The 144,179-nt window shown below is 35.5% G+C and overlaps 13 protein-coding genes across 14 annotated transcripts in view; 8 read left to right on the forward strand and 5 right to left on the reverse strand.

Annotated features, from left to right (window-relative positions):
* Positions 1-5,705: 5,705 nt before the first annotated feature.
* On the forward strand, positions 5,706-44,246 carry LOC110376705 (heme peroxidase 2). The gene is made up of 24 exons (XM_064038309.1): positions 5,706-5,970; positions 23,810-23,977; positions 24,539-24,696; positions 28,234-28,400; positions 31,515-31,584; positions 32,591-32,720; positions 34,535-34,727; positions 35,084-35,221; positions 35,453-35,682; positions 35,943-36,068; positions 36,161-36,313; positions 36,447-36,622; positions 36,754-36,892; positions 37,071-37,339; positions 37,634-37,807; positions 38,112-38,288; positions 38,560-38,763; positions 39,215-39,457; positions 39,828-40,012; positions 40,433-40,701; positions 41,009-41,158; positions 41,389-41,535; positions 41,867-42,023; positions 42,523-44,246. The coding sequence occupies exons 1-24, from the start codon at positions 5,954-5,956 to the stop codon at positions 42,709-42,711; spliced, it is 4,029 nt and encodes a 1,342-aa protein (XP_063894379.1). The 5' UTR covers positions 5,706-5,953; the 3' UTR covers positions 42,712-44,246.
* Positions 44,247-44,505: 259 nt separating this feature from the next.
* Positions 44,506-51,415, reverse strand: LOC110377186 (serine-threonine kinase receptor-associated protein). Its single transcript, XM_021335920.3, has 8 exons — positions 51,180-51,415; positions 49,334-49,468; positions 48,631-48,789; positions 47,911-48,032; positions 46,778-46,859; positions 45,993-46,160; positions 45,312-45,527; positions 44,506-44,782 (listed from the first exon to the last, which is right to left on the reverse strand). The coding sequence occupies exons 1-7, from the start codon at positions 51,292-51,294 to the stop codon at positions 45,334-45,336; spliced, it is 975 nt and encodes a 324-aa protein (XP_021191595.1). The 5' UTR covers positions 51,295-51,415; the 3' UTR covers positions 44,506-44,782; positions 45,312-45,333.
* A 2,318-nt stretch (positions 51,416-53,733) lies between these two features.
* Positions 53,734-54,223, forward strand: LOC110377287 (signal peptidase complex subunit 1). The gene has a single exon (XM_021336115.3). It carries the CDS (start codon positions 53,846-53,848, stop codon positions 54,125-54,127), a length of 282 nt encoding a protein of 93 aa, XP_021191790.1. The 5' UTR covers positions 53,734-53,845; the 3' UTR covers positions 54,128-54,223.
* A 2,233-nt stretch (positions 54,224-56,456) lies between these two features.
* LOC110375401 (GPI inositol-deacylase) lies at positions 56,457-71,602 on the reverse strand. Its single transcript, XM_049843565.2, has 17 exons — positions 71,269-71,602; positions 71,096-71,187; positions 70,739-70,869; positions 69,788-69,945; positions 69,170-69,448; positions 68,559-68,729; positions 67,891-68,012; positions 66,236-66,370; positions 62,857-63,013; positions 60,692-60,963; positions 60,146-60,274; positions 59,740-59,961; positions 59,253-59,441; positions 58,431-58,584; positions 57,731-58,068; positions 57,276-57,377; positions 56,457-57,158 (listed from the first exon to the last, which is right to left on the reverse strand). Exons 1-17 carry the CDS (start codon positions 71,419-71,421, stop codon positions 56,771-56,773), a joined length of 3,192 nt encoding a protein of 1,063 aa, XP_049699522.2. The 5' UTR covers positions 71,422-71,602; the 3' UTR covers positions 56,457-56,770.
* Positions 71,603-72,064: 462 nt separating this feature from the next.
* LOC110377267 (UDP-N-acetylglucosamine transferase subunit ALG14 homolog) lies at positions 72,065-73,775 on the forward strand. Its single transcript, XM_021336093.3, has one exon. The coding sequence runs from the start codon at positions 72,260-72,262 to the stop codon at positions 72,899-72,901; it is 642 nt and encodes a 213-aa protein (XP_021191768.3). The 5' UTR covers positions 72,065-72,259; the 3' UTR covers positions 72,902-73,775.
* On the reverse strand, positions 73,168-76,666 carry LOC110377276 (uncharacterized). Its single transcript, XM_021336103.3, has 2 exons — positions 76,133-76,666; positions 73,168-75,340 (listed from the first exon to the last, which is right to left on the reverse strand). The coding sequence occupies exons 1-2, from the start codon at positions 76,466-76,468 to the stop codon at positions 75,062-75,064; spliced, it is 615 nt and encodes a 204-aa protein (XP_021191778.1). The 5' UTR covers positions 76,469-76,666; the 3' UTR covers positions 73,168-75,061.
* A 246-nt stretch (positions 76,667-76,912) lies between these two features.
* LOC110375810 (uncharacterized) lies at positions 76,913-87,580 on the forward strand. The gene is made up of 7 exons (XM_021334073.3): positions 76,913-77,173; positions 77,263-77,414; positions 80,209-80,365; positions 82,335-82,928; positions 84,195-84,485; positions 84,899-85,004; positions 85,958-87,580. The coding sequence occupies exons 1-7, from the start codon at positions 77,128-77,130 to the stop codon at positions 86,118-86,120; spliced, it is 1,509 nt and encodes a 502-aa protein (XP_021189748.1). The 5' UTR covers positions 76,913-77,127; the 3' UTR covers positions 86,121-87,580.
* Positions 87,581-94,502: 6,922 nt separating this feature from the next.
* LOC110376576 (cathepsin B) lies at positions 94,503-95,866 on the reverse strand. The gene has a single exon (XM_021335093.3). The coding sequence runs from the start codon at positions 95,666-95,668 to the stop codon at positions 94,652-94,654; it is 1,017 nt and encodes a 338-aa protein (XP_021190768.3). The 5' UTR covers positions 95,669-95,866; the 3' UTR covers positions 94,503-94,651.
* A 1,275-nt stretch (positions 95,867-97,141) lies between these two features.
* LOC110376862 (cathepsin B-like) lies at positions 97,142-98,265 on the reverse strand. The gene has a single exon (XM_049843575.2). It carries the CDS (start codon positions 98,227-98,229, stop codon positions 97,213-97,215), a length of 1,017 nt encoding a protein of 338 aa, XP_049699532.2. The 5' UTR covers positions 98,230-98,265; the 3' UTR covers positions 97,142-97,212.
* A 621-nt stretch (positions 98,266-98,886) lies between these two features.
* On the forward strand, positions 98,887-99,952 carry LOC110376695 (cathepsin B). The gene has a single exon (XM_049843577.2). The coding sequence runs from the start codon at positions 98,911-98,913 to the stop codon at positions 99,919-99,921; it is 1,011 nt and encodes a 336-aa protein (XP_049699534.2). The 5' UTR covers positions 98,887-98,910; the 3' UTR covers positions 99,922-99,952.
* A 1,047-nt stretch (positions 99,953-100,999) lies between these two features.
* LOC126055238 (cathepsin B) lies at positions 101,000-102,107 on the forward strand. Its single transcript, XM_049843578.2, has one exon. It carries the CDS (start codon positions 101,034-101,036, stop codon positions 102,042-102,044), a length of 1,011 nt encoding a protein of 336 aa, XP_049699535.2. The 5' UTR covers positions 101,000-101,033; the 3' UTR covers positions 102,045-102,107.
* Positions 102,108-103,998: 1,891 nt separating this feature from the next.
* On the forward strand, positions 103,999-105,131 carry LOC126055237 (cathepsin B). The gene has a single exon (XM_049843574.2). It carries the CDS (start codon positions 104,078-104,080, stop codon positions 104,951-104,953), a length of 876 nt encoding a protein of 291 aa, XP_049699531.2. The 5' UTR covers positions 103,999-104,077; the 3' UTR covers positions 104,954-105,131.
* Positions 105,132-127,926: 22,795 nt separating this feature from the next.
* The window catches only part of LOC110375740 (uncharacterized), a 146,116-nt gene continuing 129,863 nt past the window's right edge, over positions 127,927-144,179 (forward strand). For both annotated transcript variants that reach the window (XM_049844061.2, XM_049844058.2), the window contains exon 1: positions 127,927-128,307. The gene's annotated coding sequence lies outside the window, so the exon portion shown is untranslated. The remainder of the gene's footprint in view (positions 128,308-144,179) is intronic.

Raw genomic sequence — 144,179 nt, forward strand, 5'->3', positions numbered from 1 at the left:
AACTGGAATGGTTCGTGTGCAGCATCACGTAGGTCTTTGTGATTCATACGTAGATATGTAGACATAGCTGTTGAATATTTTAATACCATCTATGATATTCTTAATGTCATCTATTTTAATATTATGTAATAATAAACAAAAAAAAACAGAGTTTACCCAATTAATGATACAGTTTTATGTTGGTATGGTCTGTCTAGAAACATCTTCTTTTTCGCAATTAACTGTCGCATTTTCCTTTTCTCGACTATGACACAGCAATTGACTCTGCCATAGGTACCTATTTGTATATTTTTGTAATTCCTGGAAAGTGACATTACCTATTCCAAGCCTGTTTGCCTATATCACAAAGACAGCTGTGGCAGGTACCTAAATAGGTAAATATAAAGGTATAATGAAACAGGTTTGCAGATTAGCTAAATGTTGTAAATTGTCATTTGTTTCAAGTACAAAAAAGCGGTCAATAACTCCATTCAACTATGTAAAGGGGATATCAAAGTCAAACCCTCGACACGCTGTCTTAGATTGCAGTCAAATTAAGTTCTTTTAAGAGGCTTAAATGCTATCGGCCTATATTGACATTTCCAATAAGGATGTACTTATTGTAGTACAGGCTAAAACCTGAATTATCGAGTGGGTATATAAATATGTCCTTTTGACTTCAAGGGCGTGGGTATTGTGAGTAGGTAACCTATATTTGGTATTATCCTTAGCTTCATCAACTTTTGTTAATACACCTACCTATTTCTATTTCTTTATTAAGAGCTCCTGAATTTAGGTACCTACATAAATTGTAGCTGCCTCTCATGGTAAACGGTTTTTTGTCGTGAACTATAACGCATTTTCGTGACTCGTAACTTAAAAGATGCCGTAAGGTTGCATCAAATGCTAGTCTCATTAGCTAGATTAATCTCTCGTCTAATTAGACAAAATTACCTAGCTTAATTATGCTCCATTTGATTTAAATCCTAAATATGCAACGTTTCGTCAGTTTATTGAATACAATTTCTGATGCCAACTTTAACTAAAATAACTGATAGCCATACTTAGAATTGCTCAATGTGGTAATATTTTAACCTGTTACTTCGGTAATATAATGATAGTTCTACGTGTAGGATTTAATCATAGAAAGATCCACAAACTATAATATCGAAAACATCTTCTCAATGAGTGAGCTGCAGCTTATATCACCTAAGAAACCCTATCGTAAGAGTATTCTCAAAATGCCAGATGGTCTTTGAAGTGGAATTATATCAACGACTGCTACTGAGTAAGCATTCGGCGATGCTGGGACTATAAACAATTCCTGTGCAAACTTCATAATGAGCATTTGGCGGATAAATAAACATATCAATAAAAATCATGAAGGGCGGCTTTGTACATAATATCTTAATAGCTCCAAATCGACCTTTGATATTCTATACTTTCAATCAATCGTTGACAATTCAGCCCAGCTCAAAACAATCAGTTGTGTCGACAGCGAAACCCAAAGTGTCGAAACCCCTTTCAATCGTCGTATCAATCCTAGTTCGAATATGAAGCCCATTATTTAGCACGACGTACCAGTTACTTACACAAGGAATATTATAGGTTCTATGGGACCTGCATGCTAGATTGTTATGAAACCAGCCTTATTATTTTACATGGTAGGTAGGTACGTCGATAAATTACGTCAGCAATACCAAGCTATTAAAGCATTTTGAAATAGTTTTGGTCTAAACAACTATTATAATAATGATGTAAACGCTAGGATTATTATCTATAATAACTTTATGTCATACATTTATATTATGTTCATAGTTTAATTGCTTATGAGGTGGATCTTTAGATGGAAGCTCGAATGAAAAGCGTGAGACATGCATTTGCTGCAGAATATCAAATAGTCAAATAGCTTATAAAAATCAAAAATATTAGGATGAATTAATATCATACGATTGTAAGACAAGTAAAGTCAGCTAATTAGATAAACAAATATATCTGTGTGTCGCCTCCATCACGTGAGAATGATAAAAATAAACAATAGGTGTGGGTTTCTCAACGGACCCTCGTCCTTGCCGAGCGTGTCCACACTGACGACCTCTTCACATTCAGGTAACTAATATACATGTTGATAAAGCTTAATTATGATTACCTGAGTATGGATTTGGTAATAATATATCAATTAAAAAAATAATCTTCTAAAGATTTTAATGCATAAGTAAAAGTCTTAAAATAAATGGAGTCCTACGTTGAGGAGGATAGTCCGTGAAATGAAAGATAACTACTGAAATGATATTGTAGCAATATGTTATTTATACTTACACATACTTACACACTTTTACTAAAAAATACAAATTTTCTGTTCTTTAATTAGAATAGAAACAAAACAAATAGTTTTTTTTTTTAAAACAACCGTACTAAGTACCACTCAATCACTACCATAACTACGTTCCAAAAACAAATATTACAACAATTAGGTACTTCGTTTAGAAAAACAAAGCTGAAAGTTTGGCGCTTTGTTTTACAAGTGGACAGGAAAGCTTGACGAATCGTACCAGTTTGTACCGAGTGTACAAACACATGTGAGTTCCTACATACGAGTATACTCAACGTCACAGCACGTGATACGAAAGTGAAATTTTCGGTCAATATTGCCTTAAACCAAATACATAATGCCAAAGGTATTACGCGTACATTGTTTACGATGACTCTTTGTTATTTTGGATGTGCATTTTTGCGAAATGCTTGTAAATATTTTGGACTTTTCTGAAAGCAAGCAAGGAATGCGGTACTGTATCGATTCGTTGTTGTTTATGGGCCTGATATGCTAGTGACTGTATAAAATAATAATGGAGTTTTACATACAAGCTCACAAAAGCATACAAAGTAAACGTTCAGTTACGAATATAAAATGAAACTTTGAGAGAATTATACAGTAGAGGATTTCAAAATAGGAAATTTCGATTACTCATCAGGTAACATCATCTCGATACTTGGAATCCGCGAACTCCTAGCTACAATGTTTATATTTGCCCACTAGGTATTTACACTCGCAATTTCAATGTTATTCACCAAACTGTTGCCATGCCCGTTTATAAGAGGCAATCGGGATTTCCCGTAACTAAAACATAAGAACCATTCGAAGAACGAATTTTCCCTAAGAGTCAAAACCAAAACTTGAAATTCCTGAAACTGTTGTTTGTTTTGTTCTTCATAAATACGTACGGAGCTAATAGCCATGTTAACTGATGGGCAATATTCTCGTCTAGCCGCTTTCTGTAAAGAAAATGTTCAATATTTTCTACCCAAACAAGCGCAAACAAGATGATTACCGTTTCCTCACGAGGTTAGGTCATCGAATTCAGTGATTACTCATTTATTTCCTACATTTGATGTCTTCCGACGGGTACAAGCAGAGGTAACATCTCGGTTCCTTGTTTGGCGAATCGAATAGCGTGGGCGTTGGACAAATTCGATTGTTTGCATTATCCGAGATCAGATAAGCTGTGACATCATCAGACAGGTTTGGAAGATCAGCCACTTTCACTCAGCGATCACATGGAGTCACTTGACAATTGTGTAACAAGCCCCATGCTTATGTCAGATTATGTTTGGAGGAGTGTCTCGTACCGAGCTTTCGTTGAATTTATAATTTGCTTGTTTGTTTCTACAATATTTTGTAGTAGTTTTGCTAAGATGGCTGATCCTATAGTAGTAATGAGTCTCCGTTACCATTTTTGTTTTAGGTCAGTTTTTCTTTGTTTAACTCACTTCTATGTGAATGAAACCTGAACTTTGAAGATTATTTACGTAGATATAAAAACCTGATTTTCATACGTTTCTGATTTTGATACGTTATTTCAAAACTCTCACATTTAGAATATAAGCAACGAGGTACAGTTCCGTAGTATAAACCTAGATTAAGGACTGTTCTCCAGTGCATGGCGTTTCAAACTTCATGCGTAAACCAAGCGATATAAGTCTGAAAACATTTCAAATATAAAACAGGAAGCACAACTCTGACAACACAAACCAATCGTATATCATTCAAAAGTTAGGATTACGCCAGGTTGTAAAATCTAGAGCTATAATTATTAGCTTTAAACCTGTTAACACCTAGCTTCATACCGCTTAGGTACTCGTACATTACCAGTTTTACGATCACGTGCAATTTAAACGTTGCAATAGTGCAGATATTTACATAAACTGTTTTATTGCGTAGGTACTCTTACAAATAGGATACAAACTCCAATGAAAATGGTTTACGAAAATCATTTCTAAGGGCAATCGGGTCACAAGAAATATGACAAGAGCTGCAAAAGGTGGTATCGAGTAATGGGACAGTTTGAAAAATGAAAACGTGGAAAAAATGAAAGGACTTTATGGACAAAATGTAGTCAACAAAGAACGAAAACGTAAGTAAAAGTTTTAAAGTGGCACCCGTGACAGTTAAGATAAGATATTAAAATCTTAAAATTGTTGAACATGTAAAGCGGACTAAACCAGACCATATAACAAGAAGTAATAAAAACTACCTTGGCAGCAGTAAAAACAAACAGACCATGGAAAATGTCAATAGATATTAGATAGTATAACGCTAGAAAGGAAGTGAACAGATGTCGGCTGATACGTGCGGAAGAGAAATACGTATCACGAAGACGGTGACTTTTATTATACCTAGTAAGAAAAGGGATGGGAAAATAAAACATATTTTCACTGTAAGGAAGGATAAAGAAGGGTTTCTTTATTATTTTTTACTGTAAATACTTACCTATTTATTTGTTTAACAGTTATGCACACAGTTGATGAGACAAGAAAAAACGAAAAATCAAGTAATTTCTTACGAAATCCCTTACAGCAGGCCCACGAAGGGAGAGTTGGAATTAAGAATATTTAATAGAGAAATACTATGTCGCGGTATATCTAGCTATCCCTATGTCATCAATTTTACATTTCAGTCACATTGAACAGCCACTATACTTACAAGTAACGACATGCAATATTGTTTCAATTTTGTAACTGATCTAAATGTACGTTCTCACAGCCTCATTATCTCGAATGTATATGAGTACGAGTATGGAAGTACTTACGTTTATCATATGACTTTTCTTAACAACCTACCCACATTCGCAAAAGTGAAAGTTGTGCGGTCACCACTTACAATCGAATAAATATTAACCCATGTATTACGTAATAACTATAAATATAATATTACCCGATTTTGTTCCGAACATTTAAGTTAATTGATTACTTTAATCTGGTATAAAAATAAAATAAAAATAGAATTCATTCAAAAATAACGGACATGGTTCACAAATAATTCCCCTACAATTAATTAACAGATTAAAGTAGTAAGTACTCCGTGCAATTGTCGTGAAAATGCCTTATATTGTTAACATATATAGACCTATAAAACATTTAAGTTTCGTTTGTAAAGTCCTTACAGCCAAGCGACAATAATCTTTCAGGACTTCTAAATATTACACCAAATTCTGCAATAGTTATTCTGTTATCGCTAACTTCAAAATGTAAATAAACAAATTGAAAAAGTGGGACACCATGAACGACGGACGCTCACCGTGTCAGTAGCGCATAAATTGTCGCCGGTACGCGAAAATTTAATTTTGTCACCGAATACGCAACCGCTGGGAAGATAGCGTCATCGCTGAACGTAACCGCGGAGTTTGATAACTTAACTTTCTCTCAGGCGCTGCGCTGGCGGCTGCTGTACAGCTGAGGGAGCTCCAGGCACCAGCCTCATTCCGTCACTACCGTCGAGCCAGCACGTTCGCTACGAACGGAGCGCGCTCGCAACCGCTCCCGCGAAAATCGCGAACAAATTTTTTCCATATTGACATTCGACCGTTCGATTTATAAAAACAAAAAGTGATCTGTTCAAACTAGTCGTGTTCTTTTGTTTTGTTCGAATTGATGTTTTTTTGAATAATTTAATCAGGTGTCTATTGTTAGCAGCAGCATGGGAACTATTAAAAAGTAAGTTGGCAATTTTTTACAAGTGGTTTCTAGACTAAGATAGAGTTAATCAAGTACAGGATATAAATTCCAAACAATAGAAAATTGAAAATAATTTTAAGCGCTACCTATAAGTCTCTTACAAAGTAGAAGGGTCACGTGGGGTCAAATGTCATGGAACAATTCGTTAACCCATCATCATCGTCAAACCTCGTCATTTGGCTATCTGGCAATCTCTAAACAGTTTCGCAAACTAAAGTATGAAGTGTCAAATCAACTGCTAAATTCCTCTCCTTTACTGAATGTAGGACAATGCCAATCGAGGCTACAAGTTCAGCTCGCTACAATATTCAAATGTTAAGTTATAAAGAGCACTCGTACGACAAATAATTAAGTATTGTGGCAATATTTTAATAAATTGTGACCCAATTGGCAAGGCCATGTGCATTATTATAAATATACACATTAACTTTAAACTTAAGACATTCTCATACTATAATTTTCTTAAAAACCTACCATCTGATTTCATGGTCTACAAACTTATTTTCAAGAACTAGTGTGCCAATTCTTGTTCCGAACTTATGACTTCAGAGGCGACAAATAGTAAGAGTTGCTTAACAATCGACCTTATTGTGGTAACCTTGCTAGTTAGAATCGCTTTAATTTGGCTAAAGTAGCTGTTGAACTTTGAGTTTGGTTCACCTGTGAACTGTGACCTGAGAATTGAGGTTTATATTCGTAACTCTAGCGTGTGTAAGCATCATTAATAAAGGATGTGTCCTACTTATACCTATGTAATATTTCCTGCTAGTGAACTTTAAAGTGTATGCCTTGTTATGGTTTCATCCACTTATGAATTACATAACTTTATTTCCTGATGCATTATTTAACAGAAGATTTGAGTTCGAAGCTAGCGATAAATAGTTGTATGTGTAGCTAAGTTATGTTTCTCGAACATGGAAAGTGGCGTGTAACAAATGCAATATTTGAAGTTACGTGTAGTATTGTAAACATTTAAGTAATATTTATCTAAGCGTTCGTAATAATTGGATAATGTGTTATACGTGAACACTCGAAAATAACACGTTGGTATTCTAAAGCCTTATTCGCGCCAACTTGTTTTATTTGCACGAAACTATTTGTGATTCTAAAAATAGTCTAAAATGAATTAATCTCGGCAACCTGTTTACGTGCTTGTCATGTTAATATTTTAGTCGCTAAAGTCTATTGCTCAAGTTTTCCTTATTTTGACCCCTGTTGCGTCTACTTGCATCAAGAATTACATGTAGGTGGAGACCGAATCGCGGTCACCAAATTGTGATTACAAGAGTGCAACCTCTTTTCAGTTTAGAAACTAGTTAGTAACAACGATATTGTATAATGACAGTTTATGTCATCGTCTAAAGTCTTGAGAATACACGTGATTGCAAACTATTTCCTAGTTCTACGCGAACTATTTTCGTCTTACCATTTAAAACCTTGTGTAGTGAAGATGGAATGTTTTTTTTTGACGTCGACAGTAGACGAACATCCGCAATCTTTGTCAAAAGCCTCCTAAGAATGCGAATAACCAAACAAATACTTATACCCTAATAAGGTATCAGGATGCTGTTATTTTTATGTGTAATTATAGTACCTTTTAATTAATAGTATGGTGTCAGGTAAACGCCCTAGCAAGGTCACATTGAATTTTGTGATGGAAAGGTTAACATGATAAATGATCCGTTTTATACGTTCCTTTTTTGTTTTACCGCAATTTAATAATAATTTAACCACAGCAACCTTTTATTTTTGTCATTTATACCTAAATGTTCTGACAAATAAGACTGAGACAACTGGATGTATTACTCAGGTCTAAGTACCCCGACGTGAGTACCGTATTGTATATGATGATAGGTACCTATTTAAACAATATCGTGAACTTATTAGGAAGTTTATTATATTTAAAAAAATGATTTGACCAAAATAGTTGCGTGTATAACATTTAAAGTTTCACCAATTGTCACCTACACTGCCAATGCAATACTTAGGTACTAAGTGCTAATAAATGGTAAAAAATAGGCCAAATATATATGGAATTCATGTCATGGTCGTTTGATGTTTGCTTTTTACATTTTATTTGGATTTGTGCGAAATGAACATCTCTAAGATTTTTATCGTCATATCATTTAATATTAATCCAATTTTCGATAAAAGCTTAATCAAATCTTTACCATTATATTAAAGTTCATAATACCTATACATTTAAGTGTCGTAAACTTATTCAAATATTTTCAAATTACAAATCTTTCAGTCTTTCAGCACTTACTTATTTCCAATAAATTGAAAGCCTACAAGAAAATCTTTACAACTATAAATCAAAATTGGATGAGTTTGATAGCTCGCTACTTATTTATGTGTGCAATAGATATAGGGAAAATACTTGTATTTCCCTCGAAAGAGCAATTAGCTACATGTACTATAGCTAATAGGCTTCATAAACTGTATTAAGTTATAAAATGATACTCAGGATTGCGATGGAATGTGAGTATGACATACCAGTCGTGATTGAGTTGTGGTCAACCACAGGTGTTATGTGGATTCTAATGTGATTAATAGTTACTCAATCGTATTAACTGACAAATTCAATTTATCGTACACGTTTGTAAGCGAAAATGGTTTTGTTGACATCGGAAAATGTGAAAAGTGACTCTTCTGTCAAATCCAAAGCTTACTGGGCTAATAATTTGATGAACATAGCGCCTTCATGAAAGCTACACTACATAAATGAAATAACTTTTAGTTTGATTTCATTTAGGTTCTAATTAACCATTTATGGTCTTTAAAAATTAGAGAACTTCTACAGAAACAAATAGGAATACTTTATATTTTAATTCAACTATTTTCAAACTCTTTGGATCTAAATAAAAAAAATATGAGAACACCAAGTTTTCTTTCAAAAATAACAATGGACACAAACGTCAACATTTCATTCCACGTGATTCCACTAGCTTCATTATTTCTCACAGAAGTCAGATGCGACCAAGTGTTAGTAACCAGTATTTGAATAATGTGCATAGCTTGTTATGCAAGTACCTGTTGTCAGATAATTAAATGTAGATGTCTGGATGACCTGTCTTCCTCATTGCTATGCGTTGCATAATACTTGTGGAATAACTATGGAACTTTGGAGACATTTTGTCTGGTTGTCTGTTGAACGAAAAAGGCAAAAACAAGAACATTTTGAAGGTATATGTAGGTCGCTTGAAGATGTAGGTAGATGTAGGTGGTAGGATTCTGTAGAGCCTAACGTCTCGAGTAAATATTCGTCGTAAAACATGTGAATGTGTCGAATATAATGACTGAAAATTGCGAAAATCTCCGTGAACTTTAGCCTGTAACCTCCCAAAGTACTAACTACATAGTTAAGTGTTTCTATAAGGCCTTATCGCTAACATGACATGGACTAAGTCGCATTAAGTTTATGTTTGCGGATAGTAAGTAAAGCAGAGGTTCCTTCTAGTATAAATCGATATGTAAATGAACAATAACACTTAACTTTAATAATATAGGAATTCAGCATAAATTAATATTTCCAAGTAAGATGAACACATCATCGATAAAAACATATTTTCTCAATAATATCACAATCGTCATGAGGAAAATTCATGAATCTTATTATCTTTGTAATTAATGTTGTTTATGATAAAAAGATGTCAAAAAATGTATCCTGTTAATTGAGACACGACCTAAGTTTAAATTAGTCATTGTTGTTTTTCATAAGGAAACTGAATTGTTTAAAATAGGAAATAATTATTTAATGCAATAGAATAATCGAACGATAGATATAGGTTAGATTTAGCTACGGGGTATTTTTTATTCAGCTTGTAACAAAACGGTACTACAACTTAGAGGTAGGTAATATCCTGGCACTAAGTTGCGTTTCCATTGCCTAAAACTTACAAGCAAAAAAGTAAACTTAGCAAAACAAAAGAAGCCAGCAACATCCAAATTCAAACTTTCAAAACTCAAACATGTCGAACATCATTAACGTCAAAACATGTAGCTCATGCAATGATAAGCCAAAAGTTGACGCAATATCGCCGTGACACAGGCAGCAATGCAGGTCGCAATTGGAACATGTTGCACGCGCAGACGACTCATCGAACTCCTCACTAGGCTACTACTATTGCGCAATGGCCGCTGGATTACGCGCATGCGTGACTTCAATCTAAGCGACATATTAAGACGAACGGTTTTGGAGTAGGCGAAAGTTATGCTAGGTATTTGGAGTTAATTCGTAGCAAAAGTTTGTTGGGTTTTGTAATTTGTTTTGGATTTTTTCAGTTTTGCAATGGTAGAGTCTCGTTAGGTCTGCATTGGGTGAAGCTTCGTCAAAAAATAGGTAAACAATGTTCAAGACACTAGGGGCCTTACTACAAAAACTTTAAACCCTGTTTTACACTTGTCTAATAAAATTTTGGCTGCAAAATGAACCATATGTCAACGTCATAATTTGACATTTTTTTAGACAAGGCATAAACTGACGTTTAAAAGTTTTTGTGGTAAGACGGTAGAAGACTACGATTTAACTAAAAGTACAAGAAAACTCTATTATACAGTCAATACCTAAGTTCAAATGTGCATATAAATAAGAAAAAAAATCATCACTAAAGTACAACACCACACAAAAAACTCAAACACAATTCTTATTTGTACATAAGTAAACCTAAAAATAAAAAATGACACCGATTAAAATTGTTTAGTAACAAACGGCCCATTGTCTATCCGAAAACAGAGGTCAGCACACACGAACTGTCCCGAGCTTGCGTATACAACGTACCCTTACGCAACTATGGGACCTCGACTTTCCGCTTACGCAACCAGTTTTCGATTTCTTCCAGCCCCGGGCGCATTCGCTTTCGTTCAACGCGAACGCGCCTTTGTCGAAACGCCGGCCACAGATTAATAAGCGTGGCCAGTTTGAATATTTATTTTTTTCCTAAATCTACGTTTTATGCAGCCTTAATTTGTCGCTTCACGGTTGGTTTTGCTAATGGAAGCACTCTCAAGAACGTCAATTTCAAGTCAAACAATGATCAAATGTTTGTTCAGATGATGTTTGCTTTGATTTTTAAATGTTTACTGAGCAGTATGAAAATTATATACACGCGGTGATATTGAAAACCCCCTTCTTTATCTGAAGTCCGTTAAAAAATACTGAACAGATTTAAGGAGAGCTATTTTTCAAGTTGAGGTAACCACAAAAAAGTTGTTAAATGGGCTAATGATCACAATCTATAGTCAATAATTACAACATTTTATAACACACCATAGAATTTACTGGCTATCTCCACAGCACTTGACCTGTAAATTATTTCTAAAGATAAATAAAATAAGCACTTGCTGTATAAAATTAAACATAATGTACACGAGTCGTCAATCTCCTTACGAATCTTGGTCCATTCATGAGCCGTCTTTACGTAACCGCACATTAGCTTAGATGCTGTCAATCACCGAGGTTCATTATATCAATAAAAACGTTAAATAACTTCATCTAAATACGAGTTCACGGAAGAACATGTATGTACAACCGGAACTCTAGGATTCCTGGTAAAGACGATTGTAAATGATGATGCTACCTTTTACGATCATAAGATCCGTGTGAAAAACCATTACTTAAAACAGTCGTAAACAACTGCTAGGAATTTGAATAACTGATGTCCAGTTATAAAAAAAAATAGTTTTATTACCATTTTCCCGGATTTCTTTGTATTATTAACTTACTATTGTTTATAAGTTCGTATTATTTATACTGATTCATGCGAAGATGTTTACGGGAATAAATCATGATGTGACGCTTATCGTAAATCCTCTCGGTGCATAACTCGTGCCAAGGTAAATTACAAGTAATTAATTCGAAGGGTTATTTATACGTCTATTGTAAATAACATAGGAATAATCCAACGAATGGTTTTTTGATCTGGTAATTGTAAGTGCATCTAAAGTTGTATGGAAAATAAGAGTCGATGATTATGACGCCTCTGTCTAATCTTTTGTAGAAATCAAGAATGATGTTGTTTTGATACAACTTAATCGGTGTTAAAAATACATTTTCAATAGCTTACCAAAAGCTTTCTCTCCAAGTTCTTGTTATTGAAACACTCGTCATTCAATTAGTAGCCGCACCCACTCCGTGTTGAAATTGGATAATTTAGCATTTACTCATGAATTTAATTTTACACTGCAACTTACACAATACTGCTTGTTACTAACCTAACTTTGGTATAGGTAGGAAATACAAGCTTACTAAACTATAGAACCCAAAATTATATGAACTCAAAATGAAAATATAATCGTCTATCTTCGGTGCCCCACCCACTCATTCAGGAATAGTGCAACCTTCTTTCAAGTCCTAGAATTGTATGTTATTGCCGTTTAAAAATATAATGCTTATTTATAAAGTTCCCTTTTTATTACGTCAGAACATTGTATGTTACACTGTTTTTTATATGTTAAAACAAATTCAATATTTCTGTTATACCAAGTCAATAAAATCGATTATTTAGTGACATTGTCCTTTCTCTTAGATTGTTAGCAGTGCATAACAAATGCGTACGGTGGTAGACCAACCGGGTGTATATGGCTGCGAAGGCCGAATGACCGACTGGTAAGTGTTACGGTCGCTTTGACGGTTAGGTAACCCGCGTGCTCATCATTACGGCATAACAACGGAGTAATAATGAATTTTCTTCCTTCCTTACATATTGCACAATATTACTGCATGCCACTGACATAACTGTTTTTGTGCGTACTTAAATCTTGCGTGTAAGCATATTGACTTGGTGTAATTAAAGGCAGATCTTATTTTTATTTTTTGTTGAAGATGAACACACGGAACTTATACTTACGAAGTACGGTATCGCTTCCGCTTCTCTGTCGTAAACCTCTAATATTTCGTGTCTAAACTAACCAATAAATCGATGATGCTAACGACCTAATAATTCTTTATTATAGTTCATCAATTTGTAATGTTGATGCTAGCAAACACGGTTAGAATCTTACATTTATTGACTGAATAAGCCTTGCACCTGGGCGGAACTAAAAAGGCGAGGTTCCACTAATTGTATTATTTCCCTATCTTGAAATCTACTGAATAGGCGCTTGGGGCCTAATAACTCAGTTTCAAGGCTACGAGTCATTATAAGCATGAACTTGCCCCTTGAAATCGACAGGTTAATTTGTATTGATTACAAAACTGTATTAACAGTACCAAGCTTTCTAATACGACATTGGTAAGAAAATGTATTTGGTAACTTTAGATTTACCTACGTCGAGATTCACCGCCCAACTATGAAGAATGGGCAACTGACTGTTTTAATTATACGGTACGCATTAAAAGATTCATAGAGGCAAGACAAAATAAATATGAAACGCTCTAATTGCAACATTTCTCTAAAATGATTGTCATTACAGACTCTTCCTAAGATTGGACACATTTATTTATAAATTGTTAGGCAAGTATATGGTGATCTTTATGAAGCTTAATTAGCAAGAAAATTGTATTTCAAAGGTGAGAAAAAATATGCATGTTTAAATTCCAAATATTTTACTAACGTATTGCCTACTATAAATAGGCATAATGGCTACATACAAATCACCATAAAACTCGCCGATTTGCTGTTGATATTTAAAGCTTTAGCGAACTTTGACCCTAGGAAAACTTCGCAACCAAAATTACATACCTACATGTACCTATATAGTCACTCTGACTTGGCCAATCACAAAGCCACAACATAAAGGAACGACTCAGCGAATGAAATGCTTATATTGAGGGGGCTGGTCAGTTGGCCCACAACATTGCGTTATCCATGACGTCATATTATAGCCCATTCTTTGATTTCTGATCGTGATTTCCCACATCATCTGACGTCATTCAAAGTACAGATCCTACTTTTTTGTACCGACTACGCATGGCACGAAAAAAGATGATCTGATGATCTGTTGTGTTCGGTTAAAATACAAAGCGGAACAATAATTTGTTTTGAATAGTTTTTTTGTCTGTTGTATTATTTATTCATTAGTTGTCTAAATACTTACTTAAATATTACTTGCCGTGTTATATTGTTTAATGATACATGGGTACTTAAGTTTTTGTGTAGTCAATCCCTGTTGTTTTGTGTAGCTTTATAAAAAAAACTTTACCTTTTTCAAATAACTGGTTTTGAATATATGACCAGAGGCAGTATTTCAAACTTAATTGACAATACCGACTACTGACATTTGCTAAAACATAATAACGAAATTTATGATAATACCTAAGTAGTACTTTTAGACAATAGTACCTATCTACCTATCCATCAATGAAACTTGTAATTTTACCTGAGTCTTCTTCTTGAGCGAAGCGGTAGATTTCAGTTCGTTTTCAGGTCCCGACATTGTTTAGTCTTTTCATTTCTTCAACGTTTCGAACCAACAAGAGCTTTGGTAGTAGCATCTGCTGGAGTCCTATACCTAGTGATTATCAACAATTAAAAGATTATTTATAAATAGATATTCAGCTTGTCACTTTTGTACAAATAAGGTATGGACGCATCGAAGCCAACTTATCAAGTTATCAAGTCTCACCAAAGGTCACGACTACACATGTTAGGAAGTAATTAAAGGCCAATCAACCTCTCTTTAAACTATTATCGTCAATAATTACAATCGCGCCGCAGTAATAAGACAGCTAATAAAAACGTTAAACAAAGGAACTACGTTTACGCTTTCCGTTGTTTCAATTTGTCTGATTGGAGACAGACGTACGATAACTTCTAGTTTTCATCTTGAAGTTGAACAATAGGAACTTCATACTTGTAGCTGTAAATAGTGTTAAACCTGTTACCTGTAATGTGCATTTATCTCTTTACATAATAGTTCTAAAGTATTTAATTGATTCAGTGAGAATATCGTGAATTACTCATCACTTATTGCTAAACAATTGGGTGCTGTATTCAAATTGATTTGTTATCTTGTATCTCTGCGTGATCGAGCCGTACCTAAGCGTTTTGTACGAAAAAACTAAAAGCTGGGTACATTGTGTGCCCATCACAACTAATTGTTGTTGACAGTTCGATTAAGTACATGTTTAATAGTCGATGGAGCGGTGCTAAGTGTTGTGTCTACTACTATTAAAAGTGATGACATATTTAGTATCACTAGACAAGTAAAAAAAACTACATCAACTTGAGATTTAAAAAATAGCCGTCCTTAACAATACTCGTTTTGTTTGCCAGATATTCACACCAAAGCACGTCACTGAGAAGCATATGGCGTGTCGCTAATTTGAAATTAAAATAAGATAGACACATTTTAAAGGCAACAATCTAATCATAAATAATATCGTCAGAACTACACGCTAGCTGTTCGCAACGCAGCCTTAAGATATTTATGATTTCCGACTTAAAACTGATTGTAGCCGTGAGAAAGTATGTTTATTAAGCCTATTAATAATGTCAGAAGCGGATTATCAGGCAGAAAATTAACGTTAAGAAACCACTTATTAACAATTGTTGTTAAATTGTGTTGCGTAACGCGCGTCGTCTAGCTTCTGAGAAACAAGTTGATTAGGTAATGTTGGTATTTGACCGCTCCGACTTTGAATAGCAAACTGAGAAATATCTGCAAATAGGTAAGAACTTAGACGACGCTAATTATAAAAATCCTTTGAAATAATTTGTACCGCATTTTATTGTTGTAAATTCTTCGTAGGATGTTGATAATTTTGATCATTTTTTATTGCTTATTAAAAAAAGTGTCTTTATGACAGGAAATGTAAAGAGTGTGTTGGTTGTTTAATAAATCAATTTTATTACTAAAAGTCATCAAAAAGGTATAATTAGTCAGATTCTTATATCTTGTAAGTTTAGATACAAACCCAAAGTTAGCATGGCTGCGAGTTGTGCGTAACTCGAAAAGAGCACGAAACCTCAACCAAAAGCAATCACGCACAAGTGAGTCATACTTAAAACAATGCTTTGTTTTATCCAGGCCTAAAGTATGAATTGCTAGTTCTTATTTAACCAGCCTACAATTTCACCGGCTGTTCAAAGTTGATCACTACGCAACGTCAAGGCTAAGAACAAATATTCGAGATTTTCACATTCCGATACCCAGCTGTTTTAACAAAAAAACACGACTAGTTACCAACTCTGTAAGCTGTTTTAACAGTTCTTAAGTGTTTTTTAGAAATCAGTTGAAAAGTAATAACGTATAGAAAATATTTATTTCAGCAAGATATTTTTCTGATATACGCCTACGCCTAACACATTCTATCCTAGTGTTGTACCTACCTACATATTTCTGAATAACGTCATAAATATAGACAAAAGATAAGAACCAGTCTTCGACGGCAAACTTATGTCTTCGGAATGACCTACAGTCACACGATGGCATTATCTAATATGGAAAGAAATCTTCGTAACACATAAAACACGCCTTTGTCTTTGCTTTATGATTTCCTCGAACAAATATTTTACACTCCTATCTGAAGTATTTGTTAAAGAATATTAATGTCTTTTAATTTATTTGAATAAATATACATTCGTTACATCAGATGTTCTTTATTAGCCATGGGTTCAATAAAATACGACGAAGCCTCTATAACATTATACATTTTCTTTTTCCCAGTACCAGGTATCAAATATCGATGAATTTTGACGAAATAAGGCCAAACTCAACAACACTTTAGCCCATTTTCAATACGACAATACTATGTTGCATTGAAATAAATGTTATGTGTGAGTTAGGTCTTAGTCGTATTGAAAACTTAACCTATGAGGTAAACACTAACGCATATGAGTTAAGATTCTCAGCAATAATGAGTGGCAGGTGAAGTGGTCGTTACAATGTCAGCTGTACGTCTCTCGTCCAGACAAAAGCGTGTGATACATACATACGTAATTTTCAATACTGATTTTCACTTTTGAATGTCTCACACGTTCGAAACAGCCAACTAGCATCACATTGTGGGAGATTAGGTAACCGTTTTTCCCCGAGCTCGACAGGGTTTTCGCAAGCGCGTTGCTACACTGAGTCCACGTTAATTGGCGTGGCCTATAGCACATTTATCCGATAACCACATCGTACTGGGAGTGTTAAATTTAATTTGGTAGGGTTACCGTCTCGTGATGTTTGGCGTTTCAGCGTTAACTTGGTCACTGAGTCGATCAAGCGTGAAGATCGATGATTGTGTTAGATTTCCGCTACTGAGTTAAGCAAATGTTAGTGATTGCAGGTTTTATTGACCCATCTCTTGAGAAACACGTAGAAAGGAAGCAACGCGAACGTCCTATCTCCGAAAACAGCGCGGCGGTTAAAATATTTTACTCACTTTGCTTTATTATTGAACCGATTTTAATTAAACTTGCGTAAAAGTGTCTGGTTTCATAAAATCGTTGCACGTAAACGCTTTTAATTTTTAAACACATTTTCACGAAACAGTCTGTAAATAACAAGACCACTTTTTCAGGTGAACAAAGATTGGCCATTTTTTTTATAAAAAAAAAAAGAATTGTACAAGCTGTCAGCAAAAAATACAAAACAGGTTGCATTACAATAATGCCTACATAATAAATTGAAAATCTCTAAAGAGGCATAAAATGTCTGTGTCTCATTCAAATATTTAGCAGACATGCATAAGAAAACAAACAGTGTTGTAGTGGGGACTCAAGTCACATGATAGCGGTTGCAAAAGACCCGCATGCACGTAAACACATCACATTACGTCACACAAACATACGCAAAATGCGGAAACGCTTAAACTATCGGCTTATTTGTACGTGAAAATAAATAAACGGGTATTATTAACTTGCACTGACTAAGCAAACTGATTAATGAATTTTGTGTTAAGTTGTAAAAAATAGTTACCTAATTATGTAAAATTACTCCTAAAACATGCAAAAAATTGTCCCACCAAAATATTGAATTCATGATCATAATACCAGACCATTTCTAAATAATTCGTCCGAACAGGTCTCATAAATCGATAAATCGATAAATATTATGTTAAATGTCAACAATTAATTAATTTATGTTCAAATGCCGGCAGTTCAGTTCAACTACTTAGCCCATAAGCGGCATATAAAACGAATACACGAGTACTACAGACTACATACTGAGCCGTTTCCTGACATTATAATTACGATAACTACATATTCGATTCACATGTGTATCGTATATTGAAGAAGCATTCAGGATGTAGTCTGTCTAGATATAAAGGTCGACAGGTGTCCGGCTCGTGAGGTCATCTACGTGCGTTCCAATCACGTGCTCAAGTTTTTGTTGTTCCCATTATATTCAATTAAACCTACATCAAAATTATATGGACATTGTAGGGCCGACGAAAAACCCAACGCAAAAAGAAAAACATTTTTTTTTTTGCACGCATATTTTTATAACCTCCACCAATAACAGCTGCATGTTAATTTCAAGCAATTGAATATTTGAAATACAGACTATATTCTATTCATTATTCATTAAAACTAAATAAAACATTTCAAAATCAAAAAAGAGTTTCTTCCATTTTTTTTTTATCGCACTCAAATATTGTTGGCCGCTTAGTTCGAAATTCAAATTTTTGAATGCATAGAGAACAAATGCGCGATGATTGCTAATTTTATAAAATTGTAATTTGTATTCATCTGTTTAAAGTTTCTGGTATTCATTTACTTAAAATAATTTATTTAGCTTTTTATCTTTAAATGAATAATATTATACCAAATATGAATCATCTTTCGCTGGAAAGTCGAGTGCGTAACCACCTAAATTGTGAGTATTTCTTTTTTATATCTTGTTTTCACTAATAGGCCTAGAGATATTAATGATTTAATCCTTTTTCATAAAAATAATACGACATAATTAAAAACACGAAAATTCTAAAATAACTTAAATGATTCTCAGAAACGAGTTTTTAATTATTTTTATACGAATAAGTACATACTTTAAATTAGCTTAATCGAACTTTGATATGGACTTATGGACTCGCATTTATATACTTAACTATATAACAGGTTGTTTTATCAATATTAAATGTTCAATGACCCGAGACTAGTAAAAACTTTTTGAAAAAGGTATCGGAGATGATTATATTATGTCGATGCCTGAAAAACAATACAAAATGGTCTGTAGGCAATCAATTACTTAAGTACCTAACTTATTCCTATAAAATGTTTTTGTTTTGATTAAAAGTAATTATTAGTTAGGTGTTTTAAAATATGTTTTTCAATACTTCTGAAAATAATATAATGGGTATAATTTACTACCTAAGTATTATGTCTTCATTCTATTTCATAGTCAACTTTTTTGCACAGATAGCTACCCAAAGTAAATTACTTAATTATTGACATTGCGTACAGGCAATCATGTTTTTGTTTTACCTATTCTAATTGTATCTAAATACTGTATGCGTGTCTAGTCCTATTATAATTTAGTTTTTTCCTAAAAATGTACAACTGGGAAATAAATAACATTTAATTCATTGAAATACTGTCCCCTCAGGCATTTACAGTAACACGTATGTAATAATGACGTCTTCGCAAAAACAGTAAATGATCATTCAGGAAATAAAACCCAGGCTTATTAATTAAAATCTTAGTGCTAAAATTCTCATGCTTGTAATTATCATTAATATTATGCACAATGCAGTAGAGTCGGCGAAAACTTTGAACTTACGTTAATATTAATTGATGCAATAAATGTGCTTATTTGTCTACCTACTTAATACCTTTTGTAGCAAAGTACAAAAATAAAGTATGTATATCCAGTGTAAAAATATACCTATTTAATTAAAATAATTGTTACATACATTAAGTAGCTCGTAAGCAACATTTAAAGACCGAAATCGTAAGTTTGCTTACATTGTAAATGAACCGAACATATATTATTGTCATATCTAGGACAGACGTTAATCTACGTCTTATAACCACCAGTCTTACAAATAGGTCAACGTTCACTAAGCCGATCTACTTTCAACTTAAATCCGAGCCTTTCATTCCACTAAGGCCTAAATGCATTTACAGCATAAACGTCCTTTTTCGTTAAAACCACTATTTAGTTTGAAAATTGAACGTGAAAAGAGTAAACAGTTGTTTTAAGAAAACTGACGTTTATGTTTCTGGTGAACTTGATCCTTAATAGTGCAATTGTATGACCTCAATCTACTCGTTTGCCAAAAACTAGTCGAACTTAGGCGAGTACCTCATGCATGGTTGTCCCATTCTGTGCAAATCACTCGACTATACGCAACCTTCTCAAACAAACAATGGGCGTTGGAATAAATCTCCAGTATCCTAGACTACTTACGTAGAGATAAATTGTCTGGATATGCCAATTTACTTACCAAAAAACTTTCATACATTAAGAATGTCATTGAAGCTTACCTTATGTCTATCTGGATCTATGCACAAAATAATTTTACGTAAGTTTAAAAAGAAAATTTCTCTAAGAGCGTTCAATCTTGATATTATGAATTATAAAAAAATCTAGCGTTAATTAAGTCCAATTCCGTGTAATGAGCCCAGCATAGAATGCATAAATTGAACCAACATTCTTTGTCCACGAGTCGCATCCAGTGCAACTATTTTCCCTCAAGTTTCGCCACATTTGACCTTGTCCAACATACAGTAGCGATATCCATTTTAAATATTCAAACTTTTTAGTCACGTAATACTGGCCAGCACACTTTCGCTTCAATACAACAGTACGTAATGTAATGATTAAGAATAATAATATACACGAGTGGCTACACGTTGTCTTATTGTCTTTGTGGCATTGAATTCGTATGTATATAATTAGCTTCTTGAATGACCTTCACTAAAAGCTCTTCATGTTTATTCGAGTTTTCAGAACATATGGAATATCGGAAGCAATTATTTTAGAGGATAATGACACCTTTACCATGGCGCTTACTTTCGGAGCTGTATAATTGGGATTTTATGGGACATTTTATTCGCTATTTATTAATAAATTCAGCTGTTTATGCTGACTGTATGTGGCGTAAAATATTAATTAGGTATTATTTTAAACCTACGTATCGCATACCTTATCAAAGTTTTATAGACAATTGCCCCCACGTAAATACAAAACAGTCGTGTAATAACAATGAAACATGTTTCAATTAAGTAGTATATTTTCCGATATCTTTCTAAGTAATATCTTCGATTAATTACTCATCTTGTTACGTCGCCGCTTATTTCATACGTCATTGTATCATGATACCTACAACTTAAATTACTTGGTAAATGCATAAATGAATATTTATGTAAGTTATCTTCGAACGTCCTGCAATTCCGCGATACAATGTATGACGATGAGCTACTTTTGTGTTGTTATGTAATGTATAGGTACGTGAAATCCGGGAGTGTGAAAGTGGCGAGTTGACATTTAGTCATATCGTGCACACTGCCAGCTGACTCTGACCGGTTACTGCTCCTTTCAAGGCGAGAAGAACAAAAAATAACTGGCTATGCCACATACCTTCTTCACGTAACATAAATCATTATATTTCGATTAATAATCATCAAAAACAAAAACATTTCATGAACAAGAACTTTAATTGAATGTTTATGTCTGCCAAATTGTAAGTTCAAAAAAGAGTCATTGCATGTTACATAGATAAAATTATTCAAATTGACCTCAAGATCAAGCATGAGCATCATTATGGCTGAAAACATGGGTACTGCTGTAATTGCTTCATCTTTCAAATCGTGTCTCACGAAAACCCTACTTACGTGAGGATGGTATGATCCGTTTCCACAATACTGACATGAGCTAGCCTCGGTACATTTACACGTTGCACGTTCACCTTAAAACAAACAAATGCCTACAAAGATATTCGTTTTGAAAGAATGTCAAATACTTGGAAAGGCAGCATTCTTTTGAAAACGTTACAGCCAAAAAGCTCGAGAGAACGGTGAAACTATTTGTTAAATGCGCACAGAATTGTTGTGCAAATTAGATAGTTTCTCACGTGTAATTGTTTTACTTTCTTTCCCGTCTAATCATCGTTGTACGCAGTACATCTGCTTTATCGAGATGACCATGATTCAGCTCACATCGTGAGTTCGTGAATTTGATTGTTTTGGTATACATTACTATTTTTGTTATGAAAAGGAAAGGAAACAAAAATATTTTTATGAGAAGATGTACCCAACAAGATACCGGCTCTATTTTAAGCAAAACTTATAACACATAAATGCGAACCTACGATACCAATATGAAACATTAATAACTGTCTAATAAATAACAGATTCTGCTACCACATTACTTTGAACTGACATTCGATTTATAATGTGAGTATTAAGTTAAACTTAACAGTCAATCTGTAGGTGCAAACCTTTCAGGGAGATGACAACTGCAGAATAAGTACTTACCTCTAATTTATCTTTTACATCCCTGCTAGGCAATGAAAAGCTTGTCCTAGGTAATGAATTCTGTGACATAAACGTACTTACTCATACTAAAAACCAAAGCTCTTAATGCATACCTCGTTCGATCTTTAGATCCACAATAAAATCTTGTTCCATTATACTTGAATGTTTTCAATCAATTTTATGACATCTTAGCTTGTCATTGTAACCTTTAAACGACATGGAATGTTGATTAATTGGTTTCGGACCAGTGAACCCTATTCGAATAGAAAGTAAGATGTATGGTTTAACCGGCGAGATGTCATAAGAGATCATAGATAAAAATGAAAGCATAACTTGTGGTTCCAGCGGTCGGGGGGAAGTGATTACACTTCCTATGTGAACCGATATTGTGTAGCGCTAGTTTAGTGTATAGTAAAGTATACTTCAGCTTTACTTTACTGTAGCTTATCAATTTGGCTACACGTTTATTTTCTGTACTTGCACAACAAACTCAAACTCAAACTGATACCTCTTGTTAAGGTATAACTAAATTTAACTTGGGTACAGTTAAACTCAATCATCTTTATAGCATAGTAAGCTATAAATCTGGGAATAAATTATTTTTGATGAATAACGGTACATGCGTAGTTATTGTAAAGTTGCATAGATGCAATCAAACGTGTTGACTCCAAGAACCGTTTGGGAACACCATAATTAAAGTAATTTTCCATTTGCTTCTGATATTTTCCCGTTTATCTTTGACGTAAACGTGCATATTTATGAGAAGGAAAACTCCACACATGACATGTACACATATTTAGTCCCAACACTAAAGTATATATAGGTAGCTACAAATGTAATCAATTGGTCTGCATCCTTTTTCGTTAGACTGTATATTAGGCTATATATTTTTTCAACAAACAGGCTCTCCAAATTCTTGAGTTGACGTTCTCAAGGGTCATTTATCAAGCACATGTCATCTTAGCTGCTTAAAGAACAAACGTATCATTTAGCTCTCATAAACTAAGATTGAAATACCTTGAACTCGGGACTAAAGTTGGCTTCTAAAAATGTAGGTTAACGACATATTAATACTTACAAGTTTTATACATGCGTTCATCAGAACGTGACGACTTACGTTGGCAGACGTAACTTTTGTATATTTTTGTGGTAACTGCTTTATTGTTGTTTATGTATAGTTTAGTGTATTTTTATTGATCTTCATTCCATCAACTGCATCCATAATTTCTGTAGCTTAAATGAAGTCTTAACTTGATGAAATGATGGCTTAACTGGTCTTAAATTCAAACACATTATAAGTAAGCATCCCAGTCACCGGACAGCTTAAAAAAAAGTACATATTTATATAAAACTCTTCAGTAACGACATCATTCGTTGCATAGTGATCGACTGACCACTCGAACATTTATATGTTTAAGAGAAAATATAATATTTTCTAAATAACTAACAAATTGTTTTCTTTGTTTCAGATTACGACGAAGTTTGTTGCTCTTAGCGGCTGTGTTAGCGGTACAGACGAGTGCACAGAAAAGCAAGTCCGACGACAGTAGCATACAAGCAGTGCCAAGTGACCTCAGACGAGCCGTCAGTGAAGCACTAGCTTTAGAAAAGAGATTTCTATTAGGCGCTAGCGATGCGTAAGTAACCAAAGTTTCTCTTGACCAATGTTCTCAGTCACTTGATAAGTTTTGGATTGCTTGTAATGCCTAATCTTAAAAGTTATAATAATCAACGTACTCACTCTCTCTTATAAGTAAGTATAGGTCTCTTGTGCCTACATACATTACGTAGGTGAATAAAAATACATAATATTCTATTCTATTTTTTTTTATGGCAATCCGTGTCCATGTCGACGATTCTGCCATTGACAAGTGAGATGAGAAGCAAAAAAATACAATCATATTTAGCGTCCAGTTTGTCAATTTACTAAAGTTTTTTCAAAGCGTCTTTGCACATAGCAGGTAGTAATCAAACTGCAACGAATTGAATTAATCACCTATTCGTCTTTTCAATTTGTCACAGTATTTGTCATTTTAGAATGTGACAAATAAAAAGTGGGTACTTACTACCCAATGTTCTTTGACAATTGAAAGATTGCTACATGCATCTTTGTAATAATTAGTGATTATAACTTTTATATTTCTGATAAATTGATAACTTTTCGTGAATTCTTAATATTAACCATTGTCCTTCCACAGGCACAACTGCTCATCAGACGAGGATGAGTTCAGCAGAATACCGTGCCCGCCTAGCAAGTACCGCAGCGCGAGCGGCGAGTGCAACAATGTGCGGCACAGGCCTTGGGGCCGGAGAGGCGATGTCTTCCTCAGGCTGTTGCCACCCAACTATGCTGATGGTAAGTTTCATTTAGACGTGGTCTATTAATTTTTTGGTAGGCACAGGATGGCAGCTGGTCTACTTACCCGAATCTGTAAAATTTTACCAATCGAACATTAACCTTCCAGTATTGTGATAAGTTTGAAAATCTATTGAAGAAAGACAGATTGATGAGTTTGATGTGCTGTCTTCTGTTTGATGTATATTTGATAATCTAATCAACTATTTGTTACTATAGTTAAATTGAAAAATTACTAATTTAATTAATAAAATGCTGTTGTTAATAGTGTACAAAAGAATCGTGCAATCCAAAGCCACTAAAAGCTCGTATCATCCTCAAAACTTCATAGTTTCCTATGCAAAAAACGACCTCAAACAGTTACTTTATAGTCCGTATTAGGAAATAGCTTGAATGTGTAACCAATAACCTTTACTTCCTCAACAATTAATTCATAAACACCTAACAATCACCCAATAGGTACATACCTGGTTATTAAAAGCAATCATGTCAGTAGTTTTACGATAACCGGCATTACACCATTACCCATAATTATTTTAAGACGGTATATTATTTTAAGAGATACGTTGAAATGACTAGCATCAACGGTGAACAAATTACAAGCATTCACGCCAGCGCGGTATTATGCAATTAGATATACATCGTAACAATCAGAGATCAATGACAAAGCCTCCCATTATTATTGCACATTGTAAGAATACACAAACGGCAAAGGTTAACTTGTTAATGCGTCTTCTAAGAAAATTTATGGGATTTTGTATAAATTCAAGCCATACTTAAAATTTCTGTTGTTGCCATTGTCCATATTCATTTTTTTAATTTCTACATTATGTGATATTTTTTTTACATTTGTGATCATTATTCGCTTGAAATGTTATCTTGTATCTAACTAAAAATATCATACATATGAAATTATTGAATAAAATATTCAATCGAAACTGCATATTTTATCTCCAAATTGAGCAGCTAATAGAAAACGCAGAGCAAACTGCTGAATGAATTCAATTCAATTTATTTTAAAGCGATTCGTGTCCTTGCATATTCTTCCCGATTCATTGACCATCGTTTTAATACTTTCTCTTACTTTAATGTACATTTTTATGGATATAAAAACATAATTCCGTCATTTATTTGGTTTCCTTATGGGCCTATCTTCATCACGACTCTATTCATCTGTAGGTCATTGGTTATTGAATTTTATGTTTTACTTGATAGGTATTTGGTTTCTGCTACATTCAAAGTAGCTTAATCTGATGAATCTTAATTCTGATTAGTGATCGTTCTTTGTTTAAGTAAACGCGGTCAAACTTAACTATGACGTAATAAGTGACTATAAATAAATAAGGTAGGTGTATAGGTTCTATTTAGGAGTCTCCATGAAGACTCGCCAACTGTGAGCCAAGTCGCTTAAATTAAAGCTTGTATTAAATTCCAAACTTACCTATAGGTATTATTTAAATGTTAAATAGGCAACTAGCGAGGAAAACTAAAAGTATGAAAAAAATATTAAATTCTAAATCATAAGGTTAATTTATTCAATTGTTTGTGAGGCTAGACTATCTTATAATAGCTCAGTTATTTAAATATCTATCAACTGAATACCTTATACCTACCGGATTTCGCACAGTTCAGAGACTCGATCTCGTTAAGGTCACATTGAGATCAGAAGTCACGAACCTATAAAAGCCTTATTCATTGTAGAAATGCTATTGGATACGGTTTCTTTTCACGGCCTTTATATTGCAAATAATAAAGGCAATCGCGGAAATGAATTAGTAATCATGAATAACATTATGAACATTTCAATATTTATTTTTAAGTGTTAGCTTCTCGGTTCATTGCCGAACATTTGAACTCTTCAAAGCGTTGTGTACGCTTAAAAAGTTCGATGTTCGATAGACTCTGTTCATTAATAATATCAAACAGGTTGATTATATAACATAGAGCATCATAGAAACAGCTTCTAATCTTAAATTTGCATCATCTGTTTACACGGCAATCGTAATTTATACGATTCGCAGGATTCTTGAAGACAGAATATTCATTTGTGTATAAATGCACATCTGCTTATGTCATGCCGACAAATAGAGATAAATAATTCTAAGTTGTTTTGAAATCGATTCGTTTTTATGAGCTTTTTTCAGTTTCTGTTGCTACCCGGTGTTGCAATCTTAATTTCGGATACTGATATTAATAACTGAATCATTTTTGTTTTAATTTTTGGCAAGCGGTCAATTACTTCCTTATTAGCTCGCAACTCCTGTTTAGAAACGTTTTTTTAAAATAGTGCTTAGGAAATCTACACGATTACCTACCATACATAAAATTTCTACAATTTTCATACTCAAATCATGACACGATAAGACCTCCATGTCGCAACCTTTAAGACCAAAATTTAAGAGAAAACGAAACCAGAAACATACCATAGAGATGAAACCTGATAACCATTAATTAAACGTGGGTGATTTGTCTCGCTCGAGACGCGGAAGCGAACGCATCACAAACAATAGAAGTTAACTGTTTCTGAAGCAATATATTAACTATATCTACTACGAAATGAATTAATTGCTGCTTAGTACCGATCGGACATGGTTATTAATCTGTCGATGTTTTTTCTGTACATTACTTAACTACAAATTAATGGTATTTGTACTTTTATGATTTGTAGCCTGTAAATACAATAGTGTCCAAAAAAACGTGTGTGTTCTGATATTGATTTAAGACTTTCCAGTCATAATATTGGTTACTTAAATCTTCTTTTCTTTTTATTTAGAATAAGAATAAGAAATTTATTTCCAAAAAAAGGTACATTTTCTGTTATCATTAGCCCCAAACTAGCCAAAGCCTGTATCTTGGGCGCTAATTTAGAGAGGTTTGCTACATATGTCTTTAAGGAAACACTTAGATATACTTTACACATGATTCTACTCAAAGAATATATGTACATATGATGTTTTATGTTCATTACAATTATTAGTTTAGGTGTTTCGAAAATATGCGGCTGATTTAGATTCGATATATTTAATTGATCCACCATAGTAATTTGCACCAGCATCTACATTCATTCTCAATCCAAATTACGCTTATTGCTTAAAATCAGAGCAAAGTAATATTAGGTTTAATTGATGCATTTTGAAAGGATTCGATAATCCATGAAGATGCTAATACCTGGTAAATATCTCCATACTTAACATATTAATGATTATTGCTCGACTTGTTGGCATAATTACTTATTTCGTAATTTTATTTATGTAAGTGAAGGTTGAATAGGTTTCTTGAAGGAAGAGAACGTTAAAAAGTAACAATCTTTCAAGAACATTCATTGAAAGTCTATAGTTAAGGAAGAGTTCAGTATCTACAGATAATAGAAAAGCGTTTCTTCAAAGGGTGCTTTTTCACCAATATCTTAATAACAAAGAGTCTATCAGTGAAGCCATGAATACCTAGGACCGACTAAGTTAAATAAACTATCCATTACAAGTTGATAAAACCCCTAAAGTAAGAAGTAAATTCTAAGCCTATCTTCATTTGTTCCAGGTGTGTCTCAACCACAATCACCACCATACTTGCCGGAGCCGGCGCTAGCAATCCACGCAGCTTCACAGCTGAGTTCGTCAGCTGACAACGACTATGTCACCAGCATGCTAGCAGCATGGGGCCAGCTCATCATGGACGACTTGATAAGCACAGCCAACGGAAACAAAGTAAGTTTACTCTCAGAAGTAACGGTGGCAACAGAATGTCACCTTGCGGTACTCCTTGAACTATGTCGAATAACTTGAGTGTATAGTGATTTAAAATAATGGAAAGACGTTTCATACTGGCAATTGTAAAAAAATCTTCAGCCAGACTAGACGCAATAAATACAACAAAAACGTAACTCGTTTTAATGTTAATGTTTATATAAACTATGCGAGGTCAAGGTTTAACAAAGAATTGTATAAAATGACACGTTCGCGCATCCTTTTATGATTAATAAATGATCCTATGCCAATAACTATTCTTGACGAGTTCAATGATTCATTCAAGTTCCATTTCAATGAATTCGTTTCAGTAGAACCTAGAATCGATTACGTGGGTAAGACAGGATGCTAAATCACACATCGTCGTGTACAACGAAGCGAAGGCCAGCGGACGCATGCTTTTTGTTAAGAGGAACGGATGGTGGCGCAACTTGACACCCATTCAATGTCCGCGTAATCATCCGACTAATGATGCTGCCATCCAATCAGCGAAATTCTGCTCTTATGTTTATGGCCAGATTGCAAAAATCTTGAAGTTTTTTAATATTTATTATTTTTCCCTTATTTATCACGTAGGCAGTTGACCAAAAACCATAATATTCAGTTGTTTTTCTCACGTTATATCTTGGTAGTACACATATTTAAAAGGCACCACTTATTGGACCTTCGACATTGACCCATCAGACACTTGACCGGCTTTTTAGTGACTGCCAACTTGAACTTGGCCGCGACTTTACCAATTAAGTTGATTACATTGTTAATAACAATAATAACTTACTGGGGCATGATTACAACGATTCTATTGCTACCCGTGAACTTTACAAATGTCCTTGTCATATGCACAAAGTCAACTAATGAACCGTTTTAGTCGAAGTTTATATGTCACACTACAATCTACAATTATTATCAATCATTTACGTCTAGGCTCTTCAATGACTGCACTATGGGTAGACGAGAAAGTTTCTCTATCTTTATTTGTAGCAGGACCTAGACCATGATCCTATTGTAATTGAATGAAGCTCTCATAGCCATACGTACTTAAATACTTATTATACCTACAATACATGATTTCTTGATCAAATCTAAAAGTGGTTTGTTTTTTTTGCATTGCGGTCACTCGTACAAATATTTGAATTAAACGTGCTAAACCGCACAAAAAAAGAAAACGTACCTATCGTGCTTGTAAAATCCTGTATTACTCATAACCAAGAAACTTTTTGTCAATTTTGGATTAGTCAGATGTCCAACAAGGATAGGTAATACTTAGTATTACCCTTGTGAACAAAATACGTGATAAAGGAATTGAGTTCACGCGGTCAAAACCAGACTTAACGCGCTCTGTCATTGGAAGTCTAAGTACTTAATCTGTTGAAAACTATGCATATTCAAACAAAACCCATGCTTTTATAATAACCGGATCGATAACAAGCGATTTTTATAAAGCTGTGTTTCGTAACATTCGTGATAGTTCGCGGGGTCGTCGTCATAGCATAGAAAGGTTACGTATGTAGCGGTCGCAGTGAAAGCTATAATGAAGTAACAGGCTTGCAAGCAGATCTCAGTTCCTTATAGGCTTACTTTGCATATCATAGAGGAGACAGCTAATTATACCAATTGTTAGCGACGGATGGTGATTACCATTGTCTCTTAAGGTTGCTGTAGCGTGTATAATTAACGTCGTTATCGAAAGCCCTTTTTGTTTGCAAACAATTTAATAATGAAATCTATTATGTAGTTTATTAGCGAAACAATTGATATACAATGGCTGAACAAGGCAAACATTTTGACGGTGAAATTGCAATGATTTATCAAAAGCATTAATTACATTTATTAAAAGCATTAGCTGTACATTCGTGGCAGAAACAATTGCCTGAACACAAGTTAATTACTGTATAAAGTGAATGTAATATGTTATGAACTGTTCATAATGATAAAGATCTGAATTAATCCGTCTTATATTAAGGGCTCGTTAATTCTAACACCTACACAAAGCCTTAAGAATGATAATCATTTGTTACGGTGGCCCTTAGCATCATTTGCGTCATACAAACGTAATGAGATACTTCCTTTTATAGTTTTCAGAGATAAGACTATATTGTCTCGTATGTCGTATGTAAGGGAAAGTTAAGTACAGAGTATATACGTTGTTAATGTGCTTATTTTAAGTACATTACTCATGTGATATTGTATTGAGTAATTCAAATTTTTGGTACTGTGATACAAGTTTATAAATAGGTAGGTAAACTAGATACGGTAATACGAAAAGTTCTTCATAACTTCGTTGTATTAACGTAGCTTTGACCGCATACATAACATTTATCTAAATTAAAATCAGCTTAAAATAATTATGTGCATATAAATGCAATTATAGCTAGCATCTTCCATAGATAATTTAAAAGCCACAGTATAGAACAAACGTTCACAAGTTTCTTATGTTCAAACTATAAAGATTAGCTAATCCTATTTTTGTATTTAAAAGTATAAATGCATGCTAATATACCAATCTCATAAACTTTATTCATCAAATCTATTCAAATTCAATAATATTAAACTCAGAATTTTAATGAACGTACATTGCAGTATAATCAACGTAATCACTAACTGACCTAGTCATCTAACCGGTCTGTATTAAATCTAGGTAGTTATAATCTGTGACGCGTAATCCGATCAATCTAATTCTCGCATGGAATGTACGTAGGTACAGTCAACTTCAGATCAGTGGTAATAGTTTTATAGGAAAATCGTACTTATTACAATCGAGTTAAGGTGCATGTTAGTTACCACTGATGTGCAGTTTACTGTACATTGGTACAGGCGATAAAATTAAAGCTTCGGTAATTCGACGCTTTAGTAATACGTAATTCGATATTGGCATAGATAAAATTAATTGAATTATTTTTAATTGATCTCTGTTTTACACCTCATTTGATGTTGCGTAACTGATTCTTTATTTGTTTGACTGTCTTTTGTTTTTGTTGTACGCACGTGCCTTCTTATGAGCATATTATAATGATAGGTTATTTTATTTTATAATGTAAGTATATTTTATAATTAATTTATATTTTATTGTTATAGGATTGCAAAGGAGCCACATGCGAGTATGTTCGTTCCGCACCCACAAGGAACATCGATTCTTGCGGTTTTGGTATGTATTGAGACCTTTGAAATCTCGCATACACCAAACAGCAGCTAAAATAGATATAAATTCTAAAATATTTATGATATAATACCAGCTATTTAATCACAAATCCACATATTTTACTAGTCTGTTTATAATGTAATGTTAATCAGTACCAAACAGGACTACCTACGTAGCAAGCGTAGGCCGTATTAGTTTACATCATTCACAAAATGTCCAGCTTGATGAATCTATGTTATCATACAAGTTGTCGAAAGTCAACTTCACGTGTCATAAAATATCGTAATAGTATGTTATTTTATGAATATTCATAGCCATCAGAATTTCGTAGCCAGCGTTCCGCGCGGCGACTCACAGCTCGTTCGAAACGTTGCACTTCACTAGGAAGTGATTCTGACAAGCCAACAGGTTTCAGTCAACCAGTGAATGTTTCTTAATTTTGTAACGTTGACATAATCTTGCGCCTAACATGCGGCAAAAATGTTGACTGGCCAGTCGAATTGCTTGAGGAAATGAGGCGGCGATCAAGGCTACATGAGCGGCCTATCTTGATTTTGTTCCTAGTTCATTAACTTTGGGACAAGTGTTGAACTTCCTATACCTACTTGTAAAATTAAAACAAAACTTTTATTACGATTTTTCGCAGACAATTGGATTTATGAATTATGTATTTGAATCCACAATTTAATTTACGCGTTATTAGGCTTATCGTTAATGGCTCTCATACAGGGCAAGCTACGCTATTTTTTTTCGTGGGAAGTTATCAAATATCCCTCTCACTGTGGGTGCAGCTGAGAGAGTGTCAGATTCTTACTGACTAAAACCCACAATGTTCCTGTGACTCTTTGGAACAATCCTACAGTCCTAAGCTCTGCTGTCTTAACGAGACGATGTCCTCTGAAATTACATAAATAGACAGTCAAACATCGCCAATCAAAGAAAATATCATATAGCTGCAAATAACTTTCCGAGCTTTAAGACATCTTATAAAATGTTAGTTTCTCTTCAACAGAACGCCGTGAACAAATGAACATGGCGACATCATTCCTCGATGGGTCTGCGTTGTACGGCAGCTCGGAGAAGGAGCTCCGATCTCTGAGACTCTATGACGCTGGCAAAATTGACTTGGAATCATGCCGCAAGTAAGTATTAAACTACATAAAAACTTATCTACGATATACAGGGAGATTTCCTCTCTGTTGAGAAGTTTTTTATACGATTTCTAAGTATAAATAAAGAGTACCCATGGAGGCAAAACTAAAAGCTAAAAGTGTTCCTATGAAAACGATATCAAAATAATGCATACCTATAAAGTGCACTATGTACTTACCTAATAACTGATGACCATACCTTTTAGACACGTTTTTATAATAGCCTAAGGCTGTTCGAAGATTAGAATAATAGGATGTTATATCTTACACAACAACAAATCGTTTATGCATACATGATAATTATTATTGATCTCCGATCGGTATCCACTTAATCAAATAAAGCCTTCAATACAAAATGTGAGTACAAACACGGAAGAAAACAAACCAGTAATTAGATTGCATCATTGAATCCATTCCCATACAATACCGATCATAGATATTATAGAAACAGTGGTTAATGTGTGAACTATTCCCATAGTTTGGTACTTATTCAATCGACTTGTACAGTCATTGTCTTTACTATTGGTCGTACATACCTACATACATACTTGTTCATAAAGCTCAGTCACAATACAGAAAAGGTGATGGATGGTTATTCATTCCTTTACGTTATAAATAGTTCCTACCTAATGGGAGTGCGTTTTACGAAGAAAATACGTAACAAAACGAAAGACACAAAATTTTCCCGAAAATTAAAATGTTAATGTCTTATTTTATCCGATCGATTTGGGTCATGGCGGCTCAAAATCAAAATCAAAAATCAAAAGTCATTTATTCAAAGTAGGCTGAAAATCAGCACTTTTCGAACGTCAAAACAAAAGACAGCCCCCAAAACGCCCGCCCTTCACCACTTCCTATGTGTTCTCAAAATACTGTTCTCAAAATAGGTACAGCTCTATTAAAAATATTTTATTTCTCTTCTCAATTAAAACCTCGAGTACCGAATACTAGTCAACCATAAGAAAGTTTTTTTCGATGTACTGATGCTGCGATTGAATAATAATATTGACGAATTATGTAAGCTTGTCAATAACCGCACCACACCTGTGTCTACAAGCGAGTCAGCGTGTTTTTTTATGCAAAATTATTTAAAATCAAAATATTATACTTATTATGTAATCTCGTATGCCTTAAAAATAAACTAGCAAAATGACGGAACAACTTGTTTTTTTTTTCAAGTCAAAAATATTTGATAAGATTTATCTCCATTCTTATTTAAATCTGACAACATTATTGCTCAAGCTATTCAACATTACCCGCAAAATTCTGACAAAGAACGGTTTCTGCCCTCAACACAAAACAAAGATAGAATTCCTAGGTGTCGTCACAAAATGGATTGTATGCAAATATTGCCGACAAAGTAACCTTGAGATGATTTGCATTCCCACATAGAGATTTCAATCTTTTTACATATTTGCATTGGCATCTATTGACTCGATGGGTGCGTGAGCTGTGAAGTGCAGATGATGGAAACGATTGTGGGAAGGCCGTGTGTCAGGAAACAGATGAGCTCGGCTCAGTGGTGCCGACATTGCGGTTTTTGTACTCGGTTATGTAAAACTTATTTAAAATTATGTGCAAGAGGAAGTGTGTAACAGTTTAAAGTCCGATCGGAAGTACTTGTATAGAAAAGTTCACGGGTTTTACGACATAAAGTAGCATGCCCTAGTTATCCTAATCCAAAAGTTAACGGTCGCGTCTCTTGCTTTATCTATCGTCAACCTATATTAGAGTGAAGCAAAGCAAAAGAAAAAAACAATTGTCCTGTTGATTGTTGAACATAATCCGTTATTATTTTCTTTCAGGTGCAAAGACGGATCACCAACCGCCCCTCTATACAAGACTTTACTCTCTGAACACAACCGCATTGCCGGCGAGCTATATACTTTGAACCCGTTCTGGGATGACACTACCCTGTTCTTGGAGACCAGACGAGCGGTGGCGGCTATCATCCAGCACATCACCTTTAATGAGTTCTTACCTGTACTTTTGGGAGAGGTAAGCACAAAAAATATCTGAGAAATTGATAATTTGGTTCCATAGGGGTACAACTTACTTCGTTGATTTTAACACGCTTATATTAGCTTCATTTGGTAACTACCTATATGTACCTACGTACGAAAATCTTGGAGTCTTAATTTGACCCACTTCCCGGTTTTTCCTTCCCTTTGATTAGGATGAAATTTTACATTATGCTCTGAGTTCTGATGACAATACATTACTAGCTAAAAAACGTTACAAAAAGCGTGTTTCGTTTAGTTTCCTTTAAGTATTCTATTTTGTTTATTTAGCAACCTGTTGTTGGGGCATATTTCGGGCTGAAGAAAAGTCCTTATATCAGTTATCAATTTCAGGTTGGCATGGCTAAAGCTGAGCTAAAATTGACATCTCTTGGCTTCTGGCGCGGTTACTCCAGTGCAATCCGTGCCGGTGTCTACTCGGAACTCGTCGCAGTCGCTCCTATCTTCCACGCCATGATGAATGAGAAACTGGTAAGTAAAATAACTCGGTACCCTTTGCAATTCTGCCTAATTTTATCTCATTCTCTTAAAAATCGAGGAAGATCGATAGATAAACGTTACTTTTTTAACGAGATCCAGTAATGAGGTCATTAAATATTCGATCAGTTCTAAAGAAAGACCGCAAAATTCAGCTCTCTTGAGACATTTAATCCATGACCTAAGAAACTATTCAAGTACTCAATCCCATCTCCTCCATTTCAGATTAACACAACAGCCACTTTAGAACATCTAGTTCGCACCAGCGCCCAACACGTCTCTCACTTCCCAGCCTCAGCACAATGGGATCTCAACAGGGCTCGTGACCATGGAGTGTCTTCATACTTGAGGGCACTGCGCATGTGTGAGCCTATGGCAACCATCAAGTCTTTCGGAGACTTCAGTAAAATGGGCTTCGATAGAAAACAGCAGGAAATGATGGCTGGCATGTACAGGTAAGACTTATTTTCATACAACCCTACCTACGCAAAAAATAATAGTACCAATAGTAGCACAAGTGAACTAGTATGTACTATGGAATATGGACAAACTTTTTTCACAAATATGAACTTCAACAACCACATACCCAAACCTCCTGACTCTGAGAAATATTATGCTGAAAACCACATCAAAATTGGTTCAGTCAAACGTGAGATAATCGCGAGACTGAGAACTTCCTTTTTAAAGTAGGTTAAAAATGTATTTTTGTTTCCAGGAGTCCTGACGATGTGGAACTAATGATTGGAGGTGCTATGGAGAAACCAGCGTCCGGAGCTGTTGTGGGATCAACCATCGCATGCGTTTTAGCACTGCAGTTCGCTAACTTGAAGAAGAGTGACAGGTAAATTATTTTTACCACATGTCTAGTTATATATTTTAGTCATCTCATTTACTTTCGATATCTAATATACTATACTTTCTTTTACATTGCAGGTTCTGGTATGAAAACGATTTGCCTCCTTCTTCCCTATCTCCTGATCAGCTCGGAGCCATCAGGAAAGTGTCTCTCGCTGGAACTTTGTGCGCTGCTCAAGATACTTTAACCAGCGTCCAACCCAAGGCTTTCGTTAGAGAGGATCCTTACTTGTAAGTGTTATTTTTGAGAACATTAATGTCATAAAAATAGTCTTCTTTTGGCCAACCAACTAACTATCCTTCTGGCAAAATCACAATGTAAAATTTTCGAAAATTATTTAACTAAACCTTATTTTCTTCCTAGGAACGCCGCCCAACACTGCTCTCAACACAACCGTCTAGAACTTTCTGCGTGGAGGGACGAGAGCGGAGCTAAGGCCGCTGAAAGACTGTCTCAAGATATGCTCGCTACTGCATTGGAGAAGGCTAAACAAGAGATGGCTGATAGGAAGAAACTGGAATACATGTTGTGGGAAGCACGTAAGTTATATAAAGATCATCCTGATGTCCTGATAGACCAAAGCATATACTATTGAAAAGTAAATTATGGTATGAGATATAAGCTTCCGTTTTTAGGAAATCTTGCTAAATGTTAACTTCATTTGTTTCAGGTGGTGGAGCCGACCCTAAGTCACCAGTAGGAACTGCAGCGTCGTTCTCAAAAGCCAACAAATATGCTCTGAAACTCGCTAACACATCCCTGTTCTTGGAATTCGCCACTAACGAGCTCATCAACTCTATCAACAGCGGGTAAGATTCCAAACCGTTTAAGTCTAATTCTTAGCAATTTTCAAAGCATAAATTATTTCTAAATTAAATTTAAAGTATAAAGCTGAACTGTAATTGTTCTTACAGCTCCATTCAAGTATTCAAACACTCGGACCTTCATGATCCAAGTACCTACAACTGATTTTTTGTTATTTTCCAGACACCGTCGTAAACGTCAGATCTTCGACGACTCACTCGGTTTCGGTACCTCAGACTTCGTGGACTCCTTACAATCAGTAGACATCACGGGTTTCCTTGGCAACGACCAGTCGGGACCCATCATTGAACCCCAATGCGATGACAAGGGTGCTTGTGAACCTGATAATCCCTTCAGAACTTACACTGGATACTGTAATAATTTGAGGAACCCTAACTTGGGCAAAGGATTGACGACTTTCGCAAGATTGCTGCCCCCTGTTTATGAAGATGGTGAGTTAACCATAATACTATAGTTACCATTGACAAGATAATTAGAAGAAATCATTATTTGCAAAACTAGGATATAACCACTAAAAAACCAGTTTAAAAAATTATTTCAAAATTCAAACGACCCCATTCGATTCGATCCCATTTAGCTGGAACTTAGTTTTTCTTTGTAAGGTACATTCTTGTTTATTATTTTTGTATTCTCTTATGAAAAAGCACCTTAATTTTAGTATCCTCAAAATCTCAGATCCTTATAACTTTTCTTTCAATATAACTGATTTGACTTCTTCTTTCCAGGTGTAAGTCGTCCCCGCATCAACTCAGTGACCGGCACTCCCCTGCCGTCTCCTAGAGTAGTGTCCACCGTCATCCACCCGGATATCTCCAACTTACACACTCGCTATACACTGATGACGATGCAGTTCGCTCAGTTCCTCGACCACGAACTTACTATGACGCCCATCCATAAAGGTAAGGCTTTTTATCTGTAGTAATCACATTTTCAGATTCTTATCGTGAAAATCGGTAGTCAAGAACATTTTGCAGTTGTTTTCGATGTTTCCAGCATTCACAACATTGTCTTTTCAAGGTACTCAGAAAACTTGGTTTCCGTCCTTTGGGTCATAAATATAACTCAAGTTTATACACCACATAGGATATACACAACTGGGGATAGGTACAATGAGTACTTTTACAAGTATATACTCGTGTGTTAGTACTCTCAGGCTGTTCTTTTTCTTTCTGCCACCATTTTGAACATTTTCTCTCTACTCAGGTTTCCACGAATCAATTCCTGATTGTCGTTCCTGCGACTCCCCGCGCACGGTACATCCGGAGTGCAACCCGTTCCCCGTGCCGCGAGGAGATCACTACTACCCTGAAGTCAACGTTACGTCAGGAGAGAGGCTCTGCTTCCCCTTCATGAGGAGTTTGCCAGGACAACAGCAACTTGGTTAGCACATATTGAAATAACAGTTCGATTTTTTTTCTGTAGACTGTAGAAGTGTAGAGTTATGATCATCCATTACAATATTGTCCCTTGATTAGTAAAGTCTTTATGAATTCCTTCTCGTATGAGGTCTTTATGAAATGAGACATGTATGGAGAAAAAAACCTTTTAGTTTATTCCTAATTCAATGACTCTTAAAGCTGACCCCCTTTGAGTGGCTAAAACTATTGTTATAATAATTATTTTTAATTGACCCCCAAACTTCACATTTCAGGACCTCGTGAACAAGTCAACCAGAACACAGCTTTCATTGACGCCTCAGTCATCTACGGCGAGAATCCTTGCATTGTGCGCAAACTCCGCGGCTTCAACGGTCGTCTGAACGCTACCACTAACCCTCATAACGGAAGAGAATTGTTGCCCAGGAGTGACAGTCATCCTGAGTGTAAGGCGCCTAGTGGATTCTGCTTTATCGCTGGTGAGTGTGTATAAATTTCCTAAATTAAGACAGATGATGCAATTTCCTGGCTTTATTTACTATCTCTATATAATCCACTTATACCTCTACGTCTGAATACTTCCTTATCTGCTTTCCCTACATACTCTTTTATGCACTCCCCTTATAGACTCCCTTAAATACTATCCTATTCTACTCCCATAATGTACCCCTAATGTCCCCAGTGTATTCTCTTATTACTCCCATGATGTACTCTACCTTATGTACTACCCACAGGTACTCCCAGTTGTACGTTGTACTTCCTTAGTTCCTTATATAGGTACTCACTCTATGTAGGTACTAATGTAACGCAATGAATATGAATGTCTGTAAATTGGATAGATTTGCCCAAAACATTTTTGGGCAAACCTAACTTATTCATCCTTACCTTAAAATGAAATGAATGAAAACTTTAAAACCACTTCATTTTCAGGTGATGGCCGAGCTTCCGAACAGCCAGGTCTAACAGCCATCCACACAATTTTCATGCGCGAACACAACCGCATCGTAGAAGGTCTTCGAGGAGTCAACCCTCACTGGGACGCCGACCAACTGTTCGAGCACACGCGTCGTATCCTCGCGGCTACATTCACACATATCATCTATAACGAGTTCTTACCAAGACTGCTGTCCTGGAACGCTGTCAATTTGTATGGATTGAAGCTGTTGCCTTCAGGTAAGACTAATTAAAGATCCGAAAGTATGTTATCCAGATTATAAGAAGAGTTTGGATGAAGACAATTTTTAGTCGCCTAAATGATGATGCCTAAATAAGGCATCGTATACTCTTTTGGCGACAGTTTTGTAAGCGTCGTTGTAATATAATGGTTGATTCCAAACTCCTGAACCTGCAACATTAGTTATTTTGTCGGCGGAATACAGTCTTCGTCTAAAGTCAGCCGTAGTGGTGGAGTTTTACAGGACTGCAGCTATTTTATTTCGCATTGGCTATTTCGTCCATTCCCATTCATATTGAGTTTATTCCATGGCTACAAATCACATTATAAGGCAGTTTAAATTCTAACCGATAAACTAAATTCTTCCAGGCTACTACAAAGAATACTCTCCTACCTGCAACCCGGCCATCGTAACAGAGTTCGCGGCAGCATCATTCCGTTTCGGTCACTCGCTACTGCGTCCTCATCTACCTCGTCTGTCGCCGAGCTTCCAGCCTGTCGAGCCCCCGATCCTATTGAGAGACGGATTCTTCAGGCCTGATATGTTCATGTCTGTAAGTATCTTGAAAATACCTGATATCTTCTAGATAGAAATGTCCAAAATAGAATCTTGGATATAAGAATGACTTGAATTAAAGTCACTTTTGAGATCGACGATTATTGATGATTGCTATTTAAGGGTAGTTTGTACCATTTAACTTTAACGATAGCCGAACTATAACCAGCCATGTACTTGAAGCCCATTGTCAAATCGGCGATTTTAACTGAAAATGGTTCGGTTACTAAAATGATATAATGGTTAAATAGTGTAGCCCACTGTAATTGAGCTACATAGTGCAATCTACCATAATTGTGCTTTATTATGACGAACATTGTTCCAATCTATCAGGGCTTTAATAACCATCGCAATAAGTTCCATTTCTTCTTCAGTTAAATTAAAAAAAATCTTTCTTAATAAACAATTATAATTCCAGCACCCACCAATGGTAGACGAGCTGATGCGTGGTCTCGCCTCAACTCCCATGGAAACCCTCGACCAGTTCATCACGGGAGAAGTCACAAACCATTTGTTTGAAGACCGTCGCATTCCCTTCTCTGGTATCGACCTGATTGCCTTGAACGTGCAAAGAGCGAGAGACCATGGTATACCGAGTTATAACAACTACAGAGCACTTTGTAATCTGAAGAGGGCGACTACCTTCGAAGATCTGGCGAGGGAAATTCCTGATGAAGTTATTGCCAGGTATGATAACCAAAAAGTATTTATTTAACAGTTTATGTACATACCTAGTTACACAAAGAACACAAACAAGGAGACAAATAGAAATAAAAATTACAAAGGCAACAGCATATTTCATAGGAAATTCTCTTCCAGGCCCGTTATGGAAGAGTTGGAACAAAAAAGAGATAGAAGGATAGAATGTGTAAAAAGAAAAGAACTTTTTACTTTAGTTTTTTTCTAAACATAACAGAGAGTGTATAGTTTTTCTGGAAAACAATACATTTCAAGGAATACAAATTATGATAATACATATTAAAATTATTTTCAGGTTCAAGCGCATCTACGCGACAGTGGACGACATCGATCTATTCCCGGGTGGTATGAGCGAGCGGCCCCTGCAGGGAGGTCTGGTCGGACCTACCTTCGCTTGCATCATCGCCATACAGTTCAGACAGCTTAGGAAATGTGATCGATTCTGGTAAGAACAAATATATTTTCTTTTTTGGACCCCTTTTTATAACATTTGAAAGTTATCAATCCACCTCAGTCTCTGCTCAGATAGGTCCTGACAATCGTCATACAAGACCTATTTCAAGAATAAGAGCTCTCCCATTCAGAGAATTTCAGATTTAAATGGACAGAAAAAAATATAGTCATCCCAAAATTTAGGAGGATCATATTAAATGTACGATGTTTGAACTCTTCCAGGTACGAAAACGACAACCCAGCGGCTCGCTTCACGGAACAGCAACTGGCTGAGATCAGAAAGACAACGTTATCAAAACTGATGTGTGACAACTTTGACCATCCCGGAGACATACAGAGGGCCGCCTTTGATTTGCCTAGCAACTTCTTGTAAGTATCTGACACAATAATTATCGGAGTACTTAAAAGAAACCGAAAATTTAGGAATAACCTACAAAAAACTCTCAAGACATAAACCTCAGAAAAATTATGGGAACTTCGTGTACCTATGTAAATACTTTCATATTTTCTCAGAAGACTGGGGATTGCTTTATGCATCCTATCGTATCGCGCCCTTCACTTCATACCAACAAAAGGACCCAATAACTCACTTTTGCGCAGTGAACGTCAGCGCTCGCCACTAATATAATATAACCCAAATACATCTTGTTCCATCTTCAACAATGTTTTTAAACCTCTACAATATTCCTCTTCCTCACAGGAACCCCCGCGTATCATGCGCATCGCTACCACAACTGGATCTATCAGCGTGGCGCGAGAGCTCTGCGCAGGGCTGCCTCATCGCCGGCAGATCGGTAGCTGTGGGAGAGTCCGCCTTCCCATCGCCCTGTACATCTTGTATATGTACTGTTGAAGGGGTAAGTGTTAATACATATAAATACTGCTAAAGTTAAGAGACCTGGCGATTTTTAGTTCACAATTCCACAGCGGCTGTGTATTTCCTTTGCTTCCATCTTGCCTATATTTTTCCAAACAATTGACCACGGACCACCCATGTTAAGTGGAACATAACTACCAATATTTTCCATGGAGCGACGTACTATTTGGCCTCTTCGATAAGGAAGACCTTACATCTTATACAAATATACCCCACATATAACCCAAAACTACTCTGAAAACAGAACTGAAACCCTGGTCTCTAACGTAACCACAGCTTTTTCTAGTAGAGGCCAACGCCATTATGTATTTGCTAACGCACGGAGAAGTCTCGCTATGGCTACACTGACAAAGTGGGTAGCGCGCCTTGACTGGCTTCTTAATTCTTCCATGGCTTATGTATCTTATGCCCTAAATGTCCTTGCCTTCTTTTGACGACTACAACCAAAGCATATCTCTAACACCATTGTCCCTCCACAGGCACAATGCGCGTCCCTCCGTATAACAGACTGCGCACAACTCCACCGCGAGTGGCCGCGTGAGGCAGTACAACGGGACGATGTATGCACGGCTCAGTGTGGAGCCAGCTCCGCCGCGCCCGCGCGTCCGCCGCGCCGGCCGCATATCAACTTCAACTTCCCTGATCTGTCGCCTTTTGTAGCCAAGTGAGTGGGGGTAGTGCCCTAGTCTGTTGGTGAGTAGTTGTTTTGTTGAAAAGTTGAGTAAAAAAAATGTATTTACTTTATGTCGAAGGAAGGAAGTGCCGAAATATCTACTGTAGACAATGTACCAGATTTTTAGGAAAGATTTAATATCTGTTTTCCACTAATTACGCAATCAAAAAAGTCATGATCATTTCAGGCACTGAAATAAATAAAAATATTGAATAATTTGTACATGAATAAATTAAAATACGTCAATTAAGTTTAGTGTACTTGCTTGAGTAAACTTTTTAGAAAAACTATGACCTATTAACAAAACAACTACAACGTTCAACAGATGAAGGGTTTTGGTGAAGCTAATAATTTAAGAAAATGAGATTGAACAATTCAAGAACATTATCAGCCAATGTGTGTTAATTTAATACAAAATGAAAGTCTTAATAATGTATGACCAACATAGAACGAAGTGAAGATCAATCTCCATTAATTTCTACCATAGATCAATACTGATCGATTTTCAGAGTTACCACAAGTTTACCAATATCATTGAAAGAATATTAGTCAACAACAATATTCTTTAAAATATTCGCATCTTTGACTGATTGCCGTGTCTCATTTATACATTGTTATGAATTTAGTTTAATTATTCTTAAGATTACTTAGGTAAATCCGAAGTGGACGTCTGTAGCCGACCTAAAGCTATGGGTACGTCGCATGAAACATTGTACAAACACTGTAGCTTAGAAAATGGTATATTTGATAAGTTCTATTTTCTAAAATTCAGTTGTTTTACTTTTTTAATGTTAATTCCATTAATTATGTTTTTAATATTTGATGGAATTAAAAAAATATATAATTCCAAGTGTGTAGTTAATTAACACAAGTGTGTTTTGGTATAAATTGATGTTTGTAAAATACGTATATTTTGATGAAAAGAGAAAATTAATTAAAAATATATATAAGAAAGACTAGCGATGCTTAATTTTGATATGCATGCTGATTTTTCTTTCAAGTGGCCCAAATTCTGTCTGGCCAAATAGATAGTAAGAACAATAGCTATTTGCAATTTAGTCCTGTATCTGTCTGTGTGTTTTTTCATATAAAATTATCTTTTTCATTCTTCAATCTTATTCTGTTTCAAAAATTATTTTTAATTAATATTACGGCCATCATGAGCTTTAAATAGACGCAGTGATGTTTTATAAAACTATTTCAATACCTATACCTAATTTACCGTAGAATAAACCGTAATACCAGCTACTGTATCAATGTTACCATACTCATATTAATCTTCTACTTTGGTAGAAATGCTGAGGCCAAAAGTTAAGTCTCATAAATGATTATTATCTGTCTAGCTCACTATGATAAATAAATTCACTGCCTAGTTGTACCTAGGATTATAAGGTTCTTGTAAATTATTTTGTAATATATTGGATAATTAATTAAGTATAACACGTTCTGTAGTTGTAATATTTTTATTTTTATGATGATATGAAAATCTCACCTAGACAACGAAAACCGAATATAAATACTTTTTATTTATTGTGTCGTTTCATTTATATCTCGCAAACGTTTTACTTCCTCTCCATACTCTTCCTTTGCCCTCCCATCCAAGCTACCTCATATACGCCTTTCTCATCATCATAATCCCGACTATCTGACCGAGCGAGTTTCGAGTAATACTGACCTCTACGTGATCTCCGCGAGTTCAGTATAAAAAACGGGGTGAGCTAAATAAAACCGTTTAAAAATGATAAAATTTTGTGGTATGTATCTGGGCTGCTCAAATAAAAATCAAAAGTCTTAAAATATTTACAAATCACTTTATTTTGTTGCATATCAAGTCTATTTAGTTCCTTTTTACAATAAATACATTAGGTCTGAGTATAAAAAATTAGTGTTGCAAAAAAATAAACAACACAAACTCTTAAAATTTACCTTGAATACTTAAAAAGTCTTGATTTTTCAGGCTAGTCCCCCTTAAGTTCATTATACACATGGCCTGGTGACAACTACACCACAACACAGTGATGCCACCAAGTGAACAATTTTGATTGCACTGTCACTGCTCCATGATCCTGCGCCAAACAAACAATACATTAATTACGCATAATGTTCCTATCAAAATAGTAGGTAGTTAAAACATAAGCTGGGATTTTTTTTCTAACTTTTGAGAAATAAATGGATTCATACATCGCAAGCATACTTTCAGTTATCATTTTGAAGGCAATAAGGCCATCTTACATCTGTAGTGCTACTACCTCAAACAGACGCCATTAGCTATAAATCAGTCCACCCGTGACTACGGTCGGTGCAATACGGCCGAAACGTCGGATAAATAAAAAGGTATCTATCGTACCATTATGTATACTATACATTGTATAGTATCGCGTTTAAGTCCTGATTATGTTACCAGCTCACTTCATCGCAAATCATCTTTGCAGGTTTTCTTCTTCCATATATTTCTATCAGCTGTCATCTCACAAGTAACATTCATTCTAGCCATATCGACATATGTCTACATATATTACATGTTATTGCACATTTACATATGCTCACTTCAGGGAACAACTACATATAACTTAAAGACATAAAATTCCAACTAACCGTATGGAAGGGGCCAGTAGCATCAATTAGCAGCGACCTCCTTGAACCCGTTGATGACGGGCGTGGTGTCATTGCTGCGGCGCCACAGCCCGTACACGCGGCCCGGCACGGCTTGCCACAGCCGCACCGTGCCGTCCTCCGACCCCGTCGCGTACAGCTCGCCGTCAGGCGACCATCGCACGCAGTGGACGGGACCGAAGTGACCTTTGTTTGATTCTGAAAAAAAGATTGAGGGTATTTTGTGAGATTGTCGTAGATTCGAGTAGGCTATAAGGATTTATAAGCTGTGAGGAAAGTTTCTTTTGTTATTTAATGTTAATACATGTTTAAGGAATACACTAGTTGTCTAATATAAGAATATCGTAAATTAAAGTAGATAGCAGACTTAAGGCTGTAAAAGCTTTCCCAAATCCGTTTCCATTTGACACTGTCAATGTAATTTTTCAAACACATTAATGTAATTTGACAAAAAGAAGCTCAACAAATCAATGCACGTTTCTTCTTTATTACTGAATATTTCGAATATGATACGATATTAAACCTTTACAGGAAATATTGATATTCGCAAGGGTGTCAGTATCAGCAAACTTAATGAAAGTAACTTTTTTTGCTTGCAGACTTTTAACTATTTATTATGAAGTATTTGTCAAAAGAGGGGTAAGTAAATGAAAAGCTACTCACCAAGTTCCGTCCCCGTATTATAATCAAACTTATAGACTTTCAAGTCTTCGCCGCCGCACACGAAGGTGGCGCGGCTGGGCGCCAGCGACGCGGAGTAGCACTTCGTGGGCACGGGGAACTCGCGCATCTTGCGCATTGTGTCCGAAGAGTAGAACGACACGTTTGTACCTGGAATTTAACATATTTATGGCATTTAGTATCAAATAATATTATATTTGTACTTAAGACTAGCTGTTTCAAACGGTTTCACTAGCGTCCTGGCGAAACTTCTTCCCTTTATGTCACTGGGGGACAGTGAAGCTTCCCAACAGGAAATAATTTTTCGAATGGGTTCAGTAGCTTTGAAGCTTTTAGGGCACAAACTAACAAACAAAAAAATATTTATATTTGTAATATCTATTAGTATGAAAGTATAGATATCCCTAAAACGCAGCCTTGTTCTAAAAATGTTTACAATTTGTCGAGACACCACTAAGGAAATTAATTTGCCCTATTGTGGCGGCAACTAAACTTGTCTAGCCAGGTAGTAAAACCATATGACACTTCCGCTCAGTCTATTATGTTCTTGACCACGTATAAAACGAGTTTTTCAAATAACTATCAGTAGGCAGCAATGGATTAAAAACATTGTTCTAAGAACGCCTAAGGCTATTATTTTAAAGTGCGCAGACACTTGATCTTGAATTAAAATGTAAATTCGTATTAAGGTCACACGTAATCGCCCTACATAACATGTCACAATAAACATCGATATAATAGAAATATTAAAGTAAAATAAATCTTACCATGAGCTACTGTCAATATAGCCCCATCTCGTGACAGTTCTAAACTGTTCGGAATTGTAGGGAATTCAACTTTTTGGACCTCCTGTAACGTAAACAAAACTATTTATAACAAATGTAAAATCACATGTATTCTATAAAAAGAACTGGCAGAAACACTGTAAGCCGATGTCGGCCGGCTTAAACGGATTAAGTTACAATGGTCAGGCATCAAATTGTCGAATGAAAATTCGTTATGTGGAAAACATATACAGACATTTCAACTCGCGTTTTATATCTACGAATTTATTTAAGTAGGTACTAGCCGTTTTCTCACGGTTTTACCCGCATCCCGTGGGAACGATTGCCCTTAAAAATATAGCCAAATAATGTAGCTTCCTAATGGTGAAATAATTTTTAGGGTTCCGTAGCCAAAATGGCAAAAACGGAACCCTTATAGTTTCGTCATGTCCGTCTGTCCGTCTGTCCGTCTGTCCGTCTGTCACAGCCGATTTACTCGGAAACTATAAGTACTACAGTGATGAAATTTGATGGGAATATGTGTTGTATGAACCGCTACAAAAATATGACACTAAATAGTAAAAGAATTGGGGTGGGGCCCCCCATACATGTAACTGAGGGATGAATTTTTTTTTTTCGATGTACATACCCGTGTGGGGTATCAATGGAAAGGTCTTTTAAAATGATATAAAGTTTTCTAAAAAACATTTTTCTTAAAGTGAACGGTTTTTGAGATATCAGCTCTCAAAGTCGTAAAAAGTATGTCCCCCCCCCTCTATTTTTATAACTACGGGGTATAAAATTCTAAAAAAAATAGAGGTGATGCATGCTAATTAACTCTTTCAACGATTTTTGGTTTGATCAAAGTATCTCTTATAGTTTTTGAGATAGGTTGATTTAACTGTAATTTACGGAACCCTTCGTGCACGAGTCCGACTCGCACTTGGCCGGTTTTTTAAAATCGGCTCAGTACTTTTTGAGTTTATCCATTACAAACAGAAATATGTTTTTTTCCTCTTTGTAACATAGCGTACGAAATGTTATATCAAACCAACAAGCATTTTAGTTTAATTCAATCACAAGAACAACTTGTAACACAGTAAACATTAACATATTTATAAGCTTAATGTGATTACCTGTCCACTGGTACGATCCCAGACTCTCATTGTAAGGTCATCACTCACACTTACAATGCGTGAGTTATGAAGGAAGACTGCATGTCTGATGCTACTCGTATGCGCGCTTATTTTCTCCAAAGCTAAAAAGTAACAATAATTTTGTTACAATTTATAATATTGTCATGTCTGTAGCCATTTATAAATGGTAAGTAAGCACGTAACGTTAAAATCCTGTAAAACAATATTATAAAATAGTTTATTAGAAACCTGTTTATCGAGACATTTAAAAGTTACAATATATTTTTCTTTAAGTAGTTAATCAGAATGGTAGAAGCAAATTTTATTGTTTTTACTTTTGGAAAGGAACAAATGGATAAACATAATAAACGTAAATAATTAACACAATTATAATAAATTATTCAAAGGTTAAGCCCTTTAATAGATGTAAATATTTGGATCTTCTCAATTTATTGCATTAATATGTTGATTAATAGAGATAAGAGTTATCTTATATGTTAATTACTGCTTCCTTGTTATTTCCAGTCTCTTTACTACATGTTTATAGTGTAAAATGTAGAGTTGTTTTTACATTTTGCTTTTTTTTTAATTATCCTTATGCACAAAAACCGCAAAGATTATTTATTTCAGTGACAACTTGGACATACAACAATAATTATAGTAAGAAGATAATAAAGGAAGTATACATTAATTATTTTCCTTTATACATAAGAAACTTACCTCCTGCTTCAGGTTTATTGAGGTCAAATACTCGTATGAGTTTCTCGTTACTGGCGGTGAGAAGCATGGTGTCATCAGCGTTGAAGTTTACACTTTTCACTATGTGCTCATGGTCAAACGTATGCACCACTTCACCATAGCGAGCATCCCATATTTTTGCTGCAATATTAATAACAGATATACAGTTAGAGAAACATTGTGGGTACCAGGTTTAATGTATGGTTACAATATGATCATGTGGTTGTGAAATCTCAAATTATTTTATATACATGAATAAATATTCCCCAGATGCTATAGAAAATAATGCATATTATCAGTACTAAAGAGGTGTAGAAGTAACTATAAAAAAATCTGATTAACTTCAAAATAATGCATCTCATAATGAATATTTTATTATCTACCCTAAATACATAATATTAAAAAGGTACTTTTTCTGCTTTATACCAATTAACATGATGCAATCAACTTGTTGAATTGCAAGTTCTGAATCAATTATGAACAAAAGAATTACACCATAGAGTATGTTTTAAACTATGATTAAATAAATAAGTACATATATTTCACAACTGAAAGAAATGCTTTTTATTTTATCATGACTCAAAGTTCAGTGAAGCAAGTGATCATGAGTCACCTAATTACATTACAACCTACTTAGGCTTTGCCTAGGCTTAGAGAGATTTCCATTAACAAAAAAACTAAGTACCTGAGAAATCAGCTGCTCCACTTGCAGCAAGATTAGCATTTTGAGTCAAAGCTACCCCCCACACAGCGCCTTTATGACCTTCAAACGTGCCAATCCAATCACCTGTTTCACCTTGTCGTAACATGGGCTTGCCATCTAAAAAGGAATTCATTAATATTACTCTTTGTTGCTAGGAAAGCTCAATTCAAAAATATACATGTCCATACATTCATTTTGAATTTCATTTGAATAAGGTTTTTCTATATTTCTTTTTTAATTTTTCTGTTAAAAATACTGAATGACCGTTATATGGTTGTAGTCCCTATAATTTGCGAGTCAATATGTTAAAAATGATGGGAATTAAATTGCTCTAGAAGAGAGGGACCAACTAATGAATGTCTCTGTTTGACCACATAACAAAACAATAAAGACTAAATCTATATTCATATCATTCATTCATGCATGTATTCATTCAAGTACATATTAGCAAAGTGTTGAATGAAGTGTTTCTTCAGGCATTGTATGCAAATGATAACATCTTTCAATTTTCCTCTTATGCTCCTGCTCCACCTGCGTTAGCGTTAACGTTAATGTCAATGGCCAACTACGCGTTACTTATTGCATTAAAAATGCGTGTTGGCTACACTTACGCAAAGAGTTAATCCCTCATGAAGTAACGCGTTAACATACATTAAAGAGATTAAACTCAGACACACAAAATAATTCTAAAAACTAAAGCTTTCTCATTTGACCATTCCATTATCGTGCTCGTAAAATGCAGTTACAACTTAAACAAAGTATCTACACTCGTCCTTGCATGCGTGCAATGAGATGGCATTAATGTAGCCAACATCACTTAGCGCTCTAAGCTACGCACTAAAACCCTTTGATGCGTCCAAAAAACTGACACCCGAGTTATCGCTTAACGTTTAATGCTATTAATAATGCCATTTGTATAAATTGCCATTAAAACGTTGGCCACATCTGCGTAATGCCAAAATTTAACGCGTTAAGACGGAGGTGGAGCAGTAGCATTAGAGTTAAACAAGGCTTCAACTTAAATAACATCTTATCTAATGCTTGTGTTTACATTCCACAACAGTCAAATGAACAGAACAGGTATACATAGGACATCAATTGTGCTACCATTCTAATAACAAATTCTAACTATGAACTCTCCATTCAAATTGTATGAACACTATCTCAACCAACAACTATGGATAATAGTAAATTAGACTTCTAGATACAAAGACAAGTGTATAAGATAGTAGGTACAAAGATAGATTGTGTACACATAATAGAACAATGACAGGAAGGCACAATTATACAATTAAGTGTTATTGACTATTTTCCTTATACAGCCACATATTGAAAGTAGCATAGTGACATGTTTTCAAGCCCTTCCATAAAGTAAACATTAATGTCAAGTACTTTGACAAACCTTGAGTAAGCACAAGGTGACCCACAATGGGTGAAATGTCAACATTCAGCATAGGAACAAAATTAAATGCCTGCAACAATTCATGAGTACACAAAGGAGTGGAACTTGTAAGTCATGCTGGAGGTACGTGAATAAAAAGCACGAGCGCGATCATCAAGGCGAGCAGCCGAGGAAACATACGAGCGGATACTCAAGGTACTTCCTGCATGTCCGGAAAGAGAAGGTCACAACATGCATAGAATGCACGCCGGCCGAGCGGACAACTCCACACAAACAAGAAAAGTGAAGGCCTTTCGAACACATCTCGTCACCAACATCTGTCATCTTAAAACACTGATCACGCACATCGTCACACTTGCAAGACTTCCACTAAATATGGGCCAAGGCAATAGGGCACACTGATTACAAATTAGTCGTCAAACTCACCTTTGCAAGCCGAAATTAAATAATATCCATCTTTTGTAACGTCACTAAAATCCAAATGCACGACTGGTCTAGTATGGCCACCGCATGTAAGAGGAACTTGCTTGAATGTTGTCATTTTGTTTCTTAATTTTGTTTGTTGTACTTTTTGAAAATAAAACTAATTATCTTTGTTGTTAACTAAAAATTAACCTAATGAGTCTGATCGTACTGAATGTTGACAATCGACTGACGGAAAAGTGGTAGGTGGTGTTGCTATATTAATGCCAGGCTAACTTACCTTCTTTTCATAAAAACACTGCTTGATAATAAAAACCATGAAATAATCTTGAAAGTCAGTCAGTATCTTGAAATCATGAAGTAATATTCATATTGTGCATTGCATTCCATGCAGATTTTGGTGCCGGGGATTTGAGAACTGATTGTAAAGGTAGAATTCCGTGGACAGCGGCTACGACAGCCGCGCGCGGCTTACGACAGTCGTCGGCCGCGCGCGACAATAGTCAACCTATGAAAATGTATGGCACCGTTGCCGAGGTCCGCGACAGTCGCGCGCGGCCGACGAATTTCGTAAGCCGCGCGCGGCCGTATGCATCTCAACATGGTCTAGCGCTTAGTAACATCTATATAATTTTAGTAAAACCAGAATTGAATTGTTTTTTATTTAGTAGACAAAACTTCCTTTTGTTTTCATTACAATACAAATGCTTTTGAATCAGTATTGGGTAGTATCCTTCATCATTTCTACTTTTTAAAAATAGGGTCGATTGGTAATCTATTTTCATAATACAGCCACAGCAATACGTCATCCTCTTCTTCTTCAAGGATATCAATGGGAACAAATATAATGACCACCATAAAATGCTTTGATACCCTAAGTTTTGCAACCAGAAATATCTACTGAACACCAGAAAAATAAAGTCTAAAAATGTAATAGTACCAGCTATTTTAGTCACGACTTCACTTTAAATTGTATTCGACCACCAAATTTAGTAAATGATCACCAACTCTTGACGACCAAATTAATGTGTTATTTTTGCCTAAATAAGTCACTGTGATTGCCATAAAATGTAGGCTTATTACCAAATAAAGTATTATGATGCCATATTAAGTTATGTGTCCGGCTTGCAATGCATGCGTGAGTGTCAGTATGACGAGTGACAGGGGAAAATCCAAGAAAATGACATATTGCGCTGACGCCAAGTAAAATTGGGAACAGGGCAGGAGAAAGAAGAAGAAGAATGTGTTTCTCAATACACTCTTATCGCACTGTTTAGAGACATGCAATAGACAATTTTCCACGCTAGTGCAGGAAAAGGGTCCCCATAATGTTATTACATTTATTTTATCAGGCCGAACTTATTTTTTTGGAGTCAGTTTACTTAAACAGGATAGCAAGATGTAAAAACTTTTTTGATGATCATTTACTACTTTTGGTGATCATTTACTACTTTTGGGATAACAATGATTTTTTTGGACTCATTTTGCTTAAATAGGATAGCAGAATTTAAAAACTTTGGTTATAATCTTACTTTAAAATGGTGGTTTAATTTTGGTGATCATTTACTATTTTTGGCTTACGCATGATTTATTTTGGAGTAATTTCACTTAAATAGGATAGCAAAGTGTTAAAACTTTGGTGATAGTTTTACATTAAAATGCGAGTTTCATTTTGGTGATCATTTACTATTTTTGTCTGCTGTTTGTTACTATATCTGGTGATCAGTTAAACATAAGCCGATATCAATTAGCACTTCGACTAGAGGGAACGGACGAACAAAATCTACTAATTTCAACACATTGCCGCGCGCGGCTTACGAAATTCGTCGGCCGCGCGCGACTGTCGCGAGCCTCGGCAGCGGCGCCATACATTTTCATAGGTTGACTATTGTCGCGCGCGGCCGACGACTGTCGTAAGCCGCGCGCGGCTGCGTAAGCCGCGACCCACGGAATTCTACCTTAAGCATCATTGTAAGTGGATATGTAATGCTATCAGTTTTTTTCGATCACTTCCCGAAATAAAAACAGTTTATATGATAATTGAATGGCATTAAACAACAAATTGTCTTTTGAGTGATTCCCCAGCGAGCGATAATAGGTCATCATACGAGTGTAAGTGCGTTTCCGTAAACTGAAAAAAAAACCAAGCTTGGTCAGCCTTGCAAAAAGAACATCATATATCCGTTCAAGTGGAAATTCATCCTCTGAGCCCTTTTCCCAAGTTCAAGTGGAAATTAGGGCGAGTTATTCAACTGTTCCCAGAAAAAACTGGTCTCCCGTGTAGTACATTGTATTGCTTTATTTCTAAAATGGTAATAATACTCAGCAGTCAGTAGCCGCATCACTTTTTTCTTTTTACTTAATGGATGTACTGGTTACGGAGTGTGAAATAGTTGATTTGAATTACTTTCATCATTTTCATTATACAATGCATACAAAACGCAGGTAACCTGATATCAATAAAAGATATGCCTGCAATGGTAATTAATTATATTAGCATTGGAAATGTATTGCTATCTGTGGGCGAGGGATAGATTTGATGGTTGTATGACGTGTCGTTGGCCGATCGCGAGCTGTCATTTGACGTAAAATCAAAACGTATTGAATTTGTTGTGGTTTCTCTGCAAGTGGTTAATTTTAGTATTCTAGTACCTTTTGTATTATTAAATATGGATTTTTTTACTTCCATACCCACTCACATTGACTATGTCGGCCAAGCGAAAGCAGAGAAATTATACAGAGCCATAATTACGCTCTTCAGTATAGTCGGTTTCGTATGGGGTTACATCGTTCAACAGTTCTCACAGTCTGTGTACATTTTGGGAGCCGGATTTATCTTAGCTGCGATCTTGACTGTACCCCCATGGCCCATGTACCGCCGCAACCCATTGAACTGGCAGAACCCAAGAAACAATGAAGAGAAACCTGCAGGCAAGAAGGGGAAGAAATAGAGCAGTTCATGTGTGATCCAGACACCAGAGCGATCAGAAGTATATTCCTAACAGCTGTATGTTTCATTGTTCTCAAATAAAATAGTTTTTAAGGTTCATATTGGTTTTATTTCACTTTCAACAATGGAACTTACAATTTTTGTTATCAGATTTCCCATTCATAGAATACATACTTATATATCACAAAATACTATGAACCTTAACAAAAAATGTACCTATTTGGAGTTAAAATTTATAATGTCAAAGTTTTTTTGACTATGTATCTACTTTATTTCATGAACTTCTAAAAAGATAGAATTTTAATTTGTGCCATTCTTAAAATAGCACCATATAAATTTCTAATACACTATTGAGATATGTATTTTGTTGTTGTTGAAAATAAAAACATGTAATCTTCAGCAAGCATCTGTTTTAGTAAAAAGTATAGTCTGTTTTTTAATCTCGTAGACTAAATTGACACTTGCAAAATGTCAAACTTTCTAATAATTTTGCTAGCTCTGTGGTGCAGTGTTGTACTTACGATACCGGTTCGTTGAATCGTAACTTTTTACAATAAGTCATCCTGAAATAATGGGCTTATCCTTGATGATTACGCATGGCTTTGCGTGGTCAGATATCCCTGGCAGTTTGTAGCACGTCGTACAGCCATGTGTACGTACGTGAATTTTAAATATAAAACTTTGAATGAATATTAAATTCGTCTATTATAGATAAAAAGTTACGATTCAACGAACCGGTATCGTAAGTACAACACTGCACCACAGAGCTAGCAAAATTATTAGAAAGTTTGACATTTTGCAAGTGTCAATTTAGTCTACGAGATTAAAAAACAGACTATAGACATTGTTTGGATAGTTTGTTCAAAAGAATTTGAAAGACATTTCAGGCACAAAGATAAAAACAATTACAGAACGTTGAGCTGTCCCTGACCCTCCAAATCACAAAATTGGGTATGCAGGAGGAACAAGACATGTATTCTTTTACTCGCACAAGTTACTGCAGTACATGCAAACTTATTCACTCTTAAATCAAATGAAATGAGCGTAGCTGTTTGGCTACCCAGATAATATTTTGTTTGATACAAAATTATCTACTGCGAAGTCAAACTAATAATTTCAGCCACTAAAGTTGTTTTGTTGATAGCATAATTGTATAAACTTATAATTTTATTTTTTTAAATCTCTTCTTAAAATCTGCACTTACTATTTCAAGTTTTCATCACTGCTATAACACCTTTGGTTCTTACAAATTAAGGAATGGTATTATTTTGTCCTATAATTTATTATAGCTGCATATCATATTGAGAAGTAGAAATCCTCAAAAACATGGAAGACTATCAATTTCTGTTATTAACCTTGCAAGCTTTAACATCATTTAATTTAGATAAAGCAAAAGGAGTTCTTAGGACCTGTGCATGTATAAAACTTTAAAAAATATTAATTTGACAAGTGAAGCAAATATAACCCATTAAATATTGGTCAGATTGCTGCTATATATAGACTTAATTCAGGCTTCACCCTGGAAAGGATTTGATATCCAGGATTAAATGTCTTTCGCCATTTGTGCTCATAACTGTCATGTGGTTGGAGCTAAGGTTCCTTCATCCTTTTCCTTGCTGTCTGATGACCAACAATACATGGTTTCATTTGGTCTGCATTATGATGGTCAAAGTATAAATGCTTAATGCCAAAGTATAAAAACTGTTCCTTTTCTCTTCATACAAATACTAGGTGGTAGGTACAACTATGGCTAAAATTGAGAAGAATTTCTCATTCTACATGAACCATATGCTATTGCTAATTTAAAGGTTTTTCATAAAATCTAGCAACTGGATAATATCAGGTATAACATCTCTAGCACTAATCTAGATAATAATATTCTATCTATAACGATAAAAAGTGCCTATGTAACCTACATATTTAAATATTGAGACCTCTTTTAAAAAATGTGCAGTGTAGATAGAAGATTTAATTTGAATCTAGAATAATATAGGAAGAAATGTGAGGAAGTGACGTAATACGCATAGTAAAATACTGATACCATCAATATCAAGTTTGAAATATTTTATATTAGGTGTAAGGGAAGGACATAAAATCATCTCCTCCTACATCATTAAGATGTGGTCAGCTTAAAAGATCCAAATCCAAGCTAGAGAAAACTAAATTTTCACAGTTGCCTTGTCTCGTTGCTTTTAATACAAAAATAACAGTTGTTTAGGGCAACACCATTATTCATAATTTAAAAAGTGGAAAAAGTTTGTTCCAGTATACTTTTCATAAAAAAATCGTTGATACAATAAAATGTGAAGACAATACAATTATAATTTAAATCCTCTATAACCGGATAAAATATATTTCATATTACAAAAATATTCTGAATTCATTTTGTAAAATACAAACATGGAAAAGTAATAAAATTGTTTTCGAGACCGTACTTCTCGACCGTGTTTCTGTACCGAAATTCGAATAAAATTTGTTAGATTCACTGCGTATTTTTGACTTGATAGTCATTTCAACCAGTCAACAGGCATAGAACTATCACACAAACACGTGTTCCAATAAGGCACATGTTCTAAACGCACTACGCCTGGAAGTGTTGTTAAAGAGTTCGTATATTATTGCTATGTTCCAGCAACAGAGTACACTATAAATTTTCATTATAATTCACTTTGTCTCTAAGGCGCTTTATAACATTGAATATTTGACTTTCATTGCACATATCACAATCTTCAAGAGCGTCTTCCATTCCGCTCTCACTTGTTTTTTCACTGTTTTCATCGCATTTCTCTTCTTGACTTTTGTCACTGAATTCGTGTTCTATATTCGAAGTTTCGCTCTCGTCATCAATGTTTGGTTTGTGAGTATTTTGTTTTGAGGGTAGAATTTCTTCTTTATCGCAGACTTGTTGTACCGTGATAACGGCGAACATGAATGTTACGCCGTAGTTGACGATGGTTAGAGATAGAGGTCCTAAAGCTAGTATGAATACTGCCATTGTGAAGAGTAATGCTGCGACCGACTCGTAGTGTCTCCTGTAAGCAAATATGAGACATTCAAATCAAGAAAAATAAAATTATAAAGAAAATTCAAAGTTCAAAGAATCAATGCAATGATCACAGTACATTTTTTTGTAGTATTAAGAAACTTACAAATTCCTCCTAGGACCATTCATTTGCCAAATGCAAGTTGAGCATGCAGACATTACCAATCCCGTGTGATACGACGTATCAGGTTTTAGCACAATACTGTATCTGAAATCAATTTTTAATGTAATGTTAAAGTTATCTACTGAATACAAGTATATTACAATAACATAAGTTAAATAAAGTTATTGTAAACCGTAGTAAATTATTTTGACAACTTCTGATCAATTTTTCGACAAAGTGGGTCATAGATGTCATTGGTCGATAGCACAAGTAACTTCCGTTCCCGATATTGTATATCTGTTGTATATTACATTACTTGAATGGGACTGATGTCAAAATTCAATCGCTATTCGCAAATTAGCAGATATAGATAGGTTATGGAATCCTATCCATGATGGTTAGCAATGATGGTTATCCATCATTGATAGGGTAAAAAAAAACAAAAGAACGTCACTTACGAAAAGTTCCTAGCCCACGTTAATAACGCGGGCACATTAACCATAGTGACAGCAAGCCACATGGAAAACATCATCATGTGGAAGTTCAAGCTGCTCAGATCTTCATCGACATCCAAATTATTCTCATTCTTCTTAGCATTGGCTTGGCAACCTTTCTCTGACGTCACCTTTCCTTTGTTCTCTATTCCATTTTGACTAGAATGTTCATCAGCCTTTACTAAACTAGTTTCAGCCTCTTTAGTTTTGTTCTTCTTAAACATACGGCATATTCGGGAGCCTATTTTCGCCATTATTTTGTATACGTAATCTTCTAGGTATTCTTCATACATTTTCGAGAGCTGTAACAAGGTAGTTATTATATAGAAATATGCTGATAATGTTGCAATAATGATAGTTATCATTCGATGAATATTCTATACTATTATTAAAAAGCTGAAGAGACCGATTTGAACAAAAAAAAATTATTTAGTGTCAGATTAACCGATTTATCCAGAAAGGCTGTTGGCTACTTTTCATCCGGGTGTGTGGAGTACTTCCTACGGGACGTGTGTGAAACCACTGGTAGAAACTGCATAATCATATATCTGTTTTAAATAAATATTACAAGTAGGAATAGAAACATCACTACATACATAGATTAGCCTATTTGTTAACTAATTTCAACCGTATCATCTTAGCTATAAGATCTACATTGGCTTACCATAAACGCATAGAAAGCTGCACCAGCGACGAGTGAGGCAGCTCCACAAGACAGGGGCGCCGCACACAGAAGTCCTGCGCTCACCACCATGGGCACCTTTTGTAGACCTGATGCCACTTTCTCAGCTAAACCACTGCCTCCGCGCCACATTATTCTGAAGATAAAAGATAATAGAAATGCAAATGTAAGTATATGTGTAGAACGCTTTAGTGGTTATTTGGTACATCAAGTTTGTAAAGGTAAGGTTGTGACGTTTAAGGATGTTCGGTGCTGCACGGACAAGAGCTAGGCTCTTAAATAGAAGGAGATGAAGTATAGAGGTATGTAGTTAAATCCCTATATTTTTGTCAAATAGAAGGAAACAGTCTATTGTCAATATTTGGCGAAATTAACATTTGTTTTACTAACTTTTGGAGAAATAAATAACTGAAGAAAATAAATTAGAAATATTCTGAACGAAGATAGAAATAAATATATCACAGATAAAATATGTAGTATCATAACGGTAACAGGAAAAAAAGACATCGGAAGGAATTACGTACGAGATAAAGCTGTCTATTATGAGTGTTATTGCATTCATCTGTACTTACGTCTTTATCGCAAACAGAAATCTCTTATCAAGTGGAATTTAATAAAGATACGTAATAAATGCTACCTGCTCTAATGTACAAAAGCTAGTTATATTTATGCAGAATTTCAATCCAATGAAAATTCCGTTACTATTCAAAACTAAGAAAATGTTCCCTCCATACTCAAAATCAAACATTAGCCTAGCTACAACCTTCTTCCTCCTATAACATTCCTCTAAAAAGGTTTACCTACCTAAACAGTAGTCTATGCGCGATCTGCGAAGAGAACACCATGACTGCTAACACTGCAGCTGCCATTATATTCAATATGCCTAAAGCTGTCATGTAGGCTGGCAACACTAGCAGAGACTTCACGAAGTACCGTAACTCTTGATTCTGCCAGCTAGCGTTCTCGAACATGAACGATAGTATAGGAATTGAACTGTAAAGATCGAATACATGAATAAGTTAAATTGAATGTTAAATTCGAATTTGTATCTGCTATGGATATTTGTGAATTTTGGTAATAAATAGAAACTATGATTCAAGTAAGTTATCATCTCCCGAGCCTTTTCCCAACTGTGTTGGGATCGGCTTCCGGCAAACTATCGACTATGTTTTTGATTGTGACCACTATGAACGAATCATATGTCACTATGAATACAGGTATTATTTTTTAGAATTTACCTAGCAACTATTGATGAAAAACAGAAAACTTGTTAATCTTAAAATATACTTACAGAAAAACAGTAGCCCCCAATCTTCCAAACACAAGCGCATAATACGGCTTGACCCCTTCACTCATGAAGGTTGTATGCAACGATACACAGGATCCATGGTCTTGTAAATGCAATATGTTGCTTCTAGCTGCCAATAGTACTATAGCTGTGGCATAAGGCACTATCACTGGGCTGTAGTTCCGAGCTATTTGTGCGAGACGGAGGTACCAGGATGTTGATATACTGAAATTGTGTTTAAAATTAAATTTAACATACAATACATAAATAATAATTTAAAATACAATAATACAGACTTTTTTTATTTTAAATATATGTAAACTTGCAATGGCTAATTTTGAAACGGGTAGATACTGAAAGCGCAAAAAATTGTCAAAGTATTATTTTTTCCATACTTTTATTCACTTACCTAATACTGTAAGTACACTGTGGGTCCAACAACAGTGTGACTTTCACATCTTCCGTAGCATCTAAACCCTCAGTGATATTGGGATTACTTCTGTAAAGCCTTAACTTCATCGGAGATTGTTTTGTTTGTCTGAAATAGTTTAAAAAGATTTTTAAATTAATAATGTAAAATGTTGTTTTAAACATCGTAAATGGGCCTTTTTTGTCGCTGGGTAAAAAAATGCTATTTCGTATGAGGTAAATATTGAATAATGCCATTTACGGTTATCGTTTTGTAATAGCGAAAAAGTGTTTAGTACATTTGATTCGATAAAAATAATAGCTTTTGTATATCTACAAATAACGATTCACACTACAAATAACTAGAAAGAAATTCTCTTTATGACACGCCTCAATTTGCCGATTACCTATACAATGATACCTAACTCCATCCAATGCGCATTGTCATAACCTTTTAACCAACTTCTCAAAAAGGAGGTTATCCATACGGATGTTTGTATTTTCTTTAATCACATAATGCGAAATGTAATGTAATAAATATACTTACGTAAAATAATGGTAGTTTTCATGGTTAGGTGCCCACGGCACATGCAATTCAGCGGACACATGAAACTGCGTAGCTTTACAACTCGCAGTCGGTTCAACATGTAGCAAGTACGCTTGATGCAATGTATTAAAGTCTTTCAGTACTAGTTCATAGTATAAACTGTCCTGTTCAGTCTCTTTGAGTATTTCGAACTTGCCGAACTGCAGATCTGAGGGTACGTCCACCTCGATCTGACGAGACGCGTAATCGTTCACATCGACGTTTAACACTATCTGGAAATAAGCTGGAAATTTTATTATGTTCATATCTGTGCTACTTTTAATACGTCCATTTTACAGCTAGCGCTGAATAACTGTGCAATTAAGAAGTAAACCATTTGATTAGCTCTAAGGTCCGTATTACAGAAGGCTACTCAAGTCCTGATCTCTGTTTAAAACTAGATTTGAGTTGAGATTTAATTTTAGAACGCTGCTCAAGCATAAATTCGGTGATCATAGTTCAGCCGAGTGTAGATCATTACTCAGTTGTAGATTACAGTTTAAGTAGAGATTTGAACTATAATCACGCAAGTGTGGTCGACACCACGCTTGAGCAGAGATTTCCTTGTCAGTTTAGCAAATAATTTGCTGTCGAATAGGAAGTTAAAATTAAAATGCGAACAAAAAATTTATATTTTTGAAGAAATTGATTATTATGATAATATATTTTCTATCGAACATTATAATATGATTCGAACAGAAGGTTGAACTTCAGTTCGTCTCAGATCTCAGATATCTCAGAGATGTATAGGTATATATAGGTACTATTATAAATGATAAAACACACTTGTTTTTCTATCAATAAAATACTATGTAAAAATAATCATCTTTTTTTAAGACATTTCTCTCTAATAAACTATTTTTTCTTTCTTTCTTGAAGTCATTTTAAATAACTAAGAGAGAGAACCTTTACCTGTCCGAAGTTAGCTATTATTGACTACACAATAGTAAGAAAAATATGAACTAAACAATCCTATGAATTATTACGCAATTAGGGAGTGAGTTTGAGGCATCTGCATCTTCTTCATCATAACTGACGAAATGTTTACAGGGAAGGCAAATAATTATTCACACTTTTGACATACATTTGAGAAATACTTCTTTGTATAAGACTACTGCTAGACAAAGGGCTTAATCACGAAAGATGGTGATGTCATCAACCACATCTAACCCTTACTCATATATTAGCAACGTCTTCATTAATCATACACCACCGAAAGTTCTGGAATGCGTCCAACACACCTATTTCACGATATGATCAAAATAAATGCCCTTTCCCTTACACACGCATGTGATGGAAGGTCTCGGCTACTAATAGACTATACCTCATTCATTTCTTTGCGTCAGAAAAAACATTAAGAAACATCGCAAATATAGTGGGAACATTTTGTTTACAGATGTTCTAAAGCCACATTCATTTTCAATGTAACTAACACAGTTACACTGTTTTTACTAGTCTCCTGCGTTTGATTGAAATACCTCTTTTTGTAGATATATTCTCTCCAGAAGTTGACTTAAGTCAAAACTAAATATTTCAAGAAAACCACAATTTTGTATCCTTCTAACGTTTTTTCGAGCGCTGTTCACTGTTAATTAAGTCCTAATTGGCAAAACAATTAACCTAGTCTTCTACTGAAGTATGAAACCTCTTTGGATAAGATACAAGGTGTTGATTTGCATTTGTGCCATATTTCAGGAGGAGGACATAAGATATGTAAATAATCGATTGGAATTACACTAGACGGGAAATAGGTAATATGCACTGTTTTTTTTTTGTCATTGTAATGTCGTAGTATTTCAGAAGTAATTCAATTTTATGAGTGATCGTTGCGTATGCTTTGTCTGTTTGCATTTGAGTGAGGGCGCAGCACGGTTTTAAGGCCAGTAACACACGCGCCAAGTTTAAACGCGGCTAGATGAAATTGATGGAATTCCGAAAAAAAAATACGTAGGTAACAATTTTTTTGTTGTTTTGGGTCGAGAATTATTAGCATAGTTACGTCCTTGAATATGGCACGGATGCAAATCAACAGCTTGTATAATAGCGATAGCATGAGCAATCATTAGAACCTCTTGCAAAAACATCTGATGGGTAGGTATATTAATTTCACGAACAATTTTACTCACCGGTTTCTTAGTAGGCGAAACTTTGACAATTACGTGCGACCAATCAGGGTATTCCTCTTTGATTTTGTGCAAGTTTATCGTAGCTAATTTACGTTTGCCGAAGTCATTGGCGGCACCTGTCCATCGACTCAGTTCTGACAATGAGACTGCATGTTTACTGAAATAAAAATAAAGAACACGTTAATAGCACTGTTTGCTACTTTCTATCGAATTTATTGCAGATAACTATTTTAAAGTGTAGAACAGTGGAATGCATTTTTTAGAATGTTTTAGTGTTAAAAGTATTCGATGCTCTCGGAAAAACTCAGCATTAGATACTTTGGACATTGGGAGGGATTTAAAAAAAAGCATCACATAACTAATCCCTTTATTGAATGTTATAGGTGAGGACATGAGTGCGTAAAGTACTCATTATGAAGAGTAGGTACGTAAATGGGGTCAAAAGCATATCTGCCTCAATTAGAACCTATTACGCGTTTATCGCTTGAAATGCCTAGGCAGGTATTAGCATTAGAGTAAAGAAGAATAAAATAAGAAATAATCACTAAAGTGGTTATTTATTACCACATTTCAGTACATTTAGACTTTGCTTTTCGCACATGACGTAACCTACGGAGAAACCCTTATTGTTAATATCCCACTATCTATTTTTTTTAAACGGTTTTATTTAGCTCACCCCGTTTGTTTTATTTATTCATTCTTGGGTCAAATTTAGTAATTCAAATTTCACCCTCTTCCTGTCAACCGATTAATCTGAAATTTTGTATACACCTTTAATTCCGATGACAATACAATATAGTAATATCAATAACATTGTAAATCCAATATGGCCGCCGGCACAAAATGGCGGATAACGTAGATTTTATCAATCCCATCAATATGGGTATCAAATGAAAGGGCTCAACAAGCAGAATACAATATACTATAAAAAATTGAAATCCAAGATGGCGGCCCCTACAAAATGGCGGACAACGTAGGTTTTATCAATCCCATCAATATGGGTATCAAATGAAAGTTCTCAACCAGTAGAATACAATGTACTATATAAAATTAAAATCCAAGATGGCGGCCTCTACAAAATGGCGGATAACTTAGGTTTTATAAATCCCATCAACATGGGTATCAAATGAAAGGTCTCAACAAGTAGAATACAATTTACTATGCAAAATTGAAATCTAAGATGGCCGCCGCTACCAAATGGCTGATAACAATTTTTTATCAATCCCACCAATATGGGTATCAAATGAAAGGGCTTCACAAGTAGAAAACTGTCAGTAACTCCAGCGGGGCCCAACAGGGCCAAGGCCTGCCTGGGCTGCGAGATTGTTCGAAAGAGTTATCGCGGCCCTGGTACATAAAAGGCCTACGACGGAACAAAACGATTTTTAGTCAAGAGTCTGGCACTCCCTCACCGCTGCTGACCCACAGCAGGGGAGGTCATGTGATGATTTTTGGGGTTGTTACAAAAAAAAGTATCTGGAAGGGCTATGTATTGAGGAATTGGATTGTAATAAATTTTCAGGTAAGAGACCGTGTAATAATGATGCACTAAATGAATTAGATAGAATGAGGAATATTCGGTAGGCATTTTCATTAAATACTAAAAACTAGAAAATAAAAAATCGGTAAAAAAAACTTTTAAGTTAAACGGTTTTATCTTATGTGTACTGAAAACTAGAAAATAAAAAAATAGTTACCTGTCAACCTACGTAGGTGGTCCCGGTCATATTAAACTAAAATAAAAACGTGGGGCCCCTGTGAAATCCTACCTATGGCAAAGCATATCGTTATACTTTGGTAGATCATGAGCTCGGCGTTCGCTGGTAAAGCCGCTACGGCTGATTATTGATTGTCAAAATCTCCAGTTACGATTATAGTAAGTCGATGCAATCCACACCTATTATACCTCTAGAAGAAAGTACTACAGCAATAGTTAATGGGCCCCACGTTTTTATTTTAGTTTAATATGACGGGGACCACCTACGTAGGTTGACAGGTAAGTAACTATTTTTTTATTTTCTAGTTTTTTCTACGAAATAACTATCCAAAATATCACTATCACCTCATATCAGTCTAATATTCTGATACGGATAAGCGCGGCAGCAGTGAATAGGTCAATATCCTTAGAATAGGCAACTCATGTTCGTATGCAAGTGACATTGATATTCGCTGAACGTGTGTCATTATCAGATAACTGACGTTTATAAGGTCAACGTTTGACCCAGTTGGACATACACGATCTTTTAAGCCAGACAGGTACTTGCTACTTGATGAGTTTATTATATTATACCCGAATGAGATAATGTCGGGTTTCACATGCTATTTCACCCGTGTCTCGATTGAACTATAGAGTTGCAAATAGCCTTGCATGCCTCGATGAATAGACTACCTAACACTGAAAGAATTTTCATATAGGACTAGGTAGTTGTTCCTGAGGCCAATTTCAGGACCTTACTGGAACTATTTGCTTCGCTTTAAAGCATACAAACTCTTCGGTTTTATTTTATTAGTACCTATAGATTTTATTATTTTTACTAAAATGTGCCTACAAGTACCAGCTGCTTTACATACGTCATAATCTCCGGATATAGACGTAAATCGATACTTACAGATGACATTTTCCTGTAATATCTAAAGACACCATCCAAGAATTTGAAGCACCGACGAAAGTTATTTTCGACACTACTTGACAGATAGTTTAACAAAGAAACAAGATAAATAATGGAATTATTGGGAGACATTCGAGAGATAGAAAATAATAACGTCAATAAAATCTTCTTACCTATAATCTAGGGAGATCACTGACGCTTTTATATATCGATGATAGATAAAATATTGCAAACAACACACTTCAACATGATTTTTTAAAACTATGTACCTACTATAACTGATGTAGGCATTAGCTACTATACCTATATACTTTTACTATTTTCCTAGTTATTAGATTATGGAGATCTGATAAGCAAATATGTACTGGTAAAACAGGAAAAACTAATCAATTGCTTTAACAGTTTCAGCAGCAATTAAAAGAAAGAGGAAAATGGTAGTATTTTCTGTAGAAGTATTAACCACATCACTGTGTGAAATATTTACGTTTCAGGATACCTACTTAGAAATCATATACCAACTTTATTTGGACTGAATTCATAAAAGGAAGTTCTTGGTTTGACCTGTATGTATGTACGTATATATGTAAGAACCTCTATATTATTATCTCACGTTTGTCTGAACCGATTATAATTCGGCTTTCAGCTTGGAATTAATCAGACTTAGAATAAGGTTTCAGGTTTCTATTATTGAAATGTGTTTTTTTTTTTCGAAAAAAGTTTTTACAAGTTACGGTCTTATGCGGTTAAATTAGATACAAGTTACAACTCACCAGTATCTATAAGAGAAGTACGTATACTTGGCATTGCATCCGAATATCCATTCCTTATCGTCGACATTGACCGCTTCCACGGCCACGAAACGGTTTTGTGGGAACTTCACCAGTCGGATCATCAGATAAGTCGTTCTGGAAATAAAGTGCTTATTAGAAAAATTATACATTTACAAAATAACTTATGTATAGACTATTTCAGTTTTTTAATACCATAGTGTTGGGATTTGTCTTTGACATTAATCGATACTTTTTCAGCATGTAAAAAAATGGCAGGAGTGGTGTTACTGCCCATTTCTAAAATCTATTTATAACATTGTTTTTAAAATCGGACTCAATGGCAAAATTGAATCTCTAATCGCAAATGGAGGGATAGACAGGTTTTAGATATAATTTTATTATTAAGTCTATAATTCTAAATGTAAATGCCGAGTCTCAAATAAACAATAGCAAACAGGAATTTCAATAAATATCTGTAGAACTGAGAACAATAAACTCGACATAATAGTGTAATTTCTATGGAGTCCTCGTTTCATCTAGAATGGCACTTCGTTACGGTATAGTTAAACCACGCAATTTCTCAGCAATAACCACAAGGTCGAGCGAATATACTCAATAAAACTCAATAGTACATTCATTATTCAATATTGCAAGTGCATTTTTTCTCATGCACCTTATAATGTCGGGACACCTTTTTCACACACGGTCGGTTAGCCCCATGGTAAGTTATTAATTAACTTGTGTTATGGGTGCTAACACAACTGATAAACTACATATAGCTACACATATACATATTTATGAATACATATTGTAACACCCAGACCACGGCCAACAAGCATGCTCATCACACAAATGTTGACCGAACCGGGGATCGAACCCGGGACCTCAGGTTCGGCAGTCCGGCATGGTGACCATTGCGCCATCGAGGTCGTCCTTACCTTACCTTAGGACCTTATTGCCTCTAATGTTCGCGATAGACGGAAATATTCAAATGACGTAATAGCATCTTAAAATACGTATTTACTGCAACTCTGGATGTTAGCCAAAATATAGATCTATCGTGAATCGTCATAAAAAACCGCGATGACTATTGCAACTTCTCACGATGTTTCCTTCACTGAAAAGTGAAAACTGCGCAAGCATGCGACAGAATTCCTTGGACTGTAGATCAACTGCCCATACTGTACTTGTATTCTCTTGCTTAATCAACGCGAAATCTTTGCCTAATATCATCCAAAATTAGAAATATGACTGAATAATAAATAAATAGTTGACACCCAAAACTGTTATTTGGTTTGTCTTTAGTAGTAATTACCTGGGCGAACTAACTACCCACTAAAATAGTCGTAAAGATATTTTACTGTAGCCACATTTAATTTGTGATTTTCAGCAAGCTAAGCCACACATTATTGCCCCGAATTATTTACTGCTTATTTTAAAGTAGTTACAAATTATCTTGCAGGCTTTTATGGGACCATATATCTAGCTTTATTTTAATTTATTGCTGAAACCGTTATGTATTTACAATGTTCAAGATTGCTACTAAGTATGACTTGTCAGTACTTGAACTGAGAGATCCTGCCATAGTGATGTTATTATCAATACCTCTATCTATTTTTAATTGCCTACATATACAGAGTTGTTAAATCACTTACTTATCAATCTGTGGTCGCGATATTTGATAAATTCTTCTATTATCTTCGTACCAGAAAGCGTCCGCGACCATAGACACATTCGCGCGAGGAATATCAGGACTTAGCGTCATCGAACGATTGGCCTGGAAACATATCCGTGATTGTATCTACACTGTTCAATAAAAATTAGTAAACCTTTAACTGGAACTCTATCTTATCGTATTGCAAAAATATTAACTGAGTGATACAATACAAACCCGGTTTGAATGCACTGAAAGTTTTTCAGATATTAAGAATAATAAATTAAAATGTGATTGTACCGGAGGTTCCGGATCCCAGAGGTTCCCGTCCATTATGAAGGCATCATATTGTTATTATGTAACTAAATTTTACTTAACGCCATCATCTGTTGACGATACTTCATGCTAAGTTTATCAATATAAAATGAATCTTGCCCCTCCGGGACTGGAACCTTAGGTACTAACCAGTAAAATTCGGGACTTGATAACGATTTAAAAAAATCCCCTGACCATTGTTGAACAGGCTAGAATCGCCAAACCTCGATAAATTGCAATCAAATTGCAAATATTTAAACAATCATAGTACGAGAGTTTATTTTTATTCGCAAAAGAAACCGATAACAATAAAAATAAATTACACATTTATTTCACTAACTACGCTTTACTTACCTGAAAGTATTGTACAGCACGCGACTTGAGCAACTGATGGTCTTCTACAACTTGTTCCGTTATGGGATCCACGATAGAGAACAGGTATCGATTGATCACCATCACCAATTGTTTGCACCAAACTATGCAAACGTGGTCTGGTGATGTCCAAACACCAGGTATTGCTGTTGTCTGCGAAATAATTGTTAAGTTAAAACCAATCTATACATTATTATAAATAAAGCTTTCCAATTGGAAACGGCGTCAATTCTTATGCAAGATCAGCCAGTTTTGCAGGACATATTATAGTGCACAAACACTTGAGCAGACATAAGTGCACTCTGTTCCTTCACTCTCCTAGCCCAAAGGTGTATTAATCACCCACTTGCAGACTCCAGCATGCTTTGTTAAAGTCGACCCGGGAATCGAATCCGAGACCTCGTGCATAGCAGTCGCGCTATGCGACATCTAGACCAAACGAAGCACGTTTTGTAAATAAGTGCGAAAGATTCGCTTGTGGTAACGATAACGATAGTGCGGACTTGTGAAGTTTCCTGGCTGGTAACAACTAATTAATATGATTAGACAATCAATGTGCTACTGAACTTGTACAATATTCGTTCGGTACTTACCAAAGCGTTAATAAAACTATCATTAGATGACGTCAAACCGGAGGGTATTAAAACATCGCGAGGACCATTCCCAAAGCTGATCAATACTTTGTTTTGTTTCATTTCTATATTTTTGTTAATGTATGTGTCCCATTCTAGGTTCATTAGCATGTAGTAGTCATCCATTGCTGCATCCACATTGACGACCGGTGCTTCTAACGGAGCCGCCAAAGAAATGGCTATTGAAGTCGCATTAATGGTACTTGGGTAGGCTAATAACCTTTTTGCTATGAGTCCTCCCTATTCATCGAGAAAGTTGGAATTAGAAAAAAAAATACAATTATAAAAAATTATTACTGTGTTACATACTTAGTTGTAATGGAAATATATTTTTTATGAAATTAGCAATTCATTGTATGAATGACCATATTAGATTAATTTGATAACAAAATAAGCCTCCAAAGTAAACTGCAGATAAAATATTTAGGAAAATGATCACAAAGTATGCCATAATAATATTATTTCTTACATTCTACTTGGAAAAGTTTAGATAAGGAATATTTTTATAGTGATTTATTATAGAACTTCGATAGACTTATATAGTAATATGATAATTTTCATAGTAATATTTATTCTTACCATGGAATGTCCAATAAGTATGACTGATGTTGGTACTGATTTTGTGTACCTATTGCTCTTGTATAAGCTCAAGATCTTTGAAATGCAAGCTGCTGCAAACTTAGTTTGGCTCTGAAGCACCCCACCGTATAAGCCGGACAACTCTTCATTGTAACTGACTAAAACAATTTTTGTTTTGATTAAGTTAAGGTTCTATGTAAGAATTGGCGAGATGTTCAACGAGTGATTTACTGAAATATGTCACATAAACTAAATTCTTAATAAATACAGTCATCATTGAAAAAATTTTAAGCATGCTAAATTTTAGGCTGTTCAATCACAATAACTCGATTTCGGGTGACTTGTGGGTTGGAACGTTTCTGCATAACTAAGTCCAAATGTACCTTTGTATGGGGATAAAAATGCTGTATGTCATAGCATTTTAAAAATGAATCAAGTATAATTAGATGCCAGAGTTACATAGGAGAATATAGCTATGTATTCAAAATCCTTACATAATAATATGTTGAATAACAAAAGACTAGACATATTTAAATCCTGCATTCATTAGCATCCATCACTTTCACTATGTGATGAACAGAATATACATGAGTTAGAAGGCTAAGAAAGTCTGGCTTCTTAGTGCCTTGTCTAAATTACCTACACCCTTTGTCTAGATTCTAGATTATAAAGGTTCTATCTACAGATCTATCAATCTATAGGTATTTTATAAAAATATAAAGATTTTTTTTGTTTGTCTGTATCCTAGAGGCTCCCAAACAATTGAACCTATTTGCAAAATTCCTTCACTGTTGGCAAGCTACATTATCCCAGATTAGCATAGGCTATATTTTATCCAGATACTGGGGGCAGTTCCCACAGGACACAAGTGAAACCACAGGAAACAGCTACTTGATTATATGCACCCATTTGACCAATCTTATTGTATGATGCTATGAAAAACATACTTACTTGAAAAGAAGTCAAAATGATATTGGTATCCCTTTGAAAGAGCCTTCCTTAGTGCCACGGAGGCAAGTGATCTGGCCTGCATATGACTTCCTGAGTTTCCGGGCAGAAACAGCACTGGGACACCATCAAACCTGATAAGATAACATTAAATTAATGAATAAAAATATAAAGCTGTATATACAAGTCATGTAATAATTTATGCTGTTGTGTTTCTGTTTCTAGAGATTTATTAACAACACAAGTATAGAATAAGAACTATTAAGATTTTGAATATATTAAACTTTAACAAACCTGAACGAAATTTATTTTTTTTATATATTTATTCGCAAAATATCATCATTATAGGTAAGTACATACCACATTTTTCTGGCTCTTTCAGTAAATCTTCCTTCACTGTATGCATACAATCCATATTGCGGATACATCTTATTCTCCGGAACGGTCAATCGCTAAAAATATTCATGATTGAAAATCGTAATACTTTAAAGATTTTTTGGCGAGCATTGATCGTAAATTAATCTGGTACTAACCACGAACTGTGGATACTCGAACATATAAGTCATTATACAATAGTTATTTTTGTCGCTAAAGTACAAATTCAAAACACCGAGAAGATAACCCAAAACAAAAATAAACGAAAGAATTTGAAAGATACTGGAACCCAAAATACTTAGGATCCTCATCTTGAAATATTATATTTAAATCTGTGCTACTAAAGGTACGATAATACTGCTTTAATTAAAAACATTATCTTTTGGAAACAACACAAATGATAGAATTTCACTTTTTCACTCGTCACTGAATCGAAAAATGTTTGCATTTGTTTGCCAAATTGTCACACTGACTGAAAGAAAAATTGAAACTGGGGATTTGACATTGGGATTTGATGACAGTTTGACAGCTGACGATTTTTAAGCTGACAGTCCAGCGATAAGTATTACCAGATATGATTATAATGAAATTCAGGGGTAAATCAAGGGTTTCTGAACCTTTAAATTCACTGAAGGTTTCGTAAGGGTTCCGTTATCTTAATGGATTACTTAGTCTCTATTAAAGTTTTGTTTCATTCATGTTTGCTCGTGAAAGAAAAGCTACATGGAAATACATTTTACGCAATTGAGTGTATTTTTACGAGTGTAAAATATACGTATGCGAGTTTAAACAGATCAAAGCATCATCTCGGAAACTATAATAACGAAAATAATGCGTGATTTAAGTGTCAATAAAAAAGTAACCAATAGTGATGTGACCCCATTCTAGGACTAAAAGGACCATAGTCATCACGTCTTTCATATTGGCCATTGACAACGAGTGTCAATGTCAAATAAACTGTTAACGTCAATCGGATACGTCACTTTATCGAAACTTAAATGTTTGTGATTATTTCAAAACAGAAAATGTACACGAAGTACAATTAAATAATGTGCATAAGGATACTGTACGGAAACATTAATAAGGTGAAGATATAATAGAACTGTACGAGTAGTCACGGATGAAGTATTTCTGCTGAGAAACTTAAACATGATTGCGTTTGTATTCCTTGCCGCTTTCTTCACATGTCTCATCGTAGCGTTTCTTCTTCGAGTATGTTACGTACTATACGACGTTTTCACGGGTAACTGTGAACTAACAAGGGAAAAATCCTTGCGTACAGTTTTATGTATAGGTTCAGGTGGTCATACAACAGAGTTATTGAGATTTGTGGGCCGTTTAAACAAAAATAAATATCAACCAAGATTGTATATCTTAGCCGATAATGACGCCAGCAGTGAAGTCAAGATTCACGAAACAGAAAAGGGAAATGATAGTTACACCTTGAGCAGGATACCAAGAAGTCGTAATGTTCTGCAGTCTTATCTTTCATCAGTTTACAGCACTTTGTATGCAACTTGGTGCACATTACCTGTAATCTATAATTACCAACCAGATGTTATATTTTGTAATGGGCCTGGTACTTGCATTCCAGTTTGTGTAGTTGCTTTTGTATTGAGATGTTTGTTCATGTTAGATTGTCGCATAGTGTTTATAGAAAGTATATGCAGGGTTCGCACCCTTTCACTGACTGGAAAAATACTTCAGTTTTTTGCAGATATAGTTGTTGTACAGTGGCCTCAACTAAGAGATGTTTGTTTTAGAGCTAAATATTTTGGTAGACTAACATAAATTGTAAAATATTATTCTCACACATTTTTTTTTATTTATTTAAGATGTCATCTCACATGACAAAGCAATGTTATCTTTTTTGAAACTACTGGTGTAGCAATACTGATAATGAAGGGTTCTTTCACAATATCTAGATAGGCACTATCTATAATTTTGATTGAATAGCAGATTAGAATTATGAGTTTCTACTGAATAACAAATAGAAGTCTTCAGACTTCCTTTAGTTTTGAGGAAGGAAAATTTGTTTTAGAAATATAAAGACATAATAACTTGAAAAAGTGTATAATTAATAGCTCTAGGGAGATCAGTACACAAATATTTTCAGTTAGTTTAAGATCACAAAGTGAACAACATTTTTTTTTATATTATCAGTTTATTATTTATATGGATTAATGACATTTCTTGTAATTAACTTTAACAACCTTTTCAACTGATAATATTCTCATTTGTTTAATCTCACCGCATTTCAAGAAGTACATTAGCCACAATATTCTTTCTGATAACAGAATACATTACCATCAAAACAAAAAGAAAAATCCCTGAAGCTATGCTAAACTAGTCTTATTGACATAAGAAGCAATTTTCAATAACAACTTATTATAAACTACAACTGTATATACCTCCTTCACAGTACATGTATTTCAATGTGTTAAATACAATAAAACAAGTGATTTCATGTCATGTAGGCTAGATGTGTACCATTGTGCACAATTATCAAACATATTGCAATCAGTTTCATAGGCAATGATATTGCCTTTCAGTAATCTTATAAAAATAACATCGGATTCTATTAGTGTTAAGTCATTGTGTATACTATTCTTCTATACCTATATGTATTTTATCTTATTAAAGATTTGAGTCGTAGATTACATTATTTTGTCTTTCTTTTTAATCTTTTAAGTTCATTGACACTGTTTATTTTGTTCTATTCTATCTTCATAAAAAAGGCAAAAGCGCAAAGGCAATTGCAAAGAGCACTTGCTAAAAAAGGCACATGACTTGTTCACCTGAGAACAATGTATAGGCCATGCAAGACCTTGAAAAGATCACTTCAGTTAAGTCTTTTAAGTACTTCTTAGCACAGATTTAAATAGCCCTGACCGAAATAAATGACCTTATTAAAAATTGTACACCGTTGACAACATGGAAGTCAAATATTTGTGTTCAGTAAATACTGCAAAATGCTTTGTTTACTTTACAAACTAGCAACTTTATTCAAGCATCATGTGAGTTACAGTTAATACATTAACATGTCCCATAGTATTTGGGTCATATTCTTGAACGATTGCTAGTCTGAAACATTAAGGGCATTTCAAAATTACTTGAAACTTGATAATACAAAGTGTCAAGTACAATGCAATGCCCACAATCTTTGGCAGTAATTTATACAAAGAAAACATTCTTTTTTATCTAAAAGATCAGATCAAAATTATTTTGATAGTCTGAAAACATTACCAACATAAATGCATCAGTCTTCATATTATTCATGCAAAATGCAAAAATAGTGGAGCCAATAAAATATGAACAACTTTCTCCCTAGCTCTTTACACTGGTGTAAGCTCCTTACTTGATCTTTATAGAATCAGCATTTTAAGGAAAATAAATTGCATTTTTGGATTAGACACACCTTACAGAGCAGAAAGAACTGGCACAATACGTGCCTTGTCACACTAGAATAACCACATCAATGGGCAACTGCCATGCTATGATGAAATAATACTATGTATTCAGCAATAAACCTTATATGCCACAAAAATAACACATGCACAAAACTTAATTTAAAATTCCCTTTCTACACTTTCTTGTCATAGAAGCATAGATATTTGTTTTAATTTTGCCACATAAAAGGTTTAATGCTTTTGCATACAAACAGATCTAAAACCATCTTCTGCTAGACAAAAAGATCAGCTCATAGCAAATGGCAGTTAACACATCACAAGTTCATAAGTTTATCTTAAGCTAGTTATTAAATTACAGATACCCTTTACATTGAGATATATATAACAATATTGCTAACAAATCAATATTTTAGGCACGTCCGAGAATACTATATTAATAGTAAGTGACTATCATCTAAAAATATAAGTACAAAAGGAAGAATTAAGTTTTTCTTACATAGCTAAGTTATAAACAAGTATTCATAAGTAGTATTCGCATGTTTCAGGGTTTACTATTGTCTAAGTTGCTGCTAGATGTTTGATTGCTAGTTTCTTGTTTGGCACTGTCATCATTTTTGTTCTCAATCCTTAGTTTTTCATCATCTATGAGGTACATAGCTTCATCATAGGTTGGGGGTGGTGGTTCAGAGCTTGATGCTTGAGGTTTACTTACAGTAGCACTTGCTATTAAGGCATCGTAAGAAGGCGGTAATGTTGCACTGGATGCAGTGCGGGGTACTTGACCACTGTATGCTTGTTCAGCTTGGACTGCAGCCATGTCCTAAAAAAGAAATATTAATAAATATCTTTATAGGGTATTTGACACTTTCTCCTCATTGGAGATGCAGAACAAACATCATTATCTTGTTAGTTAATTACTTAGTCCATCTGGGTATTAGTTTTATCTCATATCAAACAGTGCAGTCAGTAGTTCAAGGTGAGGTGTTAATAAATATTTATTATTGATTAACACAGAGCTATAACACAGTTAATGACTTTCATTGCCTGCATGACAATCAGGCATTGAGTCCAACTGTATTTACTAGGTACATAATTGTTTGACTTTAATAAACAAAAAATCTAAGTCTTCTGCAAAAAGGAATTGTGTCCATTTTATTTGATTGTGCTATGTACTATGTTAGATATTTTACAGCAACAATAAAGGTAAACAAAAAATGGTATGAATAATAAATTGTCCTTGGATAATACAAAAAAATATACCATTGTTTGCCTTATTTGCTTTCAAATAAACTTTGGCATACAAATAGTTTTGCTAGAATTAATATTTATAACATTTAATAAAGTTATTACTTAAATTTTATAAAAGGAATTTATATAATCTAATCACATTCATATTTTTTTTCTATAATAAAAGACAATTTGATTTGAGTATAACAAAATGTTATCAAAAACACAGCTACGCATACAGCCTCAAAAACCTGTTATTTGACAACATAAACATTATTGTAACACTATGTGACTACAAGTCGTAAAAAATACATTAAAATGTAACATTGTTTGGATTGTTACACCCAAACATAGTGTAAAACAACACATGAATATTATGACTTACTCTTATAATCGCTCTCTGGTGTAGTAGCATTTGAATGACGCTTTTTCTCCTCAAATATAGCATACTCTTTACTGCAACCATCATCCCGGAACATATAAAAATTGGCCCTACTAGCCACATGTGTCCCAAATTGCTGAGAATATAACCATCGGCGTCTCCCAATGCTAGTACTGTTATCACAGTGCCCACAGAAAATAACACCATTGAAAGCACAAAATAAGAATAGCTCGTGCAATCACATCGGCCGAATCTCTGATCCTCGTCGAAATCATAATCACGACGCCTTAGCCGATGTAAACGTTGTCGAATGAAAGGGCTATCGAACACGGTAGCCATTTTTTATTATATTTATGCAAACAATTCACTTTCAACACATATTCTGCATCCGAATAAAGATTTATGAAAATATGTAGAGATCTCCAACTTTCTTACTTTGGAAAGTGTGTGAAAAATTGATATGCTAAGCAAACTTTATGAAAAACAAGTCTGCCACAATCTTGAATTCAATCTTTAGCAATAGACTAAAATAGTAGTGATGTGCGGGAGCAGACTGAAACTATCGATGAAGTATATAACTATAACGATTACTAAACCAGAATTAACCAATATCAGCTATGAACAAAAAATAACACTTTTGTATCCAATCAATAAGCTATTTAACAAATAATGATCGATGTGGATAATTAGGGGAATCGGTTCCCATCATGTTTATCAAAAATCGCGGATATTGCGGATATTAGGGGTACAACACTAGACATCTGATGTGTGTCTGTCTTTCAGACAGAACTGTCAGTGTCAAATTGCCAATGAAACGCAAACGTTCATGTTTTTGTAACGACGTACAAACTCAATAATAGCTATAATTTGATACGAAATTTTATTTCTTGTATTCGCTTAGTGTTAAACGAATGATTTAAGACTATTACTTAAATAAAATATTCAGTGCTTGCTATGTTCTCTTTGTGATTTTTCAATCGGAGGCTGTTTCGTTCGATATGGCTCCTTTCATTTTATTTATCGTGGCATTTGTCCTGGAAACGGGTACCTACTTTATTTTTTTTACAATTTTTATTACAGGATGTGTTTGCTAAATATAGCTTGATATATGTATGATGTATTTGGTTTTGTAGGGGTGTCAGCAATACAAGTGACTTTATCGGATAATGGGCCTGCAGTGCGAGGTGCGAAAGTGACATTCACAGCTACTATTGTATCGGGCTACTCGGGGGAGAACTTCAAATTTGTTTTCAGCGATAATGCAGTACCACAACACCTTCAAGAGGTAAGCATTCTTAACTTATACTTATTGGACTATGCTTGCCTTCAATGTAGGTATGACTTTGTTTAAAAAATCATTATTCATGTTCTATATTTATTTCCTTCCATAAAAATTGGAACCAAAGATCACTGAATAGTTTAATATATTTGTAGAGGATAACGGGAAGTTTGTTATATTTTTATCAGTTATGATTCATACTGTTGCTGAGATTTGTTCAAACTTATTAGGACATTTAAATCCAGTAGAATATTTATAATACTTCCTTCCTTTTAAATTTTCCTTGTCATTATGATATTTTTGTGTTCATGTAAATTGATTGCACAATAGGCTTTGTGTATTTAAATAACTTACATACCTACTTATTTATTTATTTATTTGCATAGCAGTGTATGTAAGGAATGTCTACACAATAATAAGGACATAGAATTTTCACATGAACATCCTATAAATAATGTTAAATTCCTATCTCACCATCCTCCGATCCTTTTTCTCAACTATGTTGGGGTCGGCTTCCAGACTAACCGGATGTAGCTGAGTATGAGCACTTTAATGTTAAATTCTATTAAGTAAATCCACAGATAATTAGATAATTCATATCCACAGCTAACTAATAACAAGGTGGAATATATAAATAGTGAAGCTGATGACACATAAACATTAAGATAATCATTATTGTAGTATTTCTAAAAGTGAAGGATTAAATATCGGTAACAAAGCTGTTGTTATCAATGCTTATGTCTTGAATTCAGACAAAGATATTGATTATCTATTGTTATGTTTTTGTACTATCTCTGCCCTAATTTGTCATCAAGTTTTGGTAATTTGTGAACCACTACTTCACCACTCTATGACTGTTCACTGTGGATTTCTTGTCATCATCATCTTCCGAGCCTTTTTCTAACTACGTTTGGGTCGGCTTCGGTTGGGGTGGGTTTCTCGTCTTAAGCTTAAGAGTGAATAGCTATATAGTTTTATCTCCCCTCATCCTCAAATTAATGCTGCAAACTGATATTTTACATGGAGCAACTGCCTGTCCTACAAATTCTTCATGTAGTTCCACAATTAAAAATGCAAATTCATAATTTTTCTCACAATTGCATGTAAAATAATGCAGTTATTAATCTTAAATATTTTCTTACTGTAAAAGAATTCTTTTGTTATTCAATTTACAATGCTTGTTATATTATGTACAACTATGGTCATTGAACTGTTACACACAGCCTTGACTGGTATCAAGCTGCAATTATAAATAAGTTTGTTAACACAGGAACTCAACTGATATAGAGTTAGACATGTATATTTGAGTCCTCGTGGCTAATTTGAGTAGGAGTGGAGAATATTTGATAGAGTTGGGAAGAGATAGGTTGAATAGAAGTGTCTACTGGAAGTAGGACAGAATTGGAATGTTTAAATAATGGCTAACATTTGATGAATTAAGAAGTAGTTTGTTTATTTTTGCATTTAGATTAGTAACGTCAATAAAATACTCAGGTGATCTACTGACCATAGTGACCATCCTGTGGATCATCCAATCCATAAATCGCTTCAGGATTCTTTCACTTTTTGAATTCTGGACAGAATGTACATGTTTTGTTCTTTATCAAGCTTTATTTATAACATTAATGTCCCATGTCCCACCACAGCAAAAAAGTATTTAGAATCCTACTTACGACGAGATGCGTTAGAGACCGCCCCTAAATGACACGTGGACATCCAAGCTTACACGTGGCTCATAACAGTATCGCAACTATTAACATATTGTGAATTATTTGCACTACGATTGTGTACCTATCTATTCAGTAAAGTTTCTAGCGTATGCGTTCTGAAGGCCGGGAAGCGAATAGACGAGGTCGGAACCGCTTGCATGTTACGGATTTCCAACCGGCGGGATTTGATTCAGAATGATCATGTCGCCGAGCAAGTTTAACTAGAGCAATGGTTCGCGTCTCGATGCGTTTCATTCAGTTTACTTTACACATGCCAAATGCTGATATCCTGTTAACCAACCAGCTATTATGTTTGCAATTATAAATATGTACTTTGTAATTCATTTGTAGGTATAACTGCTAAAGTAGATGGTACAACTAATATGCAATTTGGCGCATCAAATTAAAAGTATGGAATAAGCACCTTCTATATGCAAATTAATGGTTGGATATAATGGCTTTGTATCGGCCAATTATAATTAAGAGGAGGAAAATTGAGGATTTACATATGACGTTTGTCTAAACACAGTTTTAGATCTGGGGTTATCCAAACTGCTATCGTAACAGACCCGATGCATGACTAACAATTAATGTTGCGATAACCGTCAAATGAAAATTCCAATGCCATGTACAGCGTCGACGAGTTTTATCGAGTTACAATTTGTATATTTTGTCTCAATTCTTTTTCACGGCAAGGGACATACCCTTGGGTATAGTGAAAAGCGAATGACTGGCAAAGGAGTCTGAATACAAATTGCTATTATTATTATATGATTGATGGTCAACCCTAGCCCTAATTTTATCTATTCCATTTGCGCTCCTTTCTGAAGCGAGTGTTGACCCGTCGAAGAGATTAGGTTCTCTTAAACTAATCTAACGAATAATGAACTCGTTCGTACGATGGTAACAAAAGATGGCTTTCATTTCTTAACAACATAGTTGTCCGACAATAATTCCTCAGTTTTTAAATTTTAGAATAAAGATGGTCTTTATTTTTATTTCCAAGAGTTGATAGAAGTTAGAGGAAAGAGAATGTTTTATGAAATCCTCATAATAAATACATCAAGTGATTAATAAAAAATCTTTTCCAGATCGTCAGTACGAATAAAACTGTCACTTGGAGTGTTGAGTACTATCGGAGCACCTACGAAGCGGGCCAGTACAATGTGCATTTGGATGTCAAGAGGAATTACTTTGAAAATCTGTGGTGGACCGTCGCCACAGCTTTCACCGTATTCAATCTTACAGGTAGGTTTATAAAGTAACTTTTATGTTATCAGCGGTTTATTGCTCTTCATCATCATCCTTTTTACTGTCCCTCTGCTGGGTACAGACCTCCTTTCTCAGAGAGAAGGATGAGCGTTAATCACCACGCTTGCTCGATGATTTCATGCTTAGTGCGGGTTTCTTCAAAATGTTTTCCTTTACCTTCAACTGCCTTTCAGCCATTGGTGTTCAAGATATACTTAGAAAGTACAATACAAAATTAGAGAACTTGCATTGGCGTTTGCCTGATCGACAATCGAACACGGTTGTTCTCTAGCCACTAGGCCACTACGACCTCTTGCTCTTGTCAATATTGATTTACGATTATTCTGAAGGTTCTATCTTCTGCAAATAGATTTCATTGCATATTGTGTCTGATATGAAAATTAATTAAGGGGAGGTCCCTTAATGAATCTTCTCAAATAGGAAATTCAAGAGGTCTCAGTTTTTGTAAATGCGTAAGTCATTTGACCGGACTGGTTATTTTAAGACACGAATATCAGGTTGTTGAACTTGAAACCAGGCTTATAAGGAAGAAGACATTTTATGCATCTTGTTCTTATGAGTCTGTATTGTTGATTTGTAGGTGTTTCTTGTCGATTCATACACATTTGGAAATGATTTTGAGGAAAAAATGTGGTTAATAATTTTATTATTCTTCTTATTTTATACTGCGGGCTTAAGCGTCCATCCAATCCTGTGCTAGACTGCAGATATCAATCTATCTCCAAACTAAGTTTTATCTGAATTGCAACAGCGGTTTAACCGTGAAAGCGTGACAAATACAGAGACTGAAACTTCTAGCTTTAGAATTTACGTAATTTTATTACTTAGGTCTTCGTTATTATAATCCTGAATTGACTGCCATATTTTTTTCATTTGCCGTTCTTAAAGGTACTACTGATCCTAGATGTTCACGAATAGAGGCATTTATTATATTCAAGATACAAGTATCAACCGGATATAGTCCATACATCGACCAAGTAATTCAATTAGTGCGTAGCCGGGATAACCCTCTGGGTACTCGTTATTTCTGGAAATCGATACCTATGTCGCTGTAACCCTGCACCACCGTCGTAGAAGGATCGAGTATCGTTATTTCGTCTACTTTATGCAAAATTGAGTAAGAATAGACTCAGCTCGTTATATTATGTTACGTGTTCCACATTCACTTTCTTATTTATTGGTCGTCTAACCTAGATCAGTCTAAGTAATTGGAAGTCTATCAATTTTGAATAGCGAAGGTTTTTTTCTACTTTTATTTCTTCGTTGACTGCTCTTTGATAAATGATAATAATGGTTTTCTATTGTAAAGGTATTCTTCTATTTATATTTTGCCATTCTTAGTGTCTATTCGATTGTTCGGTTCTTTCTAATCGATTTTGTTTAGAATCTTCAGAAACCACGATTAGATTTTTGAAATTGCAATTTTGTGTAAAATAACCGATTTAACCCAGCAAGGTTAATTCGCCCTTTGCGGTTAGTTGCCACAATCAGATTTACATTTTTTTTTGTTTCGTATATTTTCTATATGCATACAGCAAAGAATCAACACGTTACTAACGTTTTGTATGTTCATTTACATTTACCAAGTTACATCTGTACTTAGGCACCTGTGTAAATTTTAACTTAATGCGTTTAATTAACCGTGAAACATGTTATAATTAAAGGACACGTTTTGTTAGGCGTTTGACTTGAAAAATGCTTCGAAGTATTGTGAGCGTATGTAAATGAGTAGGTATGTAAAGGTGTGACGCAGTTTGTTTATAAAGTTTTTCCTCTTTAATTTTTTCGACGGAATTCGTCCTTTACACATTTACATTATTCGATATCCAAATTATCACATAAATTACGCATTATCATAAACTGGCAAAACAGGCTATATGTATTAAATGTCAGTAACCATTCATAATAAAACATTTATGTTTATTATTGTATTCTCTAATTACAGACACATTGCATGGTGACATGATATTAAATCAAAATGAAGAACGAAGGCCGAACAACTTCGTGGCAGTCAACAAGCCTGTCAACCACGTAATCCAACTCGAGGAGAGTGAACTGCAGTTTTTGAAGGCAAATTCCTCATCAATAATCACATACTGGTTGGTAGACTGTGTCTTAATGGAGAGAACAACTGACTTCTCTTTTAACTACACTTATGAAGACAATATGGGCTGTCACGAAATAGAAGCTATAGTCGTTGCAGACAATGAGCCATTACCGCCAATCACTACTACGACGACTACGACTACTACGACGACAACTACAACGACTACGACAACTACTACAACACCTAAACCAACAACAACTTCATCAACAACAGTTGCGCCAACAACAGTGTCGACATCAACAGTGCCATCAACAACACCTAAAAAAGCTACAGATGTTAATGATACGCAACAACATAAGGTTGCAAAACGAGCCATTTCTAACAGAACAACTATGAAAGGCAAAGACGGTGAGAAGTCATCGTGTGCTAATATAGTGCCTGTTGGTAAAGGATATACCTTCGGAAGATATCAGCACACTGTATTTGTTAGAGGTAAATATATGTTAAGTACTTACTATCTGTAAACCTATTTACATTTATTATCATACCTATCGGTCGTAAATAAATGTTCATGTGTATGTGTGTAAGCAGTAGTCGTACGTAGTTAACCTGTTCTTAAGAATTACACAATTACAACAATTATTGCCTTGCAAGGAATATGCTGGAACCATCATGCATATCTTCATCATAGTTTGTATTAGAAGCTATTTTTTTTATTTTTGTTTGTCCCTAAAAGCTAAAGCGTGGCGATAAGTCGCATATTTTCCCTAGTGCGCAAAATAAAAATAGACATAAAATTGTTGATAAATTGAATAGGTATTCACGATATTCAAAGTATGTTACAGAAATAAAATACATACATATTACGTAGTTACTAAAAATGCGGTGATTGTAGTCTACTGATTTTTATCTTTATGCTATAAACATGAAACTAAACATGTGTAGCAACTTTGTTGCAAGCAAAAACGCTATAGACACATACATAGATATTGTGTATTTTTCATACATAAAGAATACCTCAATATATCTCATGAAATGATCAAGCTTTCAATGAAGAGTGAATTTACAATGTGGGTACGACATGTAGTTTTCTGTATGTTAATTTGTTAACAGAGTCTTTGAGGCCAGTGTTTTGACAGAATACATAAAAACAGTCATAGGTTAAAAGGTTATACCAAAATCCAGGATAAAGTGTTGTGACCACATTATTCCTCAAATTAAAAGGGTTTATACAATGGTAGGAAAATAAATATTTTGGGGAAAAAAATAAAATATAATGTATGTTATTGTCATAACAATAGATAAATTAGCTATCGGGAAAATACAGGGGTACTTGTTTTTGTACCTATGTTATACAGGATAATTAAATAACTAGTACTTTCAATACTAATTAATTCCATCAGGTTACTACTATTTAGGAACACAATTGGCCTTACTACAAAAACTTTAAACACTGTTTTACACTTGTCTAAAAAAAATGTGGCTCCAAAATGAACCATATGACAACTTCATAATTTGAAATTTTTTTAGACAAGTCTTAAACTGACGTTAAAAAGTTTTTGTGGTAAGACGGAATATGTTTAATATACTATGTATAGGCATTTATACTGAGTGCTATGACTGTTTACATTGAAATTTCAACCTTATTTCTATGCTATTAAGCTATATTTCATATTGTCGCCTAAAACACAATGTCAACACAGTCCTATGCTACCGTTTATGTTAATAGAAAACTAACAAAACATTTCTAAATTTCAGAACCGATATCAACAATCAACATCTCAGGATCTGATTGGCTGCAACACGGGGACCTATTAAACTTAAACGTAAAATACACGGGATCCCAACCATTCTTCTACTGCATACAATACAAACTTGGCCAATACAATATTACAGGCAATGAAACTTGCCTTACTAAAACAAGAACCGTTGCCAACAACTTTCCTCTAGTCCATTATTTCTCGGACAGTGATCAGCATACTGTTCTTGTGATCATTGAGAATGAAATTGGGAAGGCTGTTACTAAATCTACTATTAATATTTATAAAGGTGAGCTATTTTTCTATTTACTCCGATATAAAGATCAACTTAAACCAGTATAAGTTCGTCTATTGCGATTTCGAAGGATACATTTCAGCGATTCACCAAGCAGATAATAAAATCGATCAACTCCAAGTGGCTCAGACCTTAATTTTATTTGAAGTTTACTATCTCTGCAATTTAAACTTACCTACCTTACTTAACGAGTTGCTCCATGTTGAAAAAGCACGTTCAATTTTAGGCTTCGGTTAGTATTTGAACCACTGGCTCATCTGACATACATCTGACATCTGACTGAAAGCTAAACACAACAGTTCAAAAACGGCTACGGAAATGAAGTATTGTATTCCTCCTTACTTGACCCTGTATCTTTTTGTTCAAATATTTATGTTATCTTTTATTTTGAATGTTAATGATTTCAGCGTTGGTGCACGCTCAGTTGTCGGTCATAGTAATACCGGTGTTCTTCTGCCTCGTAGCTGTCATCCTAGTCGTGTTTGGTATCGCTTACTATCAACATCGTACGAGGTGAGTTTCTATTATTTTGAACGTAAATACGTGCGTCGAAGAGCACAAAAACATCGGTCCAGCGCTTGTCGCGTCGTGTCAGATTGCCGTCCCAACAGGCTATAAGAGTGAAGGAATAGAGTGCACCTATGTCTATGCTTGCGCACTATAAGTAAAATGTCCGGCGCATTTATACCCTATTCGCCGAGCCGTGAGCCTAAAGGTAAACAAACCATAAAAAGAGGGAGAGAAGAGTGAAAAGAGTTCTTTATATGTCACGATTGAAGTACATATTTTATAAAAATAACTACGAAAGTGATACACTGACAACATTAGAAATGATATTTTAGAACGATAAAACTTAAGGATTACATAAGTATTTAAGACTTGTTTGAAATCAAATATCATGAATGTCGTAAATTATTTTCTTAATTTTAATTAAAAATGTATTAAATCGTTTACATCTTAAATAACCTAAAAGATTGTTAAATTTTAATATGGAACGCATTTTAATACTACTAAATTGTAGACCACAGGTACTGGGATCATTTTACATTAAAATGTGACGTTTTGTCATCGGTCGGGTTATAACCGCCATCTTTAAAAGTTTTGTTCTTCGTTTACCTTTTGACTCACGAAGAACGAAATTCGAAAATAAAGGCCACAATGATTCGCTGTACAAAAATCACGGCACTTTAAAATATTCTCAAGAATTCGGCGCCGTATGTTATTGTATATCTTTTGGTTATTTTCCTTATTTTGAAATTATATGAGCGTTATTTAAAAAAATATCCTATGAGGCAAAGATATGTTTGGCACTTTGATGAGGGCTGCCGGCGTAATCATAGTTAACCGATACAATAAACCGATGCTGAATTTCCAAAATCGTGCCATCAACAATGAGGCTAGATTCGATCCAAATCATCTGGATACCTCAGATTACCCCAATCTCATTTGTTATCTCTCTTTTACAGGCACTCCGTCGAAGTAGCAGACTTCGACTTCGGGCAAGCACATCTCGTCTACAAAACGTTTACGGAAAGACTTCGAGAAAGTTTTAGCAACGCTTTCAATTTCCGTCAGCGAGACGACACAGACCCTCTTACTAACAACACTAGATACGACTCTATGACGTAAATATTAATTTATTATGTACATCCTGCCTCAATCTGTCAAATTTTACCAATCGATCATTAACCTTCCACTATTGTAATAAGGTTGAAAATCTTTTGAAGAAATATGACAGATTGGGGTATGTCGATGTGTGTCTGTACACTCGCCTGCAAAGGTTGCTCACACCATCTATATCTAAAAGGAAGAATGTGTGAACAACTTTTGTAGCCGGTTGTACACATGACAATTTGAGCGAGCAGGCAAGTAACCCAAAGATTCTATGCTTTATGCACTTGTTACGCATTTATCATTGCTGCATAATAATCGATTCAGAATACAAATACACATTTAATAAATGTTGAAATCCTTGTTCTATTTCACAAAACTTGGCAATGTTAGGAAATGGCTTTCATAATCATCTTTTTGATCGATTAAATATATTTACTTGCCTGCCCACTCACTGTCCATAAATTTAGTTGGCGATGGCATTCGGTACAATATGAGTGGCAGAGAATGGTAGCATTATGCAACAAATTAGCGTTAGAATGTGATATAGTTATGAGTGCCATCGTTAATTAATTTAATACGTAGTTAGTTTGATCGCCGACAGGTAACTAAGCATCAAGGCCTTTGATCAGTGCATATCTTCTGCAATACTGAATTCATGATGGACAGAAACAGTCAGTTATCCCTTAATTTTTGTTTTAAACTTACTATTGTATATTGTTTTTTGTCGGTGGTCAAACTGCCATTTTTTATGTCTGTGTCAAATGTAAAAGTATTAATATATTTATCACGTAAATTTTTATTAATTAATTCATTCCAATGTCCTACTTACTTTAAATAAAATAAAAAGTGTAAAATAGTAATGAATATTTGTTTCGGATAGAGTATATCGATTGTTGTAGCAATTAGGGACAGTTTATGGTAATAGTCTGACATGGAATTGTGTTTTAAAGATGTAGGAACTTCGCTTCTGTTTGTGCGGAAATTTTGGAATGCACTACGTATATTTACTGCTTAAATTATTCTTATAGCGACATCGTTATTATGGTCATTTTTAACAGTTGTTTCATTGATCTAAGCCCTAAGCTAAATTAGCTCTGCCATGCCAATCTACCGCTTTGTTGATTCTGTAACCGTCAATGAAGTTTTGACAATTATACTTTGCTTGACTTAATTGAATCTTTTTTTATTGTATGGTTAAACAATCTCAAGATATAATAGCGATGGATCGGGTGGTGTACAAAAAGGTTTATATTGATGAGCTTTAAAAATATGAACGGAATATAAATCGTCGTAAAAAGTTTGGTTTTAAAGGCCTCTCAATTATCGTTTAATTAAGTATATGTGATCTCTGTGTCTGTTTTGTGTGTCATTTGAAAATATTTTTACCAAAAATCATGGATTATGTTGTATTTATAAAGATTTTTTTTCTAACGGACTGACGCGTATGAAATGAAAATTATATTTTTTTACTGTTACTTTGTTTGCAATATTTATGTTTGAACACTTTCTTTGCTTTGTCTTGCTACACTGTCTCTTGTAACGAGTGAAATATGTAGTCTGAAGAAAAAAAAAAGAAATTAATAACTGAGAAAAGGGATTCTATATGTCGTGTTTAATGGGAAGGAGCGGTGCGAACAAACGCGATAAACTGTGATACGCAATATTCAATCAAGTATGAAAATCGTGGAAGGGTGATCGCGCGGCCGCTAAATTCAACGTGACATCGTGTGAAGATATGCCAGATGTCCTTCTTATATCGATCTATGGAGTCTAGTGGCCATTCCCTATATTCTGTCTAATTGTTAATTTGCTTCATAGAGATAGGAATTTGACATTACTCGTACCTATAGCGCCAATTTCTGAATTCTATCTCAAGTAAGCCAGTTGATTGCTGATAGCTGGTATTTTGCGAAAAGCCATAGTCGTGCTTTCTTCGAATTTAGAATACTTATATTTTTCGTTACCAGAGACAATGAAGTAGATGAAGTATAAACTTTTTTTTTACAATGGAACTAACTGAAACTAGTGCTATGTTAGGACTGAAACGCACTAACGTGATCAGTCATGGTTTGTGATATATTAGATTTAATCAAATTAGGTCTATAATTAATCGTGTATTTAATTACGAATTTGTGCCAAAATTATAAACCTGAACAGACCTTTAACACCTTTGTATGTTTTCCTTTTAATAAAAGTTTGGTTATAATGTAAATCCGCGAAAGGAGGTCGTAACTAATATCGGACGTAATTTTTTTGTATCGAATTACATTAGTTGATTTATTTTCAATTTGAAGATCAGAATAACGTGGATGTTTGGGATTATAGTTCTGGTGCAAATAGTTAATATTAATTTGTAGTTACAATAAAATGTTATTTAAAATATTGGTATTTTATTTGGTTCCGTAATTTACCCTTGTGTGCCTTATTTTGCGCGTTATTATTTTAGGGAACAATGAGCAGTGTTTTTGACTTGAGTGCAAAATTGCAAATACGCTAGTGATATTATTATATCTTGGACTATTATACGAATGGTAGATGTAGGACTTTCGGCTTGACTTTAATGTCGACCCAGTTTCCAGCTATTTAGTTATACTACACATACACCTATCGACGTGATAAGTAGGTTGTTAAATCGGTGCATGAAATCAATTCCTTGATAAACAAAAGAAAATCGCTGTAGCTACCTCTGGATTAGGTGTTTTGTTCTACCCAGCTACAGTGAAAAAATACTCGGTAGCTAAGAATCTTTGATGGGAGTAGATGCCTATACTTTCTTATGTACAATGTGAACATCGACTGTGAGAATGAGGGTACTGCGAGAAAAAGAATAGCGAGTACTTACGCAGGGACTAGGTACGTAGGTACCTATTTATTGGGTAAGTAGATAGGAAAGTAAATACCTACATGGAACCATCCCCACTCCCAAAATTCTTGGTACTATCCATATCGCATTACTTTCTTTGTAAATCGGTAGACATAATAAAAGCTTCATAGAATAAAGTAGTATTTATACATCATCAACAAGAATAACTTTAACAATATCGTCCTCAAATCAACAGTTGACCCAAAAATTCGAAGTAACCGCCAAAGCGTTTATTCACATGAAGTTGATAAACACAAAGAATGTTTCCATTTGCGCAGAGCCGAGTCAATTTCCTGATACACTGCTTGACCTTTCAGTTATAATGAACTCGTTATTATTCTGAACGCAAACAAAAACTTCCCGTAGCTAGTGAAATTTTTGTAGGAATCCGGTGTTGGTTTTTTAACTGACGCAAAAAGGCGTTTTTTGGGGTGATGTAGGAATTTTTAATCTTTACTTGAAACTTACATCTGTGATAACAGAGATCATTCGTTGAAAATGTTTATACAAGGTAATTCATAGCTTCTATTTTCATCATCTTAGTGGGTATCTGGGAATGTATTACCCGCGTGGTAGTAACTACCTATTTGCTGTAACCCGAGAAAAATGTGAGTAACATTCATAACATCATTAGGTTCATTGACCTAATGATGTATATAAGTAAGTATCTACTATACTAGCTATGCCTATCTAAGCTATAGAAGAATTATTTTACAATTATTCACCTATCACCTACGTCTGTTTTGTTGCAGTTGCATATAGTGGATAGGAGAAAAGTTTTACAATCCCAAGCAGGCATTAATGTCTTTACCCAAAACCCTCTTCCCTCTGAACCTAAGTTCCTAAAAATTGCCCACATGACTGGGTCGAATGTATAATAGATAGAGTTTACGGATATTCCAGGAACAAAGCAAAGGAGCGAAAAGAAATAAACTTTTATTATCATCGCAATGATGAGCATACAGTCGGCTCAATAAGGGAAATATGTCATTACGCAGACTGACGTAACGAACTGGCCAGCTGACTAATAATCCATTTCCTACGGCAAACAAATTGTATCTTGATCTCCAATTTATGTCATTACCTTATTATGAATTCATAATAGTCACTTAACTTTGTAGGTGCCTATGTAGCCGTCAAGGAACATTTTACGTTACAAATCCTACATTGTTCTGGTGGTTCAGCAATGAACATAATTAGGTGTAAATTACCGCGAAATTATACAATATTATTATTTAGTTATTATACCTGCACACCGTACTCCCATATAGGTACCCGTTATTAGACATTTTCACGTACCTATAATAAATATTTTAATATTTTAAAATATTTTATAAGTTCCTACATCTTTACATCTTTCTGTTCAGGACTTGCTATACTCAATTAACTACTCAAAATGTTTTGCTTATTTTTAATCTCTCATTTTTAAACGCCATCATAATTCCCGCATTTGCATTCATAGCCCATAAGTTACATCCACAACACTGAACTTCAGTGGTACTAATTTAAACTGAACCCAGCAAAGCCGACTCAGACATTAAAAGTATTCGTTTTTCGCATTTCATTAAAATTTTAACTCTGTAAGCGCGGTCTAGGCATTTTAAGTGCCGTCGGGGTTAAGTCGCTTAACCGTGTAACGAATACACGAGGACTTGTTTTAAATAGCCTACTTGCGCCCTTAATGAACCACGGCTCTTCGACAACACTGCTTTTTTTTGAGCTATAGAATCAACTTTTACCATATTGATAGGTAATTCACCCAGATCTTATTTTGTCCATGTCCAAGGATTCGAATTTCAAAGTAAACTTATTTTTCACTTGTTTTGTTGTTTATGTACATAAGCAGCCAGTATGAGCTACCTATGCTATAAAATAATCTTACGAAAGCAAGGAGGTGTATACCTAAGGTACCTACCTAGTTAACCTACTTTCACCACTTTATTCATTGCTTCAATAGAGCATCATCCAGATAATCTTATTTTGAGTGAGGTCTTTGTCGTGTACTTCCTTATCCTTAAGTGACAAAACCGATGTTTATGGGTTGGCAAGGAGAAATAATGAATGATGTATGGTAGTTAAATGTGAATTAGTACAGTACATAATGACTAATGAGCTATCGCGGCCCTGGTACCTACACAAAGGGCTCCAGCAGAAACAAACGTTAGTCATTAAATCTGCCGAGTGCTCCAGGGTTTTTGTATATCAATGGCTCCAGTACTCAATTTTAAGGATTGCTCAGAAATCATTCTATCAGTCACATTTTACAGTAAGTCTCGGCGGAAGAGTGGGGATCGCTTTGCGCACTGTACACATAAGGCACTAAACCAATAAATTGCTTCTGCGCAGGTGAAGGTCAGGGCTCAATATCCGTGCCGATAACTATACTCAGGGGTATATAGCAATTCTGAAAACTTTGAACACATTGTCCGGCAGACATTTTCTTTGGAGCTCTTGATTTGACCTCTTGACAATTAGGGTATAAAATAAATACGATAATGCTTACTAACATTATGAAACTGAAGATACCAAATGAGTATGTAATTGACCATATTCGAACCTATCACATTACTGTGGGCGGATGTCTGTTTGATATCAAATGTTATTGAATTTACATCACGTCATGTCATTGATAACATTTAATAGAACAACAAGAAAAATATTTGCTGTTGTGTATTCATAATTTTGATTCGATATTTCTTCTGCGAATTTATTTTCTCTGAAATCCTTTTTATAGTACGGTATTTTGAAAGACGTCAATTAGGTATTTCTTGGGAATTTTGTTTATTTTGATAAAGTTTGATTTAGTTTATTTACTAGCTAACGACTGACTTAGAACTTGTCTAGTGTATCTAGCTTAGACAGACGAGCAAAAGCGAAAGTGGTGAAAGTCTCAGTCTTAGTTACTGAGTGCTAAGGTCGAGAGGCACTGCCCTATGGGATCGAGTGTATGTCGTAATCCTGACAGCGATGGGAAAACAATAATTTACGTGCCTAGTGTTAAACAACATACGTCATCTATACTTCTATTCTAATATAATCGCCTATGTTTACATACCGATGCATAAAAAGGGTAAATAAACCAGTTTAGGAGGATACCAAATTCACTGAATGATATTTATTTTTATAGGTACAGGATTTTTAATTCACAAGAAATCCTACAAGCAATTGTTATAGCTCTTTCACCTCATGATAAATAACTGAATGACGTGAGCATTCGAAGTCATACAAAAATCCCAGAAAATGATCACGAGAATAACATATTTATTTTTGTCAACACAACTTTCAAGAAATAAGTGATTAGATACCTCGGTATAGGTATCAGATACCAGCTTCCATACTTCCATTACTGATGATGATTAATTGAAAGTGCTTGAATATAACATTACCTACATATGTTTTGAAGTTGGGTATTTTATAAAAAAGCATTTTTACGGTCGATTGAACTGGCCATATGGAATGAATTTAAGCATGGCCAGTATTTATATATATGGTGATAATAAGGTAAAATTAAAAACTTGAAATATTTAATCTACTTCCATTTACCATGAACTGTAAGCACTAATATCAATTGATTATATTTTTCTATCCAAATGTTGTCTGTGATATTATTTATATTGTGTTGATGTGAGACCCACTACGTAATTAGGTAATGACTAATTTCACTTACAAACAATCATAATTACAATTTTTTACCCTAATTAGACACTGATTAGGGCACTGAACAATGACATAGCCGTAAGATTGTAGTTGATCACATTATTTGTTTACAACTAATTACGATCGAAGTTCACATTCCTCAGAAATGTTTCTACAAGACTTCATCAGAGCATTTCTCAGAACAAAGACATGATTAATTCCGTCGTACGAAAGACTACAATGTGTTGTTAAGCAAACTACACAATTGATATCACTCGCTCAGCAGTCCCTGTAATTACACAGAAGTTTCGAATCACTCGATTAATCGAGGTATCGATTAGTTACTGCGAATAACGAAGTGTAATTCAGTAATTTCAGTTGTTAATAATCCAGTCTATTAGGTATTGAAATCCTACTAATAAAAGGTATTCAAGGATAGTGATGTAAAATGAAAAAAAACGATTTGTTTTTTTTCACTTCTTTGAAAAAAAACATGAAAAAAAACTTTGCATCGTTGTTTTTTTTCTAAATTTGGTTTTTTTTCTAGCGTAAGTTTTAGTTCAATTTTCAAAATTTCCCTTTCGTTGAGTTAATATCAATGAATGTTGCCAATATTTTTATCAGAAAAGTACCGTAGATTCAAGAATAAACCTAAGACTATCTTATAATCTTAAGTATTAATCTTTAACGGTAAATGCCCTAATAATTTTAGGGTTATTATGCTCTTGAAAATAACCAGGCCCAGAAAAAAAACAGTTTTTTATCAGGGTTTTTTTTCAAGGTTTTTTTTCACATTAGAAAAAAAACGGTTTTTTTGCAACACTATTCAAGGATGTATGTGAATATTTGTTAATTTTTCACGCAAAAAATTGTGAACGAATTAAAAATACATCTGAATTAATATAGGAATATGAAATAACCTATGCTCCATTTCATCTAGCTAGAGGTATATAAGGAAAGTAGTTCCCTCGGTACATGGGTGCGGGTGGGAGGCAATAGTAGGTAGTAGTTAACTAGTAAGATGGTAAATAACAATTATTTATCGTATGAAAAATATTTACAAACATCATTAGCGGTATTTAGATAAATAAATAAATACATTAGAATTTCGTAACGTTATTTGATAGTTTTTCGTTAAGTACCTACCTACCTATGACTCAATTTTAGTGTGCTGACAGTAAAATTATATTGTTTTGAATTTATTGAATTCGCTAAACCTACTGATATTTATTTGTATGAAAATAATATAAAGTTAGTAGGTTTGCAATGTAAGTGTACATAAATAACGATTGTGGTTATGCACGATAACAATTTATTCGCGGAATAGAAGTTACCTACCCACTGCGAAAAAAAAAACAATAAAAAACTCAAAACAATCTTAATTATATTTTCCAGACATAGATACTTACTTTAATTTTGAAATAAAAGTGATGAAAGTTGACTAATTAAATAGAAACTTGAATGTCAAATTAAATCTTAGAATCTCTATCGTCTAGAACAAGACGAAACATTATTACATTTAGTGATTGAAGTTCGAGTGTTTAGTCTATTTTGCTAGACGAAACATACTTAATTACATTTAGTCATTGAAGTTTGAGTATTTAGTCTATTTTGTTAGAATTAAGTACTTACTTAGTAGTAATTGTATACTTATTTGTGAATATCATTAGAAGACTAACTAATCACAATGTCACTTGTTTAAATAACCTTTAGGTACAGCAAAATCGTAGAGGTTTATCTACAATAGATGTTTGTTAAACTGCACTTTGAACTTCAGTTAACTTAAGAAAACAATTGCGATTGTAATTAAAAAAGCAATGTTCGCATAAATAATAATACTTTACCTCTTTTATAGCCAATAGGTAAATAATGTAGAACAGGAAAATAATACAAGCATGTTATAAACAAAATAAGTTTTTATTAAGGTACAAAATATTTATTTGGTTTAAAAGTATCGTTGCTCATATTTTTAACATTAACTTAATAATTTGGTACTTGGATAATCTACACGACACTATTTACAGAAGCCTAGAGTATTAAACTTTAACTAATATTCAACGAACATTGGCTCACCGGCTACTATAGAGCTTTCAATACCGCAGTGGTCCTCACCGCGAAGGATTTTAAAGAATCCATTGTCACCCCAGTCACTGTTCCATGAGTTAGCGATGAGCCAGTACTTGTTTCCATTCTCCACTCCCCAGCCCAGGATCTTAACAGCGTGGCCACCGAGAGCGTCGCCAATAGTGTGCTTGTAAACACCGGTCTTGTAATTCAGCAAGTCCGAGTATACTGTAAACGCACCTTCAACTGGGCCGTTCTTAAATAACTCAGCCCTGATGTGGTCTTCCTTACTTGACACTGAGAAAACATGTTTGCCGTACCGCTTATCTTTGCGGTAGTCAACATTGTAGTTTGACTCGCAGGTTTTTTCGCATTTTGGTGTCTTAGAATCACCATTGCAAGGCATTCTATTACCGGGTACGTGATGTTCACACGGAGGAATCTCGTACGGTCTGCAACCCTGACTTGAGTTGTAGCTTCCACCAGACACAAGCCCGAAATGCTTCCAGTACTCCCAAGCTAACGTTGGCATACCTCCGTTACATCCGAGACCACAGATTGGGCAGCAGCTTAAGAGATCTTCAGCGGAGAAATGGAAGTGTTGAGTTCCATTGGAGTATGTACAGTACCGGTCGGTCATTGCTTCCACAGCGCCAAACGCCCAGCAGCTACCACAAGACCCCTGGTCTCTGACTTCGTTCAAAGTAGGGCAGTTCGGCCATTTGTCCCTCGGGTCAAAGTTCTCCGGTAAACTCGCAATCAATTCATCTTCATGTTCAACTTTGCTTAATTTAGACAAATGGTAATCTGGCAGGACACCCGCTAATCTCTTGATGTGTGCGAAGGGCGTGTGCTCTGGGAAGTTCCTACCAGCTTTCCAAGAGTTTTGCTTTGTGTTGATGAGATTGATGAAATCGTCACTGAGCGGATTCTGCACATCGGCGGTGGCGAGCGCGAGAGCGCACACGAGCGCAACAAACGTTGCACGCGAAGCGGCCATTATTCACTTCTTTATTTTCTTTTTCACAGCTGAGTGGTTAATGGATGTGTATTCGGAGCGAATGTGGCGCGACGACTGAGCGGTGGGCGGCCGCGGCGGGTGTAGTTGATACCGTGCTCGCACGCCGTGTAATTGCACCGGAGCGCACGACTCGGTCAGCGGGGGCGAGACAGCGCTTGACCGGCCGTGTCGAAGGTTAACAATACATGTGTACGTCTACAGATAACACGACGCCAGCAAATATTATGGTCGAACGCTTTACAACCATTTGTAAACATTTGTTCTGTATCTATCGCTCGGAAGTAATTAATAGGGGATCGGACCGGGCGAATAATGTTTGCTTCTATGTCAGGTTTATCGGGATGGTGCCCAGACCCTGTGACCCTATTCAATATTGTTTAGAAGCTTTATATTATGTTTTCTCCTAGAAATATGGCCCGTAATGTTCTTTAGGGCAAAAATAATCACTAGCGGTGAAGTAACTCAAAGGAAGGAAATTTTAAGGTTCTATTAAGTGTGAATCCAGTTAATGCCGATTAATTCAAATTCGTTATTAAAACTTGAAATACCTTAAAAGACAATGACCGCCATAATAAGGTGAATTTACATTACCTACATTTGAGTAATTGTTTACAATAGAAAATGCGGTGGAATAATGACTCACGAAGCGAATAATAAGTAAATGTTGTTTATTGAATATCGTTGATCAGGTGAATGAATCAGGTAACCCTATGTTTTGAGTAATTAAGTTTTTGTTAGCAAGTGGGTACGTCGACGTCGTAGCTAAAGTTAAATATGAATAGCTGTTAAATAAGGTTTAGGGAAATAAAAAATCTATAAGAGGCAGATTCGTAGAATTTCATATATAGTTGACCAGGGAAAAGGTTTTACAGTACTCATATCACACTCCGCGTTATAATAAAATTTGAGAGCTCGTTCGTAGATTCAATTCAATTTTCCTCAACATTTTCTTGCACATTACATTTTTGATATCCAGGATGTTTCTAGTTTTATATCAAATATAAATATTATTACTTACAGAGGGTTGAGATTTTCACTTTAATTTTGTGAAGTAGGTACTAGTATGTACCTACTTGTTTATTCATGCTGAAGGTAGATATATCAACTTTCTCGTACTTAATTAAAAAGTGGTCCATGTGGGGCAATTTCTGGGATGCTAACCTAGAAATTTATCAGACTTCTTGGAAGTCTAAATTACATTGTGAAAATATTCCCTTCACAATGTTTTTTTAAGTTTCGTTGTCAAGCTGCCAATTGCTCCGAAATAAAGTACAGTTTGGCACCATTTGGCAGATTGTTAGCCGGACACATGAAGTCAATAAATCTGTTGAACTGTATTCCGAGTGATCTAATCAATATCCAGAGATTTATGAATACGCAGGCAGTGCTCATAAATCCAAAGGAAATAATATTGCACTCTTGGAAAGGGTAACCGAGAATATAAAACAAGACTACGTTTGATTTCAGTTTAATCATCAGGATCTCATTCTTAAAATACATCATACACTGTTTAAAAAGTATATTTAAACTATAATTGGTTCGCCGGCTACAACAGAATCTTCAATGCCGCAGTGATTCACTCCACGTAGAATTTTAAAGAATCCTTCATCACCCCAATGTTGGTTCCAAGAGTTTGCAACGAGCCAATATTTGTGGCCGTTTTCCACTCCCCAACCTAAAATCTTAACTGCATGATGTCCAAGTATATGTCCTTGAGTTTGATTGTACACCCCTGTTTTGTAACTCAGAAAATCTGTATAAACTGCCATTACACCTTCAAGTGGTCCGTTTTTAAATAATTCCAATTTTATTTGGTCTTCATTGTAATCTATTGAATAAGCGTTCTTACCATGACGTTTATTTTGACTATAGTCGATGTCGTTGGAATCGCAGGTAGTGACACATTGTGATGCATCAACCGTTTCCTTGAAGTAAGGTGCGTTACTCGTTCCATTAAGACCTGGTGGTATTTTATAAGATTTGCAACCATCATTTGTTTTGTAGTTCCCTCCTGAAACAAGCCCGACTTGCTTCCAGTATAACCATGCCGCGGTGTGCACACCCCTGATGCACCCTAGCCCGCAAGTCTCACAACAATTTATAAGATCTTGGGCAGAGAAATGAAATTGTTTTGTGCCATTTGAATGAATGCAGTATCTATCTGTCATTGCTTCTACAGCGCCAAACGCCCAGCAACTAGCGCATGCTCCTTGATCTCTGATGTCGTTTAGCGAGGGACAATTCGGCCACCTTTCTCTCGGATCAAAATTATCGGGAAGACTCCCAATAAGTTCATCACCATGTTTCATCTGTGGGAGTTTCGGTAAGTATGCGTCTTTTATAGTTCCAGCTAGGTTCTTAATAAATTTGTTTGAGGTATGCAATGGGAAATTTCTGCCAGCTTTCCAGGAGTTCTGGCGTGAATTAATCTGATTGATAAATTTATCAGTGAATGGATTCTGTATAGCGCGTGCACCAGTTGAAATTGCACATACGATAACAATCAGGGCAACATTCAACTCGGCCATTGTTGTCTTCATGTCGTTTTGTCCGGTATTGATACGAGATTGTAGGTAGGTTACAAAAATATAAAAATCTTACCCATATACTACCGAGAGGAATTTCACTGCACTCTTAGAACGCCGTAAAGAAATTAACCTTTCGAATGAATATTGTAGTTGAAGGAACCAGTGACAGAAAGAATTGTCGATACGGACTACGGCAGCGTGTGTATGCGCTTGCGTCACCTTTCGCTGTGCCTCGCCCCTCACGTCTACGTTTGCTACCTCGCTCCTCGGAGGACCGAAACTAATCGTGTAAAGAAACTGATTCATCCTTATTATTTACGGCAAAAGATTCTTAAAACAAATACTAACATTAAATTATCGTGTATATTTTTTCTGCCTGATCCAAAGTTAAAAGCATAATTTGCCATATGGTCCTATTCCTACAATAATTATAACGTTGCGCATTTCGAACGACTGCCTCGTTTCAAGTTCTCGTTCAAATGAACATAAAATACTGATATTTACACCTACTTCTGTTTATAAAGTTTTAAAATATTTTGGAATGTTAGGTACACTTCAAGCATTTTTATGATAAATATTAATTGTTATTTACTAAATTCTAAATAACTTCACTTGCATAAATAGGTTCAATTTTACATGCCACGTTTTTGTATTTAGGTACTGTAACAGTTGAGAATAATAGGTATCTTCATCATGATAGCGGTTCAGGCGAAATTGCAAATTTTATTTGTTTTCGCTGTGTCTGCCACCAAAACAGACTATTTGCTCTCTGATGAATTTATTGATTTGATAAATTCTAAACAGAATTCCTGGAAAGCTGGAAGAAATTTCAATCTAAATACACCATTTACATATATCGAGAATCTTATGGGTGCTATGGAAGACGATAACTTTGCAAAGTTACCGAGAAGGCTGCATATCGCTGAACTGACAGCTAGTCTACCGGTATCGTTTGATCCGAGAGAGAAGTGGCCTGAATGCCCATCTTTAAATGAAATAAGAGACCAAGGCGCATGTAGTAGTTGCTGGGCGGTAGCTGCTGTAGAAGTGATGACTGACCGATATTGTATTGCTTCTCAAGGAAAAAAAAACTTCAAATTCTCCGCTCATGACGTATTGAGTTGTTGCCCGGATTGTGGTAAAGGTTGCCAAGGTGGAATACCATCGAAAGCATGGGAATACTGGAGGGATTACGGTATCGTGTCAGGGGGGAACTATAACTCGAACGAAGGTTGTAGACCTTACGAGATACCACCGTGTGAACATAATGTACCTGGTCGCCTGCCGCCTTGTGGCCCTAAAGTAACCACTCCAGAATGCATTAAAGCTTGTGTCTCAAGTTACAACAATGGCACATATCCCTCCGATAAGCATCATGGGTTGCATGTATACACTTTGCTTCCCAATGAGGATCAAATTAAGGCTGAACTCTTTATGTTCGGACCCGTAGAATCGACTATAGTTACGTACGCAGATTTTATTCATTACAAGCAAGGAGTGTACGTACACACGGAAGGACCAAGGTCTGGCGTTCACTCTGTGAAGATATTAGGCTGGGGTGTTGAGGGAGATCAAAAGTACTGGCTTGTTGCAAATTCATGGAACTCAGAATGGGGTGATAATGGATACTTCAAGATATTGCGAGGAGTAAATCACTGCGACATAGAAAGCAACGTCGTAGCTGGAGAAACTTTCCTTCTTTGATTGTTTTCAAAAATAAATAAAATATAACAGACATTATGCTATCACTTTAAGTATTTAAGTCCTCCTCCTCCGAGCTATGTTGGGGCTTCCAGTCTAACCGGGTGTAGCTGAATACCAGTGCTTTACAAGGAGTGACTGCCTTATCTGACCTCCTCAACCCACTTTAACCATTGTATTACCATTACCAGTGTATTTTCTTAAATAAAAGTTACCAATAAAAAGAGTTCTTTTATTAATTACAGTGTCACTATCTAGCAAATAGTTAACGTTTATAAAGATTTTGGGGGCTGTCCATTTTAATTCCTGACGTTCAAAAAGTGCTGTCTTGCAGCCAAGTTTGGATAAATGATTTTAGATTGTAGTTTTTATTTGAGATTGGCTATTTAATCTTTGTACCCTTTTATTCAAAGTCGTTCTATCGTTATTGAATTATCATAAAATGGCGAAGGACCAGGAGTTGATGAAATGTTGGCTTAACTAATGCCGGCCATACACGCTAAGGTCTACCTGGAAGAATAACCAGGAGCCGATACCTAGCGGGTGAGTGCAACCTTACTAAATATGAAAATTAATAAAGAATTCCACTTTAAAGTAAAATGTAGTACTTAAAATGCAAATCTGTTTCTTTGTCACTTCTGTGGTAATGGAGGGATATGGTGGTAGAGAGGGACCAAAGAAACGATGTTTGGATGGTGTGAAAGTCAATATTCCTAGAAATAATGGTTCATATGAGGTGACGGCAGATAGAAGACCAAAAACATAATTGAAATAAGGGCAGAAAGTTAATGATGATGTAACTTTTATAGCACGAATGTTAAATACCGTTTTTTACTGGAAAAGTATGTGTACATTAGTGCTAAGGATATTGGTGTAGTAAGTGGAATGCTGCCCTAAAGGTAAATACACTACTGTGTGAAAGAGCTGTATTTTTTTTTACATATTTTAGACAATTTTATCACGACATTCCGCATAAACTACAAATGATTAAAGGTTTGAAATGTTTACAGCACCATATTATGCATAATAAAAAAAATATTTCTGTATGATAATCCTGAATAACTTGGTATAAATTGTGAGCTCCGGCATTCAGACACCAATTTCGAGTTATCAGTATGGTCACATCGTGCGCAGTGTTAGCTGTTGTGCTGTGTGCACTAGCAGTTGTCGCTGTCGATAGACCGCATCCACTCTCTGATGAATATATACAAGAGATTAATTTGAAGCAAAACTCTTGGAAAGCCGGCAGAAATTTTGGACCTAATATCTCTTTGTCATACATTAGATATCTACTGGGCGTACGCGTTGATGAAATTATTAGTTTACCAATAATGAAACATGACGCCGAACTTATTGCAAGTCTTCCGGAGACCTTCCACCCGAGTGACAAATGGCCAAACTGTCCTTCCTTAAACGAGATCAGAGACCAAGGTGTGTGCGGCAGCTGTTGGGCGTTTGGTGCTGTAGAAGCCATGACGGACCGGTACTGTATACACTCCAATCAGACACAAAATTTCCATTTCTCAGCTCAAGACCTTTTGAGTTGTTGTGAATATTGTGGGTCAGGTTGCAATGGAGGTTCACCACAGTCAGCTTGGCTCTACTGGAAGTACTATGGTATTGTGTCAGGAGGAAATTACAACTCAAGTTTGGGCTGTCAGCCATACGGAATCGCTGCCTGTGAACACCACGTACCAGGCCCGTTGCCACAGTGTAACGGTTCAGTTCCCACTCCAAAATGCGAAAAGTCTTGTGAATCTGGTTACGATACAGAATACGAAACGGATAAACGCCGCGGTAAAGAAGTTTATGCATTAAGATCTAACGAGGATGACATAAAAGCTGAACTATTCAAAAATGGTCCTGTTGAAGCTAGCTTTGGTGTATACTCAGATTTTCCTCATTATAAGCATGGAGTTTATGTAAAATTACCAAACGCCACACGTCTTGGAGGACACGCTATTAAAATATTAGGTTGGGGAGTGGAGAATGGTCAGAAGTATTGGCTTGCTGCTAATTCTTGGAATCCGGACTGGGGCGATAAAGGATTCTTTAAAATACTACGCGGAGAAAACCACTGCGGTATAGAAAATGGAGTTGTAGCAGGTATACCCCTTATACAATGAAATGCATTGTGAAAAAATGAATAATTTGCATTATTGTTTTAACAATAAAGAAATGGGCATGTATTTTATTTTTTTATTTCACATTATGTTTTTAGGATTCCTTAGTTAACTAGGAGCCCTTATAGTTTCGCCATGTCCGTCCGTCCGTCCGCGGTTAATCTTACTGACCGTTAGCACTAGAGAGCTGAGGTACCTACTCCATTGTATATCGATCACGCCGACAAAGTACAAAAATAAATAGTGGGTACAAATGTTTTATTAGGGTACTAGGGTACCCCGTACACGTAAAGTGGGAGTGCATTTTTTTTCATTACAACCCTATCGTGTGATATATTGTTGAATATTTAAAATTATGTTTTAAATTAAGTTTTTGACAAAAAAATACGAATTCATTTATAAACTAAGTTTGTAGTTCAACAGTATTTGCAACATATTTTTTAACTTTCTTTCCATATTTTATAATCCTTAATGTATTTTCTTTCAAAGAAAAAAAATAAATATTGAAATCGGTTCACGCAATCCAAATTGACCTCCGAAAACCCATCATACATAACCAATCCAGTTTTTACAGAGTTGTAACTTAATATCACGAGAGATTTTGCCGTACATTGGGCTTCTTCGAGCTGTTAAGATTTTTTCTGAGATAATGGGGTTGGGTTAGGTAAGGGCTATACCTCTACGGAAGAATTTGGATTCCCGCAGCCCCGCGCCCACGTGCAAGGAGAGCACAGGGGGTTTTAGCCAGTAAGAGTCCGGCACAACCATCCGCCTTCCCCCAGGCGGAGGAAGTCCATGAGGATTTCATTCTAAAAAATAAAATATTTATGGGCTGTACTCGGGAAACTGCAATAAGAGCGTATCCGGCCACGCTGTTGGACATTGGGACATTGAACGTGGCCAGACACGCTCTTGTTACTTCTTTGCAAGACTTCGTTTCTGACAGCTATGCATATTAACTTTTTTCCTCGAAGTGCACTTATGATTTACTCAATCAGATTTAATGGAATGGCTACATCCTACAAAGGGAATGTAACCATATCCCGAGGTTAGCGATAGACTGGAATCCACAAGAAAAGCGTAAACCGGGTCATTGACGCAGCGAAGACCATCAAAATCCATCTAGGGGTGCCGTCTTCTGCACCTTCTAGGGAGCGTAGGACCTTAAATATAATGCTGATATCCTCCAAGCCGATTATCAGCTGTGGCGGCAGTAATCATGGAAGGAGATTAGTTGGTGCACAAGCATTTGCGCAGACACTGGTGCACACACTATTCCGACACTCACATAGCCCAATGGGTCCCATTGGATGGGACGGCAATTCGACACGACCGGAGAGAGATCAGGCGTAGGACCAACATTTACGTGATCTCCGGTGCACGGGTGTATCAATCTTCTAAAACCCACAAAGCGATTTCTGCCTGATTCGGGAATCGAACCCGAGACCTCGTTCTCAGCAACCGCATTTGCGGCAGCTAGACCAACGAGGCAGTTAGGACCAATATACTTCATGCTCATCCGTATTTATACAAATCGTGCGATATGAAATAAAGGGCAATTTTATATTTTTTTAATTGCCCTTTATTTTATTTTCAAGTCTTAGATTTGATCATTTCCCCTCAAGACTAAATTGGAAAAATATACATAGGAGAGGTCGTGATTTAATGACGTTTTTATTTATGTAGCATAAATACTCAGATATCATTCATCAAATGAATCATATTTGATGACATCGAGACGACAATACACAGAGCAATCGGCAATACACTCTAATGACTGACAATGCAATACCATTTGATAACACCGCTTTTACATGAGCGGATTTTTGTCGCACTTTTCACATATTTAACATACTTTAAACTATTTTATCAGCCACGTGTAAATGATTAAAGTTGTAAATTTTTTCAACAAAACCGCATTTTTAGATGAAAAATGTTGTTTGATAATCGTGAATAAGTTCGTATAAATTGTTAGCTTCTGCATTCAGACACCAATTTCGAGTTTATTTTCCATCTTGCATGAAGCCAGGGATAGTATGGTCACATCGTGTGTAGCTGTTGTGCTATGTGCACTAGCAGTTGTCGCTGTCGATAGACTGCATCCACTCTCTGATGAATATATACAAGAGATTAATTTGAAGCAAAACTCTTGGAAAGCCGGCAGAAACTTTAGACCTGATACCCCTATGTCCTACATTAAGAATCTACTGGGTGCACGCAGGGGTGAAAAGAAAAATTTACCAATAATGAAATATGACGCCGAACTTATTGCAAATCTTCCGGTGAGCTTCCACCCGAGTGACAAATGGCCAAACTGTCCTTCCTTAAACGAGATCAGAGACCAAGGATCGTGCGGCAGCTGTTGGGCGTTTGGTGCTGTAGAAGCCATGACCGACCGGTACTGTATACACTCCAATCAGACATTAAATTTCCATTTTTCTGCTCAAGACCTTCTGACTTGTTGTGATAATTGTGGTTCATGTCTCGGCGGAGGTTTATTGGAGAGAGCTTGGCGCTACTGGAAGGACAATGGTATTGTATCAGGAGGAAGTTACAACTCAAGTTTGGGTTGTCAGCCATACGGAATCGCTCCCTGTAAACACAGCGAACAAGATCCGTTGCCCCCCTGTGGTGAAGGATACTACACTCCACAGTGCGAAACGTCTTGTGAATCTGGTTACGACTCAGATTACCAAACGGACAAACGCCACGGTAAAGAAGTTTATACGTTAAGATCTAACGAGGATGATATAAAAGCTGAACTATTCAAAAATGGGCCTGTTGAAGCTAGCTTTGGTGTATACTCAGATTTTCTTCATTATAAGCATGGAGTTTATGTAAAATTAGCAAACGCCACATATCTTGGAGGACACGCTATTAAAATATTAGGTTGGGGAGTAGAGAATGGATAGAAGTATTGGCTTGCTGCTAATTCTTGGAATACATACTGGGGTGATAAAGGATTCTTTAAAATACTACGCGGAGTAAACCACTGCGGTATTGAAAATGAAGTAGTAGCAGGTATACCCCTAATACTAAGTGAATAACTTGCATGATTGTTTTAACAATAAACAAATAGGCATGTTTTTATTTATTATTTACCTACACGATACATGTACATTATGAACTAAATATATGATCTTCCTCGTTAGTCTAGCTACCGCAAGCGCGGATTCTGTACACGAAGTCTCGGGTTCGATTCCCGGGTCAGGCAGAAATCGCTTTGTAGGTTTAAGAAACTTTCACATCGTATTCCGGAGCCTGGAAGTTGGTGATTGATAGACCCGTGCATCGAAGAGCACGTTAATGTCGGTTCTGCGCCTGAACTCTCTCCGGTCGTGTCGGATTACAGTGCCATCGGGCTATGACAGTGAAGGAATAGTGAGTGCATCTGTGACAAACCAAATGTCGATGGCAGTGTCAGCCTTTTTATTGAGTACAAACCTAGCGCAGAAGACAATACTTTTAAAACCACGTTTTACACTAAAATGGTCATGATACAATCCAATCATCCAGAGTTTTTGGGTTCATAAGCTATGAGTATGGAGTATAAATACACTGCATTATGTAAGGCCGCTTTTCAGCTTGAAGAATTAGCAGCTGATTTAAAATCATTACATTATAGACTATTGTACTGTTTTATGCATGAAAGTATTTGTATCTACTTAGTTGCAACTCCTGTAATTAAAGGAAAACATGTGTTTGATTACTATGTCTTAGTTTTAAAATTTTGGTTGGTATATTCTTTGTATGTAAAAAATTGGTAAGCAAAAGGGGTTTCTTAGGGGGTTCTTGTTAGATTCTGTTTGTATAGGTGACGGTATAAAGTTGGAAAATGCCATTAGAAAGCCTTTACACCCATTTGATCCCAAAGAGTAAAGATGACTGTCGTTACTGACAACTTTCCTATTCATTGCAATTTTTTTTTGTCGAATTTCGTTTCCACTTACAAAATTCCAATATCTTGTTCTTTGGCATCGACAAATTGAAATTTTATTGTCTAAGCGTTAAAAGGATTAAGCGATATTGATGGTTTTTCATGGGCTAGTTAATGTCACTCAAGTGCTTTAACAACAGCATTTATTGCGAAACTTGGAAAAGTAAGGGTCTGTTCAAATTATTGATCGAAAAAAAAAGTGAATGGCACAAGAAATAACTTCATAATACAGAAGCAAAATGTAGTAAAATTGCTTAAGGCATGATCATTTTAATTCCTCAAGTGACGGTTTGTTATATGGCAGGAGCTACGTTTTATTATAATTATAACAACAAAAGTACAAAATAATGAAAAAGCATGGTTATTTTATTATCCGACTAGCTGTTGCCCGCAACTTCGTCTGCGTAGGCAATAAAGAATAGTCAAAATACTACTTATCCCGTAGGTGCATTCTTTCACGTGACAGTATAATTAGGATTAGCACTTAGCAGTCGCATAGATTCATTGATCAAGGTTGTGTTGTGGATGTGACCATTTATCTAAACAAAAGAAGAGTTTGTGACGTTGTGAATATCTCTGGATCTAGTCAGCCAATTTGGAAAATTATTACGTATGGTGCGTAAGTAATTTTCACAGGAAACAGTTATAATCTATGTCTATATGCTTTGAATCTGACAAAGCTGTCATTTGTACATTTTGTGCAGCTGCTGCGACTAATCAGAAGCCAGAAAGTCTGTCAGTTTCACCATGGATATCGTCTTGTGTAGTGAGACTGGATTGAAGATAGGTAGTCGCTCCAAGCAAGATATTGGTACTCATATAGATTCGGTGACTGGAAGCCCACACCAACATAGTTGTGGAATAGCTGGATGGATGATAAAATGAGTCATCATCATCAGCAGGCGCATAGGGTAGGATAGTTTCACTACTGGGGAGAAACACTTGTATGACGGGGATTTTCTGTGCACTTACTCACTATGGTAAGGCTGACCCCACCTTAGGCGTGCGCGATCCTCGGGCGCGCGTCGCGAGCCGCGAGCACGCTGCATGAACGTCGCGTTTTGCTGCCCTGCGGCATGTGTGAAGAGTGCAAGCGACGCGCTCGCGGCGAGCACGCGGCGCTCGAGTTGTGTTCTTACCCCTTCGCCCGCTATCCCCGCCGCCCGCTAAACGCCTTAGCAGTTAAACGTCAAGGAGAGCGGCGCGTGCGCGCCGCGAGCGCGCTATAGGTAATAAATGCCGCAGGGCAGCAAAACGCGACGCTCACGCAACGCGCTCGCGACGCACGCGCGGCGCCCGCGCTACTCACACGCCCGAGGATCGCGCACGCCTAATGTGGGGGAGGCCTAAGCCGAGACTCCACCGAAATGTTTGCATTAGTTCACGAATAGGCTAAATGTACGTATCTGTGAGAGTCCACTTCATGTGTTCGTACTTGAAACCTGCAGTTTTGCCAAGATTTTCAAAATGTACGCTTGCAATTTGTCATTTCTTGGTGGAGCCAACAAATCGAAAGAAACATAAGTGTTGTATACTGTTCGTCACTACCGCACACCGGGAAAATTTCGCTCTTGCGGAGGACGTTTATAGTATACCATATTTTGTGTCACACAGGACGACAGTAAGTATCCACCGAAACACTTTCAAAGATCTGATGAACGAACAAATCAGACCTGACTTGGTCACCTGGGGCCACCTGGGGCTCTATGAAGCGATCATGTGCTTTGGCTCCTACTGTTATTGTGGTTTCTGAAAATTTATTCACCTCATTCAACGATGAATGTAATTCTGATGGTACTATTAAGAACACTTGCTTAGCGCAGAAGCTGACGTTGGCAGGTCGACTCTTTTGACTTCTCGAATAGGATACCATTGGTTTTTGTGTAATGCACACCTGCAATGCATGCTGGATTAGGATATGATACAGGTAGATAGGATTTGCAACAGCAAAAAATTCTGTCTTTGTGATTGAATGACATCAAACGTAGTTTTATGTAAAAGGTGTTTTTTTAGACTTGGCTCGGGTCTTACTGAGACTGTTCGTAATCGTGACCAGTGTATTTGCGATCAGAAGTTGAAAGTAAGCATGTCTCTGGTATGCGACGCGCAATTTGTACGTTTTCAGACGCATAAAGCATTTTACGTGTGTACGGTATTAAATCGAGAAAGCTCCCATTTCTTATCTGCACTTTGTATCTGGGCTTGTTCTTAAAGCTACAGAATCCTACATTACCCACCTACCTTACGCTTAGCAGCGCTTGCGAGAGACAGATCCTCCTTTCTTCTAGGATTAAGTTTACATATTTTGCATCAGAAAAAATAATTAAGGTCTACTTAATACTACTCACTCAAAGTAATTTGTTTTAAGGCCACCACATTAGTGGAAGATAAGCTAAACTATGTTTATGAAAAAATCCTGATATGAACTCCATCTGTAACTTTAAATGATAATTAATTGTTATACTAAAGTCATCATTTTTGACATAATGTTCAAAAAATAATTTAGATGGCACCGCTTTAAATTTGGCTGAGAACTATTAATTTTCCTTTCATCAAGGTAATAATTATAATTGGATTTTGATGTGGCACGGCAAACTGACAAACACTATTGAAATGACTATCGAAAAATTACACTACGTGTTAAAATATGGTGAATTACGGAAAATACATAACTCCATCTGTTGAAATAATAATCCTCTATAAAGAATGTATGGTAATTTATTGTCATTTACCACCTCGCTCCTTTGACAAATTTTATGTATTTTATTTAACACAGATTACCACAGATGGAGCTACTTTAACCTTGGCTAAACAAAATTTTCATATTTTTTTTTTCTTCCGAAGTTACTTATGAAGGTGTGATTTTCTGTATAAAGGTTAATAATAGGCCGATCAACTAATATAAGTACAACATTCAAATGTACAGTTTTGACAAACAGATTGCGTGTCGTAATATTTTACATCTTGAATTCACAAAATTAATCATATCTTTTGATAGAGTGAATCGATTTCGATGAAACAAAAACTAAGTAATACCCCAAGTTACGTAGAATTTTTGTATATAAGCATTGTCTGCATTGAATTCTTAGATTTTACGTGAATCCCGAACGAACTAACAGATAAACAGACAAAAATGACAAAAATGATGGAAATGGGTTCTGTTAGTTATCCTTTAACATGCTGGCTATTTTTTTTGTCAATTTCTTCAATGTACAAAAATTACTTTTCTACAGATTTATTATATGTATAGATGATTTACCTACACCCTATACCTATATTTGATGTCCTCCTAGCGGATTATCGGCTACGGTGGCTGTTCTAGAAATGTTTTATGCCTTGTAGCTTACGGTGTGTGCCTAAAAATAAATATTTTGTTAAGTCGCGGGCGACCGCTAGTAACTTAATAATTATTCAAGAGCGCATGGGTGTAACAAAATTCGTTCGGAAACTTTCCTACGTATATGTTTTTCCTACGTGTATGTTTATAATAGTGCTTACTAATAAAATAGCAAAACATCTGACATAAAGCACAGATAAATAAAACAACCTTCTCCGTGTGAGAGGAGGCCGCAGCCCAGCAGTGGGACGATAAAAAGGCTAAAAAAACAACACAATTTCAGGGTACTTAAAGCTTACGATTATTTTTAGTACCTAGTCCGTATTTTGGTCAAGGCAAGGCTTTATAGTTTTATAAAAGGGTCTTAAAACAGATGTCACAGCGGTCTGCCAGTTGTCAGTCAAGCATTCAGTTCTTACTGTTATAGTACATTTATAGGCCTCCAACATTACTTTTACGATAGGCGACAAAATGTTTCTGTGCTTATGCTGAAAAATTTACATGGTAATGTTTGCAGCTTAACTCTTTTTGTTAAGGAAAAATGTTGCTTTGACCGTATAGCTAAGTAATTGTTTATTTTCGAAAATGAAGAGATTTTGCTCCAGTAAAATGGGGAATTTTTATTCTAATTCATTAAATTCCCATGGATCTACATATGTATGTTCATTCGTATCAGTAAAATAAGCAGATTACGAACAACAAAATTAATTCGAGTCAGCTTCATACATAATCGTTGAAGAATAATCACATCGAAACGTACATTCTAATCATATTTCCTTCTGTCCACTACCACAGAAAATGTCTACGCAGATCATTAAGCAATAGTGATGGGCGCAGATGGCAAATTAGGTGCGGAACCACTTCGCTATATCTCTGGAACATCATCGCATATCTCTAAGTACGAAGGTACATTGTCTAAAACGTTCTGTTCTGTAGTACCAGTAATGTACCCGTATTTAACCCTAATGTTTCCTTGCTGTTAGCATAAAGATGACTTTATTGAGTGTGTAGATATTTTAACTGAGAAGAGCTGTTATGGAGATCTTACACCGAAAAAGTGTATGACACACATTGTTACTTCAATTAATTAAATTGCCATATTACAAAAACTTAAACATCTGTTGAAAACTTGTCTAATAAAAATGTGACGAAAACGGACCTTATTTCAACGTCATATTCTGTATTTTTTTAGACAAGTGTTCAACAGACGTTTAAAAGTTTTTGTAGTAAGGCTGTATGTGTTTTCATCTTAATAGTTCTCTAAATAGTTTTTTTTTAGTTTGACTGCCATTACTCAATTTATTTATATGGACGTCTTTATTAACCTTAAACAATATTATTCCACAGAAGATAGTAGGTATGTACTTGAAAACATTCTTCAACACATGCATAAAATAGTTGAGCCTGGCTTTACTTACCAAACAAAGTTCTAATCTACGCGTGTTTGTGTGTGTTTGAGTACAACATCTCACTGCGATTGACTTTGAAGTCGTGAGACAAAGTCGTTGATTGCAATGTTTTCATTAGCTGCTTTATTGACTGCTTATTCTAATGTAGGGTTTATATTTTTTGTGCATTTTATACTAAACTAGCTTCTGAAAGCGGTCTCACTCGCATCCCGTGGGAACCTCAGAATTAACCCGAATAAAAATTAGCCTATAGCCATAGTCGATAAATGGGCTATTTAACACTGAAATAATTTTTCAAATCGGACCAGTAGTTCCTGACATTAGCGCGTTCAAACAAACAAACGAACTCTTCAGCATTATAATATTAGTATAGAGGTAGATTTGCGAGTTTGTCTCTAAGTAACCTGAAGCTGGAGCTTTTCGGTGGGGTTCTAAGCAGCTGGTGCTTATTTACTGAATGACCACCATAATTTCTCGATGTCTCAGAATGTACGTTAAGCTTATGTTCCACTTTTGGTCTTTGGTTATCTTGAAAATAAGCATCTCTTCTATAATTATATGTGGAAAGTCTGAGGTATTTGCTGTTAGTTGCATTGCCAAGGGTTGTGGTTACTCAGGTTTAAGTGCCAGAGAGGTGGGTAGTCAATCCGTGTAAAACATATACGTGCAAAGGCCTCGAAATATAATAAAGGGCAAGTCAAATAAGTCCAATATTTGATTATTAATAATTTCATGATGGAGGCCAAGATTTGATGAGGTTCTTTTTTATGTAGCATAAATACATAATATCATTATTCCCTGAAAAGTTACTTAACGTAGTCAAATGAATCATGTTTAAGAACATCTTAATGGAAAACTTTTGAATTCTTATTCATTGAACAAAAATATCTCGATTAGAATGTTTATGTGTGTTTATATCGTACTGCAGACGCAGCGATCACTAGCCAACCTTGTAATTAATGGAAAAGGACGTTGACCTCTTAGCAATGAAGGGTGTATATGTCGTAGCCATATCGTAGAATTGACCACTTCATGAAAAGCTTGAGCATTTCATGAAATGGTTGCGTTTCATGAAATGTTCATGTTAATTTGACCAGATCGTTAAATCGTCAACATTTCTCGATTTTGTCATCCACGTCTGGCCGTATGGTATAATAGGGTATCCATAAAATATTTCATATAAATCCACAATATTTTGGGTCGACCCATTAGAATTTAATTTCATAAAATCTGGTAGTTGTGAAATTTTTCACAGCTCAAAATTGTCAGGAGGCAAAAAAACTTAGGTTTTTTTATAACTTCAATTGCAAATATTAAGAGTAAGAACTCGTTCATTGTCCTTTAAGTCCGACATACATAATAATTTAAATAAAATAGGAACTTTAGTAACATTTTAGGAATCTTAAAATAGAACGTAATCTAAAATGACGTAACCTGTAGGTTCGCTGCCTCGTTGGTCTAGCTGTCGCAAGCGCAGCTGTCGAGCACGAGGTCTCGGGTTTGATTCCCGGGTCGAGCTGAAATCGCTTTGTGGGTTTTAGAGACTTTCACGAAACAGCCCGCAGCCTGGAAGTTGGTATTTGTGCATCGGAGAGCACGTAAATGTCGGTCCTGCGCCCGATCTCTCTCCGGTCGTGTTGGATTGCCATCCCATCGGGCTATGGAAGTGAAGGAATAGTGAGTGCACCTGTGTCTGTGTGTCACCTCGCAAATTCTTGTGCACTATAATATGTCCTGAGCAGTTGGCTAATCTCCTTACATGAGAACAGCCGCCGTAGCCGATAATCGGCTAGGAGGAGGACGGGGACATGTTCCTGTCATATACATTATTATTAATAACACAATAATAGTCAATAAATAACTCAATGGGTTTCTTTGGGACATAAACCTATTTTTAATGTATTGAATCATTTTTAGTCGTCAACCTTGTCCATCAGTTTTATGAACTTTCTTTAATATTTCAAAATACTTCTCCATCGGAATAGGGTAGTGTCCAGGGTCGAAATAATGAAATAATATTTAGTCCGCTTTTTAGATAATCAAAAAATATTGGATACGTATTTTTTCTTTTTTTAATTAAACATAAAATGACAAAGATAATACGCTTCAAAAATTAGGAGTGGGGGCCTTTTACGTCACAGTGTCCTGAAAATTGTAGCACTTTGTGACGTCACACTCAACTTTAACACGCTATATCTTAACAAGTTCTGATCCAATTTAAAAAAGAAAAAATACGTATCGCTTAATTTTTGACAATCTACAAGACGGACTAATTATTATTTTTTAGGAAACTAGCCTATTATACGGATAGTAGGATCGTCGACGCATTTTTTCTTAAATATAAGATATTCCTCATTTGCAGTTTCCATAACGTCATATTTTGACAGCCAGTAATAGTCCATGGACTTCTTTGGCGTGCTCACCCTACTGTTCTTGATTTGTTTTATAACCTTATAATTAAACACGTTGTTCACCAACGTAGAATTATTTTATATTATTATTATTTTCGACGTACACTCTTTTGTCACTTTCTTCCTCAAACGAATTATTCAATTTTTCGCTGCGAGAGTTTTCAATGCAGTCAACGGCCGCCATCTTCAAACGTAAATAAAGCGCTGGCAGCGCCCCTAGGGGCAATTTACATAACTATTTCACGATGTGATCAATTAATTTTGATCATTTCATGAAGAAGCCTAGCTTTCAGTTGCACATATCGAGAAACGATTTCTCATCATTGATTTGCCCAAGTCACATCATGATGTGGCCAATAGACAGTGAAACATTTCATGAAACGCGACCATTTCATGATATGGTCATGTCATTTCATGAAGTGGTCAAGTCTACGATAAGGCCACCACATATATAGCAAAGATCGTGATTAGTGATTATTCGAGAATTATTATTAAAACTTACTTGACTCATACTTGTAGATAACATAGTTTATTTGCCTTCATATGTACCTACCTATCTTTAATTTTACACAATCTCTAAATGCCAACTTTTTAAAACGACGACATCGCGTTTCCTTTTTAAACAAACCAAAACCTTGCTACAATTTAAGCAAGTAAAATACAACAGAAAAAGGCACAAAGAAAACAATATCGTTACCTTTTCATAATACCAGGAGTTTATAAAAAGGAAGAGCCAACTCTGAACTGAAACAATTTGGTGTCGGCATGAATTTGGTCCCGAGGGGATTGCGTCCAACACTCCGACAGTACCCCGAGTGTATCTCAGTGTTGCCTGTAATTATTATTAGAATAGCAACATCATCCTCCCTTGTAGTGTACACTGCAAGATTTATGATGACAAGTGTTGTTGATGCGTTACTACAATAACTTGTTATGTGATTAAAATTGTGTTAGGCGTCAGTCACGTTTGATCGATCTAGGACTTAAAATTATGTTGAAAACACACGTTGTTTCTGAGCTACTCGCTCAAAATAAATTGTTCTGGTAGAAGTTGGCATAATGATGACTATCAAAAGATGAAAATAATTTTATTTTTAACTACAACGTAAAAACACCAATCATCTTGATTTTATATTCATAAGCCCAATATGGAAAACATCAGACGCATTGATTTTGTTTTGAAATATATTCAAGAGAGCGAGAAATATTCTTTGAGATATTATGTTCTAGCAAACTAGCCAAGATTTACTCGTAATATAATGGGAACCGCTAAGAATATGGAATGCATTTCATTCGCGGAATATATTTTGCTTAGCGAACGAATTCAAAGTTCGCCTCAGACTCTTCGTTCCTATTGTTCGGGAAGGGAATTCAAGAATACGAAGTATGGCCGTCCGAGTCCATCTCATGTTATTCCAATGAACCTAACTTATAACGCAATGCAATAAAATTGATGAGGGCGACGTTGCTTTTGAAAATATACGAGGTTCCACGTCAAAGATTGGCTGCATATTAAATTGAGGTCCCGATAAAAAGTCAAACTTAGATTTTTTAAATATATAAAAGTTAATACTTTATGTCAGTATACTAGTTTTTGGTCAGGGTAACAGTGTAAATACAGGATCGATTTGAAACTAGAACAGTTAATTCGAAGTATCGGTTTTGTACAGTCTTCGACTGCATATTTTCTGCTGACTAAGAAACTTTTCCAAGAGTATAGAAAACTTTGATTACATTTGAATTTCTTGTAATTTGAAGCTGTAACTGTTGTTTTTTCCATAGCAAAACTAGCTACTTAGGGATAACCAGGTCTTCTTACGAAGAATTTTGGCTGTAGTTGAAAAGAAAAACATACATGTATTCGTAGGTATCTAAACTAAGAAGTACTTTATGCAATATTGGCTTTATTTAAGCTTACGCTGTAACACGTAAAGGTAGTCAAACGTCATGTTATTTCATTAATAGGATTCTTACGTAAGGCTTCTGTTCAATAGTTCGTATTGTTTTGTTTCCGTATATAGAACGATTACTATTCTGTTTTTCTGGTTAATTTAATGGCTTCATGAATTAAGTTTCATTTGTGGTCGTAAAACTAAACCTAGGAATGAAAGAATGCGTTTTTTATGATGATGGTGTAGTTTCAGGCGATGGAAATTCTCAAACAAATAGACTCTTATGTAACCTAAGAAAGTCACACATTTTCGTCTTCGTACGTACAAGTACATACCAAATAAAGCATGGCCTTATAGATTGAAATAAATTTAAAAAATGTAAATATACTTAATTTAAACAATGGGCACCAATTGTCGTCGAAAAATCTGAAAAATTAGCGAGTCGTTTTGCAAAGAATTTTAACAATGTCATTTGTTTCTCCTCATTTGTTAACTTCACAGGTGATTGCGGAAGTTTTGAGTTTTGTTTCGTGCCTTAATGGATCCGACCCAGTTCGAGTTGTTAAAAATTATAATTATTTGTTAAATAACGCCTATTATTCAACTCGGCGGTCTCTAGAGTCTTGACTAATGTTTTTGTATAGAGGTCAGGCATCTCCAGAGTATAAAGTCCATTATGAATTTTATTTTGATTAGTAAAAAATTCCTACCCAAAATCTGCTCTAACTTCTAAAATTTACAAACCAAACGTCACTATTAGTATGTTACCCGCGACATCATTTAAATCTTGTTTAATGAGCACAATTCGGGCGTTCATTTGTATTTAGGTAACAGAACATTACGTGGTTGGAAACAGTGAAGTCCATTCGCGGTGGCAAATGACCCATATTCAGCAGACTAGTTTAAAACGCTACAGCTTTTATTTATGATGTTGAACAATGTGTTTGCTCGTTCGTATGCTTAGTTCCTGAACATATGATGCCCGTTGCGCTTCATAAAAGCCTTGTTTGCTCATTCCATGCTATTTGTTACGCTTACGTCCCGGTAAATGGCTAAATGCTGTCTGGGAATTCGAAGCTTTGTTTTTGCTAAAAGGCTTGTAATTAAATAGTTGGAAGTTGGATCATATTTTGATTTAATTGTAAATGTTTTCCTTGCTTTAAAGTCCTTTTATATAGTGCAGTATCAAAGGAAGCTAGCATTGCTGCAGCTGTTTATTGCTTGTTGGTATTGTACTGTAATTGGACACAATCCCCGGCAATAACCGGCATAACGAACTAAGGATGTCAAGTAAACGCACTTCCCCGTCGCGCCGAGTTTTCCCTCGTAACGTCAACGCAGCGTTTTGTCTGGTGTTTGACATCGATCTGCGGTGTCGCCTAACATCTCCGCTGACGGTACAAAAATAACAATTGCATAAAAGAAGGGGAACCGCTCCCCTCCCCGAAAAGTTCTTTGTTCGCGGGATATTGCTCGATGCACCGCTTGCCTTATTATTAACAAAAGAATTTACGAATTTCCTTCCTCGTGTATTTGTTTAGGAACTAATGGAGGAAACCCTTCTTCAAAATTTTTACGTGAATGAGAAAAATGCAGAAGAAAGTAAAAGTGACGGGTTGCCATGGTAACACCCCTGTGCGCGAATTCTAGTTATATAATTAGATTAGCTCCGAAAGGATTATATGAATTAAAATTAACGGATAATGCCTTGTTGAACAAGTTTTTTGAGTTGAGATTAAAAAGGGTGGAACGAAAGTATGTTCTCATTTTGCAAGTCATAAATATTGTGCTCTTTAAATAGGGGTTTTATTTGCGTGGTGTTTGGTTCACGCGGGTTACGGTTAGGAAAATATAAGTAGGCAAAGATACATGTAGGCAGAGAATAAACATAATTATTTTGTAAATCCGTTTTCTGTTTATTCTTGATGTTCTACAGATATGATACATCGTAGAATTAAAACAAGTCAGAGTATTATATATTTTACACACAAATGAAACGTCGGGAAATAAATAGTAATAGTGAACAGTCTTTAGTATGAATACTGTGAGTAGGTACACTATTATACTGTAATGGGCAACCACGGTATAAATAAATGTGAAGCAGTATATTCATCTAATTCCATTTTAAAAATACATAGTATTAAACAACTCTAATAGTGTAGGACTCACAAAAGTAAACAACTATTGCTAGCTGTTCTCAGTTCGTTGCCGTCGGCGGTCATTTTGTACCAACAGCATTCTATACTAACCTACACAGTGTTTGTGATACTTTACCCATTTGCGATACAAATACAAACATATACCTACATATGTATATGTATGTATATCGTGGCTTTACCATACTCTTTGCTTCTTAATAGTATTAGCAGAGCTTTCTAGAAATACGTGGTCTGAAAATTCAATGAGATGATATTTTGCAGTAGATGAGCTTTGAATAAAATTAGTTGCTTTCCGATTCTACGTTAGAGTATATTAGTTTTGCTTGGTTCATAGGTAATATTATTTTTGGTTGCATTTGCTCTCTGGATACTCCATTACATAGATTTAGAAAATGAAAATGTAATGTTCTTGTTTTTGTACAGAAATCGTAAACTGAAAAAAAAGAGGAAACGCGAACTCTTTCAGGGGATTACAAAAGAAAACATATTCGCCATGTCTATAAGGCTTCATCAAACTTCTTAAGCATCTATGAATTAACAAAAATCTCAAATCCGTTGCAGTGATTCGCGACTTTGTTGCACAAAAACTTGCTCACTGGGTGCTTATCTTATGACGTATTAATGATGTGTGCTTAAGGTAAGTCTGAAGCCCAGCTGTGGGAAGATAAAACTTGATTGATGATAATATTTGTGGATTTAAAAGATTTTGGAATGGAGGGGGCACTTGATCCCTACGTATGCATTTTTGGATATCACCATAGCATAGCATTACATAGGGTGATCTAGCACATCTTGGTCGGATGGGTAAAAAAAAACGGACAAGTGCGAGTCGGACTCGCGCACTTCACAAATCACGTTTGTTGTATTGGAGCCCCCTAAAATATTTATTCAATTCTAGTTTTCAGTATTTGTTGTTATAGCGGCAACAAAAATGCATCATCTGTAAAAGTTTCAGCTCTCCAACTACCACGGTTCATGCGATACAGCCTGGTGACAGATGGACTGACAGACAGAGGAGCGAAAACAATAGGGTCCCGTTTTACCCTTTGGGTACGGAACCCTAAAAATAGGTTTGAGTCATATCATGGAAACAATTCGTAAGTCTGATGGCATACCTAACAGGTACTTAACTTTGGTTGGTATTCAAATAAGTAACATCTATGGTCCACAAAAGACTTTCAATCTTAACAGGATATCTGCTAATAAGTCGTAAGCTGAACTTGAACCGCGTAATTAACTCCTACCTATATGAACTGAGGCTTGTCGGGCACTGTCGCCTGACGTGTCGGGCAATGTCATGCGAGGTATAGAAACTTATTAAACGTAGTGTAGGTACTACTGAAACTTCGTGATTAGTGTTGGCAAAATATATCTATGGACAAAGCATGCGGCATATTTTTATTCTATAAATCCCTTCCAAAAACAAAATATATTTCTAAATTCAAAATGGAATGCTATAAAACTCGTCATTTAATAGATTCACCATGTTGCATCAAAATAATGAAGCACCTATAGATACTCATATGTAAATATCGCAGGACATGTTACCCATCCTCGTACTTTTAGATACAAATATTGAACAATTCTCTGCAGTCGTATTTAGCAGTGGAAACAACCCAAACAACCTTCTCCCTTCGCAGCAGCCTGTGGCGTGGCAATCAAGGTCTAACAATGAGTCAGCCCAGCCACGTGGTACAAATGCACCTCAGAGCAAATGTTAAACTAGCTGCGTTTTACTCACAGACTGTTTTATTGCACTTGCCTTACTCAAATTCTACGTAACAATTGTTGGAGCAGTCATTTTGTGTTTCGGTTGCAGTTTGTAGAACAGAGAATCCAAATACCTGTATACGGAAATTGTTTTCGTAACTTCATTATAAAGACTTCGCCGAGTTACTTCTATTTCACTTTCGACCCACGACTAAACGTCACTCTCGAATTATTTCAATAAATTAGTTAAAAGCATCTCAAAATATACTTTCCTTATGCCACCAGTTACGTAGGCATATTATTAACGATATTGTTCCTAAAATTCATCTGCCAATTTGTAATCGAGTTAAACGCTGAAACACAATAGCTAAAAGGTAGGCGGAACCCAATTTACAAAGTTTTCACCTTCTTCAAACCCTTTTTACCTTTATTATATTCGGATGCTATTGGAAAAAGTCGATACAAATTAGATAGCCGCGATTCTGCTCCTAAGGACCGTATTAAAAGTTTTGCTTGAAGACAAATTATAAGTTTACTGGAATTTGTTTAATATTTTATTGAGTTATAAATTGGAAAAAGATCAAACCTCTTGACGCCTACAGATACAAATATTTCGAAGCAGGGATAAGTAGAAGAAAAATAAGAAAAGTACGCAGAGTAGAAATTAAGAAAGTTTGAGTTGATTTCATGTAGGTAGTGTGTATTTGTTGGTGAAAAAAGATTCTTCTGGTAGTTTCCCCACTCGTTCAAGCCCACTACAGAAATAACAATAAAGAAAATGTCCCCGGTCTTTATCAAATAGTGGGTCCCTCCCTATCTCCACTTATTACCTCGATGTACCCCTGTATCGATATATTTCGGACAGCACTAATGTAGATATACTCGTAATTCACTGCCGATAATTGGACATCAATTTGCACCCCAGCTCATCTCGATAATTTTGTTGCGAAACGGAAAGCATTTTGTTTGGAAACAAAATATAAATATTTTGCACTTACTAGTGCTAACGGTAGCTCCCGTATGGGGTGAGCAGTGGTTGCGGTTTTAATGAAGGTGGTACAGTCACGTTTGATATAGCAAATAGTTGCATTGATTTTGTGGCTTATGTGGTTCTCATTTGGATTTATATGTCGATACTGAAAAACTTGTATTGATTTATCTGTAGTCTATCATTTATAAGATACCAGCTTCACACTGTCGGAAGGGAGTAAATGTACTACTTCGGAATACCATAATTGACGCGCCAGTGATGCTAGGTCATCCTACCTTCTTTTCTGATCGGCGACATTAAATAAAAGAAGATCTCTTTGCGAGGCGTCGCGTAGTCGCGTCATGACAGTGTGTCCAGCGCTTATTCGACTTTTGTATGAGTTAGACGTCTTGCAGATGTGTTATAGTTTTGTGTTAACCACTTTGCAGCATTTATCGTTTGGATATTCGGATATATCAGGAGTCAATATTATCGGTGCGGTATCTGTATCCGCGAGAGCGTGCGTAGGTTTCCCGCTTGCGGTCTCGATTTCCTGCGAAACAGGAAATTTCCGAACGTCCGTTCAGAAACAGCGAATTCCAAGTTATTCTGCTATTTACTGGTTAACGTCAACTTTTTATTAAGGAAGTGTTTTGTAAGAAATGTTAAACACCTAATAGTTTTTGCTTAAATACGTGTGGTGTTTGCAAAATACAAGTCATTCCTCGTTTCACCCAACTTAAGACTTTATTAGCTTCTTATACTATTCTTGTGTTAAGCCAAAAATAAGTAATATTTTTCGCCTGAGTACACATTAAGTAGACGGTGTAAGTTGGGAACAGTAAACATATTGTGGGAGACCGGTGCCTAAGCTAAGCTTAGCTCTAGCTAATAGTGGTCGGGAATCATGCGAACAGTAAACTTATACATTGTTTGGATACAATGCTACTTAGTGTGGTTAGTAAGCATTGTGTGTCGATGAGTGGGTGTTTGGTTGACTATGTGGGCTTGTTTAGTGAGGAATTATTTATATTATTCTCGTGGGGAGAACTTTGCACAACCAGATAAGAAGTAGCTTGTGGTATTCTTTGATAAATGGGTTATGTAGGTTATACACCAAATTATTAATTTTTCAAATCAGTCCAAAAACAAACAATCTCTTGTGATTTATAGCGTTAGGAATAGGTAGATATGAACATATCCAAATAATCAAGCAATTAAGTGAATATTACATGCACAAAATTGATTTTAGAAAGAAAAAGACATACTTGAGACGAAATTATAGGAAAGCAGATAAATTTGTTAACGAGATCATGATAAGCCTCTTTATGCAAAAGACAGTAGCAGTTGGCTGTCGACCAAACAAAAAATATGCAGGAAGTCTGGGATTAGATATTTATGATTCAGCGATAGGTTAGTACAGTTGTTAGCTTGTGTTCTAACAAGTATTTATTTTATTTCGTACTAGCTTCTGCCCGCGACTTCGTACGCGGATCCTGTCCCTTATGTCAGCGACTACGGGGTCAGCAAAATCAAAGATCTGAATAGTCGCAATAGACGTAACCATAGGGATAAAAGTAGTGATTCTAATTAGTCCGCATTTAAGTTGTGTGAGGCAAAAATATTACACGTATTATTACGTAAAAAAACATGAAATAGATGACAAAGTCGTGGTGACTTAGTGGAATTCGTGGTGGTTTAGTGGGTAGAGAACCAATCTCTCAAGTATCAGCGTGCGTCTTTGATTCCAGGTCTGGCAAGTACCTGCCAATGCAACTTTTCTAAGTTCGTATGTACTTTCTACGTATATTTTGGATACCAATGACCGTTATTTGGAGGGGATGTTAAACTGCAGGTTCCGACTGTCATTGAACATTCTTGGCAGTCGTTATGGGTAGTCAGAAGCCAGTAAGTCTTACCAAGGGGTGTTGGGTTGAGCGGGTAACCGGGTTGTGGAGGTCAGATAAGCAGTGTAAAACACTGGTACTCAGTTGCATCGTGACTGGATGTCGACCCTAACATAATTGGTACAAAGGCTCTTGAGATAATAACGACAATAATAATGAGATATAGGCACCGCAGGACATCTGAGGCTGATGACGGGGAGTAGCGACCCCGCGGGGCTATATATACTGAGTTCTCCAGAGAGTGTATACTGTCCCCCATCTCCGGCCGATCGGAGTGAACCATGACGGGGGTAGGTCTCACGCCTCTGGCTTGGCTTGGCCGTCCAGAGTGGAGTCGCTAGAGCAGGATTAGTAGCCCTGCTCGGAGGGTAGGTGCCTTATGGTAAGCACAGGGAGCGCGTAATCTGCGTTTAAAGTCCGCCGAGGTATCCTCACCCTTCAGCCGCTCATGTCCCTGTTGCTATTCAGTGACTGGTTCCCGGGGGCCCAGTAAGTGAGGTGGCGAGTCTCCACCTGCCGTTTTTACATGTACCTAATACATTGTCATCCACTAACATCCCATCACAATAGCCCAAGTAGTTTTCGTCCATAGTTAGCAATAGTTTAGCACAGAACCGGGGATTGTCTTTTTTTTAACGACGTCCACCGGGGACAATCCCCGGTGGACGTCGTCCCTTGGGTTCATTTCTATAGTGTATAAAGGGATAATCGTCGGTTTTGTGTCACCATTTCATTAAAGTTGTCTCAAAAGGGCTTCAGCGTGTTGGCTTCGGCCCCACGTTTGCTAAAACGTCATATCTTCATATGCTTCATATAGTCTAGCAGGGCTCCTGGAGTTCCACGTCAGGTATTTTACATCTTCAATTTTTATAAGTCAACAGAGAATGCTTATCAGATTGAACAACTTTTGCTAAAACATCATACCTCTATATGCTATAGTCTAGCTGGGCCCCTGGAGTTCCACATCAGGTGTTTTAGATCTTCAATTTGTAAAAGTCAATAGAAAGTGCTTATCAAATTGAACAACTTTTGCTAAAACGTCATACCTGTATATGGTACAGAGAAGCTGGGCTCTTGGGGTTCCACATCAGGTGTTCCAGATCTTAAAATTTATTATCTCAGCTGAAAATGCTCATCAAATGAAACAATTTTTGCCAAGGCACCATATTTGTATCTCTTATAGTTTTATTGGTCTGTTGGAGTTCTGCACCAGGTCTTCAAGTTTCGAAGATAAATTATAGCCTATATGTTGACCAGGCTTAATACTGATACAACAAAGAAAAAATCATTGAAATCCGTCCAGTAGTTCCGAAGATTAGCGTGTACAAACAAACAGACATACAGACATACAGACAAACAGACAGACTTTTTTTTTTGGATTTGTGCTCCATTACTAATTCTAAACCCCACTCAATTATTATTTTTTTAATATATTCAATGTACAGATACAGTTTTTTTACAGATTTATTATATGTATAGATTTATTTCCCACCCTTTCGGACTTCGGACTCGCGAAGACCCTTAGACAATATTTGAGCACGAAAATTTTTCGTGGAATTTCGTCTTTATAATAGGTACCAGATTTATGCTAGAACCAATACTAACTTCATGCTGTTTGTTATCCTTAATTCGGGTGTTAACTTCATAATGTTCTTTACCAATAAACACATTCCCATAACGCAATAACAGAATTACTCTTTAAAAAAATCGAAATAACATTACACTTACCTACCTGTATTAGTTTAATTTTATAAAACCGTAGCTACACTTAACTTTATAAAGCAGTATCTACTAACCTAACATAGTTATAATGCTTTTTGAATTATTTTTCCCGTGCTTATCCCGGGACACGTCTACACGAGTTTCCCGGCGACGCCTCAGGCTATGCTTTCCACTTTTTGATTTTACTCCCAGGAACTTACACTCACTTTAAATTTTCTTTCTTTTTAAAGAAGGTTGATATTGTGATTGTGACGCCAGACATCACGACATTTATGTTTATGCTGTACGTACATGTTATATAACTTTTGAATATTTACATTTTCATGAATAAATTATAAATTTAAAAAAACCCCCGACCCAAAAAAGTAGGTACGCAATAATTATGACAAAAGGTTAAAAACGCTAAACCCTATAAAAAGCAAAAAATAACTTTTAACACTACGTAAACTAAATTTTGTCGTGTCGGGGGACCGCTGTAATTCATTATTTTAGATACGTGTTTTTTTTTAAAACGAATGTTGTAATTAGGTAGGTATCATTTGATTTATGAAAGTATTTATGAAGGTAAAAAGCGGTCCCCCGACACGTCATAATTTAGTTTACGTAGTGTTAAAAGTTATTTTTTGCTTTTTATAGGGTTTAGCGTTTTTAACCTTTTGTCATAATTATTGCGTACCTACTTTTTTGGGTCGGGGGTTTTTTTAAATTTATAATTTAATTTTATTTCATGCTTTTTAAAGGAGCTCCTTAATTTTTCGTTCTTACGTTAATTTATTTTATCTTAAGATGGGGTCGCTATATGCGATCTCAGCCAAAGGAAGCTGTTTAACAATCCTCATGACAAACTGGCTCTGGGAGAATTGCACAGATTAAGAAACAATAAAGATTAACCTTTGGACATTCTAGATTTTCAGCAATAATATAAATCGGTTTATCCGTTTCATTCCGGCATTTCAAGGTTTCATCCGCCACATCCCATTTCCAGCACCAGGTTCTCGTCAATCAGAAACATGAAGAGAACTCGTCAAGACAAATTCAACGAGCCCAAACTCGATGGGTTTACTAAAAGGCAGTTCAGGGTTACGTCTCCTACCTTCGTGCCCTAACAGCAGACCAGCTCAGTGGTTCCAAAAGACATTAGTGTTTCAAATTTCAGATCCCACATATACTTGCAAGTAAACTGAGCGTGTAACATTCCTATCACATCTAGCAAACGAGCTGATGACCTTGAAGACCTGAACCGATTTCCACCAAACATAGCTAAGAACACTCCCGACTGACATACCTTTTAAACAAAAAAAACACGCATTACAATCGGATCATCCGTTTGGGAGCTACGATGCCACATACACACACACACACACACACACACACACACACACACAGACACGTCAAACTTATAACACCCCGTCGTTTTTGCGTCGGGGGTTAAAAACTATTCTAGTAAAGACCTAAAAATAAAAAGAATAAATTTCGTCCCTATCGCTGTCGACTGGGAGCGTGCCCAAGAGGCTAACAGCATTATATTAATTTTGGTACGTTTAAAAATAATTCGTAAAAAAAATCATTCGCATATACCATTGTTTTCAACATTACCAATATTTAAAATGCAAATAAAATAATATGGAAATGCTGTACCAAATGCTAGCAATTTCATTAAGTTTTATTTTGACAAGCGAACGAGATCATCTGTATCGTAACATGAATAATTTTGACGTTATATGTCTGTCGCATTGAAAATGTGAATTTTGAACCGAAAATACGACGACTCTATATATTAAACTTTGGTTTATTTTGTAGTAATTGCGTTTTGCATAAATTGAATATACGAATATGCATTAATTAGAGAGCATCTCGTTGGTTTGAATGCATGCACATTATAGTCTTGAGTTTGATTTTCAGGTCTTATTAGAACTTCATTTAGTAGCCTGCATCAAGAAACTGTTACAAAGAAACTTTATTACTGATCAGTACTTAACACATTGATATGAACTAGGAAAAATCACTTGACATATAATACTAGTTGTACATAATTGATAAATTTGCCATCAATTAAACTAAAGTTCTTAGAAGAAAAACTACCCCATATTACATACATACATTATTGGCTTTCGCTATTAAATCTCAAGAAGGTCAAAACAACTCGTATCTCTCGTAGAGTGCGTATTACGAATAATATTTCAGTCTCCGGATTATTCCCTCTAATAACGCCATAGCCGTAAATTGACGCGGAATCTGAGCCTTATTAAACTGTCTTGTAAATCGCGTTCGCACTGTACAAAGTGCTGATCACATAAAAAATAACAGGCTATAAAACCGGCGTGCCTCCGTAGCCGGCGCTCGTATAATCAGACAAATATATCAGGATAACTATTGATTTCTTGTCTTATATTCGGAAGGGTGAAGTGAATTTTTTTGTATCTTTTTAATACGCTGGTTTGTTATCCTCGTGTTTTTCTCTATTCTTAATGCGTGATTCAGTATGAAATTCTTCTGGCTGATAGAACAATACTAGCGAAGTATGAAGTACTCTATTAGAAATAACCTAGTAGGTATTTGCCAGGAAAAAAAATACACTGAATTACTGAACTCTCTAGGCACAATAGGAATTCCATCTGTTTAATAACCACATATTTTATTCAACATCAATTTAAACGAGATGAAACACATAAGCGAAAAAAAATACACAACACGCTGATGATACACCAAAATCAAGTTTTCCATTATTGTTATTGATACTATATTCAATTCACGTTTCATTTCGTGTTATCAGTTCAGTGGTTCGTTCGTACAATATAGCGGTGCTTGAGGGAATTTTATTGGTTTCGCGGGAAGTATGAGCAGCACTTGTGGTGATACCGTCAGTCATCTGAGAGCCGGTCGCACGAGACTTACCGGGATGGCAGCGCAACCCTAGTCGCTTAGGCTGTCTGCAAACGGACCGATCGAACTAATCCAACTATTCGGTCTATTGAGATTGGAGTTTGAAAGTCTAAGATTTTTTTTATTTAAATAAGATTTATTGTTATTTATCATACTTGTCTACTTTATATATTGTTTTAACTCAAGCTGGAATGATATGTTTTCGCTCTCAACCCCTCTGTTTCTATTTGCAAACGCTAGGCTTAGATTATACTACTTTGTTTGGAGGCGATTTTTTAGATTTCTCAACTTTATATAAATGCTTGCGTATCCTAAAAAAAATTCACTATCACAATACGGGGGTGAACCGAAGTGATTATATTTAGCTCAGCAGTGCGTGACGAATACTGTGCTCTGCCCCGCTGACTGACTTTCATTCATTATCGTCTTAGATTAATATCTGAGATGATTACAATTGCCTTACATGGTCTGATGATTGAAGTATGCATAACTAAATTGCACCATAAGATATGGTTATCTTTATGAAATATTGACGAGACGAAGACATGATAAATGACTTACGGCGTATCTATTGTGTGGCAATTTTTCTTGTGAATGTCAATTTCGTGATGCAGTTTGTCACGTGTATTCATCCTAATGTTAGGGGCGCGCCTTGCTGACCCACTTCGGGACCGTGGCGGGATCACTCGAAAGGGTTTACGGTTTCAATATTTGGAAGCCTTCACATATATGCGCACTTTACATGTCTTATATAATGCACTTCGTTTCAAGTTACGCCGACTTTTATGAAGTAAACAACGCAATTTATGTTCACGAACGACCTATTTTTAACTGCAAAAAGATTAGTCGCAGCCTTGCGTAACACCCGACAGCCTTCACAAGGTAGTCTAATCTGGTTCAGAGGGCTGGTATCCAATTTGCCGCCATGTTATTGTGGGGCTTCGACCGCAGCTCGCGTAATTGACACCGAAAGTAAAACCGCAACTTATAAATCGGGAAACGTAACCTAGACGACAACCGCACGGCGCAAAAACCACCTGCGAAATTACGACACGTACCACCGCCACGACAATCGCCGGCCGGCAACCAATCTACTCGATGCTTTATTATTATAGTCCCGGCTTCCAATAAAAATAACGTAATTTACCATCCGAATAGAGCGGTCTTATAGGTTTAGTTTAGAAAGTTGGCATCTTGTCCATAGCGGTTATTCCGCGATCCCTACATAGACTATCAGGCTGCAGGTTGTACAAAAAGAAGGCTCTATTTAACGGGAACTGATTCGGTAAAAAGCGCTCTGTGAGCTCCATGACGAAGAACCGGATTACTATGGCCGGGCCGCAAAACAAATCCACTACGATTTACGTACCGTAAACTCGTTACGCGTTTGGAACGAGACGCGTTCGTGGTGGCGTGTTCAGTTGGAATTTGTTTCTTGTTGTGAGTATCGCAGAGTTGAGATCGCGTGTCGCGGGGTGCGTTAAGTACCGCCGGGCGGCGAGAGAGAGGCGAGCTTACACTCCATGGAGAGGTTCGCAGGTTCATTCGGAGGAAGTGTCGTTATCACAGTCGCTGTTCGGCGTTCGGACGGCGTGGTTCGTTGCGGGCGGTCTGCGTACTCGCTGCGTCGGCACTCACTTCGGCAGAAGTTTTGCGGAGATCGCGCTCTGATATTGCATCGGCTGCGGCCTTTCCCGGCTCGTGACTGATCATAGACGCTTTATAGAAAGTGAAACTGTATGCTTGAGACGTGACAATTGATAGTGCAAGGACGTATCTAAACTTTGTGTTGGATTAAGTGCTTGAAGTGGGACAAGTCGGTTTTCAAGTGAAAATCGAATTTTTCCGGGACTCGTTTCGATATCAGCGCAGTTTTGTCAATTAAACTGTGTCTAGATTATTGAAGCGTTGCAGACTTTTCCATAAACGGTAAGTAAAAATGATCCAATATTCAGAAATGGAGATAAGATTAATATTGCTCCTAATAAAACTACTCAGAAAACTTTACACAATTCTTGAATTGAATGAAGATATTTTAGAAATGTCTTCACTTCAACGACAACAGCATTTAAAAATATGAATTATGACATTATGAGAATGAATTTAATTAAATAATACTGATTATTACTACATGAAATAATAACTGATCCCCGCGGTATACTGAGCAATTCTTAATGCCCATAAACGACAAATCTAAATGTAGAATTAAAATGGAAATGAATGAAAATTTCTGGCTCATCAACGATTTTCTTAGGGAGTGCTATACAGACTCAAGTATTCATAAGGACGGAAGTGTACGTAAAAAATGGTAATATCATTAGAGCAACATCGCTGCACCGCTCAGGGGATGTTATTTACAAACGACGAAATAATTTACGCTAATAATATGAAAATTTTTAAAGTCAATTTTCATGGAAAATATTTTCCGAGATTGCTTCTTTTTTGAAACTTTTATTCGAGATAGGTGCTTTGGGCGAAAATCTGATAAGGCGATGTACACATTTGCATCAAGAACACGTTGTGTGTCGTTGATGAGTAAATTACACGTATGCATACATACCGAGATGTTGGAGTACTTGGGCCTGATAAGATCGATGAGATGTGTTGCTATTACCCGCTTATTACATCGTTAGATGTTATGATCACTTCTCATGTGTTCATCCCTTTAAATGCAATTAACCGTTTATTATATTAGGGTCTGTGTTATCTCGTACGGCTAAAATGGCTTGTGTTATAAAGTTGGAACTCGCTTTGAACAAAGTTGTCATATTTGAAATATACGATCTGCAAGAAAACTGTTTTGAATTTTCTCAATAATATAACATTTAAGACATTGTCTAAATGTTAAGAAAATACCGTTAATTGCATCAAAGTGCTTGTTGCAAAATAACTTTGTTTATAAAGCATTTTCGTGTAAAAGGATATCTTTATTTAAGACTACATAGCTTAGGTAGAATGTAGTGCATATTACTTGTAAAAGTGAACCAGAAAATTCCGCAAAGTGGATATGAAAAGAGATGTCGACGCGACGGTCTTTGATTTACACAGGGGTCGGGTTAAACCAATTAACTTCATAGAATGTTTTATTCATAATGTACTTACATTTTACGTTTCTGATATAAACATACGATAGCTTTGTAATAGCCGGACGTGTGTATCGTTTAATTATATAATAACGGTAATGCTTATGATTGCTAGTTAAGATTTTCTTTATTTATACGTGTATATCTTGATCGTACGTGCGGAAGAACGCGACATTGATAATTGGGTCCATTAGTATGAGAATCAAATAGCTATTAACAAATTATGCTCAGTTCAAATTGTATTTGAAACGGTAATTAGACTGAAATAATTTATCGTGGGGGAGAACTTCTGAGCTTAGGGACCGTAACCGTCTATCGACTAAATTACGAGAATTTGCTTGTGTCAATAGCAATTCTCATTGCCTTAATGATACTTAAGTTTAATTTGTCGCATAGGGCCACATAGAATTTGAAGTTACATTGTTAATTGATTATTTAGTTAGTATTATAGTGGCAAGTTTAATAAGACTTTGTGTGAAGATTTGTCTTCAATATTGCACAAATCCTATATTTTAGTACAGGCCTTTTATTTGCTTAGACATCCGATAACACTGATCGTCTGGATGTCGTCACCGGAATCTTATATGTATCTGTAGCATTGAGGCTATCATAAATTAATCTTCTATTTTTTGCCTCGCATGATGATTATAGACAACAACACATTGTACGGTTAATTACCTCATATGAAACTCTATACAATAGATCGACAGCACAGATTCTGCAGACCACGTCACGTTTAAAATTCGAACACTCGTTCTAAACCGCAACACAATTCATAGATTAAATTCGGAGCAAAATAAAAAAAAAGGCGGAACATTGTATACGTGACATAGATGTTACGGCGAGAAAAAAAAGCCGATAAAATCTAATAACGTCTATTGACACGGCGATTAGTATGCATCGTATCACGCGAAAGACGTGCTGTATCATCGTCGTATCATATTTCTACTTAGGTATATGCCGAACCATGCCACTTATGTAACGATGTAAGTAAAATATATCGTCTTAGTTCCGCTGTTTCGCTGTCTCTATTTTCTTTGGTGTTTGCCAGAATTAACAGCGAGTGTAATCGGATTAGTGTACTAAAAATGGTGTCATATAAATGTAGGTTCCATAAATACACTTTTCAGTTTATTTCGTTAAAAGCTACCGACCGCATAACCACAAAAATAAATCGAAATTGTATACATTTCATATTTACAAAATGAAAAGCAGAAAGTAATTAAATTAAACTTGATAAAGTGTACACAGAAAATTATTAATTTTTCTGCCTGAAATTGAAAAATGCAACCTACTCGATTGCAGACATTAATAAAACGGTTATTAATTGAATAAATGCTTCATTAATTTTGACTTAACTGTAAAGGCAAGTTTATGTGTCAATATTTTAAATGCTGTTTGCAATCGAGTTATAACCTGAAAAGTGGTGAAACTGCGCTTAATTTTAATACTAGTGATTTATATTTTAAATTGCAAAAATTGCCTGTCGTGTACCTAATTATAAGAACTCCGGTTTTGATATTTAAAATTAGTTTCGAACGGAATATTTCAACGGCCACATTGCAACAGACTAAATAAATGAAACCAGACACATAATTTGGTTCAACAGAGTTTTTAGTTTACAACGAAATTGCGGAATTTTAATGATATACGAGTTTTTTCAACACAATATCATGCCGTACATAAAGTACCGTTTGTGGGAATATTAAGAGCCTTAGTAGTTCAATAAAAAGCATATTATAAAACTAAACTATTATATATTAGTCAGCCTGTCTAGGCAAAGGCTGAAATATCTTTGTCATGACGACGTTCGAAGTTCCAGCGGTTTCCTTTACGAGATAGTTATAACCTAACTTAGGTATATTTCAATAAAGTTACAAAGTTTTAACCATTGAAAGCAGTCTGACACTACTGGCGAGAATGAATATTACCTAGTATTAGCTAATTTGGAGTTATTAAGCAAAGTTTTAGTACAAAACCGTCTGCTTTCTGTGAGAAAAGTTTGTAAATTCTGTTAGACACCTTAAAGATTGAAGAATTTTTGAAGTTTTAATCAAAAAGTTTAATTTAATATATCACTCCCTTTCTTCTTTCTTTCTATTTAATTTTACCAAAATCATACTAGAATTCTCAAAAATAATTGTAGAGTCAACAAAGTAGAGAAGAACTTCCTCAAAAGTTTAAAAAAACGCACTGTATTATAAACAGCTATTTAACTTTTAACTGCGGAATATTTTCCCGTCAAGTCTAGCTGCTTTTATTTCTAGATTTCCAAGACACTTACTGTACACCAGTGGCAGTATTTTTTGCAATAGTCGGCAATAAAACCCGTCGGCAGTCGTTAGTATAAAATATTATACTACTTTTACGTAATGAGCCAGTTTGCTTGACACTTATTACTTTTAATAAGTACATGTAAGATCAAAAGTGTTGTCGAATAAAATGCACGTCCAGATAATAGGCTAGTTTCCTAAAAAATAATAATTAGTCCGTCTTGTAGATTGTCCAAAATTAAGCGATACGTATTTTTTCTTTTTTAAATTGGATCAGAACTTGTTAAGATATAGCGTGTTAAAGTTGAGTGTGACGTCACAAGTTGCTACAATTTTCAGGACACTGTGACGTAAAAGGCCCCCACTCCTAATTTTTGAAGTGTATTATCTTTGTCATTTTATGTTTAATTAAAAAAAGAAAAAATACGTATCCAATATTTTTTGATTATCTAAAAAGCGGACTAAATATTATTTCATTATTTCGACCCTGGACACTACCCTATTGCAGGATTTAAGTTTTTGATAGGTAATTAAAACTGTTATAAAAAAACGTTTTGTTTATGTAAGTCGATTCAAGCAATATCGTAATTTTAATTTCACGTTATAAAATAGGAACGGTGTCGATTTTAATGCCTGAACTTAAATCCGATTATGAAACTGAAGATGGTCGAAATGAAACTAGATCTTTGACCTATCGTTATGTCATTGTACAGAAGTTAATAGAACTTTAAGATAGATAGCAGAGCATGATGAGTTGTATCTTTATTTATTTAATGTTAATGCGCCGAAAAGAAACCGTATAAAGGCGGAATTAATGCTAAAGGCATTTCCTTTAAGTCCGTTGTTACACAATATGGGTACGTAGTTTCTAATTTAGTAGTGTGTACTGCACTTAATACAGCTTAGAATTATTTTATCCTAGTGTCACATATCATTATGTGCACTCACATGATATAAAAATTAAATAAAAAGATAAAGTTACATTTCTGTTCTGCGGTATACATAATTAATGTATGATAATGTCCGAGGGGTTAGGCTAAGTGCCCACTTATGGAAACCATTTCCTTTTACATTTTTATGATTAGATGCCTTCTCAGATAAGTTTTTGTAGATAAGGTACTTTATCACAAAAATATAGCCATTCTAAATTCTACCGCGAAGTGTTAAAATGAGTGGAATAACATTGTAGAATATTTAAGCTATTTTAAACGAGTTTAGTCGGCGGAAAACTTCGAGCGTGGCTAGCTTTCTTTTATTTTGTAGTTGTCTTTTTGTAAAAGAAAAGTGAAATTCACTGTAAAATCGCGGAATAAATAAATAGTAACGTAGATACTTTAGAATAAATAACAAGAGTAAGAAGTTTATTTTTAAATTAGCTGGAACAATTACAAGACAGAGTATTTGTTGATTTTTTAATGGCTTTTTTATTTTTTAAGTCGTTCACTTCTGGAAACTTCTTCTTTACAAAATACAATTCATTTTTCCCACCATATCTTAACTTGGCTTAATAGACAAATGAACGAAAGTCCAAAATTACCTATAGACAACACGGTGAAGCATACTCTACTTTTACACGTAGTACCAGTAACCGAAAAACAATTAAATTGTTGAGAAGTGATAGACAATGGAAAAAAAACTTCAAAACATTTTAGAACAATACTTGGTAGCAACGTGGTAGCAACCTTAACATTGAAAGTAGTTCGAGATGTTCCGGTTTGATATCAAGCGAGTGCAGACGGGTTTAATAACTAGCTGACAGATCTTAGAACGAAGGGTGTACACTGGCGATTAGTCGCAAATCGCGTACTGTCATTGCGTACATTGTTCTTATGACCTAAGTCATAATATCTAGATCAATGAGAAAGTTGGTTCGTGAAATTAGAGTTGTTGTTAAAATAATTATTAAATTGGCGCATATGTGTACCATTAAAGTATAGAAGTTAGTTTTTAAAACTTAGGCTTTTATGCTAAGAGCCTAACTTTGAAAGGGTTCAACTTACATATGACATTGGCTGAATATAGAATTAAAGTTACATTTTTGTTTGAACGTATGTAAATGTTTGCTTAAATGGATTACTAAAACGAAGTTCTTCATCTTGTTATTATATGAGTTAGTAGTATATTTTCTGTATTTATCTTAAAATCACATCCTTAAACATGTCTTGTTATTTTACAATACATCAATCTTTCGTCTGCTCTTCTGACATGTGAGTCATAGCAAGTTTTTGTTATATCGGTTTTTGTACTGCGGTTGTACTAAATAATACACTATGTATTAGATGCAATTTATTTCGCTCGTGAGTCCACATCGAATCGATGGAAATTTGATTCAGAACGTGCGTTCTATGTGAAGAAGCGATTCGTTTAATTTATAATAGCTACAACCCAGCAGGCTTTTACTAAGAATTGTTCAACATGATGCGAAAATAGCACAATTATATTATTTGGTAATTGTAACAGATAACGGGCAATACTCGGAAATATGTTACATGATGAGTAGTTACAAAATACTTAACGCATCATTAAAATTTGAACAGAGCGTAATTTATACTCCCGACATCGTAATAAATCAGAGTAAATGCCAAAACTCCAATGAAAATTTACGTAAGCATACCTGCTATGCAGCTACTGGGAAATACTGCGACAATGAAAACGATTGTCAAGGGAAAATGGGGAAAATGAATGAAAATCCAGCGCTCAATACTGGGCAGATATCAAAACACACTTCAGGTCAGTGTAATTTGGCAGACAAGCTTTTTTGGAAAGTCGTTTTGCCCGGCGTTCCCCCAAATGCGGCGTGACTTGGCTGGCGAAAGAGATGAGATTAATGACAGGGGTGGAACGACTTACACCGACCTACGCTCACACCATTGTCCCACATGAGCTTTGTATCACAATCCTGGCTTCTAACTTTAGAATTACCCTTTAGATTAAAATGTATTTACGAGTAACGCGTAGGCATAGCTGTCATTTTTATGAATGAAAATATAAATAAGACAAAAACAAAGTTTCTATGAACAAACTTTTACACAATTGGTCTCAAAGTTGCTGTTACCCTTTATAACGCCTTTCAACAAAAACTTTATCAAAAATGTTTCATTGCGGTGGTAGGTTCAGGCTTTTTCAGTAATAGAACGGCGCAACAGAGTATATAAAGGTACAGCTGAGTAACTTTCAGGATTCTATTTTGTAGGTACATCGTATGAAAGTAACATATTATAAGCCTTTTTTATACATTATAGCTACTATCCTCGTTTAAGTGTAAAGTGACCAAATAATTCTGAACTGACGATGTAGGCGCGTACGTACACATGGACGCATAGATAGTGTAGAATTCACATTCAAGCGTATCTAAGATGATATCGATTGATTCAAACCTTTTTCTATAAAAAAGATCGTCCAAATAAATAAAAGCTGTCCCAACTCTTAAAAGGTTAGATTTAATAGCCACGGTTTGGGCAACGGGTACATCACAAACTTATCGCGATGATCAATCAACGTAGTCTGTCACTGTCACTTCTTTAATTCACTCTGGTTTATACCGTTACATTCTAAAAACAGTAATCTCGGAAGGCTACGCCTGCCGTCCAACCGCGCCGGGCACGATAAAAACTTTCCTGGCAACTTTTCTTTAACCAGTTTTCTTTGAATAAAAGTACCTAATCGAACGTTACGTGTCGGTGTGATTGGAGGAACTTTATCGTATCTCGAACTGACTCCCGGTGGCTCCGATTGTTCCGATGGACTCTGACTCGCATACATTACATCTGACCTTTCGACAGTAAATCGTCCAAACCCTTCACTCGCACTCAACAAATCTATTCATAAAAAGACCATGGAGTATCACGGCTAACTTAATTAAACTTTTTCGTAATTGAGTTTCGTGAACTATGAGATAAATAGTCGACCTTAGAGGTCCTATTTTTGTGAGTGTATTGTTGAGAAAGCTTCAGGTCTCATCTCATCATATAATTAAGTAGATTAATGGAAGTGTTTTAGTAATTCATTGGCGCTTCAGTGTAACATGAATAGCTTTGTTTAATAATGAGGTAGGACGTGGCGGGGCAAGTCTAGCGCTCTTTGGGGAGATTGGAGCATTTCTATTTCGGCATCATCTCCGTTCATTATTACTAAAGATTCTGAGTAACGAGGATTATTATTAGATGACAAAACTCTCTCATTGTATGTAAAGTGACATGAGAGTTCTTGAAAGTAATTGCTAGTATATTTGTGTTCACAATATGAACAGATCATGACTTGTAGAATATCTGTAATGTCTAGAACATTCGATGTGGATAAGCCGATTAATATGCTTACTAGTTTGTGTCATTAGAGCATATTATATGCCTATTAGAGACGCATCTCAATACGGAACAAGCTTCCGCCAGTGAATTTAGCCGCGTCCATTAGAAACTACTCGGCGCACCTGGATAAAGTCTTCCCGGATATATGGGCTTATCACTGATGTACTGATATAATTCTTCAAATTGATCAAGCAGTTCCTAAAATTAACGCGTTGATGCATGCAAAAAACCTACAGTCAAAAAATTCTCCAGTTTAATAATAATTGTATTTGAACTAGCAATTTCACCCAAACAGACACACAAGCACAAAATTAAATGGCTACAATAAAAAAAATCAAAAGACTCGTAGAAAAATAAATGAAGAATAAGTTTATGTAGCGTATTTTTTCCGAGGCTTATTTGTAATGCAAGTTTAAAGGCCACTTAACTAGACTTAAGTATGGCATAAACTGAAGCTTAGGAAAATTTATGTCCTGAAAGAGTGTGAAATGGCTTATTCAAATGCAAATGCAGAATCCTGTCCGGTCAAAGCGATTTCGCTTAGTATATTTTCTACTTTCTTTTCGTTTAGTTTTTCTCAGTTTACAGAGTGGGCGACATCGTCGTTTCCACTTTTCCATATGCAAAATATTTGTGGAAATAAGCTTTGTGGGTGAAGGGTAAATTTATTATGCCTCGCTGGATTTGAGTGTTGTTAAAGTGCAGGATATGGTTTAAAAGAAAATATACTCGGAAAAATATTTGTATACGTTTGCTTTAGTCATGAAATTATGACTTAATAAATTAGTATTCATGAATGGGTACTTAAAAGTATGAAACGACCGGAGTAGATAATTTAATGTCTGTCTATTATTGTACAATAATCGAATAATAGAGACACAGATGATGCTAGCCTTGGATTTAGAAGGTTATTTTAATTATTAGTTACTTATTAGAAGTTATCACGTTTATTTAGAGGTAGACATATAGTAACACTTTACACCTCAAGCATGGAACTTGACGGATACGATTAAAAAGGAAAAACTCGTTAGTTTGAAAACGGAACTGTTCCCAGTTTCCGGTGTAACCTGTCAGTTGACAGTCGCCATTAGAAATTCACCGGAAACATACCAGTTCAGAAACACTCTCGCTTTTTTAAATATCGAGCCTACATAGATAGCAATGACCTCAGTCCGTGATTCAGCACCGATTTACGATTTACGTCGCTTTACGTTTTAGGCGGATCGATAAAAAGTTGTCGTGTCTATGCCATTACGATTGTTGCAGCGATAACGCAATAGTTACGAAGGACCACGGGATCGAGTCACGATCGAGAATCGATTGATCACTTTTGGTTTCAATTTTGCGCCATTCGTACTTATTTTAAATTGCTGTTTGGCGTTGTTTTGGTAATTTCGTTTTGCAAGCTTTGATCTTTTTGGAGGTTTTCCTTTTTTCGGCCTTGATGTTTGCGGAGATAATAATTTCATCTTTGCTTCCAACGCAATGTTAGGCGTGTCTGCTGTCTTGTGTAACTGAAATTCTAATTGCGGAGACTCATAAGCTACACAGCTGCGTTTCGTAATAGATGTCACCACTTCACTCAGGAAACATTTAACTACAACAATAACACATTACATGCTGGCCAGGTTTCTCTGAAACTAGAACTATTAAAAATAATAAACAAGCTAACATAATGACGCAGGAGGTAGAAAAATCTTGTCATTGCGATTTCACTGAAACCTGTTTAGGAAAGGCAATTTGAAACTTTGTACACAATAGGTGACATTTAATTTGTCGAGCTTAGTGTTCCAAATTCAATTGAAAATTCAGTGTGACAAGAAATGGAATGCACGTCGAACACAGGTCACGAAAGTGATGCAGTGTGAACTCGGCTTTAGCCTTGCTGGATAAGGTGAGCGGGAAACATAAGCGCAAGCAATTAAAACTATTGCTAAATGTTTCTCGATCTAACACAGAAGTGTGCACTTTGTTACTCGGGAACTTAGCTCCTCTTACAACGAAATGAATAACTGCAACTTCAGCGTGTAGTTCGAGTATATTGAAAAGTTGATCAATGTACGATTTCAAAGTTTCATATTACTTTGGATGACTCATAAAGGTCCCGGTTTAATTTCTTTTATTAAATTCGTAATGAACATAAATGTGCAATTATACTGATGGCCAGTTGTATGGGAAATCGGATATGTCCACGTAGAAATCAGCCTTTTATGACAGTGGACAATAAACTGATATATTTATGATACGCAGTTTCCATTTCTCATACTTATCTACTTAATGAAGCGTTACTGGACACAATGTACGTCACGTATTCCTGTTCCTAGAAGTAACGCAGCAGCTAAGAGCTATTCAAGCACAAAGCCCATCAATATGAATGGGTATCAACACTCCTTTATTTATATCTTGAAACCTATTAGATTCTATTCACGCGAATCGGATGACCGGCGTGCGAGATGCCATGACAGGTATTCTGAAGACACAGGAGGAAGGACCGTTAGTGGACGTGTAGGCATCTGCCGTGGTACCGTTACCCGATCGATGGGCGCCTTCATCAACCTTCGCAAACAAATGCCAACTGATTTTTGATCTCCCATTAGCCTTATGACCTCCAACCAGTTTCCGAAATTAATCTCCGATCATCCGAGCTGTGAACTCGTGCCGAAAACAATTTTTATGACCAATTTATTTTTTTCCGCAAAATTCGAGACTATTAGCGAGGGAGTTATTGCTCACTAGATCTTTGTTCGCGAATTGATAACAGTCGGTGATTTAAAAATAGATAGCTTATTGAACTTGGATTTTTTCTACGCATTTTGATGAGGTGGGCCGGGTAGGTACTTTCTTGCAGACTTCATTGAACTTCTACGAGGTTAGGAATTATATATGTCTGAAACTTTTCAAAACCTCATTAAAACTAGTTATTAAGAGGCTGTACAGGTCGATGGATAGAATGATTGGGAAAGTTGTGATGTTATAGGTAGGCAAATCAGAATATTTCTTCTTGAACTTTAATATTTTCTCCTTTTGCGCCTACAAGACGACCATGTTCTACGAAGAACGGAGGTTAATTTCATAAGCAGATAACAGTTTCGATTATCATTAATATTTAATTCAAAACAATGTCTATTAAGCAACGCCCACACTTCAAACATAAGGAAACTTCACTAATTTACTCGGTTAAGTTTACGGAGCTTAATAATGCCATTTATTAGGCCAAACTCCCAAGTTTTTGAGGCTCCCCCGGCTTTCGAATAGGATCTCAATTTAATTTCCTTTCTGACCATGCCTAATAGATTTCTCCGACTTCGGTACAAATAATAACTTGTTGCTTTTTCTCTGAATGGTTTTTCTTGACGTTATTTAGTGTTCAGTCAATGATGAGATTTCTCGACAAGAGTATAACAGCTGGTTTCAATCGCATCTATTAGGAGCGCCGATGACGGATACCATTACCAACTGACCGTGAAAATCTGACGTTTTCTCTGCGCACGAGTACTTTACATTGTAGGCCAGTAAAATAGAGATTGTTAAACAGTAGGTAGGTAAGGTAACTCTTAATGAGAAACTAAAAATTAATCTGTACCAGGTAAACTGTTAGACGACTTTCAAACGATTATCTTATCAGCACTACCGGCTAGGTGTAGGTATATTTGTAAGGCTTAAGCGTCAACTACACTCATAAATGAATTAAAGCTTAGGCATATAGAGGCCAAACACCTGCCGGGCTACTATTTTTACTTTATGCTAACAATTTTATTTTATGCAATTTAAAAACAAAGAGCAACAATATATTTACTTTTTAATCTTACCCGCTGTTTTACTAGCCACACAGCGTATCTACGACAACCATCTAAACAGGTGATACTTTCTTCATTGGCACGACCGGTCCGTGACGAAACATATCGGAAATATGCACTTGCAATCTACCTCTATAGTAGAATAGTAGAATTATGACTATGATTTCAGATTGCGTAGCGCAGTTGCAAATGCTTAGCGAATTAGACTTCGGGGCCATACCTCGTATAATTTGACAGGCACGAATTAATGAATACTATTTGTTTATTAAGACATGTTTAGAACGGTATATTCAGTGGGTTTGCATAATTTATTGCGAGAATATAGAATGGATCGATCGATATTATGGTCAAATATTACACACAATTCATTGTTTAATTTTTGCTTTGCGTTAATGTTAAGGAAGAATGTTTTTTATTCTTGTTTTTCTCGAAATTTTTACGAAGAAAACAATTTGAAAGTTTAGTGAGCTCTTTCATTTCAGCGAACACTTTTGACACAGTAATGACAAAACTGTTTTCAAGATAGAACTTGAGATTTGGCATCGTTATACTTTTAGTTTCAGTTTGGTTTTGATTGCCAAATCCTATTTATGGGGCGTCCGTAGTACTTGCTACTAGTTATGATGTTGAAAGTTTTATTGTTTATGTACTTTGTTAGGTAGAACATTTCATAGTATTCAAATTTGTTATTATTTATGTAAAATTTTTCTTGATCAACGTTTTAGCTATGCCATTATTTCTGTTTATACAATATAATCGGAGGTGCTAGATCCAAATTAAGTTTTATTGGACTCAATAAATTACCTTCACATTTTCGTCCCAATTAAGTATCTCATATTGATTTATTCAGTGAAAATTAATATGCAAAAATTTAAAACAAGTCCCAAATTATATTTAATTATGTTTCCAAAGGCATTATATTTTTCCATCAAAGTAAATGAGAGGTTAATTATGGGTGTTCATCTTCGCCCCTCCAAATTAGAGATAAAATATTAATTTTGAAGGTTTATGTGAATATTAAGTTGATTAGTTTCCCCCATTCCGATTTAATACAACATAAAAATATGCGATAGGAACCGAGGGGGACTATTAATGTTGATTTACGATCGTATTATTCAACATAACGAGATCGATATAAGGCTAATATAAATTAGGTGTTGTCTCAGCTTCTGATTTTTAATCAAGTAATAAAATATGCATCTGGCGAAAGACGAGGAAATGAGATGGCTTTGTCTATGCTAATCTTGATAATTAACGCTATTATGATTCAGGTTGTCGATGAATTTGCATTTAGTAAATCTTCTCTCACGTGTTGTTAGAGTCCTTCTAGATCTTTCTACTCTGAATAATATTTGCGTAAGCTTCCTTAAAAATACATTCTTTTGACGAAGGATATTGATAGGTGCGTTTGATGTGAGATACCTGTCTAAGCCTGTTTGTTCAAGTTAGGGATTTCTGCTGACAATAGAATAAGAAAACCCACATGATGATATGTGAGCGAAATGCTTTGTGCTTATTTTTCTCAGTAAACGTTTGTTATATTTATTATTAGATCTGATCTCCCGGTGGTTAATCTGGGGAAACGAATGAGATTTCCTTTACCTGTTTGTAGATCATGAAAAGAAAATTAATTTTGTTAGAGAGATACTTAATGCTACTTTCATCTAAATATTCATAGTTTTTATTTTCTTTTTGTATTGGCTTTCTAAATTACTTTTGTCTAACAGTTTGGGCCGATAGAAGAGTCATTAGCAAAAAAGTGAACAATGCCTGACTTAATCAATGGTCAATTAAAAAACAAGCTCGTGTTGGAGGCTCAGTTAGATTAGAAACGAACAATCAATAGTGAGATAATAGCAGATTCCTCGACCCTAGCTCTGTATAAAAGCGGATGTTTTTATTACTAGGTCGCATTTTTGGTATACAAATGCAAAACAAAGGATTAAATAAAATGAAGAATACTTATTGTACCTACTCAGACGTTTGTAGTCTCTCATTAACAAATATTTTCGTGAGTAATTACGTAACTTAAGATAAATTCAATTTGATAAACTGCTCACGAAGAAGATGAGGTCATGTAATCATCATAATTAGAGTTGTTAGCTTGACCGGCCTTGACGCTCACTATGAGGAATCTGGAAACATACCCACTCTATAATTTAGATACCATCAGATTTTAATTATTTATACCAATTACCAGACTAAATAAATCGCAGAATATTAAATTCATGATCTACCGAGCATTACTTTGATTGGAATTAATTTTATTTGATCGAAGCCGGAGGCAGCTCGAGTGGGCGAAATTGAAAAGTTAATATCTTTACAAGACACTGTCATTTATCATTGCAGCCTGTTTTCTACGAGTCGGAAATATCGACAAATAAGTCAAACGTATCAAAGGAAAAAGAACAGTTAATGCTCGAGGCAGATATAACAAAATTATTTAAAAGTTGGGGGTAAGAAAATTGCGATTATTATTCCGATCAAAAGTTTTTTTTTTCTATCTAGTTATAGTCCTCATTAAAATGTACCCTGGATTCCCATCAGTTCATACGATCGCTCCATGAGCATATGAAACTTTTTAAACGGGTCCTATTATAAGTTTCACTCCTATCCTCCAATTTACGATTCGTTTAATCTCAACTGAGTCCGAAACTTATTTTATTACGTTTTTTATCGACTATTTTAATATCAGAGAGCAGGACGTTGACCTTTCACAAAGCTGTATAAAAACGTTACATTTAAAGTAGTAAATAAATTGGTCGCTTTCTAGGAAAACGACCCGTGTCAGATTATTTATTGTAGTGACAGTGTCGTTTCACTCAACTACAGACACACCTAGTTTTTAGCAAGTTAACAACAAGAAATATATTTCGAGAAATTTCCAAACGAAACTGGGGCTTATTTGTTTTTAATTTTAGTAAGACCAATTTATTTTCTTGTTTTTTTTCTAAGTTCTCTCAAAGGTTATACTTAATGTCGAAAAACTATTTATAGAAAGGCTTCTTACGTTCTATTAGGACACGTAGCCCGGCAAACCAGACAGCCATCTTGGTGTATGCTTTCTTGGTAAAGGTGCACGTCTCGACCATATTTCACACGGAACGATACAGATGGCTCAATTTTATTTTACCAACGTTTACGGTTTCTCAACACTTAGATGCAAAATGGTGGCTGTGGTTTCAACTAATACTAAAAACTTTAGTACTTAGATGATTTTAGTCGTAAAGCCAAAAAACATTTTTAACTTTTTGAATTAAAAGTCTATGCTCTCTTATTAAGTGATATTCAAATGTAAGTCCTAGCAAATTGTACGAGTGTGTTTATTTTCCACACACAGATTTGAAACTTTTTGCTGCAACTTAGCTGTAATACTTTCAAAGAACGTTTACATTCGACACTAAAACGTAAAAACACATCAAACTGATGTCATCGCTGTTCAAGCAAAAATTACATGATTTGCTTTAAAATTATCCTCAAACAATTCTACGATAAAAATCCGCGGCTTCTCGTACATTCTCAAGGTATTTCTTCTCGAAAGGCCACGGTCACGACACCGCACGTAGCGTAACACAGCTTTTCAACGAAAGTGATGGACAAATAACTGAATCGTGATGCTACGTACAATGTACATGTTACATGTGTTGCGTAAAGCTTAGGCAATACACACAAGGTGTCGTAGCGTAAACGTATCGTCAGCATATCGGTATAACGCTATGCCTACGCGATTTTCGATATTGTAAACGAAGCGTCGCGTAGACGTATCATTTTGGATATAAGTAATCACAGCGTCGGTTTGGATATTGGTAAACCTACTTACTTTTTTAATCCTTCCATACAATCGAAATATTTCAAAAAAATTTTGAAAGTCAAACCGTTTACGCTTCTATTTTTGTAATGACAAAGAACGTCGAACACCCCCTACGGTACGACTTGCTAAAAAAAGTATCTCGTACAAATGTGTAAAAGTAGCGTAAGTGTAAAGCGTAGTAAAAGTGCTCATGTCGCAGGCCACGATACGTTTCCGCTACGACGAGGGCGCAATGTGAAGAATGCCTTAGATTGCATACAATGAACTTATCCATTCATCGATGACTCAATACGACCCACACATCACCTTTGCATTCACTATTTTAGTGTTTATAATCGTTGCATTGTTATCATCGTCGAAATTTGTTTGCTGTCACTTCACGTGGGAGTAAGTGCTTAGAATATGGAATTTATGAAGTAGGTTGCACCAGCATAGTGATTTGGTGTGTCGACATTCAAAATATTATTTGACAAACAATTTTTGTTTTATGTGGGCTTGAAGAAATTAGACTGTGTCCACAAAATGACGTCTTA

This window comes from Helicoverpa armigera, chromosome 2 (genome assembly GCF_030705265.1).
Source record: "Helicoverpa armigera isolate CAAS_96S chromosome 2, ASM3070526v1, whole genome shotgun sequence".
Lineage (NCBI taxonomy): Eukaryota > Metazoa > Arthropoda > Insecta > Lepidoptera > Noctuidae > Helicoverpa > Helicoverpa armigera.

Bases quoted from the DNA above. Each gene is read 5' to 3' on its own strand.
- LOC110376705 (XM_064038309.1), top strand. The intron at 36,314-36,446 runs GTAAGTGTTATT...TTTTCTTCCTAG, and splicing joins GTTAGAGAGGATCCTTACTT to GAACGCCGCCCAACACTGCT. The intron at 40,013-40,432 runs GTAAGTATCTTG...TTATAATTCCAG, and splicing joins GGCCTGATATGTTCATGTCT to CACCCACCAATGGTAGACGA.
- LOC110377186 (XM_021335920.3), bottom strand. From the start codon at position 51,294: ATGACAACATTCAAGCAAGTTCCTCTTACATGCGGTGGCCATACTAGA. The intron at 49,469-51,179 runs GTGAGTTTGACG...ATTCCTTTTTAG, and splicing joins TTTAATTTCGGCTTGCAAAG to ATGGCAAGCCCATGTTACGA. The intron at 48,033-48,630 runs GTAAGTTTCTTA...GTTACTTTTTAG, and splicing joins CAATAAACCTGAAGCAGGAG to CTTTGGAGAAAATAAGCGCG.
- LOC110377287 (XM_021336115.3), top strand. From the start codon at position 53,846: ATGGATTTTTTTACTTCCATACCCACTCACATTGACTATGTCGGCCAA.
- LOC110375401 (XM_049843565.2), bottom strand. From the start codon at position 71,421: ATGAGGATCCTAAGTATTTTGGGTTCCAGTATCTTTCAAATTCTTTCG. The intron at 71,188-71,268 runs GTTAGTACCAGA...GAATATTTTTAG, and splicing joins TCGAGTATCCACAGTTCGTG to CGATTGACCGTTCCGGAGAA. The intron at 69,449-69,787 runs GTAAGAATAAAT...CTCGATGAATAG, and splicing joins TACTTATTGGACATTCCATG to GGAGGACTCATAGCAAAAAG.
- LOC110377267 (XM_021336093.3), top strand. From the start codon at position 72,260: ATGATTGCGTTTGTATTCCTTGCCGCTTTCTTCACATGTCTCATCGTA.
- LOC110377276 (XM_021336103.3), bottom strand. From the start codon at position 76,468: ATGGCTACCGTGTTCGATAGCCCTTTCATTCGACAACGTTTACATCGG. The intron at 75,341-76,132 runs GTAAGTCATAAT...TTTCTTTTTTAG, and splicing joins ACCAGAGAGCGATTATAAGA to GACATGGCTGCAGTCCAAGC.
- LOC110375810 (XM_021334073.3), top strand. From the start codon at position 77,128: ATGGCTCCTTTCATTTTATTTATCGTGGCATTTGTCCTGGAAACGG. The intron at 80,366-82,334 runs GTAGGTTTATAA...CTCTAATTACAG, and splicing joins CACCGTATTCAATCTTACAG to ACACATTGCATGGTGACATG. The intron at 85,005-85,957 runs GTGAGTTTCTAT...TCTCTTTTACAG, and splicing joins TACTATCAACATCGTACGAG to GCACTCCGTCGAAGTAGCAG.
- LOC110376576 (XM_021335093.3), bottom strand. From the start codon at position 95,668: ATGGCCGCTTCGCGTGCAACGTTTGTTGCGCTCGTGTGCGCTCTCGCG.
- LOC110376862 (XM_049843575.2), bottom strand. From the start codon at position 98,229: ATGAAGACAACAATGGCCGAGTTGAATGTTGCCCTGATTGTTATCGTA.
- LOC110376695 (XM_049843577.2), top strand. From the start codon at position 98,911: ATGATAGCGGTTCAGGCGAAATTGCAAATTTTATTTGTTTTCGCTGTG.
- LOC126055238 (XM_049843578.2), top strand. From the start codon at position 101,034: ATGGTCACATCGTGCGCAGTGTTAGCTGTTGTGCTGTGTGCACTAGCA.
- LOC126055237 (XM_049843574.2), top strand. From the start codon at position 104,078: ATGGTCACATCGTGTGTAGCTGTTGTGCTATGTGCACTAGCAGTTGTC.